At 38.5% G+C, this 144,179-nt stretch overlaps 2 protein-coding genes across 17 annotated transcripts; one reads left to right on the top strand and one right to left on the bottom strand.

The window, feature by feature from the left end:
- The first annotated feature begins 31,194 nt into the window (after positions 1-31,194).
- Positions 31,195-35,187, top strand: SMLR1 (small leucine rich protein 1). The gene is made up of 2 exons (XM_061474934.1): positions 31,195-31,446; positions 34,799-35,187. Exons 1-2 carry the CDS (start codon positions 31,317-31,319, stop codon positions 34,900-34,902), a joined length of 234 nt encoding a protein of 77 aa, XP_061330918.1. The 5' UTR covers positions 31,195-31,316; the 3' UTR covers positions 34,903-35,187.
- Positions 35,188-41,114: 5,927 nt separating this feature from the next.
- EPB41L2 (erythrocyte membrane protein band 4.1 like 2) lies at positions 41,115-140,822 on the bottom strand. 16 transcript variants are annotated; one of them, XM_061474918.1, is made up of 25 exons: positions 140,693-140,821; positions 136,776-136,857; positions 106,672-106,753; positions 100,461-100,939; positions 98,921-99,133; positions 89,145-89,249; positions 83,729-83,771; positions 76,285-76,360; positions 74,767-74,985; positions 74,226-74,313; positions 72,572-72,724; positions 71,308-71,405; positions 65,947-66,119; positions 64,866-65,044; positions 60,458-60,520; positions 57,679-57,825; positions 56,198-56,302; positions 53,211-53,357; positions 52,197-52,250; positions 51,421-51,981; positions 49,461-49,583; positions 48,859-48,957; positions 46,779-46,859; positions 44,695-44,816; positions 41,115-42,399 (listed from the first exon to the last, which is right to left on the bottom strand). In XM_061474918.1, exons 4-24 carry the CDS (start codon positions 100,923-100,925, stop codon positions 44,709-44,711), a joined length of 3,300 nt encoding a protein of 1,099 aa, XP_061330902.1. In that variant the 5' UTR covers positions 100,926-100,939; positions 106,672-106,753; positions 136,776-136,857; positions 140,693-140,821; the 3' UTR covers positions 41,115-42,399; positions 44,695-44,708. The 16 variants fall into 16 exon arrangements, with proteins under 16 accessions (XP_061330902.1, XP_061330905.1, XP_061330901.1 ...); XM_061474921.1 differs by lacking the exons at positions 60,458-60,520; positions 106,672-106,753 and adding an exon at positions 60,696-60,728 and having other exon boundaries at positions 140,693-140,822; XM_061474917.1 differs by lacking the exon at positions 106,672-106,753.
- Between the last annotated feature and the right edge of the window lie 3,357 nt (positions 140,823-144,179).

The following is a 144,179-nucleotide window of genomic DNA, read 5'->3' as shown; positions in this document are numbered from 1 at the left end:
TCAAACTGTTATTTTTTCCTGATTCACATAGGATCTCTTCAGGACAAAGAGCATTTCATGTTGCATTTGCTAATTGCAGCATACATTTATGCTAACTGGAACAATACAAAAGCATAAAGGATCCAGGTGTCATCATTCTTATTTTGGGGCATTAATGCAAAAAGACAAAACCTCATAACTCAAAAGAAATGAAAAATGTGCCTGTTCTTTGCCCTTCATCAACTGACTCTGAATTCATGTTATTATTTAAACTAAGGCTTTTAACCATACAAGAAAGAAATCTTTCTGGTAAATCAGCCCTTCGGAGGCAAGAGGCACAACTTCTTGTTGTTATAAGATGCTGGTTTTCCAGGGCCTGGAAGGTTGAGCACAGACAAACCCCACCACCTGGCACACAGCAAGCAGAGCTGGCCCCCCAGAAGGAAGGAAGACCTCCCTTCCAGAGACCTGTGGCACTGCCATTACCCAGGACACTATCCTACAGAAGGCACCGCTCTGCTAGGACCTACCCAGCCTGGCCCTAAGAATTTAAACCACCATTTTTTTCAAACTTTAATTGGCTTCTCTGTTTAAAAGTACCTTTTCCAAAGCTGCTGATGTAACACTGAGTGAAGGTGGTTTCAAAGCAACCTACTCTGTGACAAGCAGCGTATTTGGTCTCTGAGCTGTAAGCCTCCAGGTTAGGGTTTACCAGCTGAAGTCCAGCAGTGTTTCTTTGCTTCCCCAAAAACCACAGCAAAGCAAACCACAGCCCCAGGAGGGGCATGATGAATCTGAAAGTATATTGATTTTATTTTACGGGCTATCACAGCAGCTACTTCCAGGTTAGCATTTTCACCACAAATATTCGCTCTAATTTAACCAGTTGCTCTTCTGTAATTCAATAGAAGATCAGTCACTCAGCAAAACAAGGCACTGAAGCGAGTAAATTAAGGAGACAGGTTCTGCTGCTGTCACATTACTTCTGTTTTGTCATGCTGCGTGTGTCACTAGGTAGCAAGGATTGCTTTAATTACCAACTGCTTTAATGCTGAATAGTTATTATGGAAAACTGTTAGTCATGTTCATTGACTTTGGCAGTATGACAACGGGATCTCTTTTAGTCCTTGGCAGTGGCTTGGGGAGGCCAGTGGGGAGGGAGGCAGGAATGGAAGGAAGGCGCTTCCAGAGATTTCAGTTTCAGAGGGGTGTTGTCATTCAAAAAGAAGTATGCGAGGGTTTTCAAGCTGCCGTTAAGCTGCAAATGAGGTGGGCCCCCCAGTACAGTCTATCAGAAACTCTACAGTGATAACTGGCATTCAGAAATGTCCATTATCTTCTATTTTAGCAGTTCTGGCAGGAAAGGATTATTCCCTTGACTTCCCTTTTTCCAAATGCTACTGTGAACTTTCAAAATCACTGAGGGGTTAATGTGGAAAGCATACCCTGCCCTACCCCAGTCACTTGGGAATAACATGGAGAGGTGCAACTAGATACATTTAGTGATTAGAGTCTTTTTGAGACATCAGAGTTTGATACTCTTGGGGGACAAGATATTGAGCCTAGATGAGCTTAGAAGGTGTGACAACTCCGTGGTGCTGTGTTGTACACCTCTCTTCCCCTCAACTCCGGTGTCTCTCTTTAAAGGTCAAGGGAAGTTCTAAATTCAGGCAGGTTTGTGTACCTTATTTGGCTGCAAAACTTCCTGCCTCCTCTTGTCTGCTCCTTGATGCCCAAAGCTAAACACTAATTGTTCCATCCCTACCATACATAAAAACTGGGAATAAATGAGGACAAAAATTCTTAATCGTGTTTTTCTGCTCAAGATAATGTACAGAGAGCTTTATGATACCCCATAAACTGCAAATTCATATCTCTTGAGATTACAGAGGATTCGGTGCCTTTCTTGATTGGTACAAGTAGTATTTTTCCAGACTAAAAAAACCAAAAACAAACAAGAGCATTTGCTAGTAATAATGTTTCTTATCTTTAGGACCTTGAAGAAATAAAGAAAGTCCAAATTTTACCCCCTATAACAACTCTGAGTTGATGGTTATTACCAACTAATTCAAAGATACACTTAAACCTGCTGGAGGCTGGGGGAAGATTAGTTACTAGAAGCACTCTCTGGCTTTCATTTTTATTTCTGGCTATACATGGGAATACATAAGGGCAGGACACTGTTGTCACTACCTCTGAGATAAGGTCAGGACACTGACTGCCAGGTACCCTTTGCCTGCAGCACCAGGAACACTTCCGTTCATCCAGGGCTCTGACAAGATCCAGGTGAAGTGCTGGTGGCAGAGGTTGTGTGTTTTAGCTGTGTGTTCCAAGCTCTTCCCTCAGGAAAAGGAATGGTGTAGTGTGCAAATCTGCTAAGGGAAGGAGATTGATCATCCTCCAAGAGGCAACTGAGCAGTGGAGGGGAGACCTGACAGTGCAATATGGAAGGTAACCATGAGACAATCAGTGAGAGACATGGGTTTAGCAGAGAGGTTGCTGAGGGGGACAGAGATGTCACCTTACAGGTGACAGGAACAACTTTCCTAGGGACAACAGAGTGCTGCACAGAGCTTGCTACAATCAGAAACCCACTGAGCTGGCTGAAATAAAAGCAGAAAGCATCAGTCCTGCAGAGATCAGGGAGAGAGTGCCTTATAAACCTTTTATTTCTGTTATCTCTTCCTTAGCCCCAGAGTTTTCTCTGAACAAAGTGTGAAAAATCATGTCTTGTTTTCTAATAGCAACTGGCTTGTTAAAGCTTGAAACCTTTAGGGATTCTCACAGCACAGGGATGTGCCAGCAGATATAGTGCCACAGGCCAACCTCTCCCTTATCTGCCAAAAATTCAACCCTTTCAAGCGAATTATATCAGCCACATGTATTGAATGCTGTCTTCACAACACTGAGCAGGTATTTTCACTTTAGTACTTCAGTAAGTCAAAGCTTGTTATCCTCTCAGTCTCCTGTCGCCCTGGATGGACCCTCCAGGTCCTTCAAGGGGTGGTACTCCAGCAGCAGCTCTGCGTGGCAAAGACTAGGCAGGGGGTACTGGCTTGCAGAGGTCCAGGCCTAACGGTGTTTATTGTGCTCCTGAAAAGGAGGTGCAGTGCCAGTGTGCAGTTGCTAACCTGTTCCACAGACCCAGCCCCTGTGAGTTGGCCCTATTTTAGTATGGGAGCTTATGTGGTTTTGCAGCATATTTTAAACAAGGTCCATATCTCTTAAAGACCTCCAAATTTTGCCCTTTCTGAAGAGCTACTACAACAATTGCTTCAACTCCATGGTCATAAAAAGGTTTCCTGGTTTGTTTCTGTGTGAAAGTGCTGCTGTAAGGGCAATGATTGGGTTTGTTTTCGGTAGGGCTTTTTGTTTTTTCAAAGGAGAAATAAAAAAAATCAAAAGTATTTCAGAAATTATAACAAAATGCAATTCAGAAAACACATTTACATTTTAAGGCACCACTTTGCAGAGGAAATATTCCCCTGAGATTTCAAAACCAGATGCAATGTAGGTTTGGTAATAACAAATGACACAAGTGCAAGCCACAGGTATTCTTAACATTTTCTGTGTCGTTTCTGAGACAGCTTTGAAGGCTGGCTACTCTTTTATTTGGATTCCTCAAAATAGCTTCAAGCAGTCATAAATGTAAATTGAACCCCATCTTCTAACAAAACTAGCTGGAATCGGTAACTTAAAATATTAGCCTTGCTTCAAGCAAGGGTGGATTACAAGGAAATGTTGAGCCACATTCACTGTCTTCGTTCTCTACATCTATTGTCTTCTGAAGATTTTTCAGGATTATATTAAGCAGAAATACATCCCTGGGAAGCACGTATCTTTCAATAAGCACTGCAATGTCTGAGCAATGTTCATTTTCCCCCCTTTTTTTTAACTCCCAAGTATCCAGATGCTTTTGTATATAAGACTCCTAGAAAGAATTTAATTTCAAGAATGCTTTTTTATGCTCTGATTGCCAGATACCACAGGGAAAACTGGATTACAAACAAAGCAGCTGTGTGTATTTAATCCAAAAGCCACTTTTTTTTTTAGCTCTGCCATTTATGCTAATTTAATAACTTAAAACTTGTTTAGGAGGTTGGCATCTTAGGCTTTGGAGTAGCTGTGGTTGCACTGTGATACCTGAAAATAAGTCTTGAAAAGAAGAAAAGCAGTTTGAGATATAGGGTTGTACCATAACTACACCTGACATTGTTCCACTATGAGGAACAGCGACAGTAAGGGTACTGGACTGGCCCGGTGGGGACAGACCCCCTAGACCCTTTAATGGCAACAGGAGCTTCTCTACCCTGCACATGATTGTGCCTTGACCCAAACTTAGGGACCAGAATTAGGGAATGTACATTCAAACCATATACTTGGTCCTTCCTGTTGAATCAACAAACAAGGCTACAGGCACATGCCTGGTTCACAATTGTTTTTGCAATAGGGAGCCTTTCCAGATATCAGTACTATCATCCCCTGGTCCAAGAACAGATTTTGCATTACTTTGAGACTGCATTTGGTCATATACATATGGTAAATTGCCCTACTCACCCCATAACTAAGATGTTAATGTTCTAATGCTGCTCTGAGAATTTATTTAAAGCACAAGAGCACTTATCAAAGCTTTCTAAATTGCTCTAGACTTTATGACCGCTTTGCCCAGAAAGAAAGAAAATCTGCAAAAGAAAACCTGTAATGTGATCGTTGCAAGGAAGCTATAGGAGTATTTAATCCTTTTATTATTTCCAATACTCCTTAACGCTAACAAATATGAAATTTTGTGCTGCATTTCTGGCTTATAACCTGTTAAGGATACTTGTTCCATGATAGTATTTCAATGGTTCATTAATTTGGAATTGTCTTTCACATAAGTATCCTGCCTTCTTCTCAGCCTGCATTTCTAATACTGATGCAAAGCTCCTGAAAATTAAATAGAAGCTGGAGCAACACTTAATAAGAAATTACTGCTGCAGATACAGACTCACTAGTGATAAATATAGTTTCAAGGGCTTCATCATACAGTCCTGCCAAAGCATGTGATTTCAAAGACTAACTTTCCAAGTAGTTCAGCTGATAAATGTTAGGTCAGAGGACAGGGGAAGGGGCTTCCTCTTGGATAAGTCAACGTATAGCTGTGGGCAGAGCTCCTCTTAGGATGCTGACACTCTAATTGCAGACTTTTTAGTAGAGCAGATCTCTGCAGGCCTACGATTTATCTAGGGCTGATGAGCTTCAGCTTTCACTGCAGTCATGAAAAAAATCAAAGGGATTATTCACTGACTCTGGAAGCATCTTTCTAATAACAACTTACTAAGCAAAATAAATCTCTTTTATAGGACAAACTCTAGTCCTTGACTACTTAATTTTCTGTGAATAACCTTGCTTGCTCTTCAGAAGATATACGAGGAGAATGAGATACGCTAGGTGTAGTATAATGGCTAACACCTGTCTGAGGCAAAGAATATTAATTAAGCACTGAAAATGCTTTTTTTTTCTTTACATGTGAAAAATGGAGAGGTGAGAGAGGTTAGAAAGGTTCTGCAGCAGTTAAATTACTGTTAAAGAGGGTTGTATTTCCCTTTAAACAGTCACGTATAAATAGATTTATACAGTGTCAGGGGTATGAATTTATGGTTTTATTAATTTAAATGCACTTGTATTATAGTAACCTAAGAGCATTTAACACCCCACAAGTCTGTACCCAGAAATATGACTGTGAAGTAAATAAGATATTTCAGAGGCAAGAAAAGGAGATCTTGGCATCCAAAGGATGGAAAATGTAAGGAGGTTACTGAAAGGCATGTTAAGGACAAAGGTACAACACAATTTTCATGCAAATCTTGATGTTAGTGTTAAGGCCAATGCCCAGCTTTGATAGTTTACTATGAATGGCAAAGCAACTACTACAGCACATCTCACTTCTAGATCCTCAAAAGCATTGTGAAGGAAGGTTCTTGTTCTGAATACACAGAAAGCAAGGCACTTTCCCTAAGATAGGCCTGCAGACAAAAAATACTCTCAAGAGTCTCAAACCTACCCAGGAAACCACACAGCATTCCAGTACCTATTACAGAATATGACACAAAAAGCAAGAGTGGTTGAAGAAGAGATCTATAAAAACTGGACAAAACCTGGAAGAAAACAGGAAAGCTCAGGGCTAAGATTACCCAAAAATCAAAGAGTAATATCCAGTTCTTGGAAGTTTGGCTGTGAAAGAAGGAATGCAGTGGTGTCATGCTACATCCTTGTCCTGGGTTCAGCAGTAGCAGTCATTTGTCTCCTTAGTAGCTGGTGCAGTGCTGTGGTTTTGACTTTCAGCCTGGGAACAGCACTGATAACACCGATGTTTTTAGTTGCTGCTCAGTAATGTTTACTCTGACCAAGGACTTTCTGAGTCTCATGGTCTGCTGGGAAGGAGGGGAAGCTGGGAGGAAGCAGAGACAGGACACCTGACCCAAACTAACCAAAGGGGTATTCTATACCACAGCACGTCATGGCCACTATATAAACTGGGGGCAGTTACCCAGAAGGGACAGATCACTGCTCAGGTCAGGCTGGGAATTGATTGGCAGGTGGTGAATGACATTGTATTCTCTTCTCTTGTTATTGCCCTTATCGTTATTATTATTGGTGGTATCAGCAGTGATTTGTGTTATACCTTAGTTACTGGAATGTTCTTATCTCAACCCATGGGAGTTACATTCTTTCAATTCTCCTCCCCATCCGTCTGGGAGCACGGGGAGGAAAAAGGAGGGGAGTGAGCGAGTGGCTGCGTTCTGAGTTACTGACTGGACTTAAACCATGACAATCCCTTAGGGAAGTCCTGCCAGGAACAGCTCAGCTGAAAAGGATGAATACTCTAACTCATCTATATATCTTTCCCATAACTGGGCTTTTTACCCTTTGTCTTGTCCCTCTGGAAAAGCAATCTGCTTTGGAATTGCTATGGCATTTCTGATGCCTAAAAAGAGGAGTAAGGGTGTTTTGAGACAAGGTACGAAAGCTGAGTTGAAACCTGCTAACTTGGGTAACAGCAGTCAGTACTTCTGGTATAGGGCAACAGCTCACCTATGAGGCTCGGCGCTAGGGGAAGTGGTCAAGATTTTGGCTGGGATGTCACATCCTTTAGGGAAAAGAATTGGCTGAGATGGTCACGCAGCCCACTGGTTGACTATATGTGAGGACTGAAATGGTTTAAAGAGGCAGAGCAGATTCTTAATTTCTCTGTGCAGAGTCCTTTTTCTCTGCTTTGCCACTGCTGTGTGTTGCCATAACTTCAGCCCTTGGAGGCCAAGGCCAAGAAAGGGGAGAGCTGGTAGCACAGAATCCCAGAGATGTCTAATATTTCAGTTCTTTCGAAATCTCAAAATCTTAAAAATAATAAAAATACAAGAGAGAGGAGATTTTCTGTAGATCTTCAACAAATTTCTCCCCACTTTTCACAAGGTCTCTTATATTTCTCTTTGACACTAAATTCTTAAATCTATATTGCAGAAAAATGTTTGCCACCACTTAGAAATCATCAATCACTAACCACATGGAAGCATTCAAGACCACGGAACATCACCTGTTCCTTACAATATAATGGTTGTGGTAAACATTTAATGACATTTGACAAATAATCTCAATGCCTTTTTTTAAAGAAAAAATTGGCACATTGGCCAATTCATTGCTTTAGATAAGTATGATGGTAATTTTCCTTAATTTTTTAGTCAAGTTTATAAGGGCAAAGAAATTGCATTTACAGACTTCAAATAAGAGACTATTGCAAGTACTAATGAAGCTATAACTAGGATAGAATCAACATATATTTAAGTTGGACCACACTAGATATCAGCAAGTCCTACATATACAGACATAATATGCATACACACGCACAACTGGGAGGTAGTCAAAACTGAAGAGAATCTGGATCTGCTGAAATTATGGACTTATGTTCTGCTCAGAATTGCTCTTGAATAAATCCAAATTTACTCCACCTAAATAAATGGGACTATTTTGGATTTCGATGAACCTAATTCAAAAGCCAAACAGCTGAAATTACTTTATCTGTATTAACGTTCCAGGGGAGAGCATGGTCTGAACAGTGGATTATTTGTAGCTCTAGTAAGAAAGTACTGGCAAGCATCCTTGTGAATATAATTCCCTAAATCTTGGCTTGACAGTAAAATATTCTGCAAAATATAAAAAATATGCTTTTATATCAGTAAAAATACCACTTGAAAGGTTTCTCCAGTTAAACTATTAAGGTGCATTTAAATACCAGATATACTACAAGAAAATAATTTTGTAACATGCTTGGACAGAGTAAAACTATTATTATTAATGTCGAAGGAATGCCTTAACTGGTTCATGGTAACAGAAAGTTGACAGAAACCTTGAAAGTACCTTAAAAGCCTGGCTAATCACCCCTTAGAGTCTATTTGGTTCAGAAATTAGACTGGTCTGCTATACGGTCTAATTTACCAGTAAATAACGCTTTATCTCACATTCTATTATTTTTCAATTTTTCTTTTTTTCCCACAACTTTAAAAAAATTACATAGGCATCCTTGCCCTCGGTTATGATGCAATTTGCATTAATGTATTAAGCCTAATGCATAGGCTTGGCACATGAACCTACTTTTAAATGTGATGCGTGAATATTGCTTTTGTTTTGAAGTCCTTGAGTACAACATGTTTGCCCCAAGAAATTCTAAGATCAAGAAGTATCTTTTCACCGTTTTAACCAAGCTGAGAAAGAACCAGAATTGTAGTAATTGAAGATTACTACAGTGGACAGACAGGGACTAATTAAAATTCCATGGACATCTCCACTCCTGCACACTGGATTTTGTAACTTTTACATTTTACTTGTCACTTATACATTCACATGGGGCAGCTAAATGTTATTCCCAACTTTGAAAATTTATCTGAATCATGGAGCTGCAATCAAACATCCACGTGGCCACTGTATGGTCAGGTTACCACACACAGAACTCTTTCCGTTACTGGAGCTAATGAGAAGTCTAATGACAGGGGACATTTAGCCTCACAGAGGGATATTAAGCCAGGTCATGGCTCAAATAGCTGCGACTGAGAATATCAGGTTTCATTCCAGCTGTGTGAGAGGGCAGCTCGAGTGTACAGAGGTTCATCTACTCCATCCTTGGAAGTCCAACTCTTGCTGCCTGACTCTCCAGACCTCTTGAAGATTTTTATTCTCTCCATATTCTATTCCATTTCAGACTGACATCTATGGCCCAAATCATTTCATGTTTGTGATGGTTAAGCAAGTGAAAACAGGGGCTGTGCAATGGCAAGTGTTGTTAGCACTGAAGAGTAGCATCAGCCTGTTAAAACTTATCATGAAAACAGATTACAAATACCTGCACTGAACTTCTAAGCATAGCCAGTATAAAATTAATCTTCCCAGAAGCCAGAGCCAAATCAGAATGAGCAAAGCCCCTGTGCTGCTAACGAAAGTGCTGTGCCTTCTACTGGCAAACCCAACCTCACTACTTATTAATCATTACACATGATTTACTGTATCTATTATCATAAACATACAATTTTAAATGTTTTTATAACATATTTACAAGCACTTCAGTCACTTGAGAGATTATGGGGACTGGAGTTCTTTGCCAGCAGTTTTTAGGCACACAGTCCATGCAAAACATCTCCTTTCTGATTGTTTCAATTCTAGTGCACATGGAAGTAACTGAAATTGGATTTTCTCCAGGGCAAGTGGGAGTGAAAAAGAGGAACCAGAGTGACTTTCACCAAAACCAGCCAGATCAAATCATATTGGGATTTGCAAGTTAATTTGTTCACTGCATGTTATCTTTCATTTTCATCCCTCTTAGTGCTTGCTTCTAACTGGAATTTAAAATACAGAAACATATTGAAAAGAAAGTTCTTTTGAAACATCCATTTTGCAGGCTCAGAAGAGTCAGAGAGTTTGAATTAGGTTGAGATAAGCACTCAGAAGAATTAATGCTTATCTGAACTAAACTTTTCAAGGTTTTTCATGTTATAAACAAACATCTTGGCTGCAGTCAAGGATGTAAGAGAACAGGGCTGGTCCTGGGACTAAGTGCTCCATCCACCATGCTTCTATTTCTGACCTTAACAAAGTCCATCTATCTGGCCTTTGGCCAGTCTTAGCCTCCCTCCACCAGTCCACTGCATGTAAAATGGAGATAGCAATACTTCGTTTTTCTTCAAATATTGGTCTCTGCTGTCTGTTCTTAATGCAGCCAGAATGGGAACAGCAGTTAACAGCTCAATACAGAGGATTCCTTAACTATGTTGGAGCCCAAGGCATTGTTGTAACATTAAAAAAATCATTAGTTACTAACATAGGATACTGCAAACCCATTCCCTTCCTTGGGAATTTCCCTCATTTTCTTTCTAAGTGTGTTTTCAAAATTCTTTTAAGTGACAAACCATATTTAACAAAGTCAGTCAGTGACTTTAAAAGATGTATTTAATTAGAAAGCTTTGGTGGCAATAAATTGTTGGAAATTTTAAGCACCAACATTTTCAAAAGGAAAACGTAAATTATGCAACAGGAAAGTGGTACTAGATTGTATAACATCTTTTCAGTTCATCTGATCATTTCATATGGGCCAGCTTATGTCTCAAATCAGGTTGCAAATATTTAGAGAAGTCCAGAGATTGGCCTGAAAGCCTGACCTGTGAGAGCACCAATTAGAAGAGATGTGAGCTGAATTTCCTTCTCTCAGTGAATTCCTACCAAGGTTTACTGAAATTTTTCTGTTCTAAATATTTTAAGTGCTTTGGAAGCCAACACAAAGTAAGTAGCAGTTTAAGCTAAATGGAGCTTAACAGCAAGTTTTCACACTGCCTCTTAATTTGACAAATACTCATTAGAGGAGAGACTGATATTAAGTCCTTTAAGACTGATGTGACAGTGATGGGAGTAGCTGCTGGTCCAATACATGTACTGAAGAGTCTGGTAGAAGGATCCCACAAGGTAAGGAATTTCAGCTCGTAACACCTTTATCCAGGTCAGTAAGCTGAGACCAGATATCAGTTCAAAAATGCTTACCTGGAAAAACTGAGTCAACGAAGATCTTCAGAGGGGTGTTTGTTTTAAAGCCAAGACCTTAAAGAAGCAAAATAATCAGGAAAAAAAAATTCCAAACCCACCACCAACAACAAAAGGCAGCTCTTGTTCCCAATTACGTGCATCAGTAGGAATTTCTGTATTAACTGTGGTGCATTTTCCACTTTGAGGCAGTAAAGTAGGTTGATGCCACTGGGATAGAACATAAAAACACATTTTCAGAGAAGCATAATTTAATTTACTGCCAGCTTCTTTGCACAGCAATAGATAGCTCTGCTGGTGGCTGAAAGCAATGTGCACATCATGTGGGAGCTGACAAAATTACCCGAATGAAAACAAGAAAACAAGAATTTAAATAGAAGTTCTATTTAATATCAAATTTCCTTTAATTCTCAGGTTTCATTCCCAGAGCATTTTAAAGAGATGTTTTGTTTTCACTGACTGAGCAGCTTCAAAGAGCAGACAGTGAAGGAGGGCTCTCTTCCCTCCTGCGTTACAGCGCTGTAGTTGGTGAATTTTCATGGGACAAGTACAATGAGGAATTAACGGTTCTCCTTCCAGGGAGGGGGGAAATCCTATCCTCTCACTATATTTCATTCAGAAAACTTTGGACCTTCTGGGGAAAACCAAGTTTATAACACAGAAAGCCACTGTAAACTTTGGAGTTTGTTTTGCATGCTGCTTCTGCCATATGCTATGTGTACACACACACACATATATATAAAGTTACTTCTTTACTCTTCCAAGGTATTCTGTATTCTGTTTCACCTCACTGACCTGTTTTTCTGAACAATGCCAAGAGACTGATTGATAGGCTCATGTTGCCAGTTTGCAACACATATCCATGGAGCTTCAAGTTAGTATGCATTTATGTCTGGAAGGTAACCCAGAATGTAGCACCCTATAAACTGCCTTAATAACTACATTCAGATTATTTCTTAGAACTTCCCTTACGGGGATGACTAACAGAAGTCATGTTTACTATGCTAAGTAACTCTGTTACTTATTACACTGACCAATGTAGTCCTTTGTCTCTGTTAGTTGTCTTGCTGTCTACAGTGTCTGAGGTGGGCTCTTTATTTAGCTCTGTTTAAAGCTTCCAGAACAATGTATGTATGCTCCATGCTGGGCAGTAAATTAATGCAACACGGTAAAATGTTTTCAACTACCATTGCATGCTGTGCTATAGGTGTTGGTGTGAAAAAAGCAGCATGGCGCACCTGTGAAGTTTTTGAAATGTAAAGCTTTGCTATGTTTTGGTACTGCTTCTCTTTCCAGTACTAGAGAGCAAAACTAAAATATTCCAATTTCCAATGCAGGTATTTCAAGAAGAAACAAAAATAAAATTAAGAAGAGAATCACTCCATGCACAGAAAACAACCCAATAAAGAAAATTAAAAAATAAAAAGTGACTACGTTATTGCTCACAATTTTACCAGATGTTGGATATCATGACCATGATAAGCTCACAACTGTCTCATACTCAGTTTTTAGTAGAAGACAACCACCTATCTATATGGAATTACCTAACTGATACTTTTTTATTTACAAGGGAAGGCAGTTTTCCATTCCAAGATTAAAATTCACTGAACTTTGTAAGCTACACCATGTAGTTCCATTACTATGCTTTCAGGTTCCACTTTACATGCCTACTGTATTAGGAAAAAAAACTGCCAACATTCTGATGAGACATTTAAATGAATAAAGGGAGCCATGGGGAATAGCTGGAGGCCTAAAAACTAGATCACACTCTATGCTTTTGTGAATACTTATATTTAATTAAAGAGCACCATATGCCATCAAGAGTATTGTTGGCTGGGTAACGTCCCTTCTAACAGATGTGATTACAGACAAAGGGTAAATATTATGCAGAAAGAGATAATAATAGCACAGCCCATTGGGATAGGAGAAACCTAGTAGTGCAAAAGCTACTCCAAGCAGCAATGTGCTATTTGGCAAGAATATAGGCTTGCTCTGGAGCATACCTACCTTTCAGAATCACATAGAAAAATTCATGAGCTATCCAAACTTATCTTCAGACTTATCTTGAAAATACACATTGTTACTATTTTACCTCAGAATCAAGTTGGGTAGAAATACAATTGTCTTCTAGAGCAAAATGACCTGCATCAGATACTTCCAGTCCAATCACTCACCCCTGCAACGCAGACCCCTGTCTAGATGGCTCCCATGTCCATCAGCAATGAGAAAGCCCCTGTTACGAGCCTGCCTCTGCACCAGGGACAGGGACACAAAGTTGCACCAGACAGTCAGTGGCTTCTTCAGAGCTGTCCACACTCCAGCAGCACACAGAAGAGCATTTGGGCTCTTCCATGCTCTTCAGAGTGTAGTATGAAACCTGCTACCTTACTGTCTGGCAAGCCATTCTTCCAGCTCCTGGTACGTCCTTTCTTCCACTGTGCCAGACTGGGAATGGACCACAGTCAAACTATTTAACTCAAACACAGGAGAATGAGAAAATAGTAGAAAAGTGAAACAAAAAGAAAGCTAAAACCAACCAAAAAAAAAAAAAAGGTCAATGCAAAAGAACTGAAAAAGGAAATATACTGCAAAATTATTTAGAATTTGCCAGAGTTATAGTGTTACATCCTGCCATGCACACCGGATAACAAGTGCATGCTTTGTGTATGTGCTAAGGGAAAACAGGAAAATCATCTAAAGATGCTTTAATTCCTTGCATACTTGTTTTTACTGCCAGAATATCTGTATTATTAAAAAAAAAAAAGGCTTATTTGTATTATTTATGCAGGTTAATATCAAGGACAAAATAGCTTTATAACTACCTGTAAGATAAAATAACTGTTGACCGAATTGATACAGACTAAAATAGACTTGAGCTACAGGGTTCAGAGATTGTCAGCTGCAACTGCCAGGATGCAGCATTTGCCGAGCATAATTATTCTTTCCTGCTGGCATGAAAACATGCTTTCAGCTGCTTTTGGCTGAAGTCAGTTAGGGTTCTGGCCAATTAAGGCAATAGAAAATTCCCCATTAATGTCAACGGTCCCACTAACATATTCAGAAAATGGTTGTAGTTCAGCTAGTATACATGTTTGACAAGAAATTAAGCTGAAAGAGGATGTCAAAACCTCTTCTGTCCAAAGTTGTGAGTGTAAAAAAGCTAACTTTTTATCAAGAAAGCTGATGCTCCATCATTTTGACTGATGTCATTGCAGACTTTCCAACCCTGAAAACAGGTCCTTCCTCAGCAGCACTGTATTTGTCAGGATTAAGCTGTAAGAAATCTTTTCACCTCTTTCTCTGAAAGGATGACTAGTCTCATGTAGAGGAAGAAACTACTGATGCAGCACGTCTTAATGTTAGCAAGCCTTTGATACAGTCCCATTTCTGCTCTCAGAAAAGAGCTTGAAAGAAAGTCTATAAGGTAAATGCACATTAATATGTTAGCCTACCTGCTTCAAATGAAAAGGTCATTCAAGTTAGGTCAATCAGTCTGTCCCAAGACTAACCTGTTTCATATCTTTTTCAATGACTTGGGTGATGGGTCAGCATGCAGGCCATGCCAAGATGAGACGATTAGCATATAAGCTGAATTTGAGAAATTGAAGGAATAGTCTGAAAATGATAAAATTCAATGTACAAAGGACCATGCTGGAACCAAAACTGAAAGTCATACATACAAAATGGGTGATAGTCAAGATATGTTTCAGCATTGGGTTTTTTTGTGGCTCAAAAATCGAAAGTGAAGAGATCCTGCTGCGGCTGCAAAAAAAAAAGGATCTACTGAAATTCACCAACACCATCTTTCTTTCCCTCAGTCAGTAACAATGTGCTTGGCTCTTCTGCGCTTTTCCACCTCTTATTTTCTCTGCTACCCATTCTCTAGTTACAACTCTATGAGTTTCCCCCCAGGCAACAGTTCTTCAATTTTTGCTCTGCATTAGAGGAGCTCCTTCTTCAAGGATTGTAGGAAAACCCAGAGCTACTAATCCCAGCAAGACTCCTCCCAGGAATTCATACAAGTCGGTCTTTTCTGTAAGACTCCCACCACTTCATTAGGCTTTCTCCTACTTGACCTCTTCTTGAAGATGCTGTCTTTCCATTTTGTAGAGGATGACCCCAGTTACTGAGACATTTCCCCTTTCTGTGCCTTCAAGATCAATTTGTTTGAAGACAGAGACACCATATTTTGTTGTGCCATGACTTAGCTCCCAGACAGTTTAAGACTCTCTAGCAGTTCCTTAGTATTCAGGCCACTTCCCATTTATAGGGTTCCTCTTGATCTCTCCCTTAGCCAGTTTTGTACTACCAGGCTTGTTCTTTTTGATGGCCAACAATTGCCAGACATGGCAGGCGCACCTAAGTGAACAGTTCTGGCCAGACTAAGGCCTATGTGAGCAAAAAATATTGCAAGACATCCGCAATAGAAATATTTATGATACAGACAGAGATGTTTTCTCTATCTGAGATAGTGAAAATTATACTCTGGAAAGTACTTGAGACCTCCAGTTGGAGTTTAAGTGCTCATTTTCAAAAGAGTATAGAAAGGCTAGGCATAATTCAGAGAAGAATAGCCATAAAGTTTTCAAAAATGAAGTATACAAATAGACAGTAAAAACCCACCAGGCTTTCTCTAAAACGGGAATGGAAAGATGCATAAAACAGACTGCAAAGTTATGTACTGCATCAAAAAAGGATGTAGTAAGAGACATTCAGGCTAGACAGTATGGAGGTCTCAGCATCTATATATTACACAATACCCCAGTGAGGCCATACCTCAGGAGATTGGTCTTAGAGTGTTTTAAGGACATTTAAGAACAGGTTACTTTGACATGTTCAAGAAACACAGATACTCCTGGCCCTGTCTCAGAGGAGGAGTATTGTTCAGTTAGCTTCCCAAAAGCTTTTCCAGTGCTGTTTCTTCGATTTCTAACAAAACTCTCAAACACCAGCAGCAAACACCGGTGAGAATTAGAGCTGCCCAGAGATTGCACCTAAGTGACATAGAGCGTAAGGGCTTGGGTGGAGGGAGCTGAAGGAAAAAATATTTTTAGACAGAAAAAAGCTCACCAAGTTAAAAGAGCAGACCTCAAAATGTTTACCAGAGAAACTGGATGTTCATCTCAGCCTCCCTTTCAGCAGCTACCTGCAGAAAATAGTCAATGCCATAGGGGAAGGAGTTCTTCCTTTTCATTTCAGCACAAAGAATTTATAAACAGAGAAGACTATTTCATATTATAGAATCATAGAATCATAGAATAGTTAAGGTTGGAAAGGACCTTAAGATCATCCAGTTCCAGCCCCCCTGGCATGGGCAGGGACACCTTACACTAAATCATCTCACCCAAGGCTTTGTCCATATTCACTCAGACAAGCCAGCAAGAAGGTCATAGCAACACGTTATAAGATTGTTTTAAAAATAAGCCTAACTTTTCTGATTAAAATTTTCCTATAAGATACACTTCTACCCTGAAGGCTTCTCAATACACTGTGAACTTTTATACAGGTACAGTAAATTACTTCAATTAAGTCATTTTTTTAGCCTGATGATGCTAAATCAGATTTCATTAGGTACAATCAACTGTGACAGAAGACTTGGCATTTAGGTAAATACCCCTAAATTGTACTGAAATACTACTAATATCTGAGATAGAGTAGTCCCCCTGCATTATTTTTAATGTTACTTCTCCCAGTAACGTCAAATATGTCTAGAGCAGCAAGCTGACCACTTAAGATTTGTTTTAACAGTTAACTCTTTGTAATTTTGGCTACTAGTGCTTAAGCTTTGTTTTCTTACTCCCAGCAAGCAGAGAGTTAGTTCAATGGAAGCAGCACATATGCTTCTCATTCTCTTTACCACAGTAGGTTATAGAAACTGTTCTTTTCCTCCCTTTCCATCAGCTGATAGTGGACATATCCAATCTACATTATTATTTAGAGATGGGAAATAGGGAGAGGAATGTTTATTGACTTCTGAGAAACGTGACTGTTTAGTAATAAAAAAACAGGACTTTTATTTATTTTTCCGACTTCTCAGTAGCCAACAATGCCATTAATACAATTGCTCTCAGGCCTGAGCCACCAAGACTACTTTTACTTCATCTCCTTAGATTTCTGTCTTTTGCCTTTTCTTCTCCCCTACTCAAGAGACAGGCCCATTAAACTACAGCCATTGCTTTCTCTTACATTCAGAGCCCAGAGAGAGCCCCTGTTATCTTCTGTCAATGCACCATCCCACCTTTCCCTCACCGATTACTGACATGGGAGCTGTTTCTTAGATCTTTGGATAGGACCAATAAAGATATGCTTAGTTACTCTGCCAGTCTGATTAAATGAGATTCATCTCTGCTTCCAAACAGCTCCAGAGAAGTCTGCCAGCTATCAAGGGAGTCTCAGGGAATGCCTAGAAGAGAAGCAGTTTTCTTACTATAAATTTGTTAAGACAAGGTAAAATCTTAGTTTTGTTTTGTTTGCCTATGACACCAAGCTCTGTGGCTCAGCTGATACTCTGGAGGTAAGGGATGATACCCAGAGGGACCTTGACACACTTCGAAGATGGGCCAGTGCCAACCTCATGAAGTTCAACCAAGCCAAGTGCAAGGTCCTGCACTCTGAGGTCTGCTCTCGTGACAGCTCACCTGGAGTATTGTGTACAGTTCTGGTGTCCTCAACATAAAAAGGTCATGGAACTGTTGGAACAAGTCCAGGGGAGGGCCACGAGGATGATCAGGGGACTGGAGCACCTCCCGTAGGAAGACAGGCTGAGAAAGTTGGGGCTGGTCAGCCTGGAGAAGAGAAGGCTGCGTGGAGACCTCGTAGCAGCCTTCCAGTATCTGAGGGGGGCCTATAGGGATGCTGGGGAGGGACTCTTCATTAGGGACTGTAGCAACAGGACAAGGACTAATACTTTCAAATTTAAACAGGGTAAATTCATGTTAGGTATAAGGAAGAAGTTCTTTACTGTGAGGGTGGTGAGACACTGGAACAGGCTGCCCAGAGAAGCGGTAAATGCTCCATCCCTGGCAGTATTCAAGGCCAGGTTGGACAGAGCCTTGGGCAACATGGTTTAAGGTTAGGCATCCCTGCCTGTAGCAGGGGGGGGGTGCAATTAGATGATCTTAGGGTCCTTTCCAACCCTACGTATTCTATGATTCTATGAAAACAGGAATCACTAATCCCAGCATTCCCAGGAGGTGCTGAATTCCCCATCACATCTAAGAAAGCAAATCTATCAGTGCTTTGCACAGCTCTTGGGCACCCTTAGATAGAAACTTCAAATGCTGGTATTATGACTCTCTGCCAAATGCACAAATAAACACTACAGAAAGACAGGAGAACATATCTCTGTAATGCCATTGATTGTAACTCATCATCTGAGTATCCCTGAGTGCACTGTGCTTCTGCAATCCACTGATTGAAGAAGAGTGCTATATAATAAAAGCTGTTGGAAGCCATGGAAAAATCAGCAGGTTGCTATCATATGACTAACTAGAAGTGAAAACAGATAATGCTGGCAAGATAAAAACAGCACGAATAGAAGAAACAGTGAGTGGGAGAGAATCTGTACAGGTGATGAGGGAAGAAAATTAATCAGAAAGCTTAAAAATGTGTATTTTTGCTAATTTCTTTCAAGCCTTTCAATCCACCAGAGAAAACGCATGCTGCAATGATAATTATAGATGATTGTAGCTCTGCAGATGCCATGTTGCTTCTGTTTTTGTAAACAATAAAACTGCCCACTCATGACTGATAAATCCTAGTCTTGAGATGTGTGCATACACACATACACAAACATACGTCACCAGGTAGAGTAAGCTATGAATCCATAGCTAGTATCTGATGACTACCCAGGCGTTTGCTCACCAGAAGAGTGGTAAGCCACCACATGTTGACAGGATAGGTAAAAATCTGCCTGGGGGTACATACTGAGTAGCCTCAGTGCTATTCTGCATTCATATCTTTTTGATCTATATGAACTAAAGTTTGCTTGACAGCACACTGTGAGTTAGAGTCCTCAGTGCATTTAGTACGTTAAACATACCCGCAGCTCTTCCTGCCTATCCATTTAGCTTGATCTTCTTGACATTTGTGACTTCTATTCCTCTGAGGAGTCAAAGTACTTAAAGTACTTTTAAAATAAAGATCAGAGATCACTATGAGGGCAGCCCCTGGCCAATCCACGATAGGGAAGATAAAGGAACTCCTTTTGCAAGTATCCACTTTGGAAGAAACTGGGGAGAGCCATGCTGTAACTCCTTGGTAGAGAATAAAGGGGCAACATATATCTGAAATTTTAGGTGGATGCAGAAGAAGTTACTGAACAAGCTGTGAAAATGAATGCTAACACATCCCCATTGTTCCCTGAGAGGTTCTAAGAGAAATCTAGGACCAAATAGGTGAGGAAGCTGTGAAAGCTCCATCCCTGGCAGTGTTCAAGACCAGGCTGGACAGAGCCTTGGGGGATGTGGTTTAGTGTGAGGTGTCCCTGCCCATGGCAGGGGGACTGGGACTTGGTGATCTTAAGGCCCTTTCCAACCCTAACTATTCTATGATTCTATGATAGGTACCAGCAGTGGTGGGTTAAAACTGCCTTGGTATCTTAGCATTAGATGGTACAAAGGAGACACTGAATTATAAGAGAGACCTTGGGAACTCCAGGGTAAAAGAACTGGTAAAGTTAATGTCTGTACTAAGCAAATTAGTAGAATCACTAATAAAGGAATAAAAGGACAGGATTACTCAATTCCTACAAATTTCTGAAGTGAGCTGCAAGTCAGTGTCTCTGAGCATCTGGCTTGGCAACAGGAAGAAGTCATGAAAGGAATGACGAAGCACTGAAATAGGGGTGGACGACAAGTTTCTAGTCAAAATATTATTTAATGGAAAAAGCCTATTTGCCGAAGCCAATTGCAATTCAATGGAAGGTTTTTACAATAGGTTCTGAAGCCCGATACGTTGAGTTTCTGGTCAAACCAAAATGCCTCAACATTTTATCACAAATTAATACTTATATCACCATTAGGTTATTGCTTAGTTCTAATCTGAAATTAACATTACAAAGAGAGGGGAAAAAGAGCATTTATGAGCTTCAGATTTCACAAGATAAAAACACTGCGTCCTCACCATGCCCTAATCCTGAGTCATTTAACATTTTATTGCAATTTAATGCAAAAGCGTTCTCATTTCCCCTCACTCTCATCCTTCAGGATCAACTATTCAATCAGTGTCTTGAAGTACCTGTAAAAAATCAGGTAAATAGTCTTCACCCCCCCATTACAGATTTGCTACCGTATCAATTAGGTCTTACAGGGGCTATCAGCTTTTTCCATACAAACTAGGTCCACAATCTGAAGAGTCAGCAGCCTGGAGCAATAGATGCTCAAAGCAGCTGTACTTTTTCTCAAACAGGAAACATTTGTCTCAATTATTTCCCATTTTTTTCCATTGTATCAGTTTGCAGCTCCTTTATCCAGCTGCCACAGTTCTGTGTATTGTAACATTCATGCTAGAGAAGCTGCTGCCTATAGGGCAGTTTTCTGATGAGGATGGAGTATATTTACACTTTCACTCTAATGAGTAAAAGACCTTAGAGCGCATTCCTCATTCAGGGAAAAAAATGCAGATGCTCTCTTAAAACACCACATAAAGCTCCCCAGGACAAAACATTCACAGTAACTATTTTAAATCATCCAACAAGGTAGGGTTAAAACCTCTTCTCTTGGTCTTACACAGTTGCATGCATAAATTAGCATTTGTTGATGCCAGTGTCAGGGTTAAGGATAAGGTTTCCTGGATATGTTACAGTATAAGGAAAAAACATGAACGGCCGTCTGCCTTTCTCCTTTCTGTGGAGAGAAAAAAGAAAAGGGGAAAAAAAAGATCATTTCATGCCAGCAGATGGCTACAACTTATTACTGTGCAAATGTACAGCCTGGGAAGTGGAATGAGAAATTAATTAGCATTCACCAGGAATCTATAACAGAGACTGATACATGCTTATGCCATTTTATTCCATGTCATGTTAATAGAGTACTAGATAACTGACAAAATGCATTAAATCAACCATAGCTTTTGCAAGCAGTAGCAGTTTTCTCTCACGCAGAGATTTTTATTTCCCTACAGACGCTGTGGCAGAGGAGGTAGCTGTGCACACACATGCACCTCTCACCATTACTTATTTACTTACCTTTCTATTCATTTCACTGTGGATTATTCTCACCAATGGTTCCATTACGCCTTAGCCCACTAAGTGTCTGATGGAACCATAGCTCAGCTGCGTTTAGCCAGCTGCCTGTCTCCCTGGCCTTTGGCTGAGAGAAGCCCTCTTCCTCTAAGGAGGCAGTCCGTGCTACAGGAGGGGTCAGGGTTCACCTTGCTGTGAGGAGATCTCACTGGGAAAACCAACGTAAAATGTCTGCCAGACCTTTAATGAATAACTTTAAAAGTCTTAGGGTATTGGCAACAGTGACACAGACACTTTTAATGTGGAGTTTTCTACAGCTCTGTGAAAACCTAGGCTTTTTTTCAAGTATGTCTAATACAGGCTTTGAGATACTGCAAAATCCTCAGCCATCCTGAAATGCAGCTGAGGCATCGTGGCTCAAGTCACTTTTATGGCACACAAGAAGGCACAAATAAGCTAACACATTGTAAAAAGCACTTTGATTTGGAAGATGCCTCAACGAAACACAGCTACACAAATGCACGCATTTAGCCACCAAACAGAGTGCAGCTGAGGCATTAGTGCCACCCAGTGTAGCCTGTTCACAGGGGTTAAAAACTACCCATGGTGCTGGGCAGCCTTCCTTGTTATCCGTGCTGTGGCTGTCTCAGCCAGCTGTCACTGTCACTGCAGCATCTCGGCCCCATGCAGGATTAGCCAGGGATGGGCTCAGGCTGCCCAAGGTGGGGCGCAGGAGACCCACAGGTATATCCAGTTGAGCATCTTGAACTAGCAGGGCACAGCTGTAAATCTTGCCCCTATGGCCTGCTCTCTGCCCTCTTTTACTGCTGGGAAGTGAGAAAAGATACATTGCCCCACAGTTATATGGTGACTCACAACTGTCTGATGTATGGTAGGGTGGCAACACTCAGATAGCAGTGATGTTGCAAAGTCGTATCAAGAAATATTAGCGAGCCAAGAGGCAATAAACGGCATAATTCATTTGAAATCAGGTCAGCTAAAAGAATCAGCTTACTTTTCACAATCTGATCACTTCTACGGACTTTACATGGTGATTTCATGATCAGCTGCAAATTGGGACACCGGATGAACATTGAATCTGTTCTGTTTTCTAAAAGCACATCTTGTTGCTTTGATTGTTGCTAGGTGAAAAATGACCTTCAGTGAGCAAACGCTAATGCAGCAAACTGCCATCATAGCTGGGGCCACGGGTTACAGGTAAGACAGACAGCACTGTGCTACACAACTATTCCCAGTGCCTTATTGGGATGTCAAAGCACCAGGTTTTTCCACCACTCACTTAACTACACTGTCTATATGTTACATTGACTTCCTCTTTACTAATTGAGGAGAAGAGCACTCTGGGAGGCAGCTGAGGCGTCCAAGAGGTGAGATGGAAATAGAATGGGTTTGTTTTGCAGCATTTATTTAAAAAAAAAAGGTACCCCTTTTGGTTAATACACTCTTGAATATACTCTTGAAATATCATGCAGAGAACATTCATCATATGGATTCTAAATATCTATGATATTCTAACAAAAACTGGATTCAGTGGTGGGGAGGAAACATGTAGGCCTGGGTTATGCCATGTACAGGTGAAATAATCCTGGGGCTGGGGCTGGTGAAGGGCAGTTGTTTTCAGAGCAGTCATTGGGAACTATTTATGTTAGGGAACCATTTATATTAGGGATAGGCTGGAGAGTATGGAACTCTGTCTGGGGACAGGTGAGCAGTCCACAGAGAGTTTGTGGGTCAGGGTTAAAGGGAGAATAGCTATGGGAGACATTACTGTAGGGATCTGTTTACAGACCGCCTGATCAAGGAGAACCTGCGGATGAAGCACTCCATAGACAGATAGGAAAAGCCTCACGCTCGCAGGCCCTTGTTCTCATGGGTGACTTCAACCACCCTGACATCTGTTGGAAGGACGGTACAGCCCGGCACAAGCAATCCAGGAGGTTCCTCGATTGTGTAGAAGACAACTTCCTTCTGCAAGTAACAGAGGAGCCGACAAGGAGAGGTGCCATGCTTGACCTTGTGCTCACCAACGGGGAAGGGCTCATTGGAAATGTGACGCTCCAGGGCAGCCTTGGATGCAGCGATCATGAGATGCTCGAATTTGAGATCCTCAGGACAGTGAGAAGAGCGTGCAGCAAGCTCACTGCCCTGGACTGCAAGAGAGCAGACTTTGGCCTCTTCAGGAACCTGCTTAGTAAGGTTCCACGGGATACAGCCCTAAAGGGCAGGGGGGCCCAAGACTCTTGGTTGATATTGAAGGATCACCTGCTGCAAGCTCAGGAGTGTTGCATCCCAACCAGAAGGAAGTGCAGCAGGAGGGCCAGGAGACCTCCTTGGATGGATAAGGAGCTCCTGAGGAAAATTCAATTGAAAAAAGAGTCATATAATAAGTGGAAGCAAGGACAGGTGGCATGGGAAGAGTACAGGGATGTTGTCCGAGAAGCTAGGGACCAGGTTAGGAAAGCTAAGGCTCAGTTAGAATTAAACTTAGCTAGAGGTATTAAAGATAACAGGAAGGGATTCTACAGGTACATAGCAAATAAAAAACAGACTAGGGAGAATGTAGGCCCCCTCAGGAAGCTCTTGGGAGAACTGGCTACATAGGATTTGGAGAAAGCTGAGGTTCTGAATGACTTCTTTGCCTCAGTCTTCACTAGCAAATGCTCTGACAAAACCACCCATGTCTTGGAAGGCAGATGCAGGGACTGTGAGAATGAAGACCTTGCACCCACTGTAGGAGAGGAACTGGTTCGAGACCATCTTAAAAATCTGAACGTGCACAAGTCCATGGGACCTGATGAAATCCATCCACGGGTCCTGAAGGAGATGGCAAATGAAGTTGCAAAGCCGCTGTCCATCATTTGAGAAATCATGGCAGTCAGGTGAAGTTCCCAATGACTGGAAAAAGGGAAATATAACCCCCATTTTCAAGAAAGGGAAAATGGATGACCCGGGGAATTATAGACCAGTCAGTCTCACCTCTGTGCCTGGCAAAATCCTGGAGCAGATTCTCCTGGAAGGCATGCTAAGGCACATGAAAATCAACAAGGTGCTTGGTGACAGCCAGCATGGCTTCACTAAGGGGAAATCCTGCCTGACCAATTTGGTGGCCTTCTATGATGGGGCTACAGAACTGACGGCCGGGGTAGAGCAGCTGATGTCATCTACCTGGACTTGTGCAAAGCGTTCGACACTTTCCCACACGACATCCTTGTCTCTAAATTGGAGAGACATCAATTTGATGGATGGACCACTCGGTGGATAAAGAACTGGCTGGATGGCTGCATGCAAAGAGTTGTGGTCAATGGCTCAATGTCCATCTGGAGACCAGTAACGAGTGCTGTCCCTCAGGGATCGGTGTTGGGACCGGTCTTGTTCAACATCTTCATCACTGACATGGACAGTGGGATTGAGTGTGCCCTCAGCAAGTTTGCCGATGACACCAAGCTGTGTGGTTCGGTTGATACACTGGAGGGAAGAAATGCCATCCAGAGGGACCTTGACACACTTGTGAGGTGGGCTGATGCCAACCTCATGAAGTTTAACCATGACAAGTGCAAGGTCCTACACCTGGGTCGGAGCAATCCCAGGCACAGCTACAGGTTTGGCAGAGAAGAGATTCAGAGCAGCCCTGCGGAGAAGGACTTGGGGGTGTTGGTTGATGAGGAAATGAACATGAGCCGGCTTCAGTGTGTGCTTGCAGCCCAGAAAGCCAACCGTATCCTGGGCTGCATCAAAAGGAGCGTGACCAGCAGGTCAAAGGAGGTGATCCTGCCCCTCTACTCTGCCCTTGTGAGACCTCACCTGGAGTATTGTGTGCAGTTCTGGTGTCCTCAACATAAAAAGGACATGGAACTGTTGGAACAAGTCCAGAGGAGGGCCATGAGGGTGATCAGGGGACTGGAGCACCTCCCGTAGGAAGACAGGCTGAGGAAGTTGGGGCTGTTCAGCCTGGAGAAGAGAAGGCTGCGTGGAGACCTCATAGCAGCCTTCCAGTATCTGAAGGGGGCCTATAGGGATGCTGGGGAGGGACTCTTCATTAGGGACTGTAGTGATAGGGCAAGTGGTAACGGGGTAAAACTTAAACAGGGGAAGTTTAGATTGGATATAAGGAAGAAGTTCTTTAGTGTAAGGGTGGTGAGGCACCGGAATGGGTTGCCCAGGGAGGTTGCGAATTCTTCATCCCTGGTGGTGTTCAAGGCCAGGTTGGACAGAGCCTTGGGTGAGATGGTTTAGTGTGAGGTGTCCCTGGCCATGGCAGGGGGGTTGGAACTTGATGATCTTAAAGTCCTTTCCAACCCTAACTATTCTACGATTCTATGATTCTAAAACTAGTCTGATTATGTAGAGGTGAACTGTGAGCAACTCAACAAGAAACCGTGCATGCACACTAAAATGGGTATTAGAAATAAACCTACTTCCAAAATTTTTAGGAGAATTGCTTAATGGAAAATAAAAATATTTATTAACTTAATAAAACATCCAACATACTTAACAAATTTGCATCTAAGAGAAATAAAAGTAAGACCTCTTAGAGAAACATTTACTTACTCTCTGTAGCATCATATCTTCCAGCCAAGGAGAAAAATTAGTTTGAATAAAATTCCCTTTTGGTTACATAGGAAAGGCAGTACCTAGAAATGATTTTTTCCCACAAGCAGCAGAAGTAGCAAACCTCATTTTCTCTGAGTTTGTACCCTTTGCTACTATACACCTTGTCACTGCAATAACTATACTGTTGGACCCCCTGATCCTGTGATACTGTCAGGATTTTATTTCACGTATGATAATTTTTCATAAATCTTAAGCATAATATTAATGAGGGAGACTAAAAACCCGTTATTTTCGTGCCAAGGCTCAAATGGTCTGGCGTAGTTATAGGTAAGAAAAATAAATAGAGGGCAGGAAGAATGCAAAGATTGTTCAAAAAGAGAATTGGAATATAAATAAGCTACTTAGCATGGTTTATGCAAAATAGCTGTTACTTTGTTAATGAGATTACAAGTTTGTTTGATAAAGGCAACAACAGCTTCAATACACTTAGATGTCCTAAGGCATTTGAATTAGTAGTGTGCAATGTGCTCATTAAAAAGTAATCACTCTTCTCTGTCAATAAAGCACGCAAGTAACAAATTAGGAATTGCTGCAGGGATCTTAAAAATCACATCCACAGGGGAGTAGCTGCAGTGCTTCTGGTGTGGTGATACTTGAGCATTTGCAACAGAGCCATTTCCCTTTGCTGCCTCACTTTGGGGAAGGGGCTCTTTCCTAAACAGCTGCTCATCGCCACCTCTGTACAACTTACATGCTATGCCAGCATCTCCCTGTGGGTGCCCACACAATAAACTCAATCAGAAAACATATCCAGTTTAAAAGTAATCTACTTATACCTTACCCTGAAAGCCCAGACACAGTTTTATGAGGCTTTTCAACCAAGGCCATGTTGGATGGGGCTTTGAGCAGCCTGGTCTAGTGGGGAAGTTGTCCCTGCCCATGGCAGAAAGGTTGCAACTGGATGATCTTTAAGGTCCCTTCCAACCCAAATCATTCTATGATTCTATCTATGATCAGTAACTTGAACCACTTTACCATGTGAATACACAAGAGCTTGAACTAAAAAAGCAACAAGTAGAAAAAAAGCAAAGCAGGAGAGGGGAAAAAAACCCAACAGCTAAACAAAACCAAAAAAAAAACCCCACCAAAAAAAAAAAACAAACCCAAATAGTGTAGAAATTGATATAAAATCAGCATTCCTAAAAAGTGCAGGTGATCAAAGGCTTTATGCTAATTACTAAGGACTGAACACAGCATGTAGGCTGTGTGATCTGCATCATTTGTGAGAGGCTGGGTTTATTACAAGAAAAAGCATTCCAACATTTCCAAAGCAAGGTTTGCATCTAGAAACAAGATTAAGAGGCCATCCCTAGAGATTGTCCTGGGAAACCACAAGCCTAAAGAGGACTGAGACCCAGAGCAGGTGTGCAATGTAGCAATTGCCTCTGAATGACCCAGAAATCATGCCTAATCAGCCCTTCACGATGAGTGAACAGCAGAGCAGAAAGTGGGAATAAAGACATGGTTTTACTTTTAGGAGTGTCACAGGTGACACTGTTACAAGACTGCAGGCTTTGGTATGCCCATGTTTCAAAAGATAATGTTTAAAAATTAGAGAATACACAGAAAACCTTCAAGGATGTTTTAAAGATGGGTGAAAAATGAAATCTTACTGTAAGGAATTAAAAGACTGGTGTGTTAGTTTAATAGCAAAGAGATTCAGAAATGACACTGCATGACATCAGTACTTTCACAGGGGAAAAAAATACCGGGTCCCCAAAGTCTCCTTGACCCACTGAGGAGGGAAAGGACAAGCAGAACAAGTGGCTAGAAGCAGAAACATGGCAAGCTGTAAACCAGACACAAGTTGGTTCACATCATGAACAGCCATGGAAAGGGACAGGTGATTCTCCATCTCCTTATGTTTTCAAACCAAGGTTAAATGCTTTTGGGGAAAACAAGACTTAATCAATATACTGGATTCTACAAAGGCATGGAAGGAAATTAAATTGCTTGTAATAATAAAGATACCAAACTACCTAATCTAATAACCTTTATCAAATTTAGGTTGAAACAGGAGAATAAAGGATGTTGGTGTTCTAGCAGAACATCCAGAAGAAAGATGAGATCTAAATGTTCATTTAGCATTTATATTTAATAACATTAAAACACTTTTTGGGAAGCTTTTTAGCCTGATAGCACAGGAAACTAAAGCCCTTTTTCCATTCAAAATGTACCTCCTGAGCAGCGGGCCCAGCTTACTGCCACCCCTCCAGGGCCAGGGGACACTTGTGGGAATATCCAGCCAATTTCAGTGCTGGCACAGGGAAAAACAGGAGTCTGTGCCCAATCCACTGTCTGTGCTGGAAAGCTCTGTCCAGACCAACTGCCTCCCCTTTCCACCATAATTACATAAATACTGAGGTTTTATAACTGTTTCAGTCTCACAGCAACCTTTTAGTGTTTTCCCTGAGAAAGAGCAACCTTGGCACTGCCAGTTCAGCTGCCATGCACATTGGCAATTTGCCTTTACATGCATCTTGGTTATTGCTCAGAAGGCTCTCAAATATCTGCAAGAATGAGGGCTCTATTGTTTATGGTGGCTGAGTATTCACAGGCAGATCTTACTCCTTCCCCTCAGCTCCAGTATTTCTTTGCCTTTTTATATCCCTTACTAAAGTAATCTAGAAATTTTAAGAGAAAGTTTTCATTTGGCAACTGTGACTGAATCAAAACATTCAACAAGAATGTGTTGCTTAACACACACACACACAAAGCTGAGCAGTTAAAAAGCAATTCCTTCTAACAAGGTAGGCGTGATGTGCACCATTTCTAATGCTAGCTGGCAGGTTTTGGAAACAGAACTCATTTAAAGTTTGAATGAATTCATGTGTGTTCATATTTTATGTAAATAATCAAAATGATACAGCTGAAATAAGAGTTTTAGTGGCTCTAAAATTAATGTTCCTTAGATTCCATTTCATAGGAAATGAAGTTTCTGATTCAAGCCAAAAAGAAAACTTTGAAATGGACAGATTTCCCATGAGCCTGAAAGTGAACTTTTGGCAGGTCTGCCCTGTACTGCAGCAATAAGCAATCATGACATACTCACAGAGCTCATGAATCCATCTATTTTCCCAAATACACCCAAGGTTCACACATCATCCAAGAAAACGTATGTTCCTGCGTTACTAATCCATGCCTGGCCCACATTTTCCAGTTTTCCTTTGACGGTGGTAGATGTTTCCACACCACAAGACCAGGTCTTGCTGGAATGTAGAAGCCCAGCTCTGCCCAAGGCTGCTGCTCCCCATGTGGCAGCAGAGCTCCTGTCGGCTTCACACACTGGCTGCCATCCCAACCAACTCAGGTAGAAAATGAGCTGCCTTCATGGTAAAAATATGCTTAACTTTCTTCACCTGCATTTGCCCTGCTTCAATACAGAAACTTGCTTTACATGCCTGTTGCACTGAACAGCCATGAGGTTCGCCCCTCACTGTGATCGGAGCAGACACCTGTCATTTCACAAGGAGGTTGTACAAACGTGGAGGGTTGAGAATTTTCTTACTCTTCCCAGGCAGAATCTAACCACTTCCAAGCTGCCTGCTCTGTGTCCATCAGCTGTCTGGCCCCATGACAGTCAGTTGTGACAAGCAAGGCAGATATGCACTTCATTGTCTCCCCTGACTTGCATTTGACAGAAAGAACTAATACCTCAGGTGCCCCCCCCCCCAACTCATTTCTTAATGCTACAGCACTTGGAATTCAGTAACAACCTTCACTCTCAGACTGGGCTCTCTTATGGCTCAAGATATCTTTTTGAGAACATCAGTTAGGAAGGAATTTTAAAAGGGATCCAGAAGAGGGTTCATCAAAATATTGCAACAGTTCTGCAGACTGGAATACTGACATTCATGATAGCCTAAAAAAAAACTCAATCAACTTTTCATGTGAAAAAAACCCAGAAGTTAAAGGAATTTATTGATCACAGCTGACACGTATCTATGCAAGGAAGGAATTATCTGGCAACAGATGGCCCTATAATAATAATACCCTGACAACTTGGCTTTTAGTCCATGCTTTTCATGAGTAAATCATAAAGCACTTTATGAATGAGGTCAAACACCTAGTCAGAAAACGCAGAATAAGATGTAATGGTTAGAAGCCAAAGCCAAAGAAATATAAAGCAAGAAGTAAGTCACACTGCATTTGTCCTTTTATCAGTCACAACAGTGGATGATTAACAAATCCAGGAATTTCCCTGCAAACACAATATTCTACATCGCTTGTAGTGCTAAAGGAAGGATCTCAACTACGTTGGCAGTCAAAAAGAATATTATAAAATTAAGAAAATTATTAGCTGAGGTTGTTTACCTCAGGTGAAGGAAATGAGGTGAACACAGAAATACCTTTTCCCCCCAAAAATCTACAAATCTACTGCATTTCCCATTGGCTCCAGCCTGCTTACCTACCCAGTTGTCCATGTTCTAACACAGTGGTGAAGCCACAAATCCCGCAATGCTTAATGTCACCTGGTGCCTTCATCAGGCATCAGATTTGATAAGCCAGAGACTGAATGTTCAGGTAGACTAACCTGATGTCCAACAACCTGAAGCACATCTCTGCTGGAATTCAAGCACACAGGCAGGTCAAACAGCGAGATTCTGCATTGCTTCCAAGTGAAGTCAATGCAACCTGGACACAATAGCACTTCCAAGATATCAGGTCTACATCTTTTTACAAACCTGAAGGTGTAGGGAAGGGCTATAAAATGACTAATCATCTTTTAAACCAACCAGTGTATCCTAGACACAGTTCTGCCATAGGCTGGTGACCAGATGGGAAAAACTGAATATACTGTACATCCCAAATCCAGTTACTTCAGTGTTAAAAAGTTTCCTGAACTCTTTGGCACACCTCAAACACACACAGACAGTCACGTATTTTCCACTTTGCTAAGAAAGAAACCTTCCTGAGTTTCACTGTTCTGCAGATGCTCTTTGGAAAAATACTGTTGGTACAGCATCCACTCCATCATTTGATGCTGGCCTCAATGGTCAGGTCTGAAAACCCTCCAGAGCAGAGAAACACGTGTGGTGTTCATAACAAGGTCTTCACCCTGAGTGAGCATTTGAGATCTATCGTAAAATTAATAATACTTTTAGAAAGAGAGGGCTTATTGTTCAGTATGGCCTGTGCAAAGTTAGCACATGACAGAACCCGTATTGCTCAAAAGGCAGCAGCCTTGCATATTGAGCCCTTCCCAGAAGAATCCCAAAGGTTTCAAAGACCCACATTACTACAACATGCACTTTTAAACGTTGTGGCTGAGCAATTTTGCAAGCAAACTCCGGTCCCACTGGGAATCACAGGCTTATACAAACAAGCCAAAGTCCAAAAAGAGATAATGGATTGAGCAAAGGGCAGAACGTGGATGCAGGGAGGAAAGGAAGAAAGCAGGATAAATAAGCTCCACACTTGAAGATCTGAAGGATCTTGCTCACTTCATCTGTTGCAGAGGAAAATGCACACGAGTTACTTACTTTCGGTGTTTGTGAAGGAGCTGCCTGGCTATATTCTCCTTGCTGGGGTCTTTATGCCCATGGCTTTACTCCTGCTGCTAATTGCCTTCTTCAGGCTCAAACTAACAGAAGGTGAGTCAGGACTTGGGGGCACTGAATGGGTAGGCAGAGAGAACTTCTCAATTCAACAGGCTGTTAGGCTTGTACCATTAACTAAACTGAAGTATGATATTTTACAAAGTTGTACTGCATTTTAGATCATTTCCTCTTTGAAAAATGTTACGGGAATTTGCTCACAACTTGGACTGGAATCTCACTCAAAACTCTGTAGATTTAGGTACCATACTGTAAAAGATTTTACTACACTACACTATAGAAAAGACAACCAACGTGGAGAAAAATAATGGGGTAGTTAAAAGTACAGGTAATTTTCCCCTGTGCTTTCACCATGCAAGTGTTCAGTGAGACAGGCAAGAGAAGCTACACCCTGTAAGTAGATGGTTATTGAGTACATATCTTTGTTATCTCAAAGGTATGCATTTGCTTTTACTTTGTACCCGAATCCACGTTTGCCATGTTGCCTCTTCTATTTTAAAATCAGCTTATACTCACTTCAAACTTGTATCTTCAGAGAAAAAACACAAGAAGAAACACCCCCCACCCAAGTAAATGCAGCTTGAGTGTAACACACCCGGGTACTGCAAACCAAGGCTGCTTGCAAAAAAGACACTGGGCTACCACCACAGCAGGAAGGGAGTTTCTTTTAGATGAAAACCCCTGTACATCAGACCATCCAGTTTTAATGGGACAACCCTCATGCCTTCCAGCTTTGGGTCCCAGCTGCAGCAGCAGATTCACACATGCTCTGCTCTTCTTTTAGGCTTCCAGCTGCCAAGGCCAGACCCAGTGCACATTCTGATCAAAGTCCTCATCCTTTCTTTCCTTCAGCCCTTACCAAAATGTGTTGTTGCAGGCACTAGGCTAAGCTTGCTCCTCAAACTGGCTGCCTTTTGAACTTTTTCTCCATAGGGAGCACTAGGGAAGCTAAGATCACATCCTAGTTTTCTTCTGTGAACTTCATATGCTTCCTGGTACAGCTTAGTGAGAACCCTGCCCACGACAATGGTCCACAATGCATGCACTGTAGGTTTCAGCTCTAGCAGCTCACCTGTGATCTCAAAAGCAGAGCCTTGTCTAGAGCAGGCAGGACAATCCTGGCCACAGAGCTCTGCAGACAAACCCTGAGCTGGCCCAAGGTGCATCAGCCCCGCGGGAGAAGGCTAAGTGTACCCATCAGCACAAGGCTAGGGAAGAACCCTTATCTAGATGCCAGATCAAGCAATGCGATTTGCACATTCATTAAGTTTGTTCTATCCTGCAGCTTCTGAAATCCTAAAAATTGGGCAATTTAACACAGTACTAAAAGTAAAAAGGTCACACCTTGAAACACAGAATGAATTAACTTCTTATTTTGTGTAACACCTCCAGGCATTTAGACCCTACCCTTTTACAAAGAGGAGGGAAAGGTGTTTGTTTGCCTACAGGCATACACCACAAGTTACCTTCAAGCTGCTAAAACTCAAACATTTCCTGTTCAAGATGTGCTTTCAGATGCTGAATTGATCAGCTGGGGAAGTCTATTCTGTATGCCTAACCCAGCTCTGACTTTAGTTATGTATTGTCCTTACAGCAAGGTGCTGACAGTTTTTTCCACACTAATAAACAACAACCAAAAAGTAGTGTGGTGCCAAGAACACCAAGCAATTCAGTATCTATGAGGGAATAGGAAGGCTAAATGTTGAGAGCTCTTTCATTAAAATGGTTGAAATGGAAACTAATTCAACTAATGCATTAGACTTTGGATAAAAGCGCAGATTCTCCCTTGCAGGAATTAAACATCTGTGTCTGTCTGCTATGGATATTAGTTATTACAAAATAATACCCAGACACTCATTTATCCCTGGTGATGCTCTTGCTTTTCTGTTCCAGCTGGGATCAAGCAAGACAGGAAAAGCAGGTGGGTTCCAGATCCCATCAGTCCAGGTATTTTGCTGAGGCTCAGACTATACTTTCATTAAGCCAAAAGAGCCCAACTGAAAAGACACATACGTTCACATTCACATTCATGCTGTGCAAACAACTGTTGAAGCAAACTGGTCTGTCTCCTTTTCGCAGAGCCCACATCCTCCATAGCTGCAATTTCTGCAGGTCTGTAAATAATCAGCAGAACCAGGTGTTAAATCCTGCTTCTCTTCAAGCTCAGAATTTTTAGCTTTGCACTTGGAGTTTAAGCAAGAATTTCCTAAACTTTCTTAAGGCAATAAAGGCTTTAAGAGAGAAAGGTGAATAAAGTAGTTGACAGACTAATTTGCCAAAGGAATATTGCTTCTGTGCTTCTCACCTGTCTGAATGCTTGAAGGGAATTACATCTGGCTGTTCAGCACCTCAGGGAAGGAGATTCTCAGCTTGCAGATCTCAGGTGTGCTGGCTGGGATTCTCAAAAGGATGCAGGATGAATTCATGTCTATTTAATAGTTTGAGCACCACAGTCCCAATTCCACCTCCAAGCCCTTCTTTTGCTTAACCTATAGGCAGAGCCCAACCTATCATGTAGTCCTCCAGCCAACTCACACAGCCCATCCCCAGCAGCATTCCCAATACAGGCAAAAGAGCCAGCTTCACCTTAAGACTATCAGGTGAACAAATGCCTTATCACAGAGAAACCTGAGAACAGACTCCTATAAATACGAACGCTTCCTCTCTTTGACAAAACCTCAGAAATTCAGCAGGCTTTAGGTGCCTATTTCCTTAGATCTCAAAAAGAAACAAAGAAAAAAAATAATCAAATTTGCATTACTAAGAGCAAAGTTCATTTTCCTCTGTGCAGCAAGCGAGAGGCTTCACGTAAATAAACTCCACCTTAGCATCAAAACAGCACACAATTCTCCAAGCTAATGCATCCTGAAAAAGCGTTTTATGCTAACTGGATTTTTCTTATTATTTTCTTCATTTCGACTTTTTGACATCCCACTCCCCAAGCTCTCATGACAATCTCTAATGACACTGTCCCGTTGTGAAGATTCCAGGTTACAGGGGCAGTTAATTTCTCTGTTCTGTCTGTACCACAGGCAGCATCAGGAGGACCAGGCCAGTCTGAGGCTCTCATGGCACTGCCCCAGTAAAGCAGAATGTGAATTGCCAGTACAAGCTAACTGCTCTCCTTGGTGTTGCTTAGAGGAGGGAAACGAGAATAGTGTATTTCTGTTGATGTCAATCTTCACTGGCCATAGAAGCACAGTCCCAGTCTCAAACTCAGAAGACTTCCTTCTAGAATGGGCAAACTGTACAAACGTGCTACTTAGGTACCTTCCATTTCATAACATTAGCTTCTACTAATATACACCAGCTCCTCTTCTTTATAAAAATTCACCATAGGAAATTAGCCCATCCTCACGGAATTTTGTGGTGTTGGCTTATTTTTCAGTGGATGAGGAACCGGCCATGGCAGAAGACCCCGTAAATGTCCTCCTGAATTACCAGGGCCAGCGGCAGAAACCCAGGAGATCTGGACAAAACCAGAACAAATAGAGGAACCGAAGGACATTTCAGGGAGTCTCACATCTCAGGAAACAAACTTAAATCCAGTATGCGGCTCTGAAGGTTTAAAAATAACTAGCTGTAGATAAATACCATGGAGGAAAACAAATCAGTGAGGAAAAAAAAAAATTAAAAAAAATCAGTGCTGTGCTGTACAAATGAAACAGCTGCTGCCGTACAAAAAGTCTTGTTACAGGTTTTGCTTTCTCACATGAGGCCAAGCAAAGTACTTTATGGACCTCATCAGGCATCAGAGACCTCCTACAACATTCTGTATCAGTTAGGATCTGGGGAAAGCACCTTGCTTGCTAGCCCCTCCCTAGCCTACTAAGAAAGCTGTATAACAAGCTCCTGAGAGAGCTGAGCTGGCGCATACAAGGAAGGCAGTCTTATTAAACTGAAGATGCAGAAATAGCAAGTTCATTACAAGAACTGATGTCCAGGGAATTGAGAAGGGTAATGAAGGGGAGCTCACTTTTCATTAGTTTGAACACTTTGGGGGAGATCGTAAGTTTTTGTAAAGTATGCAAAATATAATAGTGACGGGAAACAAAAGGACTTCTCTCAGCTGAATGACCATGCCAGTTTTTGAAACCATGAAAAAATGCAGTCAGTATTCTGTAAACCAGCTAGTTATTATTCTAGTTTAAGGACAAATGGATGATTTTTAAAATAAACACCCTCATGGAGTTTTCTTTTTTTGCATTTCATATCTCACACAAAAAAAATCTGCCTCTCCCCCCTTTGCTGTAGATGTATAATTTTTAGTGCACCCTAGATTAGCTGTGGCTAATGGCCCACAAAAACATAACTCAGACTGTTTGAAAGCACTATTGCCTTTTAGTTTCTGTTTCTGATTCTCAAGTTTAACCCAAACTGATGAAGAATGAGAAGCGAGTCTTCTGTCCATGACACTCAATATCCCTATCTGCTAGCAACTGCTGTCTGCAATTACCTTCCATTACAGCTGTTTGTCATTACCCACCCTGCAAAAACAAGTGGATAATGCCTTGCCTGAGATTATGTGTGGTTTTGCACAATTTTGGTTCTCACAGACTCAAGAACTCCTTTGAATTATTTGATTAAGAACACTAATGAGACCATGACCACAGATTTAAGAAACTGTAATTTATCAAAGTCTGCAAGAAGAAAACAGGAGTCAAACAGCATGTACATTTACTACCTGTACCCATCCTCTATCACATTCTATCTTATTTTCTAAAATATTTAAGTCATCACACTGGTTTACATCTGTGCAAGTAATACATTGCATTGAACAGGCGAAGATCCAACTGTTACTTGAAAAAAGGTACCTGTACATTTGTATAAAAAAGATAAAAGTTAGGATGTTTAAATGCAAGTACTTCTGATTAGATCCAGTAGTCTCTTTTTAGGTTCTCAAAAGAATTACCTGTTTGAAAGTGCAAAGTGCTTTGTGGTTCCATTTGAAATCAACAGAAGGTGCTGTGTGGAAAAAGCCTTTATTCAGAAGTCACAGCATTAACTTGAACATGAAAAGTTATAAACACAAGACAGATGTATGGAACTTGACTTCAAACGAAGCAACCATGTAAGACAACCACAGCCAAACCTGGAAGAGCAAAGATAGTAAAAACAAGTTTATCTCAGTCAGCTGGCAAAGGAATCTCCAGTTCAGTGGCAGCGCTCCTCACCTCCAGCTGGCAATTCACTTGGATGCACATTAAGAGGTTCTCCATGTGTTTCAGGATGCCCCACCTGTGATTATGCCAGAAGTCTTTACCCAGTATTTTGCAACCAAAGAATAAAGACACTTTTCTTCTCATTTTACTTTTCATATATACTTGTTCTTCCCACTAAGAGAAAAGCATGCAGTCCTTTGGTTCTTAAACTTCACACCAATACTTTCACTTGACTAGCAACAAACATGATCTGTTTCAGACAGCAAAATGAAAAAAGCATTCCAAAGGCAGCTCTCAAATAGAAAAATCACAGTAGCTCCCTATCACCCAGCTGCTGAGTGGATGTTACATGCCTAGCTACTCAGGATATCAGGGAGCACCTCCTTCCTGAGCTCCTCTCTTACCCGGACTTTTACATTGCCTGGCAGGCCTAATACAACACAGTTCAAAGCAGCACACGCTTTCTTTACACCTAGTACATCCAGACACAAATGTAAAGGGCAGAGGCCTGTTCTCCTGTTTCCACAGTTTCTTCAGCATCAATTTTCCTTCCTGTTCAGCTGTGATTTTGAAGATCAAATAGACCACAGATAGTAGAGAGCCAAAAGCTAAAACTAGGTATAACATGGTCTAAGGAGAGAGACCTGAAAGCGTGATTCTAATGATCCACCTCTGCTTACAGCTGTCTCAGCTAGAAAACCCATGGTACAGAATTGATGAGTCTGACCTGCTGGCCTCCTGCCATGTCTGTGCTCTGTACCTCTCCAGAGGTATGTTATTTCATCATTTGCTATTTAAGAGTCCAACATATTCCTCAGAAGGAACATGTCCCCAGAAGGAACATGTCCCTCAGCTACTATAGGTCCTTGCGACACAGACATACTGCCAAATGATTTAATATCCTGTGCTGCAGAACAATTCATGTTTTCCTATATAATCCTTAGATAACAAATTTTTGTTTTAAGTAGACCCACAACTTTTAAAAGGAGTGAATTCTTCAGCCACAGCAGAGAAACCCTGAGTACATAAACTTCAATGATACTGGTATCTTTAAATAAAACCTTTCAAAATGCTGTAATATATCGTTTCCTCTGGTTTTATTAATTCCAGTCTACACAACCCTTTGCAGGTAATTTGAGACAGCTACTGTAAAGAACTGACATTTTACATTTAAGGAAGATGCTGCCAACAGAAAAATCAGTGATCTTGGACACTGATCAGGAAATATGAAAGGAAACGTTAAAGGAAATGTAACACCCCCACCCATCCCACCCTCCTATCCCACACACCCATTTGCCAAGCAAATACTGACCTGGACCACATGTAAAGATATAGAATTGAAGTTTAGCAAGCCTTACCACAACATAAAATTGATTTTGTTGATCAAAATGACTGCTAATAGAGAAATTTAACATGTTGAAAAGTGATACCACTCTTCAATAGCACTTTACTGTAAAATAGTGGTATGGATACTGATTACTGTATAGATACAACGGATGCCTTTGATACAACTGCTTCCAGAGCAGTAATCACTAACATGTGATCTAACATTCAAGACTCAGTAACATGTCAGGAAAGCCCTCAGGTCTTGCTGTTTTCAGTTCCATTACCGAACAGTGTCAAGAAATATCTCACTTTTTACACTACTGGCATAAAATTCATCATGGTACCTTACATAATTTCTTCAAAAAAGAAAATATATTTAAGTAACACCATAGAATTAAGTCTTTGTCTAGATAAATTATAAAAGCATTCTCTACATCTATATGAAAACAGTGATTGTAAGAAAATAATTTGCCTTCAATTTTTGTTATCACTGAGAAGACCTCTGTCTTCTTGTCACTAGCAATAATGTAAAAATCTGATTCCACTCCACCTGTAACATGTAAGCATGTTTGAAACCTTATTGTCTATCAGTGATTGCTTTCTCTCCAGTTCCCAGAACAGAATTTAAAGTCTCAACACTCAAGTAGGAAACATACAGAGGAAGGTGCTAAGAACAATAAAGAATTGTGGAATAGCTTCTGGCTGGGGAATGCCTGAAGAGAATGAGGGCTAGGTATCTGCAGTGGTGCTACCAAATGAAGCCACCAGGGGCAGGTTCAAGAGAAATGAAAGGTGGTGGTTGGTTTTTTTTTTCTTAAGGCATATGGAATGGTGAAAATGCCTGATAGAGGATTTTTTTAAAAGCAATTACCCCAAAATCCAGAAAGGCAGGTAAGTATGAAAGACTGATAGACCAGTAAATCTTTGACAGTTGCTGAAAGCTGGAAGAATATTTGGGAAAGCAGTACTTGCCAGTACAGTACTTAATTTTTACACATACCCCTAGGCAACTACCAATAAGAATTCCTATCTCTACCCTCAGAGATAGGAATCCGGGAGTGTTAAGACATTTAGCCTAGCCCAGTACAGCCATTCATATAATCTTTGTCTCCAAAACCTCTCGTATTATTTGCTACATGCCAAACAGAGTAACGTTAAGCTACAAGTATGAGCATCATTTGTAATGCTTGTAATTTGTACTAGTATCACTAATCCAAGTATCTTTTTCCAAGTGCAGCATACAAACCCCAAACAACTAAGCAGCCTAAAAAATCAAACTGGTTTTCCAGCCTTCCAGAGGTGTAGTCAGGTCAACAGCACAGGATAGCAGCTGTTCCAAATAGTCTACTTCAATGTCAAATACGCTTAAAAGCCGAGAAGCTCCCACTGCATCCCAGCCAAAAGTAGTTAGTTGTCATTCTGATCACTATCACATCTCAAACTGACCTGTGTCAAAGTATTTCATTTATTTTATTCCATCTATTTGATTTAAAATAAAAGTTGCCATTCAGCTTGAGTTGTCAAATAAAAGAATACTTTGAGACACTTTGTATTGCAGTTGCTCAGTGCTTTGAGCAATAAAGCTTTTTTTTTTTTCTACCAGTCTGTCACCAAAGTTGCTTACTTGTTCCTTATGAAATCTTAATCTAGAAAACAATCTGTAGAGTGATTCCAACATTAGGTCATCATGATTAAAAAGAAGATTAAGTATATCTGTGTAGGACCTACATGACTCACTATTCTAAGCATTTAAGCAGAATTACTGGAATATTCTCTCATTAAATTGGCCTGTAATTGTATTTGAAATTACCTATGTATTATAAAGTCAGCTTGTGAAATGCCTTGAAAACAATTTCAATTGTTGCCTATTGCAGTTTTTGCTATAGATATATAAAAAAAAATTAATGATGAAAACTCAGAATAGCATAATGTTCCACAGCAATTGAATAACTACATACAACCAGAATCTATAAAACTTGACTATTTTTAGGTTAGATCCCACTCGGGGCTTATGTCTTTCTGTGTGACAATGGTTGTTTAATTAGTGCATGTTAATCAATGGAAGGGATAGCTATGCACAAGATATGCCGACCTGAAAGCCCTACTAATTTTTCTCTGACAAAAAGGTTCTGACTAGTTTTTGAAGAAATGCAGCTCTCAGTGAAAGTAATATTGCTTTCAAGAATATTGTATTTGCACTTTTAAGAATTAAATATAACTGCAATAAAACCCAATGCTGATCTAGGGTCTAACAAACCAGAAAGATCCAAATCAGTAAGAATTTGAAGTAACAAGCTTTCCTACCATTCAAATGAGTTCTGCAACTAACATTACATTATGATGTATCAAAAATATCTGAAAAAATGTATAGAGCCTTTTCTTACATACTTTTGTATGAAAAATCCATTAAGACATCCCCTTAAATCCATGTATTTCCATTTTGACCTCCACTTACATATCCCAAACTTCCAACTTCCTTGGTAACCAACATACTCATGTTCAGTGTATGAATTCTTCTGTTTTCACAGGTGTCAGTATTCTTATGTCATTAGGCTGGGGGGAGTTCTCTTCCCCTTTTTGAAGGCAGAATGTCTCTGTTTCTGAAGAAAGTCAAGTAAGATTGTTATCTGCTACTATTTTTCTGGGTAGTGTGGGATGTAACTGAGAACACCTATATGAATATAGAAATCAACATCTTGGTTACTGTTGGTTTTTGTTATCCAAATTATACAAAGCCAAAACTAACAGGAATTTCTGTTAAGCAAGCATGCTGGCACATTGCAGCAATCTAAACTGAAAACAGCACCAAAAAATGCATTGCTCAAAAGTGAAAAAGAACATAGTGAGAAGTATTATGATTTATTTTGTTACTTGAAGCTCATAGTACATCCTAATTCAATGAACTCAGTAGAGCCATTTGCAGACTGAGAGGCATTTGAACTTGCACTGTGCTGTCCAAACCTCGTTTGTTTAGGCATGTGAATATTTTCTCTCTGAACCACAGAAACCAGGGTGCTTTTTGGAAGATGTTTAAAAAACACTGATACTTTAGTATCAGTATGAGGAGCCAGATAACAGTGCCACTCATCTAGGAACCCTGGAGACTACTCGTACTAATGCTTGCTTTTCAAGGTTTTGTGACCTCTAGAATTCCAGTTCTCATAACTGACTTGCTCACTTTAAGCAAGTTCAAAGTTTACGTCCGAGTGCCAAATGTCATACAGAGAATAAACAACTTTATTTTATAACAGAATTACAGAAAGCAAAATATCACTTAATACAACTTCAAGCTGCTATAAATCTAATTTGGCATTTTAACTATACGCACAGTTGACAGAAAAAAAAATTAAAAAAAAAAAACCAACAAACAAACAAACCCAAAACCAAACCAAACCAAACAACCCCCCTGCAAGAACAACATAAAAATAAAATCCAAAATAATGAACAGGTTTTCTCAATGGCAGTCTCAAATGATGGTACTGTCTTATTGTTTTATGGATGGAGCCCCTTGTATGCCTTTACTCAGTACCCTAAAAACCTTCATTAACCATTAGATGAAGCATCTGAAATGTATACCTTCTCTATAGCAGGAATGTCAGTTCTAATATGGAGACAGTGAGGTTTAATAGAAAGCGAGCATTCTACACATGTATTCAAATAATGGAAGTGCTGAAGCTGGGACACAGTAAGAAAAAAGCACTAAGGTTTTAAGCTGCCTAGATCATCTTTTGTTTGAAAAAGAAAAAGATTTTGTCTTCCTTCTTTCCTTATCTGGAATGCTGCAGACAGCAAAATGGCTGCAAAAAGTTGAGCGTTGGCACCAAAGTGCAAAAAGAACACAGTGCTCAGTCAGAAGCAATGTGTCTGCAACTCTTTCTCCTCTATAGATTGCCACACCATCTCTGCTCCACAGAGAGGACCTTAGAACAGAAAGAGTTACAGAGATATCAGTATAAAATTTATCCAAAGAAATATATTTTTTCAAATTTTAGGAAATGTTGTATTTTTATAAAAATCTTTGTTATTTGATACCATATATTTACCTGAATAATCTGAAAGAAAAAAAAAAATCTGTAAATTACTCCAGTAAAGACTTCACTTGAAGTATTTGGAAAAAACTATATCTAAATTAGTAAAGATCCCTCTTCCTGCACAATTACCACCTGCTCCAGTGAACAATGCTTGCCAGACTTTTTTGTTCACTTTCATATAATTAAGAATCAGCTTCAAAAATGCAAGCATTTGTGCAAAAGAAGATCATACCGTATAAAATTTCATTAAAAAAAATAACCTAAGATTGTTAAGAAGTGGTTATAAAAATAAACAAGAAAGATTTTAAGGGAATATAGACCAAAGATGTTAAAATGGAGTTTGGTATTGGCATTTAAGTCTTGAGCATCTGGTCATCATTGCTAGGCTTGGTGAATTCAGTAGAGTAGTGGTGACTTGGAATGGTTACAGTTCTTCATGGTCATGACCACGGTCAGTATCATTTTTACTTCTGTAAGAAAAAGTTGGGGGAAGATTACATAAGCATTTGTAACAGATACTATGTGAATGTCGCATTATCTGAATCAAAAAGTCATTGTTTCCACATAGGTTATTTGGGAAGAAGGTTATTTCATTTAAAAAAAAAAAAATTTGCGGCTTCAGTTAATGCAACATGAGATAAACAGTAATTCAGTTTCAGTGCATTTCTTGCTTTACTGTATTTTTTCCCCTCACCAGAATTGTCACGGTATTTTAATAGTTGCCTATCGCACAATTTACACAAAATTTTTATCCACAATCTAGTGCATAAATAAAAAATTACTTGTTCAACTAATAATCCCTCAGAATCAGGGGCAGCATCTTTCATTTTTATTAGAGAAAACAAGTCTACAAAAACAATACTGCTGTAGTCATGGGGGCAGAGCTTAGAAACAACTAATCAAAGTTGATAGTATGTCTCCATTGCCTAAACACAATTGTCCAGAGCTGTTTCTGCAATCCCACCTGCCCTTCAGTTGCTGCTACAGGAGGGCAATACGGGTCTTGCTGGTCTAAGACACAGAGACATTCAAGGCACTTCAGGTGCCTGTGTTTAGACAGGCTTTTTTTCCTTAGTAAGTGAAAGTCATCATCAGTCTAACAAGTCACCAGGTCTCAATATAAGAGCATGGAGAAATGTCTTCACTAGGCCTCTTATACTCTCTCACAAGCATTTCAGACCAAGACCTGTGAAGCAACTGGCAAACTCAGACATGAGCATCTGACACTCTCAGGTACACGGCAAACACCATTCTACAATACATATATTTCTCAAAAAAAAAAAAAAAAAGCCACAACCAAACCTCCGAAAACACCCTCAGCAGATGGAAGGAATCCTTTTAATTCTTCTTCCCCCCAAATAAAAAATAGTTCAATATTTGATAAAGGCACAGAATCAACTTTGCAGCTGGTCGCTAATGTAAAAATGTGGAGCAAACCTGCCAAAATGGTTTCTTCCTCCCAAGATTCAGTCCCTTCAAGAAAGGCGTTGTTATGGGATATATATGGGATAGATTATGTTGGACACCTATTTGAAAGACATTTTTCTGGACTAAGGTAGCATGAAGAAACTGGCACATTCTGCACAAATAAAAAAGAAGAGGCAATCCCTATTCCCAAGACCTTTAAATTCACACCAATTAATTATAAATTAAGAACGTCATGATAGCACGTATTACAACTGCAAATGCTTGCAAATCCAAATGATCACTTCTGGTGTTTTAGTATATCTTTCTACCTTAGACTGCGCTACGTAAATGCTGAAACTGTGAGAAGGATGGTTTAAGAGTGCACGTTTTAATGTTGCTGTGTATCAAGGGACCAGTGAAACAACCCAAACCACAGGCAAAAAAAATAAACCCTCTCCCCAGTACCACACAACATACAAGTCTCTAACTGGTCATATACATGTCAACAGTTGGCAATGTGTATTAGCTCTCCTTTCCTCAGCCACATACACCCTCCATTCATAGCCAGCTGCTAAAAAAAAACAACACACTTGTGGGTAGATGAAATAAACCTAGGCTTTAGCCTATGTCTTTCAGCTGAAAAAAAACCCCACATCTATGATCAATAACCAGAGTTCAAGAAGGCTCAGATTCCTTTTTAATGGTCACCTTTCACAGAGTAGGATTCACAAAGTGTGCTTTATATCCTCTCAACCTGATGCTTGCCTCTTTTCTTCTCTGGATTGAAGAACTGATACTCAACAGTGAAATCCATCAGCCCTTTGGTAACCTGGGCACAGGAATAAAACTGATCTTCTCAACATGAGAAATTACCAGGATAATGAATACCTCCTCCTCTCTTTATAGTAGCTTACATAAAACTTGGAATCGAGTTAGTGTCTCTTTTTTCATATATTTGTGGCTTTTCATGAATAGCGCTCATGATATCTAGAAGTCTCCTGAAGCTGCAGGTTGAAGTTTATGACAGGTAACACCCCTGCTCTTTTAGCTAAATACATAGACTCATCAGTAAAAACTGTCTCCCAATGAAGACTTAGAACACTGCTTTTTAAACTTTATTTATTTTTAAATCTCTCCCATTCTCATGTAATCCTTTCAAATGAACCCTTTTCCTTGAATCCAAGTCTACAATTAAAAAAACACCAAGTCTGAAAAATCTGTAACTGCAGTTTCTTAACATCAACCAGTGCAAAAAGCAAAGGAAATCTGATACCCTATATTTTTCAGGCCTTTTATCACAGAACACAACAGAAAACTGATGCTGCATTTTAATATGCTCGTTACATAAATAAGCTTACCTGAAGTATTTGCTTTATTCTTCATCTTCCTCAGCAAGTTCAGTTTCTTTGTGCACCACCACTCTTGTGACAGACATGTCAGGGTGCTGTTCTTTGGCTTCTTTGATTGCCTGTGCCAGGGCCTGCAAATGTATTTGAAATATGTAACAGCAGCAGCAAAAGGTCATTCATGTGGGGACAGAGAATGGGAGAGTGGGAGAGTAACATAAGAAATTCTGGTTATAATAGTTGTAATTGTTCAGAATTCTAAATTCCTAACTTCAGAGGTCCCAGGGGTAAAAAAAAAAAAACAACAAAAAAACAAAAAACCCAACAAAAAAAAAGTGAAAAACAAAGCCACAAAAAACCCCAAACGAACCAACCCTCAAAACACGAAACCCAACCACAAAAAGCCAAACTACTATGCTAAAAATTCACCAAAATTTCAAGGCAGTAACAAATAACTATAAACTATCCTGTAACTTTTCTAGCTTATCTATCATCTTAAGAGATGTACCAATACACAGAACTGGCAGTTGGATTAGATGATTGCTGTAGGTCCCTTTGAACTGATCTATGCTATGCTATATAAAGTTTTACAGCCAACCACATAAGAGCACCCTCTGAATCAGAACAGGCAAAAGAGCACTTGGGACCTTCTATTCTTTCCCCTGATATAAAACCTGTTTCAGTGAGCTGTATTACTCTTGGAACACAACACGAGACAAAAAAGAATAAACTGGAAGGCATTCCAGAGCAACAGTAAGCTCACTGTTCACCTTAGCATCGACCACAACTTGGAGAAAACCTGAATACACTAAAAGCAGCAAGAAAAAGATAATGTAACAAAAAGGTTTATCTTGAAGGTTTATCTTGTCACTTTAAGAAGTGACAATTTCCTGAGCCACAGGTGGTAAGTGGGAGAAGAAATTCCTAACTCTGAAAAGAGATTGGAAACACCAGAATTAGCCACCTTAATTATTATATGATAATGAATTTGAAGTCCTATTAAGGAAATATGTACAGAAGAACAGTGTCCATTTGGAACAATACTGATGTTTGCTGATGTATTCATCCTAACAGTTTTTTATTAGTTCACCTATGTCAAGTATAATACCTGTAGTACAAATGAAGACTGAAAAGAAAGCAAGTATTGAGACATAAGAATCAGTGTTTATAATCATAGAATGGTTAGGGTTGGAAAGGACCTTTAGATCATCTAGTTCCAACCCCCCTGCCATGGGCAGAGACACATCACACTAAACCATCTCACCCAAAACGATAAACAATGAAAAAGCCTTAAATCTCTAATTGTTAAATTAGAACAATGCAAGCATTCATATTCAGAAACTTCAAATTAAAATATTATTTTGCTATTGAAAATTGCTTTAATGATGTAGAGAACTAAAAGGCAAAGAATAAACATTCAGCACATAATTTGTGCATTTAAAGAATTCCATATCTACTGAAGAAAAAGTGATAGATATTTCTTAAATCTGTTAAAAGCTACTCACAGCTGCTTTCAACTTCAGTGACTGTACTTTATACTTCTTTTCTTATTATTTTTTTACTTCATTACCCACTTATCTCAAAACAAAGAAGGGCTTAGAGAACTGTCTGGTATATTAAAGATATTGTGTGACCTTTCCAGACATCTGAAGAGCACGCGCAAGGCAAACAAGAGCTATGCCCAACGCTGAACAGCCCTGTCATTTAATTATGAGCCTCAAGAAAAGATTCAGCTTGTCAAGAGCCACTTTCTGGAGGCAAATCAAAATGTGAAATTAAATTCCCCGAGAGCTCTCAGTATATTACAGTCAAGAAGTTAAATTAAATCCTATTATGTTGATTTGTGTATCTTTCATGAAGTTAGATTTTATGTAGCTTTCATGAAGTTGGAATCGAATTCACTGCAACTTTAGGTACAACGTATTCACAAAACATGATCATTTCGACAACTTTGCCACAATTAACAGCCTCAAGGTCTTTATATGCCCTCTTATTCAGCTTCTGTACCTTGCCCAATTTTCAGGTTCTGAAATACTGTGTAAATCTCACTGGGCTACATAAAGCACACTGTAAGTGATAACAGCTTCCATACTTACCTCATCATGGTCAATATCTGCATCTCCAGTAATGACAATGCGCTTCTCAATTCTTGTTTCTGACACCCCACCTTTTACCATCTACAGATGGCACAAACACACACACACAAAAAAAAAAAAGGAAGAAACCATCCCTGTATTTATTCCATATTGCCACAAAGCACTCATTTCCTACTGCACTGAAGCAAATATATTTCTGTGACTGAGTTACAATTAGTAGTATTATCGGTGTTAAAATATCCTTTCTTTTTTCAGTTGCACAGTAAGTCATATTCCACCTACTGCTAAACTTGTTAATGAAAAAGCAATAGAGAATTCCTTCTGTTACTGGAGACCAAGTCTGAACAGATCTAGATATGCAGACAATCTGGAATTCCAGCTTCTTCCACCATATAAATCTAGCAACCAGGAAATTCCACTAGTCTTTCATTTGATTTCAAGAATGGGCCATTTCTCAGTCTCTGAAGAAGCCTATGCCATTAAATACAAAGATGATCTGGTTTTCAGGTCTGCCACTCATGGATCTTAGTGAGATATTTTCAACATATTTCACACTGATGGAAATAATATTGTGCTTTGTTTCTTACACTAAGGATCAAATTTTAGCTTACAGAAAAATTCTCACAGAAATAGCATTATATTCTGTTTTTTCTTTTATAAGCCCGTATTAGAGAAAAGAACTAGTATTTAAGATACGCTGACCATATCAGAAAAGGTCTAAGATGACTTTAAGAACATCATTAGAATATTAAAACTATTTTGGCAGGTCCCTTTATCAATAATGAACAGTTTGGATGTAAAATACAAAATTAGATTAGAAAATTCAGTCTATTGAATTGGTGATAAGCAGTCAGTAAGAAAAGATATGGAGCTGCTGCATTATGGCAATCCCAGTCATTTTTTAGTAGAGGACTAAACCAGAACCATTTTCTTTAATAGTTCCTTCCAAAAAGCAGCATTATTTGACATCTGAGCTTGATAAGTAAATGTACGCTTCCCCCAAAAGGGAAGCAAGAGACTATAAAGGACCTGTTGTCTCATCTGTATAAAACCCCAGACACTTTGAATTCTGAGCTTACTTTATTTCATGTGATTTTATCTGACAACTTTCCAACATCACCTTTCCACTGTCATTCTGTGAATACAATTTTCAATCTTAAAAATATTTAAAATTGAATACGTATCGAGTAAGCCGTGAATTACTGTACCATTGTCTGACGATGTGAAAATTCTTGTCTTGAGGGGAGCAAAAAAAGCCCACCTTACATTTCCCTCTTCCCTTTTGGTTTACCCTAACAATGCTTTCTGTAATTTTCTTGGAAAACTATGTTAAGAATTCAAAGACAAGAGTTCAAAACTGTGTTGTTGTTGGGGCATACCTAAAATCTGATAAATATTTACATAATAATTACAATAACCATCATCATCACTATCACACTTTGTTAGCTCTAACATACTCTGGCATAAACATTACACAAGACTGGAACAGATGTGATGTTCTATTAAGACCGAGTTTTTCTTTCCTTTTCAAGCATGGAATGCAGAGCATATAATTCAGCACCAAAATATGCTTGCAACTTAACCTAATGGTATGATCTGTTTTTAAATATGCTCTAAACCTAGCAGGACAAGGATCAACACAAAGGCTGAGAAAACACTGTTTCAGTTCATTCTAATAACTGATGCCATTAGCAGAACACCCCTGGGGGCCTCAGGCAAATTAGCTACATTAACAAACATTCTGTAAGATACCAGTGACTGATGACAGGACTGGAACCATAAAAATTTCTGTGTCAAACACAGAAATAAGACCTATATTAAATACTAAAAAAACTAATCACATCTTTCTCCCTATCCCTGCCCTGTTCCCAGATACTGCTGCTTGTGTAGTAGGGCTCTTCTGTTAATAAGCTTTGTACAGGAAGATTAACTCAACACATGCCTGGAATGACTCCAATCCATTTCAATTCAACTTTCTTCAATAAATTAGCAGAGTGTGCTTGTTTTGGCTTACTTCATGTAAGACTTTATTTTGAGGGTTTGGTTGTTTGTTGTTTTTTTTTTAGTTATTATATTTTACCTTTGTGATGTGTGTGGTTGTTGTAGTAGAAATTGACTCTGATGTAATTGTCTGTGCACTCAGCAGCACACCAGCATTGCCACCAGCACTGCCATCAAACTGAAAGGAGGAAAGACAAAAAAAAAGAAAAAAAGGTATTTTTTTGTTTTCGCAAAAAGAAAAAGCTGGTTTACTTATGAAACACATTCTTCAGTTCAGTCAGAACTGAACTCTAAATAGAACCCATCCAAGTTTACCAAGTCATATAATGCTGTTGATACCGTTCATTCTTGCAGAAAATTTAAGAGCAAAGTTACCGGTTCTTTTCGGGAACAAGAAGGTATTTTAACAAAGTTTCCATAAATTATACATTTACAGACAGCAATAAAATCCTTTTATTAAAACAATCCCCAAACCCAACAAAACAACCGCTTAGAACTTCAGAAGTAATACTGCGTCTACAAACATTTCACTTACCTAAATCATAGCCAAAGTACAATTTTAGCTGCTAGAAAAAAAGTACAGGCTTTTGAAAAGCTTTTTTTGTACATTATCTATTCTGATCTGTAAGTAACTGGAATAAAAACCAGCCTGCAAGCAGTGTAATAACCCAGCCATCATACCTGTGGAGATTCATATGTGATAGTTTTAGTTTCTGTCTGAACAATTGGAACTTCTTTAGTAGAGATTTCAGTTCTCTGTGTAGCATCTGAAATGGTTACCATCTCTGTTTTCACTACTGGAGGCTGTGGTGCAAGAAATAATCAATTCAAAAGACAGAAGAAGGTTTGTAAAGTGGACCAAGGAAACACAACCACAAATTCAAAGAAATCGTAACAGTAAGATAAATATTTGACTGTCTTCAGAATGAAAAAGATTGCAGTAAGTAAGCAAAGTGAAATGAAGACTAATAAACCAGCCCTGTTACTTCTACACAACATGGTAGTAAATTCAAATGTCCTAGCAACCTTGGCAATGTTCTGTTTTAGCCAATAGTACATATCACAGAAGGCAACTGCTAAAACCAAGCTGCAACACGGGTATGGAAAAATGTTCAAAAGTGTATCACTAGCAAAAAAAAAAAAAATTAAAAATCTCAGTTTGCATAAAGAAGCTGCTAGCTAGCTCAGATGGGTAAGTTTCATACTAGACTTCATTTGAAAAAAATATCTATCATTACTCCTTCACCATAGATAAGGAGTAGGAATTCCAAGTTTAACTTTTAAACATGTACTACTTCTGACAACTGGATTTTAAGCAGTCTGTATTCAACATAATAATTCTAACAATCCTAAAAAGCCATTTTAACCAGTGGTGTTCTCTGCAGTATCACAAAGAAAGCATTAACCTGAGGCCTACAAGCCAGTGAACTTGTAACTTATTGGAACAGATTTTCAATATATTTAAGAACTTTTAAAAAATCTAGTAAAGCCTTTTGCTATTTATCTAGATGCATGGGTTGCCATCTCCCATTGATTTGGGATGCACAGGGGAGAAATTCCAGGGGAAAAAAAGTACTCCTTTTGTTCCCTCACACACATATGCACACACAGCAGCCCTTTCCCTTTTTTCTTCAAACTAGCTACGGTTTTAGGAAGCATGAACACCTGCAACTTCACGAAGTCTTATAAACCAATTCTTTCTCATCATTATCAAAACACCTTGTGTGCCAAAGACTGCAAAAGAAACAAGGTAAGTAGTCTGGAAATTAAGTGTAAAGAAAAACAATACTTGCCACCATTACAACAACAAGCAAGTCGATAACCAGGGAAAAACCCACCCAGCTGTTGAAGAACTCAGCAGAGTATCATGCCAACTTTAGAAAGAAATGCATCCCCGTGCTTCATTTTTCCCCCCTTCTGCTTCTTTATACAGTTTTCTCAGTAACAAACCCTTCAACCTTGTTTGGCTTAAAACAACTGACTCTGAGACTGGAACCCATGCATGCTTCCCTACGTATCTACTGCACCAGAACACTTCATCCTAAGATTGTGATATATGCCTTATCGCTTTACAATGTGGTGCTCTCACCTATGCAGTTTCTAACTGTACTTAGTCTATAAATCTGTGACATATTTTAAAAGGGAAAAAAAAAGGGGGGGGTGGGGAAGAGGGGGGTGGCAAGAAGAGCATTGAGTAATGAGGGGGAAAAAGTAATAAAAATTTTTGTTGGGTATTTTCTAATTTCAACTGTTTTCCAATCACAATTACATGTCACAGACGTGCCAAAAACAACTGACAAATAGACAAGACGAGACGTAAAACATTGGAAACACATAAGTAATACAGTATGTTTGTGCATATAAAATAAGGGGGGGGGAGGGGGGGAAGGCATAAAAAGGGAGATATCAGTCTTCGGAAGGTTTGCCTTACTGGTGGTTCTCACTCAGTTTTAGCAAAAAGTCAGAAACCATAACAGAAGGAGACAGAATTTCACTGCTCAATGGTTTCCCCTTCCAAATGATCTGAATCTTGTTGGATGCCTGAAGAGCTGGAGGAATAGGAGAAGAAGAAAGGCAGGTATATTTTCACCCCAAGAAATATCTCTGCTTAATCTAGTTGTCAAACTGTTCTACCATTTACCTCAGAACAACAAATTATTTGTGGTGCAACATCAATGTCAACATGAGACACATCTCCATTGAGTTTGAGCTGTTCCTCCTCTTTTTCTTCACCTATATCTTCCTTAATTTCCTCTGACAAAATCTTCTCCTCTGTAGCTATGGCAACTGCATTTTCCTGGACCAAATCTTCAGCTGTAACTTGTGAATGCTCAACTGGTACATGTAGTTTACTGCTTTCTGGTGTGGCCTCCACGTGCTGTATTTTTTCTTCATGTTCTTTCCTCTTCATGTCTTCCTCTTCTTCCTGTTCTTCCCTGATGACTTTCTCAATTGCCCTGTGATGTGGCTGGTATTCTCCCACCTCTTCATCCTCACTCTCACTACTACTGCTGCTGCTGCTACTATCTGATGGCAATGAGGAAGAGTCCTTTTTTGACAGATGCTCCACCTTACATGTTTCCCCAGCATCAGTGGCAACTTGTATTTTCCCTTTGTTGGTTTCATCTATGAGTATTACTTCTTCTATCCCAACCTCTGCCTGCTTCTTCTCCTCCACTATGTCAAGAGTCTCATGTGAACTCTGCACAAAAAACATGGATGAGGAAAAACAAAAGTAGGGTATATGAATAAATTAAAATGGTGGAAAAAAAATTAGCTGATGGCTGTTTCGTGTCATGTAGGAGACAAAAGATGGTTGTGATGGTTAACTGAAAAAGGAAGGAAAGAAAGAATGAAGATGGATTGGAAGAATTGGAGCCAAATTTAACCATGGGAAAAAAAAAAAATCAGTAGAACCTTATCAGCATCGCTGACTCCAGTACACGGCCCTTCTGCTCTGGAAGCATGCCTCTGTGAAACAAAAAGCAATCAGAGGATAAAAATCAATGCATAACCCTTTTCAACAGTGCCTGCAAGCAAGCTTTTAAGAATGTATATATGTGATACTAGACAAATAATGTGTATTCACTGCAAGTTTCACATAAAACTATGCTCATTTCCTTCTACTTTGTTGAAATATTCCACTCAAAAGTATGAATTACAAATATTACTAACTGGCATAAGAATTTAATTATGAAAGACTGAAAATAAAAGCATGAATGCACTGGCCAGTGATCCTACTGAGGCAGTTATTTCTCTCAGTTAAAACAGGAATTAAGAATAAATAATAAGTAAAAAAAAAACCAAACAACCAAACCATCAACCCAAGCACATTTAGTGTTCTACTATCCATTTATCATCACATAAAATACAAAAATACTTTACAATTTCATTAGCTGTTCATCTTTGGTCTGTTACTTTATGAAAGCTAATAGATAGCAAGGAGGAAACTATTTCGGCTTGTATGCTATCAGAACAGCCGTAGCTAATTACTGAGCTGATCTCATTAGGATTCAGTTTGGAGCCAAAATGATAAGATTAAAGCAGTTATATTAGTATTTGCTCTGTAATAGAATGCTATGTGATGGTTACTCCAGAAAGCCCATGATAAATTATGCATTAGGTAGTGGTTTTGATGCAATATATGTTTAGTGAACAGTTTGCAGCAAAAGTTGAGTTCAAATGAAAAATCAACACCATCTGTGACTTAATCCTAATAAAGCACCTACCAAGTGTAAGGCAGCACTCCTGGTGATGATTAACCTAGCAGTAAGGGGTACTTCCTGAGTGCTGCAGATACAGAATTAAGATCTCTAGCCGGGTCTCTCTCCCCTCTAACACCAGCCCAGTGTCTTGATAGACAAGTGAGATGCGGGCACCCTTTCCGGCATTTTAATGCTTTGGGTCTGAGAGTAGGACAGGGGGATGCACCTGGGGCGGCGGCGCGGCCGAGGCGGCAGTCTCTTCCCCCGCAGCGCCCTCTGCTGGCCCAACGCTGGCGGAGGCGAATGGCCCTCTGGTGCCAGCGCAAAAGCCCTCCTTACTAAACAAAATGGACGTAATCTCCTCTTCTAGGCTCTAGACGAGTCAGAGAAGGGAAAGGAAAGAATTAAACAGTGACAGACAGCGCGGCAGCGACCTACAAAGGAAAGGTTTGGCAAGAGAGAAATGTAACAGAGCAAAGGATTCGGCTGGGAAAACACTGAAGGAGCACTGCAGGGCGCAGAGTCCCGGGCAGTGGGAGAACAGACAGGACAAGAACAGTTATCACCACAGCACATAATTGTACTCTAATGCTGCATCTCTCCACCATGCAACTCACACCATAAACATTAAAAACATTAACACTTCCGTGGACTTCCCAAACAGAACATTTAGCCAGTAATTCCATATTTACTAGTGGCATTTTGCTTTTTTAAAAATCCATTTTTAACAACCTTCTGATGCCCAGCTGGCTCAGAGCTTTAGGATATTCAGCTATATATACTCCGAATAATACACACCCACAACACTGAAACGAGGTTTTCTTTATATGTTATATATATGGGGTGGTTTGTTTTTTTCAAATGCTTACATCACATAAGCAAATTTGTTTCTGTCAAAGAATGTTTTCAAAAAGCCTTCCCCATTCTATTGGAAAAAGTGTTTAATAAAACACATGAAAAGGGTATGTTGCTCATGGTCTGGTCTATTTTCTGTAGTATTACAAATCCATGTAACGAAGCAAACTTTTAAAATTCATGTGGGTACAAGCCTCTGAAAAGGCTAAAATTCTTCCAGTTTTCCTTCCACAAGGTCTTCTATTAAGTTAGAAGTAAAACCACTTAAAATTAAAAGCCAGTAATATAAAAAATAGCCAACATGGTCATAACGTACATCTTGACAACATTCAAGAAGATAGATTTTTGTCTTAGAAAATGGTACTACAGAGAATCATGGTAGAAGCACATGCCAGAAGAAAGCCAAGGTGCCATGCAGACAACTGTGGTCCATGTGGACTCAGCGTGTGAGTAGCAATGTAGAGTCTGAACTGACATAAGTTACAACATGCTACTGTGCGTATCCAATAACACGTATGGCATGCAGAAGAACAGAGAAGGAAAAGAAAAAGAACCCCTGTATTTTTTTTCCCTACAATAAAGCTTAAAGTGTATTTCAAAGGTGGCTAAGAAGAGTTAACTTGAATGCGATTTACTGAATTCTGCCCTCCTGCTGCATTCAAGATCCATCAGGGCAATGTGTTCCTCAGCCCCACTTTCTTTGCCTAGTTTAATGTGTCCAATGTTCATTTATTAACAGATTACACCAAAAGAAAAATGTTCATGATACTCCTACTATACTCTAGTACCTCATGATTTCTAGCCATTCAAAACAATGAAAAAAAAGGGGTGGTATGGGGGGAAATTATCAAAGTGGTATGTGGTCAGACTGCATGCATTTCTTTCTGTCCCACACATATAAATACATATATAATTAAGAGAAGCACATACCACCCATCTTTTTGCATTTTAGTACATTCAAATTTTTAGGTCTTATAATCTTTTAAAAGGAAAACCCCAATCATGCAATTTGTTTGATAACGTAACTCCCATTCCCTGAGGAGGCATATACTAAAAATTATTAAAATGTATAGATAGAATTGTCACTTTTCATCAAATTACAGTAGTTGCAATACTGTACCAGTCTGTGAAGTTGTTTAAATTCCTGGCAAATTCCTTCTGGTACATAGTCATAAACACTAACATGAAATACTGTGTACAAGCAGTGGGCATGAGAGTATGGATTACAAGAAAGCAAAATACTGCGGGCACCCATGACATAACATTTCACACATTTGTGACATACATATCAATGTGTCACAAGTTCTCTTACAATTAAGTCACAGATGTTGTGCATTTGTGGGAGTACAGCAATACAGAAGTATAGTGGCACTAACAAGATGTACCCCAAATAACGTTTCTTATATGCAAAAATATACTTATTTGCAAGTATTTTCACTGGAGCAAAAGAAGGAAAAAGAGAAAGAACACTAGCAGTGGTATGTATCCCTGTTTTATTCTGGTATATTGTCTAGCTATCCTAAAAGACAGGAAACACAGTCCAGCAATAGGACTGAACAATGTATTTTTGCCTACTAATGCCAGCAAGTTTATAAACCAGGAGTAACAAAGCACTTGAACACAAACTTCTCTACATCCATCACAAATATTTCAGGCTGGAAATACTCTGTTTCACAAGCCTCGTATCTATGTATGTTACTGGAACAGCTTCACATTAACATACTTTTGTCCCAGTTCTTAATTGACAGAAAATAGTCCAAAGGTGATTTAAAAAAGCAACATCACAATTGCCACCCATCATCACTATACACTGGTAGTAGCCCCCTACTGGTTATCTAGTGTTTTTCACCGCATAGATGTTAAACCAGCTTATGGTGAGGAACCCCCCCTCTTTTCCCCGATGAAAAGAGAGGTACAGAAGTGTGGAGATACTCACAACCAGGTTGCCTTTGAAATTAAGCTGCTTCTACAGCATTATTCATTTGAATAATGATTACATTGTGTACAAGTAAAACAAAAGCTCTTGTGTGAAGCTGTCAAGTAACTCCAATTATTTCCATATAGAATGGAAATAACATGTTTTGCTGTCATCCTAACTCCATCAAATACAGTAATTTTCCAGTGAAAAATTGGTTTTCTTTTCAATAGTATCCATTCAGAACTTCATGGTGTTTAAGCAAAATGTTGCTGGCTTTCGTGTATGTGCTTATACACAGAGATCCTGCTTTACAACTCAACCTTCGCTTTCAGTACTAGCTTAAAAAAAAGTTGTCTCCATCAGGCGGAAAAGAAAAAGAAAGTGCCCAAGCTAGCCCAGAGCAGATACAGCAAAAAGGCAGGAGGTTTCAGGGCAGCCACCTTATCAGTTTCCTCTGGTTTTGCTCCAGCAATCCATGGCATTGCACTCCACTGCATCTCCTTCCCAGGCAGCGTTTTCACTTGGAAAATGTGGTCTCCTTTTTTCTATTTGGTTTTCATTTCATAAAACCAGTGTAAATCAACAAGCAATGAGACAAACATACACTATACATAAACATAAAACCAAACCATCTGAAACTGACAGAACATAGTAGATAAACAAAAATACTGAGATAAAGTAACTTGGAGGGGCTTCAACTTCAATACAAAGAAATCAACACGGAAAATACATACAACCATATAATAAAAATTAAGTTATGTTTTTATATAAATGGCTATAAATATTTTTTTTGTTAAAATAGACAATAAATGAATCAATGTATCTTAAACAATTGAAAATTAGACCAACTTTTGTACCTATGTATATACCACTATATGAAGAACTATTTGGGAACTATTCAGAAATTTGAGGGGTAATTTCCTTGCAGTAACATAAATTAACAAAATACTCATTAAAGAAGTGATCCATACAGTCACTGACTGTTATCTGTAGGCATATATTCACAGTTCAGATTCCTTAAATCTCTTATTGAAATAATGCCTTATTAACAAAAATAATTTGGTAACAGCAAGCAAGCTTAACTGCGGTAAAAGTTCACCTCTCTAGGAACTGAAGAGAATACCTAAGAATTTAATGGGATAGGACGACATTACATATAGGAGGGAAGGGTAAGAACAGTGGTGAAAATAAAGGGTAACAACAGAAGATAAACTGATTATTTTTGAAATCTGATTTGCTCTTTTACTTTATGAAAGAAGCAACAAATAACTCCACATAAATCTAGAAGTTTCACAACAGCAAGAGAAATTTGGGTAATTTTCTTGCCACAGGTATTCAGGGTGATAGCTGTAGAAAACTGTTTTTCAAACTGATGTTTAAAGGTTCAGGAAGGAAGGAGGTATAGAGGAAAAGTAGATAAATTCATTTTACAGACTTTTGGAGATTAAATTTTAAAAAGTACATTAAATACATCCCAAAGAAGTCAGTGTAAATTAACTGATCGTACAAGGTCGTTCTGAAATAACACACAGGCTGTGTGTTTATTTGTGCACATGCTGTGTATGAAGAATCAAAGAGTGGGAAATAGAAGTTCTACTGTTACTGAAATATTATCTCCATCAATCTGTGTAAGTAAGAGTAAAATTTCAGCTGTCCTTAACATACAAAAAAAATACTGCCATTGCCTCAATTATTTTTTCTAGTGATTCAAATTAAGTTGCTCTTGTAGAACAATAAAATTCCACACATTATTTAAAGTCAGGCCCAATGGTAAGTAAGTGCTAAAAAGTTAATGTATACTTAGTATATACAAATATCACATTAGCTAAACAAAGTGTTAATCCAAAGGACAAACTGCATTCACCATATTACATACAGGGTTGTATGAAACTCATGTGCACAAGTGTCAGCAGTGACATACCCCTTGTGTCTGTAGGGACAGAGGTGTGATACGCCGCTTTTCCCACTCATTTGGGCGTGGTTCAGGTGTGGATTCCATGAAATTGCGCTTGAGCTCACTAATGCTAGCCTGGTGTTTCAGTAAGTCGTCCTGGGTCCTATCCAGGTCCTAGCAACCCGCAACGTAAAACAAAGTAGGACAAAACGTAACGACAAAAGCAAACTTAACTGGGGGAAAAAAAAAAGAAAAGGAAAAAAAGAAACCAAACCAAGGAAAGTGCCTTGTGTCTGAAGAGCTTCACTTCTCTGGAGTGCCTTGAAATAAAAAAGTTTAAGGCTATGAGGGAGCCAAGATTTATTTGGGTTTGTTTTTGTAATGAAGGGCCACTCGCACACTGTTTCTTCCATATTTTAGGGCAAAGGAAAAATAATGCTGTGCATGGTTATTTAACAGAAGGATATTTTCATACAGAACATGAAACTACCAACCCTCTGAATCAACCATAATTTCCAGTAGTTACTGGCTTTCACCTAAAATTTGTAAGTCCAGAAGCAAACACTTTGGGATATTGCACAACAAACATTACTGAAGGTAGCTGTAAGAAACAACAGTATATCCCAAGAAGCATTATAAAAATGCCTCTTTCTTGATACTACAAACTCCATGGAAAATACTACTGTGAAGATAATGCTACAGGGCCAAACATGTAAGTAACTAACATTTGCTCAACTTCAGAGGGACTACTCATTGTATCTGTCAAGTAGGCTTAAACTTACTGGAAGGATGAGATTTAGAGACTTAAAGCCTGGTATCTACCACCTACAAGGCCAAACTGCAGCACCTTGGATCAAATAACTACAAGCTAGTCTTTCACTTTGTACCAGATACAGGAGCAGATACAAGATCAGGAGCTATGCAGCAACATAACTGTTCTGGTAGGCAGGCAAAAATCTGTCTGCTTAGCTTTCTTGGAAATTCATTATCCTTTAAATACAATGCTAGGCTCTGGTGGGAAGAGTGGATTTCACTCTGCTTTTATAATCTGTCCTCCTTCCAGCATGCCAGGTCTTGTGAAAAGCCAGTGTTGGTTACGCACACTCTAACACAAGAATATTTTTTTGGTATTCTGTGCTGAAATCCACATTTAAGCCTCAGACCCATTTGTAGTCCAGAATGAAAAGACTGAAGATTAAAATGGAATACTATCAATGCAGATACAATTATTAATTTTTTTTTAACAAAAGAATGTAATAAGATACAATAATTCAGGTAAAGCAGCTGGGTTTTGTACAAAGATTTTACATACTTTGTAACTGCATATTTTGAAACTTTACTTCAACGTTTTGGTTGGAATTTTTGTAGTCAGTGCTCACAATGCAAAGACACTTTGTCTTAAGTCATGAAAAATCCAAACCCAATACAAATTCGTTAGTTTCTGATTTCTTTCCACTTACATGTTCAGCTCAAAAAACAATTTGGGGCTGCACATCTATTCCCTAACTCTACAAATATTCTTGCATGCACCTTGCACACTAAGAACCTCTCCCCCTCTGGCAACTCTGTAGGTTCATATCGTGACAGGATCAATGCTTCACTTTTAATCTAGGACTAACAAACGAGACAACAGATATGTGCCCCTAAATTACGTACTGACTGAAGTAAAGCCTTATGCCAAAGGCATTCTATTACAGAACTGAAGCTCGTAACAATCATGTCATTATTTTAAAACCTGACACAAGGCACATTTCTTGGACTTGATTAAAGCACAATTATGCAACACACACTAAGTGCTTTAGTATGTTATACACAAGCAAAGTTTCAATAGCGATCAGAAGCTGCAAAAAGCCAGAAAAACATATTAGTTGGGTTATTGCAATCCATACATCTTATTACAGAACAAACCCAATGATTTTTTTAAAAACCTAATTTTTGTGACAAAGGGAATTACTTATAGCCCCATCTGGATGAATAAATGAATGACATTTAGACAAAAGATTTTCCAAAATTTCTTCAGTTTCTAGCTTATGTTAATAACCACAAGTTAAATGATAATGATTATAACTACAGTCTTTGATAAAATAATTCAGACTAACAAACTATGTGGAAATTCAGTGACAAAGCACTACGCATTAACATACTGTTCAAAGCTCTTTTGTTGTTGCTCATCTTCAATGAAAACCAACCTTTAGGAAGCAGAAATTACTTCCATTTGAAAAGTGAAAAAAATACAGATTTCAGAAGCATATCTAAACATTCTCTTTAAAAATCTGATGCTCACATACATTTCTCAAAACTCCCACAATCAATGAACATCAGAACCACGGTTAGTTTTTCCATACTTCTACCACTGCTTGTGCCTCACTAACTCCATTTATTCACATAATGTATGTGATAAAGGTTGAATAAACTGGCAAAAACTAGATACCCTGTTTACCAGAAGATGCCCACATTAAGAAGCAATGTATAAAAATCTCATTTAGGATTATGAATTGGACTCGTCTGCTTTATCTAAATAGGGCTATTATTCCCAGTTGCCACCTTGAAAACACCTAGCAAAAATACTAAAAATGTACACTGAACTTTAAAGCTGAAGTTTGTTTTGTTTGTTTGGATATTTTTGGTAGTTTTGTTCGTTTTGAATATAACCTCAGAAACTAGAATGGTGACATGCAACATTTCCAAGCTGGTTTTCCCCCATGCACTTCATGCACTGTGTCTATACAGCCTGCAAGTGACCTCCCATCCCGTGCAGCCTGGCAGCCCGTGAGAAGGAAAAGTGTTGCTTAAATTATATACAAACCTCCAACATTAAATTGCTATGTCTGACATAAATATTTTCCCCGTCTACTCTCAAGGAACTGCTCTGTGAAATTAAGCCACAAAAAAAAAAGGAAAAAAAAAAAGATAACATAAAATGTACCAGCAAATAAATAAAGAAGACCCTTAGACCCTTAGAATAAATCTACAAAAAGCTCAGGGTGCTATCAAGGCAGGCAGCTACAGCCAGATTTAACTGTAAAAAAAATACAACCATGCACCTTCTGCTGTGCTTCCTCCTCTTCATATTCCACCTATGTGTGCACATGGCAAAATTAGCAGGATAAGGAACTAGTAACACATGCTTCCAGACTAACACAGAGGCTTCATCTCTTTGTAAATGCTGCAAAGCGTGCTGTATTTACAGACCTTTACTGTTTTGGCCCCAGATGTTGAAATTATTAAGCGGCTTTGGTCTTCCTTCACCTATGTGTCATAGAATGGCTGAAGCAATATTTGGCATAGGTGGCATGAAAAATGGAAGTTTCACACTGTGTCCCTTTCTTGCTGTACTTTGCAGTGTTTTCCCAGATGGAAAGTTAAGAATGAGTAAAGAAAAAAGAATAATGATATGGGTAATTTATGTGGGAAGCGCTTTCAACTCTGCAACAAGTTGATGTGAAAATGGAATCTAATGCAAGAGTTTGGTAAGAGAGTCTAGGATTCAAGTCAAACACCTAAATACCTAGATGTATATACAGAAAGTATTTACAAAGTGTCTTAATTTTTTTAAGGATATTGCAGTCTTGGGATACATATTTGCACACTCCCCATTTTTAGGTGAATATATTCTTCCTCAAACTGCAATGCACTCATCGGAAATGACAGCTGATCTTTGTATCTGACCTACAAGTATTCTGAAATGCCTGATGGAACACAACTGTTTAAAAAGCAAACAGCTTCACAGTTTTTCCACAGGTATCACTATCAACTGCTAGTCTTAGGAAAAGATGTATTTAGAATTCAAAACTGTTCAGGTTCATAAATTTGAAGAGGGGTTCACTTACTGCGTATCACGTTTTAATTTATTTCTGGCTTATCTGGGGTTCTATTTTCTGCAACTTTATATTACAAATGATGCAAAGCCTTTAAAGTAATTTTCCATTATTTTAAACTTAGATCAGTGGTTTTAATGGCATGTTGTGTTTAGTACGGCTTTAATGTGTATATTGTATTGATTTAATCAGTTTAACAAACTTTGTTAAATGTATCATTGAACACACCCTCCCCCTTTTTTGATTCTGTAATATTTGGATTCGTATTTCCTTTGAAGATCAAAATAAACACTTTTTTTCTAGTGGTATTGCTGTAACATGCACAGTAGACATAAAGAAAGGAGGCATTTTTTTCAATCCCTCCAGATGATCAGAGCAACGTATTGGTGTGGCTGAGGCTTCCGTACAGCAATATTAACAGAGTATTTCAAATAATGTTCAGGCTCCAGCGATTAAAATTTGACAAAATCTGCAATCCCAGCTCATGAACATCAGTCTCCACCTTAACTGCTCCTAGAGATTAATCAAAGCACTTAAAACCAAAAAAAGTGCCCTGAATGGACTCAAATTTACACACACCCTCATAGACCAGAAACATCTGAAATCTAGATTAACAAAAGCATTTAAAGTGTTCAGAGTTTTCTGAATTTAGCTTTTAGGAATTTCCCTTTTTGGATCTAACTAGAATTTTGGAGATGTGCGTTCTGGTCAATGCACGCAGAAGATGTGCTTTCACACAAGCTGATAATGCAAGCAGCACAACTTGCAAATAGCATCAAGTAATGATGTATTTATTATTGTACAGCACTTCCGGTATTCAGATTTATGTGCCTGTAAACATTTTGAACTACAAAGCAACTCTTTTTGTACCTGCAGCTCCAGTATCTGTAGAATTATGCATGCTGCAGGATTTCAGGCAGGAAGAAAAACCCCCACCAGCTATCTATTTACTAAATACCACAATGGCAATTTCACAAATGAGAAAAGTTAGAAAGATACAGATATACACGTGTATGTGTGCATATTTATGTGTGTGTGTATTTTTTTTATATATATATATGTACAGACATCTACATAGACATATCCCTATATTAGGAAGCGTGCAAAACTGAGCAAGCTTCTGGGAGAATAAGCATAAAAGCTATGTACAAGTGTCAACATTTATGCAACAAAATTACACACCTCCTCTTCCTCTGCTTTGTCACTGAGGTCATTGTCATTAGAGCCACTAAAGGAAGTTGCCTTAGGCTCCAGGTAGCAGAGTGACAGAGCGAGAGGAAAGGAAAATGTGAGTGAAAAATAAATAGACTGGAAAGCAGACAGAAGCAGCAGGAAGATAAGGAGAAAAGAGGGGATGAAAGAAGGAGAGGTAATAGGAATATAGTGCTGAAGCCCGGGTGGGAGGAAAGAGACGCAAACAGCAGGAAGGCTAGGAAAAGTAATGTAACCATTCTCATCAAGCAGCGAATGGAAACTAAAAGAAAAGCATCTGATAAAGCTGAATGAGACACACAAGTCAGTGGGTTTGTAGTCCTTTGTATAGATTTTTCCCTCAACAGCTGGGGAGCCTTGACTAACTACAGGTCCCATAGATTCAAAGGTATTATTCAGCAAAGCTATTTCATTTTTATTATGATCTGGTGTTTCCTTTATGGAATTGCACTCTGAGGCATCTGGGATGGTCAGGAGGGGCTCCCCAAAGGGATCTTCCTCGGAAATATCTGAAAGCATGTCCATCTCAGGGACAGGTGACAGGTTTCTGGATGACACAGAATGGATGGGTAGTGATGATGGGTGTACATGAGTGAGCTGAAGAAAATAATTCTGTGCACAGTGGAAAATGAAAGCACAATAAAATATGAGTTTGAAGGCACAAGAAAAGGGGGAAAAAAAAGAAATTATCAGTTAGTGAAAATTTTCACTCAGAAGCAGGGATAGCTCTACTAACGCAATAGAAATGCCAAACAAAAATAGAACTCCCCTTGCATTTTACAAGCAGCCAACTTGTTTACTTCCGTGGATTATAAAAGGAACCCATTATGAATGTTTTGTTCTCAGGCTATAGAGAATTGTGTACTTTTGAACTGTAATAGTCACTTACAACAGATGGAAGCAGACACACATCCAAAGGGAGAAAGGTCAGGGGACAGTGCAGTACACAAAAGACAAGCTAGCACTTTGATTCTTGGGTTTACAGCCATTTCCTTTAAGACTTAAAGAGAGCCAGAAACTTAAAGAAGTATCTGCACTAGAGGGAAAAGAAAGCTGTTCACAGAATTGGCATGTGTAGCAAAACCTTACTGAACAGCTTCCTGAAACAACTTCCCAAAATACTGCTTTTTTCTCTTCTTCTTTTGGCTAAAATATTGAAAGATACCGCCACTTCGAAAACAAGGGTGTACCATTATTTTAACAAGCCCATAGTCAAAACAGAGCAAATTATTTTACCATTTTTCTCCCATAAAGAAACTCTGTGCTAATTCAAAATTATTTCAGCTTAGCAGCAAACAACCAAACAAAAACAACCAACCAAACCCCACAAAACCCCACAAAAAACAAAGCAAAACACCACAAAAACCAACCAACAAAAAAAAAAAAGCAACTATTGGTACTTGTTCCCTGCCTACACTTGAATGCAGTGGGAACATGTGAACCGCACAGAGAAACTCAGCATTCCCCCTAGGAATCAAATGGGTGGCTCACTTGCAAAAAAGTGTGAAAACAAAACTACTTTAAAATATGACAAAGTTCTGGAGAACTGGCTGAAAAAGAAAGGCTCTCCAGGAGAGAGGAGCAGCAGATTTTAGCTGACACTCTGGAATCAAATCATACAAGATCTAAACTTATTTTTTTGACCTATTCCCCCAGTAGCTCAAACAAACAAGACAAGTAAATGGTTGTTTGTAACAGGCACAGACCAAAGTACTCAGCTTCTCCCAGCAATCTACTCCTCAGTCAACATAAAAGTTCTTGAAGGATGAAATAATTCTGCAATGGCTACTAAAACAGTATTGTTACCTACAGTAATTAAATACAGTTATATACCCAACTTTGTAGAATGTTCACAACTGTAGATATACTAACTTTTAAGTCTAAATGAACTAAGGAAATTAATAAAACATTATCTAACCTTTGAAACATTTTTTCAAGAACTCATGCAAGCTTACTGAGAAATCAAATTAAATTTCTAGCAATAAAAGAAACACTAAGTCAATGCAATTCAGAAGTCTGTATTCTCTTTTGCTTACATACATTTATATTAAGTTAAATCTATAGAAAGCACTTGACAATTTTCCTTTAATATTTTAATATGGTGTTCTGTACGATGCCCAGAAGTGACAGGCCACAGACACATACCACTTGAACAAATAAGTTTGGTGTGAAAGTCAGCCATACCTTTCCATCCTGAGTCAGTTCTAATTGTGGAGTTTTGAGTGGGCTTCCATCTTCTCCGCCATCTTCATTTAACTTGGCCTGACCAGCAGCTTCACTGTCAATTCCTTTACCTCCAGCAGTCTGCACTCCAGTAGCATGGAAGTCTCTTAGCAGACTTAGGTCTGAGATACCCATGGGAGCTATTAGAGAGCAAAATAATTTTGGTTAATTTAGGCAAGATGGAACATTTTGGTTTTAAGACTTCTTAACAATAACCATTTTATGGTGATGTTAGGAATGAGCAATACAGGCTACTTACTGAATAACACACTTCTCCAGCTTCTTGCCTTTGCAGAAAGTCTATGGTTCTCATCATGAACAGTAATACACCCTTGTAATATAATGTGCACTTACCATGCAAGGGAGAAAAATCTCACAGTATCGGGTAGGTACTTGATAATCAACTTTTCGATTAGTCTTGGAAGAAAAATTGAAAGTACTGTTCTTGTGACAGTGTAAATCAGCATAACAAAAGAGAGAAATAGGCCACAGTTTTGTGGAAATTCACTATTTTGAGAGGACTGGTTTAATGCAATACAGAAATAGTATACATCTATGCATATAACTGTCACAGTATTTTCATTCTTAGCAAAACTCCAGAAACAACAGCTCAGTGAATGTTAGACTTTTCCTGCTGACATGCTTGCAAAAAAATTGGGAAATACTGCATATGTATACTTGAACAGAGTCAAAGCATAAGAGAGTGAAAAGCCTTAAATTATTTTTCTTTCTTGCTTGATTCGATACACTGTAATATACATATGAGTAGTGAACACAGATGCTACATGCCCGATACAGAATTCTCCATATATTCACAGCAGTGTCATAAAATTTAGGCAATGACTAAACTTACTGTTTAGGTTACCCAAAACTGACAAATAACCAAAGTGGCTACTCCTCAGATCACGCATCAGAAACTGAAATTCACATATTTGACAGTAGACATTCTGGCCATCTATAATGTCAACATTTTGAGCGCTGGTTAGATCAGAACCAGAACACATAACGTAATTACACTGAAGAAGTAAGACATACTTCATACCTCCATCAAGGCTTCTGGAAACACGCTTGCTTGAAGTGCGTTCAAAGTATGGAGCTGGTCTGTCTATGAGGTTGCTAGCCTGTCGTGTCTGTGCTTGTGTACGGCCACTGTATCGGAACTTGGAACCCAGGGTTAGAAACTTTGCTTTTGGAGGCTGCTCTGGTGATACAAGCCTAAAAAGGAATATGAAGGAAGTCAGTTAAAAAGACCTTATTTTATGTATTTAATAAGGTACTTTGAAGCTCATTAAACTTCAGGTCACCATGCATGATATGCACACTCCAAGAAAGGATTATGCAATAAGCTCTAAGAGTTTAATAAACCAATGCATGTTATTTATTAATTGAAGTTGAGTTGAAGTGATGCTGATAACCATCATATTTTCCACAGTATGACTAAGCATCTGGGACCCGTATCTTTTGGCGCTAATATAAAGTTATATTTTTTTGTAGAAAGCTGAGGCCACTGTAAGTAAAATACCTCTCAAATCTCACTCCTTAGAATGTTACTTACGGTAGAAGCTATACATCCCACCTCCACTGTGTCTTCTATATTCTGACATATCAATACAGCAGTTGCTATTCCTCAAGTTAGGCAATAGCATCTCAAAGCTGCATAGGAGGCTATATCAATTGAAGAAAAAAAAAAAAGACGGACGGCTGGAGAGGTGTGACCCAACAATAAGAAGTTTAGCAAGTTAGATTCAGATTCCACTTTCTTTACAATGTCATTTATAGGTTTATGTAAGTTGATGTTTGCTGGATATAAGGACAAGAAAAAGGCATATTCTGGAAAGGATGAAAAAAGAGATTCAGTTATGAGTACTATTAATGCTGGATTCTGTGTGTTTGTACCTAAGCATCAGAGTCAATGTCAGAAGTCTAAGCAGCAATGTGGCAGAATTTGCTATGATTAATTCTGGTTCCATCAGTTTTTTACATCATACGCATGACGCGTGAATTCCCTTTAGTATGAGGACTTAAAGTTCTTATTCAGCTAACCCTCATTGCTTGTACTTTGTTTTTGAAATCTAAGCCATCAGCTTCAACACTGATGGAACTGTTTGATCCAGTGCTACCCCTGCTGATGGAACAGAACAGTTATCACTGCAGGAACTCTTCCCAGTCTCTGTTCCTCTAGAAAGGCCCCTCATGTTGCCTCCTGATCAGTGTAGTACTTCAAATACATGCTCATCCAGCCTGCCTGCCTCCATGGCCTATTCTCCTTCTGTATAAAAGCATCAGAATAGATAAAGCTTTCTGATTTGAGATCTGCAAAGAATGGGAAGCTCACAGAACAACAGCGTCTTTCAAGCAGAACCAGCAGCTACTGTGCCTTGAGTATTTAGGATAGCACAGATTGGCAAGTGAGACTTAAAAAGTATGCTGACTTTGTTCTCTTCTTTTGAAGCATTTGCACAGGGAATGTTTGTGTCAGTGGAATCCAATCCAAGATATGTTAAGACAGTATCCAATGGTGGGTTGTGAAAACTGATAGTCACTCTTAAAGATACTTCAGCAAGTTTCTGAAATTCTGAAGAATTTTCAGATACTTAGCGAACAGAATGTTGAGCTAGTGTGGTGGACTGACCTTGGCTGGATGCCAGGGTACCATCACAAAGCTGTTCTATCACTGCACTTCTTCAACTGGACACGGGATGAGAAAAAAATGTAATGAAAAGCTTGTGGGCTGAGGTAAGGACAGGGAGAGATCATTCACCAGTTGCTGTCATGGGCAAAATAGACTTGACTGAGGAAAAAATTATTTATTACAAACCAAATCAGATTATGATAATGAGAAAAACCCAAATCTTAAAAAACCTTTTCTCCACCATTCCCTTCTTCCTGGGCTTAACTGTACTCCCAAACTCTCTACCTACTTCCCCCTCAGCAGTACAGGGGGATGGGAAATGGAGGTTGTGGTCAGTTTGTCACAGGTTATTTCTGCCACTCCTTCCTCCTCAAGGGGAGGACTCCTCACACTCTTCCCCTGCTCCAGCATGGGGCCCTTCACACAGGAGACATTTGTCTATGAACTGCTCTACTGTGAGTCTTTCCCACAGGATGCAGTTCCTGAACTACTCCAGTGTGGGTCCCTTCCACAGGGTCACATGTCCTGCCAGCAAACTTGCTTCAGCGTGGGTTCCTCTCTCCATGGGCCACAGGTCCTGCCAGGAGCCTGCTCTAGCATGGGCTTTCCACGGGGCCACAGCCTTCTTCAGACATCCCACTGCTGTGAAATGGGGTCCACCATGGGCTGCAGCTAGATAAGTGTAAAACCTCCATGGGCTGCAGGGGCACAGCCTGCCTCCCCACAGTCTGCACCACAGGCTGCAGGGGAATCTCTGCTCTGGTGCCTGGAGCACCTCCGCCTCTCCTTCTGCACTGACCTTGGGGTCTGCAGAAGTGTTTCTCTCACATATGCTCAACTCTTCTCCTTGGCTGTGGTTCCACAGGTTTGGGGTTTTTCCCCCCTTTTTTCTTAAATGTGTTATGCCACAGGCACTGCCATCATTGCTGATAGCTCAGCCTTGGCCAGCAGCAGGTCTGTCTTGGAGCTGGCTGACACAGGCTGTATTGGACAGAGGCCTCTAGCAGCTTCTCAAGAAAACCACCCCTCCCTATAACCCTCTTGCTACCAAAACCTTGCCATGCAAACAAACCAAAGAACACTACGTAGAAGGTTACCATCTTCTCTATGAGAGGATGTCATCTATGACCATTCTATGTTTATGGTTTTGTCAGAGTGCTAGCCAGGAAGATCTAATCCTGCATGCCTAAGATTCAGATACGCAAGCACCTGAATCCTAATATGTTTCAACAGACTTTTTAAAGAAAACAAAATTCAAGACAATCTAATCCAACCTTCTGCACAAAGGACACTAATGAAATAAAATCACTAGTATCTGCAGCTTCACTTTCACTGCTTCTATAAAACAACCTTATGCAATCTTTGTGACAATTTTTTTCTCTGCATGATTTTCAAGATAGCCTTCTTCCTCTTAATGCATAATGCACTCTCTAAAAGGGTTTTACCAAGGTTATTCCTCTTCTTTATTTTCTAGTCTTGGCAAGACTACAGCATTAACTGCCAGTTTTTATCCTTCACCCTGCTGAGATAAACTTTTAATCTTTTAATGTGGAAAAAACAAGAGAACCTATTACTTCCTGATTAAGGGCATCTGAATGGATTTTTTTGTATTACAAGCATAATTACATAAAATAACTGAAGACTATCCTTTAACATTTTAATACATTCTGGGGAGACACTGAAGCAATCACTAAAGTTTCAAATAAAACATGGTAAAGCAGAATTCTAAGCAGGCGTCTGCAGTTAGTGCTTAAATTGTAAGTTGCAGACTAAACTTAGCTCAAAAGATTATTGTAGCTACATAGTCTAACCATATTTCTTAAAGTAGATTGTTGCTCTTTGAAAATGGTACTGGAATCCTGTAAGGTTGTATCACAAATGAATCCAATGCCTTCTGGTTGTCATTTCAATATAGTTCATTAGACAATTTCATTAATAGCTTCATATGCTGGTTGAATTTCCCATCCATTAGAAGAAGATGAATCTTAATGCAATTATTTGAGAAAAAATGAAACATTGCAAAAGACAACACAAGGAGTCTCACAATGTTACACAGGGCATGTCGAGAGATCTGGAAGCTAAAAATGTACACCTGGATTCAATACCGTTTACTGTGGTATCATACACAAGCTTTACACATAGAATCATGGAAGAGTTAGGGTTGGAAAGGACCTTGAGATCATCTAGTTCCACCCCCCCTGCCATGGGCAGGAACACCTGCCACTAAACACATGCTCTGAAAGAGCTATAATCTCTTGGACCGCAGTTGTAGTCTGCTTTTTATCTTTAAAGAAAAATAGAGCTGCATTTATTTTACTGTTTTTAAATCACGATGACGGGTTATGAGGATTTTCTATCAGTGACATCACTGAAGTATATGGGTTTTACAGAATTATTCAAGTATTCGTTACATAAATTTCATTATAATGTCATTTCTAGGAAGTAAAAGCCACTTCTGATTGGAATATAATCTAATTATTTTTATTATGTCAGAGTTTCTGTAGCAAGATTATCAAATATGTGATAATGCTCCTAAAAACTTACATATTTTCAAATGGTAGTTGTCAGTTTAGGATATTTGACTTCCATAGGATTTGTTTTTTCCTATTCAGGTCCATTTTATTCCTATATAAATAGGAAATACAGTTTCCCACCAAAGCAAATCATGGCATGAATTATTTGAAGAATGTTGATAAACTTTCCACTGCAGACAGAACTGCATGCTATTTGTGGTAACACACATCACCAGTCAAAAAAAGATTTTAAACAATAGAATATATCTTAATAAACTTAGTAATGAACTCTATCAAATATGAATAAAAAAAGTCTTTGATCAGGGTTTAAAAAAAGTACTTCCAAATTAAGCATTTTGAGACTGATTGCCAATCTTGGCACAAATTCTAACACTGCATTCAAGAATACATTTAATGAAAATCTGAATACTGAAAACCATCTGACAGTTCCAGTAATGAACTGCTTAGATCTCATGGCCCCAGGTTCTCTGTCTAGCAAGTATATTCAGCTTACACTAGTACTCAGCATCAGGATTGTATTTACCTTAATACACAATTGCTTTCTTAAAATAAAAAGACAGGCTACTGAATGGAAAGCTTACCTTTTAAATACCCTACTTACTGTGCTCATTTGAAGCAAGAAACTCAGATTCAGTGCTCATTCAATGCTTAAGAGGTTCAACCTAAATCTGTGACTCCTAGGCTACATGGAGCATGTGCACTCCCTCATGGAGTTTGGGCTATTATAAAAATGAAATTAGGATTTTTCAAATTCCTTTTCAATGGAGGAAGTAAAAAGAGAAACTACTCTGTGTCTTTTTGTTAAAGTGCTCATTTACAAATAGACTATAATTTTAATGACCAGTTCAGAATATTAAAAAGCTGTAAGCATTTATACTCAGCAGAATATTCTAAAAAGTGAAGTGAATAAAGATTACTGTCAAGCCCTGAGAACTTCTTTAGAAGGCATACAGTGGCTTTCTAGATGGTCACTGAAGAGTCAGTCTCTCAGGAAGTCTTAACATACGGCAACTAGTTTAGCCCCATCCTGTTAGCACTCAAAAGTTTAAATAAAGCAGTTAAATTCAGACTTTCAGAACTGTCAGTTTGGGGTAAGTGATCGTTGGAGTGTCTTCTCTCTAAGACACGGGGAAATAAGGGGCAAAAACGGGGGGAAATCTCTACTTTCCTCCTATCCTTTAAAAGGAAGATATGCTCATACCTGGTAAAGTGGAAGAAGCAGAGAATTATCATTTACCTGAAAAAAGTATGGTGCTCCACACAAACTTTCCATAACCTTTTAGCAGCCCGATGGTTTGGCAGTTTGAACCCAATAGTGCTCTCAAACTGTTCCGTCTGGAAAGAATCCACAAATAAATTAACCCGTTTCCTTAAGCTGGCTTTTAACTAGCAGTGGAGTTCAGACAGTTCCATTACTGTAACAAGCTCTAACTCTCCTTTCATAAGACTTCATAAGATTTAGAAATAATAAAAAAATAATCAGAATTTCCAGCCTTTATTAAAATTAGACTTGGGGAGTTAGCCCTGATGGGTAATCACTTCCTAACTGAACTAATGACTCTGTTGAAAAACCCAATAATGCTTTAGTGCTCCTTGCTCATTTTCTGACTAGCTGCTTGATATATTTGTTTTTAAACTGCATGAAGTAATTGTACTGCAGGCTGTGTTGCACATTTCCCTTGGATGTAATAAATGTCTGAAATCCATAGTGCAGTGTTAAGCTCACCTAAGCCATTTCACTATGTAACAGTTTCTTAGCAAAACTATTGCATCTATGTACTACAGCAAGTGCAAGAACAATACATCTGTGTTTCAAAACTTGCAAAACTACAATGTTACTATTGTATTAGTGGTATTTAGACTTCTCTTTTGCTTTATTTATTTATTCACACAGTAAAAGCTGCTTTAAACATTTTATAATATAATCTAAAAAAGCATTTGGTTTTGACATTTTGTTAAATATCCAGTTACAATGTGTTCAAAACTTATCCCCCTGCCCTCTCTTCAGCAAGTCTCATAAACTTAGAAGGCTATCTGAAAAGAAAGTTGAATCCACTATTTCCATAGTAGCTAGCAGAAAAAGTTATAACCTCCTACAGAAAACTCAGGCCTTCGGTTACAGCCATAAACTAGATGCACTGACATTTAGCAAACAATTATACCCAAAGAGGAAGAGAAGCTGGCTCTCTCCCAGGACTGCAAGTTTGTATAAACACTCAGAACATGGCCAGCATAACTAGCTTTTGCTGTAAAAAATTTAAAATTACAAGATGGCATCTATTAACCGAAGAAAATTAATTTTCTTCTTGGTTTGCATTTAGTGATCCAGACAAGTGTTTAATACAATCAGTAGAATACAAAAAGGAAAATAAAATGCTCTTAAGCTCTGCTCGAATGCAACAAAAGCCTCTGAGAACATCTGGGAAAAAAATTAGGATGTTTTCTTGTTACTAGACAGAAATGATCTCACAAAGGAAACAGGACAGAAAGGTGCGACTTACTTCTGCTGGCCTGACTTTGATGTAGAAATTACTTCTTTTATAAGAAATCTTAAGAATTTTTGGCCAAGCAAAGCGGTTGATCCGGAGTCTATCTTTGTAGATGAGCAGGCCATTAGCACATACACCCAGCATGATATCCACACCTTCAGAATCCTACCACATATGAGACAATTTCATAAAAATCAGTTTAACAACATTCCAAACAAGTAATGATCGCTAGCATACCTTGAGGGAATAATGTAACTGGAATTTACTTCATATTTAAACCTGAAAGACTGCAACAATGAGATTCTTAAAGCAGAAATTGCCAAGTATATATATTTTATAGCAAAGGCTTTGGACTCTTAAGTAATGGCTTTGGCTCTCATATGCCATTGCATATGCCACATTTTTGGGAAATCCTTCAATATTCTGATAAAAGGGACTAAAAGTTAACAATTTAAAAGCAAGAAAATGTACGGTGGATGTGCTACCGGTAATTTCAACAAATATTAAAAGAAGACTTAAACCAACTTAAAACAGTGAGTGAAAGTCTGAAAAAGTTGATGATCATGGTGATAGTCACCTTCTATTCCAGTGAAGATATGGGGAAGTAGTGGGTAGGTGGCTGAAAATATCAACATAATAATTTCAAAATGCTGGTGGTACACAATACAGCAGAATCTCATGTCCTCTCCAATAACAAATCAACTACATCAAATGCCAGCACTGTCATTAAGAAGTTACTTCATTGGCATAACTAATGCTGCAAGTGGTTCCTGGAAAACAGCAGTTCTAATACTTGTAGATAACTTCACTACAGCAAAAGAAAGCTCCAATAAGACTCTAAAAATCTAAGTTCCTTAAAACACTACAGACCAACTGAACTGCCCACTGCACTTATATTAAAAAAATGAATAAATGTTACATAGTTAATTGTACAGGAATAAAAATTTATGTGTATTTGCTTCAAGTGCTTCTAATGAGAACACAGGAAAAGTCTATGGAAAATTTGCAAAAAACAAGTGCACATTTTTTCCATATGAAACAGAATAAAAAAGTGTTTTGCAGTACTTAAACGTCTTTTCTTCTCTTTTTTTTATTTATTTTTTTTTTAAATATAGGAATGTTATGCTTAGAACACATTGATTTTCCTAATGATTTGAGGCTCTGGATTTGTGCAAGAGAGTGAGAAGGGGTTGGTTAGCTGGGTTTCTAACAAAAAAAGAAAAAAAAAAACTCCCACTAGAAATGTAAATTTGATTTGACCGTCCCAGAAGAGTGGAAAACACCAAAAACCACACTCCTCCCCCCACCCTGATTTTAACTCTCATGGCATTACTAAAACAATTACATGTTCTTTTAGGCTTTATTTTACAGCCCTACATCCCTGGGCATCAAAAACCTGACATTTTAAATATATTTAGCCACTTTTATAAATAAAATATTATTTCTAAGCTGCACATACATCATGCATTAAGTGAGCTTAGATTTAAAATAAATTCTAAGTATGTTAAAGCTGTAAACTGTGAATTATCATGACCAACAGATAAAAGGCTTATACTTAAAAACTGACAGTATGACATTTTTTAGAAAATACATATATATACTATGTTCTTTAATACTAAGCACGTCTATCAAAAAAACAGAACAAACCCAAACCGATCTCCAGTACCTTGGCATGATGTAAATCCACTCCATACATGGAGAGTCTCTTTGCATTTTCTAGGAACTGGGAATCCGCCTGTGATGGAGTTAAGCCCCTAAAACCATTGAATAAGCCTTGAGTTTATTGACAAAAGAACTGGGAATCAAAACTGAGTGGAATCCTGGAATCCAGGCACATCAGAAAACCTCATTTTGTAAGGTATCAATAGCATTTTTGCCCTAATGGGAAAGTGTTCTTTTAAAGGATATTAAATTTCTTGAAATAAGATATCCACCTTCACTCTTTCAAAATAGTCTAGGCTCTATGTTGCTTAAACTAATTCATATGCTCAGATAAAAACATTTTCTCTAAAAGTTCTCTTCAGAGATCTTACTGAAGCGACTACTTTAAAACCAAACTTTTTAAACGTGCGGAAGAGGCTCTAGTAACATAGAAAAAGATTTCCAAAGTAAGAGTAACTTCAACTTAGAAGTTTTACACATACTTTTAAAAGGATTGACATAAACATGACAAAGCATAATGATTCCATTTAATCCCACTGACACACCTGTGCGTTTTGTGTAACTCAGCTACTTTCTCTTCCATTTCTTGAGTCTGATTGGGTGCAAATTGGAATTCACTGATATAGTCACTGCGGTGCTCCTCTGGGTCATGATCACCCAGCTCAGCCTGCAGGGTATATGAACCAAGGAGGGTGTGAGTCACAAAAGAACACGGCAGTCGACCAGAAGCAATATCCTGACGAAGCTGTAGGCACAAGAAATACCTGCAAGATAAAAGAAAGGAGGGGGGGGAATAATCAAATAATCAAACAAAACCAAGAACAGACAAAGTATTACTAATGGCAGGCTTATGAGATATGACAGAATTTATCAAGATCCATGTAATCATATATTTTAAATTAAATCAATGCATTAATAATTCATTACACCTTACATTATTTGAGTACTACTACCACACAGTAAATTTCACTTCCATTTTTAACAGTTGGTATTACTTTCATAAATAATGTGAAAAGCAGGAAAGATTCTGATTTTCAGTATAAATAAATGAAAAACTGTATCTAGCTTGTAACAAAAGCCAGCTTAGAACTCCTTCATTTCACATTGTAGCCTGCAGGTATCTAACATTTAAAAATAAAACCTATTTGACATTTCCCTTCAGCTTTACAATTTTAACTTTTATATCCCTTGCAGTTCATGAACTAATCAAGTCATGTAATACAGAAAAGAAATCTGGTTTAGTACTGAAATCAAAATTACCTGCCTTAAACGTATGTATTAGAATTTAATATTTCAGGTACCGCATACACACTTTTACCAAATTTAACAAGTTAACAATCAGAAGATATCCTACCCAACACAGGGTTTGCAGTGATACGACAAAGAGGAATGGCTTTAAACCGAAAGAGGGCAGATTTAGGTTGGATATTAGGAAGAAATTCTTCACTGTGAGGATTGTGAGGCACTGGAACAGGTTGCCCAGAGAAGTTGTGGATGCCCCATCCCTGGCAGTGTTCAAAGACAGACTGGATGGGGCTTTGAGCAACCTGCTCTAGTGGAAGGTGTCCCTGCCTGTGGTGGGGGTTGGAACTAGATGACCTTTAAGGTCCTTCTAACCCAAACAATTTTATGCTTCTAATGCTTCTATTTAATGCATATGTATAAAACTAGCTTTTCACTAGCCTAGTCTAGGTTATTGCTGAAGTACCTTGGATCCCTTGAGCTTTGTCCTTAATATCAATACCCCACACCCTTGTTTACCTTATAATAAAGCAGCAGCCAGACAATAAACCACTGGCTTCTTTCATAAAAGATCACTTGCATCTTATCTCCTGGCCAAATCATATTCCCATTTACCATTAAATTTGTTCTTGGGTTTCTTTCTGAAGTTTTCACTTTGGCTTTTTCAACCTTGTTCAAAAGAAGTTGATGTAAAAACATCTATAGCGTTCTAAAGTAACAGCCAAACCTCTTATGGCATCCAGAAACTGAAGAAATTTTAATATGGCCTTCAAAATAGACTAACAGGCACTTTTTAGTTTGAAATTAGGAACTATACATACCTAGTGATGTCTTCAATCAACTGTGAAGGATCAGGGGGATAAAACTTCACATTAAAGGTAAATATCCAAGGTAAACCTAAACATGGGAAATGCTGGATTGTTAATCTCAAACAAAATGAGCAAAGCAAAAAAACCTTACAAAAAATGTTAGGCAGTCATATAAATCTTAAGATTACTGAATCCTGAGTAAAGTTTTTTTCCTTTTTACAACATACTAGTAAGAAGCATAGATATTTTCATTCTCAGGTAGTAACTCATATACAGAGACAGTGAATGATTAGCACATTAAAATAATTTTTAAATAAAGTTTTACATTAAGTTATGTAAATATCAGAAGACATTTTTATTTTGAAAACTACCATAATATAATTAACACTTTAAAGATATTCTGTGTTCAGAGGCACTTGCACTGAATTTGTGTTTAGTTCCAACTCCTCAAAGGCCAAGTCTCCTCCTGTTTTGACTGACTGTTAGTTTGAAAAACTGTACAATAACTACAAACTTGAGATGTCAAAATGAGGTCTGCATTGTATACATAAAGATAAATATTCATATTCATACAGTATGAATGCAGGACAAAAAAATATTAGCCATTCCTCCTTTAAAATATTTTTTGAGAAACTATACCTTTAGCAACTATAATAACTATTATATTCTTAGTTTAAACTGTCGTGGACTAGAATTGGTAAGACCACATACAATTTTTAAGCAAAAGCATTCTTAAAACTAGATTAATAATTTGACAAATTATAAAACACTACCTCTAGTCACAGCTCTAATTTTAAATAAATCTTTAAGATGTGAAAGCTGAAGTCACTCACCAATAATTAAAATACATTCTCAGAATGTTACTTTACCAGTACTGTAATATTATGTGCAAGAGGAATACATTCATTGGAAAGTACTAATAGCTTGACAAAATGTAGAATTTTGCTAATTCAAACAGATTTTAAGTACAATGCAGACACAGATGTAACAGAAAATCACAAACTAGGAGTCTAGGAGAAGAATTTAATAGTTTGGTTTTGCACGCTGCTTGAAAGCAAATGCAGTTGAGCTTTATTGCATCTTACCAAAGTTACACCAAAATGTAGGGGTGCTAAAAGCTGTAAAGAAATACTAAGAAAAACAAGCCAGAGAAAGGACACAAAGATGATCAGAGGGCTGGAGCACCTCTCCTGTGAAGACAGGCTGAGAGAGCTGGGGTTATTCAGGCTGAAGAAGAGAAAGCTCAGGGAAGACCTTAGAGCAGCCTTCCAGGGGGCCTACAAGAAAGCTGGAGATGGACTTTTTACAAAGGCTTGTAATGACAGGACAAGGGGAATGGCTATAAACCAAAAAAGGGAAGATTTAGGTTAGATATTAGGAGGAAGGACTTTATGCACTATGGAAGTTTTGAGGCAGTGGCACAGGTTGCCCAGAGAAGCTGTGGCTGCCTCATCCCTGGCAGTGTTCAAGGCCAGGATGGATGGCACTTTGAGAAACCGGGTCTAGTGGAAGGTGTCCCTGCCAACGGCAGGATAGTTGGAACTGGATGACTTTTAAGGTCCCTTCCAGACCAAATCATTCCATGATTCTATGAAAATATAATCAAAACAATTCAGTAGCCATTTTTGTCTTTCTTTTGCCCCTTTTCTCCTAAATGCAATTAGTATTTTGGTGAAAGGTCTTGCAAAAATAATCGCTGGTACAAAGTTAATAATTCTATAAAGCTTGTTAATGATGAATTCTGGACAGTAAACCATTTTAAATATCTGTGCTACACAGATAAACCATGCTTTGAAAAACATGTATTTTAACAACAACAGAAAAACCCCACTGAAATGCCATTTCCGGCATAATTCTAGTAAAGAGTGCTGACATTTTGGCTTCAGGTTTTTTCCTTTTCAAAAAATCCCCTTTTAAAATTTCACATCCGTTAAAGATGAGGAGGTGCTTTCTGTCAGTATTTCTAATTACATCTTTCAACATTTAAAAAATTATTTCAGATTTTCAAACATGTCTCTTCATTGGAGCACTTCGATTTCTGCTTACATGTGAACCTCTTTCTCCACCTAGCCCCTAAATCACTACTTCCTGTAGAGAGTTTAGGGTTTTAGCGCATCTTAATGAACCCAGTTATCAATTATTTGTTAGAATATTGATTACTTTGCTTACGAAACAAGCCAGGACTTCTTAAATGGAAAAGCCTAATTTATTGGATGAACATATAGTGCTGAATTAGGTAAAATATGCCTCATTGCATCATCCACTGCAATGCAGTGTAAGACAGACTTGGGACAAAGATACCTTTAAAAAAAAGGCTAACACTAGTTAATACATGCAGCATCACAAACTGAATTAAATCTGGAATAGATTAGTCTACTTCAATCATTTATCTCCCAGGGAATTTTCATCATTTAATGAAAAGCTGCTGATAAGGAACAAGCCAAACTGACGAAGATATGCAATTGGGCCAAAACATCTAAGCAAAATAGTTCAGGAACTGTTGTTATCTTAACAGGACAGTGGGATGGGGACAAATGGATGAAGAATGTGTCCTTCTATACAGATACTAAACCAGTCATCAAGTTTTCCTGGAATGAAACAGTATTTCCTGTTTGGAAGCAATTTTTCCTGGTCAAAAACTTGCAATTAAACTAGTCACAGACGAATTCCTGATTAACATGTTCCTCTATCTTGTCAGCATTTCTACAGTTACCTTTCAGAAAGCACTGTAGCCAGGAGTTCTAGAAACCATTTGAAGGAGAAAAAGAAATAAAGCTGTATTCTCTACAAATAGCTAAAAAGAGTGTAAATACTCAATGTATAGGCTGTGTGAGAAATTTCAGATGTCTTCAAATACTAATTCCATAGCTAATCTGTTGAAAAAATGTTGTAGTTGGCTTTGTACTAAATATTTTCTGGACAGTTGGTGACCTTATATTTTGCCTGATTACTGAAAGCCCATCTATCCCCTGAATACACACTAGCAAGTATACTACAATGGGAGCAGTCTATACTTACACTTCTCACTACAGCGTACTGTTTATAGCCGCATAACTGAGGCATACAAATGGAATTGTCTTCACACAATGATGCACACTATTACTGGCTCTTTGAATTGGTGGCCAAGACAAAAGAAGTAAATAAATCTGATATTTAAAATGGTACGTAGCATTCTGTCCTTGATAAGGCTCTCTGTTTTGATGGTTAATAACATGGGCTACAGAAACGTCAAAAATTTTTCTAACCAGCTTGTTACCTCAAAAATGCTTCTGTGGCAACTTTAGGCACATTCTGAGAGAAAAAGAATGCAATACAACCAACCAGCAAGCAGCATACAAATAACATGATTCATCCCATTTAAACTGGAAAATCAGTGAGGTCTTTTTTCCAGTAAAGGCTTTTTTGGCTTTTACTCATGATGTTTCTTTTGGCCAAGTTAAGATTTTTAGGGTACTGTGAGACCAGGACAGATACATTACTCACAGGCAGATGCAAAAAATGTCCCATAAATTAAAGAAGTTTTTTTCTATCATTTTTCTTAAAATTATCATTAAGAGAATTAAAGAAATAAGGAAGATACGTGCGCAGCCCACATTTTCAAAAATGCATACAGACAGTCCTGGTTGGACTGACAAGATTCAACTCTCAAATTCAGACATTTCCAAACTGCAAAATCATTCTTTATAATTAGCAGGCATACAGAAGTACCTCTGCAGGAAAATTCTTCCCTTGGCACAGGTAGTTCGGTCTCTTTGGAAACTGTGAGCTAGACTCTAGTGTAATTAGCTTAGATCAAAATTAGCTACAACTTTTACAGATACATAGTTATTTACATAAAAGATATGGATCTAAAAATAAAGTGACCCTGCATACAGTGACCCCCATATTTTGGTGCCTGAGCTTGATCATACATTTTGTTAGCATTAAAGTCAGGCAGTCACAGATGTACATTTAAAATGCAAGCACTTCTGTTAATTCTAACTTACCCTAGCACTTTAGATACAAACTTTAGACTTCTTAAATATTTTAGAACACTGTGCTGCAGAATTCTAAACTCATGTTTGCATTATTCTCATGGAATTTTAGTTATGAATTTATCACCATTTGGTCCACTGCATAATTTGAAAATATACCTACTTAACCATATAATTTTTTTTCTGTATCATCCTCTTTCCTCAGCAGTTGTTTAGGCTGTGTTGCAGAATACATTATAGAACCACAAATGTAAAAAAAAAGAAAAGAAAAAAAAAAAATCCATTTCAACTCCATGACAAGCCCCTGAAATACATAGGTTGTTTGCTAAGTATGTCTAGAATAGGCCAGTATTGCATTTTGCTGTTTTCAAGTTCCCTAATCAGAATGACTGGTTTCCCATTAACAAAAGGATGTTGAGAACATGAGCACTGACCATGAGCTAAGAGAACATGAATACTGAGCATGAGCTACAACAGAGGTTTAAACTTGTAACCCAAGATTTGTCACAAGCTGCCTACACTGTTTCATCTCTTCTAATTCACTTCCATAGAACTATACGGACTATTTCCCTTACTCCCCTCAATAATTTAACTGAATCAAGTAACAAGCAAAGTAAGTTTTCTGTCTTCAGTCCTTCAGTTAATCACTCCTTTTTCTAAAAGGAAAATGTCTTTGCTATCACTGTAGTTATTATCTCTTTTGGTGCTAGTGGACACAGCTTCTTTTGACCCTAGACTGCTGAGATGTAATTATGTACGTACTGACTCCCTTCATAACCAATGGAAGAAAAGAGGCATTTAGTTTTGTTCCCCTCTCAGACATGTATTTCAGAATGAACTCAGTCACCTCCTAGAAGTGCCTGTTCCTTAGAAAACACAAGTACATTTACCTTAGGTGGACACAGTCAACCTATATTAGATCCCATAAGTCATACCCCAGATACAGTGACCAGTTCTAGAATTGCTCAAGCTAAATAAGTGTTCTCTTGACAGAAGACGTTAAGACAATTTTACAGTTAACTTCAAGAGCAAAAAGGTTAAATATATCCTTTATTGGGAGAAAATGCACAAAAACCTCCCTATACCAGTCTTTTCTGACCTCAGAATATCCAAATCCTCTCCAATTGTTGTAAGATACACAACACTGGATAAGCAATATGGAAGTATTTTTTGTAATAAAAGAACTAATTGTGCTGTAGACTAGAAACAGATTTACCTGACATAACATTACCTTGGATTTAAACCATTTTACACAGCATACGAATCTAATTTCCATTTGGAAGAGAATTAAATACATCCACACTAAAACCAGGATATATCTAAAAAAATAGCTCCAAAATTTGCGTGAAGAGAAACATGAAGAGAACCATGAAGAGGTCTGTAACCCAGTTCCATTTACTTCAATTATACAAACAATAAAAGCAAATAATTAGACCTCCCAAAACAGATGCTTTATAACATTCACATCCCTAATCTTAATCCATACCTGTTGAACACCTAAATTGCAGACAGACGATTGATCTTCAACTGCAATAAACACTATGATATCAGGTTTATGTAGTTTACTCATCCAGTTCTGTTACACTGAGAATGAGTTATGAAAATACCTATAGAAAACAAGTGAGTGTAACAGCATGTATTCTACACTAACAGCATGCACATCTCACAGAGATAAATTCTCAAATTACCTTTACATAAGGGTGAACCACCACATCCCTGTGAAGTCTGAGATTTGGCTAGTCCAAAGTCAGTTGCTACTGCTTGTACCATCACAATATTCAAGCTGAACTTGGCAGTTTTGCAAAAGCCTCAATCCACTTTAGATGTAGCAAATTTCAAGAAGATAGTGACAGAAGTGTAATTACCCTACCTATCCCTAATTGAATTTAATAGAGGTTTTAACACATGCTGGTGGATATCCAATTACATGAGTCAAAAAAAGTCAAGAATTAATTTTCCTGAAGGGATCAGACTAGCTGAAAGAAAACAAGCTTATTGCCACCTTTGCAGCCCTGAGAACAGAGCCAGTAATTTGCATATCACGTTCATTAGCCAAAGTAACATCAGTAATTGCTGAGATCCAACATTACTGCCTAGCCAAAGGCCAGCCTGAATAAATAACAGGTCACACAGAAAGCCTGAGGTCACCGACTTAGGAAGAGGCAGCCAGATGACTTGGGGGAAACTAAAAGATTGTATTTTGCCTTCTCCAGCAACAGGTGATACACGTATGGCCAATGTGCAGAGTATCGGTATTGCTCACATATAAGAGAGAGCAGAGATTATTATAAAGTTGCAGACTGACATGCTGAACTCCACTTCTGAATTTATCACCTTTGTGTGCTCAGATCAATGTACTTTTCTAGATGGTTATATAGCACACTACTGCTTCAGTTTCTGATGTACAAGACAGAAAGAAATTAGGTTTTTCATTTCAAATGTTCAAATTGACCAGTATATTTTTTATGGATGAGTATTTTTGTATGTAGGACTTCCATTATTGATTCAAAGACAAATATTTAGAACAAAACCTAAAATAAAGGAAAGCCTCACTACTTGATAAGTAGCTGGAGGATAAAATTTATCTGCAGTACATTCCAATATCTGGAAATGCTAATGCACTGATTATGAGGAACACAAGTGACAGTATGCTGATTACCTGCAAATTAGTGTAAGGAAGTTTCTTTTTAAAATCCCTAAAAAGGTGTCCTCTACTTGCATATTAGTACGTTCACCATTTTAATAAGTCTAGCTTTCTTACACAAGAGCATGTTGGATCAAAAAAATAGGTTCCAAGGAAGCTTCTGTAACTTTAATTTCTTTTCTGAAAATACAAACCACATCTGCCTAGTAAGGAATTTCATCAACTGGGAAAGGCCTGAAGAAAACTGAATTAACAGCACTATGATTTCACATGGATCCAGACTGAAAAATGAGACATTCCAAGATTATGCCCTACTTCATTTCCATTCCAGAAATGATGGAAACATCAAAAAAGGCTATGCTGGACTGAGCAGTACTAAGGAATATACATTTTCTGTAAGACATATTGATTCTCTTTTTATAATTTCATATTCTGGTGAGTCTTTTAAGTAAGAAAGTCCATCGCAACAACCATGACCATCGTTGCAAGATGATATTCTCCATCCCATAAACAAATATCAATGAAAGTTGAACAAAAAAAAAAAAATTACTGTTTCAGGATGCAAAAAGACCAACTATTAGTCGCATATAAGAGGAAAATTTTGAGGCAGCAGCCAGTATAACGATTAACTTCTGCAACACAAGGCTGAGTGGACAGTGGATAGAAATAGCTTCTATTCTTCGCTTTCTGTTTTAACACTGAGTATGTCATTATCAGATACACATTATTTTAATGTTGCAAGTATACAATGTAGTCAGCATCGAGGCTACTAAGTTTATGAAGAATATTTCTGTGAGGAAATAAAAGGAGCATAATATCTGAATACAGAAGTACTTACTTCGAATTTGTCTCTTAATTTCCTTTGAAGAATCTAGCCAGTTCTGGAAAAAAAAACCAACATAAACAGCATTTAAAATCACTACAGATTGAAGATGGTGAAGTAATTTCATTCAGTGTAAGTAAAGTTCGTATTGTTCAGACATCTGTTCTACTTTAAAATAACCCAGAGAACTCTAAAATTGAACTTGAGATTTGCTAGCAAGTCTCCCCATCCATGCACATAAATGAAACTGCAATGACACTCCCGTCATGGTTGTCTTACTGCTTTAGAATTTTTATGCCCTATTAAAAACTGAAGAGTCCAGTGGAGGTGGTCTAGCAAGTGACATTTGGCAAACACAATTTTCTCTCACAGTCCTTTTATGAACATAAGCAGACTTCCCAGGAATTGCTACGTAATCTCTACATGCCTGTGCTTATAACACCCAAATAAGAGTTACCCGAGATAACATTTCTCTTGAACTCCAGAGACTTACTATTTGTATCATTTGTCTCAAGGCATATACGTTTCAGTTCTGGCAACATTCAATCAAAGGTGCTTGATTGAATCTAATCAAATTTCATGCATTTTTCTATCCTCCCCCAAAGCTAAGTTCTTTATGAACATGTATTATGTTAACAGTGATACACCGGCAAGGTTCAAATCTGGGTACTCAGCTCTATTTTAGGAAACGCAAATAAAGTCAGATTTTCATATTTTAGATGACTTTTTTAAATGTGTTTTATCCTCAATATGAAAAATATTTTCCCATCATCTGTGTATTAAACAGCTCACAGTATTTCAGTTACTGTTGATATTTAGAAAGACACCTTTTTGTGACTGATCATCCAAAAATGTAACTTTGGGAAGTAAAACTAATAAACCAGTAACGTATATTCATCATTAACTCGGGCAATCCTGTTTACTAATTTTACCTATTGATGTTAAAAAATAGATTGAATGAGAGATTAGAAACATAAGCCTTTTAACTGCAGTTACTGAGAATTTACTTTATACAGTGTTTGAACCTTTATTTCACATGGCCAGACACACATACACATGCATATATGTGGAAGAAACAAGCATGCACACAGTCAGCTTGCTAGCAGGACTTGGCACACATCACAGGGTTGGGCAAAGTAGGGAAGAAAACTTGTAAGGTCAAAGACAATGTGTGTTTCCACAAACCACTACACGTACTAGCAGCTTTAAAGTCAGAAGGGACCTCAATGCCAGCACAAATGTTGCTAAACCTTTATCTCTACCAATGTTTCTCGCCTAACCTAGCCAGCGACAGACACTGGGTATAATCTGACTCAACTTTCAGTCCATGGTACCAAATTTCCGATGCAACAACTGTATTCCAGTACCATATCCCTCAGGCATTATTACAGGCTTTTCCACCAAAAGTCAGATTTATTTCAAGAAGACAAAACATGAGGCTACAGTTTTAGGAGTTTGCATGGATTAAAAGAATGTGGGACTGTGTGGCTTTGCACTCCTGCACATCTTTCATGCTGATAAAAGATGTGGCGTCTATAAATATGACCTAAAATACTAAGTTCCCTGTTGTAAATGACCTTGGTCAAAGTTGATTTAATCACAAATGCAGCATGTATATATTAGATAACTACTCTTCAAATTAAATGCAAAACCTCCTTTCTATAATTTGACATATGTAATTAAAAAAAGAAAAAAATTAATTTCACTCTACTTGCTTTAAGAAGTTTGTGACATCCACATTTCACAGATACTATAACTCTTCCAGAGATTCACAGTCCATCATTACAAAGGAAGAAATACAAAACACCCTTCTAAAAAATCTGGATGCTCTTTATTCTGCTTAAGTCAGAAAAACTACTATCTGGTGGAAAAGCCTTGACATGGAAAGGCCTTGGAAGTCAACAGAAGTCTTCAAATGCTTTTAGCTGAAACTCACTTCAGCTACAGTTACCCTAGGTTTTCAGTTTTGGCATGAGTTTTATTCCAAAATGAGACACAGCCATGTTCTTCCAATTGCAAAGATAACTACAAGTAGCTTAAAGATAACTGCAAGTAGATTAAACTCTTAAATTATAGTACAAGTATAAAATAAAGTTAGTAAATATAGAATATAGCATGGCATAAATACAGCAGAAAACTAGGATTTCTGAGCATGCTACTTTCAACGCTTTATCACTATCAAGTAGAACATACATAATACAGAATATGTTGCAAGATAAGAAGAATAACCTTTTCTTTCCACAAGTTACACAGTTCATTTTCTGATTTTCCAAACCTTAGAGTGAGCTTATTGTAGAGTAGCAGACTTTTTCACCAACTTCCATTACTACTAGGTCAAATAAAGTCAGATGCTTATCCTCCATTTATATACATAATTACAGAGGTGGGCTTTTTGCATCTGTGCCCTTTGTTATGGACAAAACAAATTACTGAAAGAGTCTACCCTGAAACAGACCTCTTGATGCAGAACAGACAGGTCTGTCTTTCAAATCAAAAGACAGTATATATACACAACTTTCCTCCAGTAGGCAATAATTATTTGTTTAATGTGTGATTCATACGGTTATAGAGCAGAAAGTAATGAATTGTCAAAGAAGAACAAAATGTTCTCTACCAGTACAAAAGTATTTTGTACAAATCCAGAAACACAGTATTTCCAGCTGCTGCCCAGAACGTAAGAGCACAAGCTTTCTAATGCTTCTGCAGACGGGTTAGTGTGAATGGCTCATCTGTGAACTTCTGAGTGTGTAATACAGTGAAATCACTACCTAAAATTTAGGCCAGTAAATTTAACATTTGCAAAACAATGAAGGAAATCGTTAATGAGTAATTTGACCTAAAGAGTTTTAAAATGTGTATTGAAGCTAACAAAAATCTGCCTGAAGACATGACATCTCTGTCAGCTGCACAGAACACCATAGAGAAAAGTTAATGGGACTGCTCCTCCAATGGTACCCTGATAGCGCATTAGGGAGCAGCTCTAATTCAAAAGAGAGCCAGGCATTCAGTTTCCACACCCCACAGCTGCCGTTGAGTTCAACAGCTGGCTTATAAATGGGTGGCTGTGATGTGTGCACAAGAATGAGAAAAACACATCATTCAGCATTTAGCACTGACCAGCCTAGAGGTCAGAGATTTGTGGCATTTTAATCTGAAGAGGCAGTCATAACAGGAGAAAAAAAGGATCAGAAAGAACTGGTACTGAGATTAAAAAATTGTCAAAAACTTAGAGGTGAACAAAATAGAAGGCCCTAAAACCAGTAAAAGTTCCAAGTCCCTAAGCTTTCTTAAGACACCACAGTAGCTACCCTTCACATTATCAGGACATGTTTATACCATAGCCTGCATAAGAAATTACAAACACAGTGTTGTACAAAAAAACAGTAGCTTGAATTAAATCATTTGAGTGACAGCAGCAGTAAAAGCAAGCCTGTATCAATGTGTACGTTACAGTACACCATGCAACCTGTAAAGAATGTAAGCACTTAGCCAAGTGACTAGTTCTTGCCAAAATCCACATTTTCAAACTCTGAAAACCTGGATATTCCCACTTACCTGGTAATCACAATGTAGAGCTGCACTAGGGGTATAGTACCATCCACATAATGGTACTTTGGGTAAAACCTAGAGCATATGGGCTATACAGCCAGGAAATACCCAAAATAAACCCCACCTTCTCTGCTACTCATAGGCATTCAAAATCTTGTAGTTCCTGCAGTTCACCATAAATTAAGCTCAGTCTTGCAATAGAAAGTAGGAGGTGGGAAATGCAAATCTGCTAGAAGACTCCTTTTTAAGTTTCTTCAAATAATACTTGTATGAAGAAGACAAAAATCCAACAACTGTGGGTTTTTTTAAGTCTTCATAAAAAAATCAGACCAGCTTTCTCCAGAAGTTCTTAAACAAAAGCCTGCTGCTGTCCATAATTACGGTGATGAGTGGTCTACTCCTTGAACAGTGCTAGAATTAGCCTGGGTATATGAATAACGGAACCACAGGGACCTCATTATCAGGATACTTTTCACTGAATTTATGTTAAGTACCTCATTTGTGAGTGTTGCTACAATAGAACCTCCATAGTGAATGGATAGGGAGCTCAGGGGCTCACTCAGGCTGAAAGGGACCTCTGAAGATAACTGATCTAACTGTGATTCAAGGCAGAGCCAGCTTTGGAACAGACAAGACTGCCCAGGCTCATATACAGTCAAGTATAAAAAAATCAGATGGAATCTTTTTAAGGTGTGATGCGCTGTTCCCCCATTGACATGACTGAGGAACAGCAAGAAATATCAGTCCAACCAGAAGCACATTAAAAATAAAATAAAATTTAAAAAAAACCTACGCCAATCCAGACTTTCCTGCTGCACTTTCAAAAGCCAAAGGCTCCCTATTCCACCTTGTAGGATCTGCTCAAGTGGGCTATGTCCTGGTTCAGCTCAAGGATCCCAGGTCTGCTATTAGACTTTTCCTTTCTTGTCAGAGATCAGACTGCTCTTTTATGTTACTTTGCTGTGTGTATACAGTATAGATTTTCAATAATGAGCAGCACTACTAAAGGGACAACATGTGATAATAACAAATAATAATTATGATATTTAAACCACAATAATTATTTTGAAGATCAACTGACATGCTTTTCATTGTTACATCAAAGAATTTCAGATTTCTATAAATGGTTTACAAATCAAGACAAAAAATAAAATACCCATGTAAAAAATACATCAAGCCCATTTTATATATGGGTATCTTTAACAGAGAGGAATTGAGTATTTTGCTTAATGCTTGCAGCAAAGCAAGTCTGGAAAACTACTATATTTGAATGGAAGTGGGTCAGAGATTCAGATCTATTCAGACCACTAAATTAGACTGCATTTCAAACACAACAGTGAGTTGAGAAAGATGGCAGAAAAAAGCAAAACCTTCCAGACCACGCATAGTACTCATGTAACGATGTTTCCTGCTACAATATGGAGACTAAAAAGAAATACAATTTTTCCACTTCAACGTGTAATTACTAGTCCGTTTACTTTATGAGGGAATATATAACCTCTGGTATATCTTTACTTCACGGACAAAGTGGCAGCCAGCCCATAGCTGACTGTAAATGTCCAGATGCTGAGAAAATCTAAATTAGCTTTTGGTAATTAACGGAATGCATGCCACTGACTGATTTAAGATTTTTCTCAGCTCAACAATCTATGTGTACTCGACCATTCAACATGTAAGCAAGTGCAAAAGAAAACTGAAAATAAGTTATCAAATGGTATTTAAGAGATCCTTTTGAATGAAATCATATCAAAACAATATTCATTTGTAAAATTAGCAGACTAGCACTTCACAATCGTTTACTCCAATGTTTGTAATTTAATATCTCACTAAACTACTGAACTTAGAAAAACAAAAAACAAGCAAACCCCTTATACAGGCTTACCTTCTGCTCTGAATTCTCATAAAACAGCAGCCCAAAATAGTCCTTTTCCAGTAAATTGAGATGTTCACATACTTTGTCAAACAGCACTTGGCCTTTTGCTCTTTTCTGAAAGAATAAAAAGTAAAGGAAAAAGTTACTATCAGTAAATCAGTAAAATTCTTAATTACGGGTACTGTTATTTGATGGTATTAGGAAAATTCAAAATATCAATAAAATAGATTACACAGCCACAGCTTTCTTATGATACTTTTTTTCACCATATTTTGAAAGGTGTATATATATCACTGACAAATATAAAGGAATTTCAATTTTTTTTTAAATTAATAAAAAAAATTAAAAAACAACAACAACAAAAAAACCAGCTTGAATGCACAAGGAAAATTCAGTACCTACATTGATTCAAATATTTTGCACCATAAAGTGTGCACCATAAATAGCTTTCAGTTTTTCTGGATCTCTTTTTTTTAAATAATGTAAGATTCCTTCACGTGAGCCAACTTTTTCTATACTGTTATTTTCTAAAAATTAATGTACTTCCTATGGTGCTAATTTCTGTTAAATTTTGCATTTATAGCATTTTGGCATTCATCTCGATGACTTTTACGAATCACATGATATGAGCTCCCAAGGAAAATAAAGCATGCTATCACCTTCAAGAGGCAAAACGAACAATCAAACCACTAAAAGTCAGTGATCAGACCTGCCAAAGAAGCATACAAGTGTCAGCAGAACATAAGCAACATGTTCTGCACCTCAAAACCTCTGCAATATAGACAGCTAGACATGAGGGTTGCCTTCTACCTGCAGATTTATAAACTCTCTCAGTACCCAATAAATTCAGTAGGTACTCAAAAATAAAAACTAGCCTTCAGGAAGTTTATTCTTCCTAAAAATATTTGTGGTAGTTAATAACAAAAGAATACAAAAAAAAATCATTTTTTTTGTTTGAGGTTAGCTTCAATATTGTAGTCTGCCACTTTATAAGAGTAACTGAAAAGTAATCATCATTTTAACACACTGTTAAAAGGCTACTTGCTGTAGCTTAGTATTAATACAGCTTAAGCAAATGGCAATTAGTCCTGAAGCTTTACCTGTTCTTCCTGTCCTTGGAAATGAGAATGTAATTAAGGGCATCCCATAACTCCCTAGTGCTGCTAATGAAAAACAGGCTCAAGCCCGAGTTCTGTGGGCCAGGCATGAGGGAAAAGATTTGTTGTACTGGAAACGGAAGGTGGCAGGAGATGGAAGTTTTAGAGCAGATGGCCCACAGCACACGCTGATGGGGTAGATGAGAATTTCTTTCCACAGTTAAAATTTGAACATGAATGGCATGCAGTCTCCCAGTTTGAACCAACTCCTTCATGACTGTTCTGCTGTTCGGGGCATTTATCAATGAGGCCTCAACATGGCATTTTCAGAGGCCTGGCAACTTAAAGGAATTTTTGCATTTGCTCATCCTACAGATTTCAGTAAATGCCAAGCACCATTGCAATTCCACAGAAACGCCATCAAGTACCCCTGTGTAGGCCCTTGTGACACTGCAGCCATTGTCCCCCACAGACAGTGGCAGCACGCTCACAATATGCCCCAGCTCTGCCCCACTGGCCTGCAGCTCAGCTCCACTGCACAAAGCAGTAAGGCCAGGAGGGGAGGAAGGGAGAGAAAAGGAGGCATGCACTGAGCAAATACTGAAAGCATTGTTGCCTTATTCCCCAAGAAACTAAGCCTTTATTTATTCAAGATCGCATTGTTCAGCAAACATTACAGTCCTGGAGATCAGAAAATTTTCAAAGACAAACTGTCGTGGTTTAAACCCAGCCAGACAGCTCATTCACTCACTCCCCCCCTTTTTGCCCTCCCCCTACTCCCAGAGGGATGGGAAGGAGAATCAAAAGAATGCAACTCCCACGGCATGAGGTAAGAACAGTTTAGTAACTAAGGTATAACACAAATCACTACTGCTATCACCAATAATAATAATGATAAGGGAAATAACAAGGGAAGAGAATACAACACCTCAGCACCAGCTGACCGATAACTTGCCCCTCTCCTCCCCCCCCAACCCGACTGATACCTCCTCCAGCCCTGCAGTCTACCAGCCCTTCCGGGTAACTCCCAGTTACATCCTGGGCATGACATGCTGTGGTATGGAATACCTCTTTGGTCAGTTTGGGTCAGGTGTCCTGTCTCTGCTTCCTCCCGGCCTCCCTCCTCCCTGGCAGAGCATGAGGCTCAGAAAGTCCTTGGTCAAACTAAAACATCATTGTTATCAGCTCTGTTCCCAGGTGGAAAGTCAAAACACAGAGCAGCACCAGCTATTAAGAAGGAGAAAAACTGACTGCTATTGCTTAACCCAGGACACAAACTCATAAAATGAACACATTTAGTAGCACAAGCATCGAAGTATAGCAGTGGAAGTTAGAAGTCAGAGTCACTTTTGAAATGGGGAGCTAGGAATCTTAGCTCTGTTTGGTACTCTGAAAAATTTTACTCTTCAAAGAGACATGGCTATTTCCCACAAGAGTCTGAAGTAACCACTTTGTTTTCTTGAGAGCCTTACCTTCAGCTTAATAAAAAAAATCAGAAATATAAAGAACTGATTTGAAAGCAGGAAAAGTTTGAGAGGGATTAAAGAACCTTAGCCTGCTCAGATGCATGTATCGTTTTTCTTCCTAAATCACTGTGCACATCAGTCATCACACATTGCAAAGGCAAGTTCCAGGTATAGGTATTTCAGTAAAGGAAATGTAGAGATTAGTGCAGAAATAATGTATGCTATCATTAAGTCCATATATGGAGCGAGTTGCTAATTATGTAGCTTTATATAGTTCATAAACTAAAACCCATAGCTAATATGAACTCTTTCGGCATACAGAAACAAACTGGCCAAATTTACAGGAAATACATTTCAAATTTAACAGCAAAATATTGCAGTTTCTTATGTAGTTATAGTCAACAGAACTCTGATACACTGGCAATAAACACTGTATCTTTAAAGGTTTTTATAGCTTCTAAGTCCATGTAAGAAAAAACATCACCATGTCATGAAGGCCAAGTTATGTTAGTCTACATTCTAAATAATGGTATGATACAAAGATGTTACAGCATCAGAAAATGACATTTATAGAACTGTTGTGAATTCGAAAGCATAAGAAGCCTATCAGTATCAGCAACAGTTCTCATTATAAAATCCTTCTTATAAAATTAAAAGACTCCTAGTTTGTTTTTTACATATAGTTATATAGTTTTAAAAATCTGCAGGGGTATTTAATTTGAAAAAACAATCTTTTCAAGTGAAATTTCTTTGCAATCCCTTTGGGAAACAGGCATTGCTACATAGTTTAAAATAGATGGTAACATATAATTTTTCTGGAAAAAAAACATGCTCCTAGGAGAGCGTCTCTGAAGAAGAACTGATAGTAGAGAAGACAACCGCTGTGATCCAGTCATTTCAGAAGTTAGAAACTTTTTCATAGAAGAGCAGGGGACTTTAAGAAAGTCAACATCATGGTTTGCATAGCTTTTCAGCGGGATTCTCTTTCTGTTTCTACTAGCTCTTCGATATGTCAAGTGGGAGTTACAACATGTAAAATGATAATTGCTAACCTTATATATGTATAGATAAGCCTTTATGCATAGGTATACTCACACATATATGCTTGTGGATACAGCACAGCAGACATAAGCACTGAAAATAAGGAAATCTCCTTAGTCCTGATTCTAACATAAAATGGCAGTAAAAGCATACGTCCATTCCCAGGTCCTGCAAGAATGTGAGCGTATTCAGCCTAGCTATACAAACAGTCCAAGCAGTGAGGACAGGCTTGCAGAGCCAGTAGTTTAAAAGATGACAAAGTTATTCCAGTACACATTCCAAAAGTCTATTTAGACATCGCAGTTGCCACCACTTCATAAAACTAGAAGTAACAAAGTTTGTTGTTTACTTCCTTCTCACAAGAGGGGCAAACAAGAGCAAAGCAGTCACAGCAGACATACAGAATCCAAATTGTTACCCAGTTGGGAACTGGAATAAGGTATCATGGATCTGTTTGGCTATAAAAGAGTTGCCAGCTACAAATACAAAATAAACACAGCTACCAGTCCTGTTCAATGCATTTATCAATGATCTGTACATGCAGGAGCTGAATGCACCATTAGCAAGTTTGCTGATGATACCAAACTGGGTGGTGCTGCTGACTCTCTCAAAGGACAAGAGGTATCTAGATACATTGGAGCACTGGGCTATGATTTAACGGGATGAAATTTAACAAGAACAAGCGCTGAATTCTGAGCCTTTGACAGAGTAACGCCAGAAGTATATGTAAGAACACAAGTGTAAACTGGGAGAGCAGTGCCTGGAGTCCTGGAGGTCACAGGCCTCAATGGCTGATCGCAGCCTATCCTGGGACCCCCACCCTAAGGGCCCAGAAGACAAGTCTCAGTCCATGCCTGAGCAATGTTGTAGGTATGCCTGTCTCTGACCCTGTCTCCTGGAAGTCTTGGGGCCTGCACTGTAGAGCTGCTTTCCTGGATAGACCTGACTCCTCATCTCACTGGCTGGTCATGCTCCTCAGGAGATGCCCAGTCCCAATTCTTCTTCAACCTGGAGTCTCTCAGAGATGTTTCCAAGAGCAGCAAAACTCCCCCAGCCTGATCTAACTTGAGGGCAAGAAACCTTCCCTTGCCTGGCAGGACACCAGTGGGTGTTCCAAAGCACTGCGATCCCCTAAGCAACATTTGTGCATCCCATTTCTTACAGCTGTTGCTCCTGGCTCTGCAGGGGATGACAGCAGCAAACTCTTCAACGTTCCTCAAAAAGGCATTCCATTGGTCTTTCCACTGCTATACAGCCTAAAAAGGCCTTTTATCTTCTGACACTTCTAGGTGTTGGTGCCTTTTCTCATTTGAGGAGATGGCATCTGTTCCCCAACAGCTGAGGTAGGATTTCAGTCCATCAAATGAGCTTTAAATACGCCCCAAGTAGGAGCTGTCCTTGCAGTGGAAAGCTTCTTGTGCCATTCAGCTTCCAAGGACAAACTTAGTGCTGCTACTCTTCTCTCAGGCCACGGCAGAAACCAACCCTGAATTTCATTCGTACTTTCCTTAATTCAGGGTTAAACACTGATCACTGTACACTAAGGAAGCATATTTTTACTTTGTATTAGCAAACTGTAAGTAACCACAGAAACTATGTCAACTCCAATTCATTTCACTTGTTCATACGTGCATAAATGCGGTCAATGCTGGCAACCTTTAAATGCCTTCTGTTATAAATATTTAATTAGACCACTGACTGAATGCAGTAAACAAACCCAACAGGATCTTCATTTACTTCTAACTAAGAATCATTATGCAGTTAGCACTCTTTTGTTTGCTTAAATTGTGTTATCTACTAAACCCCAGACTACGCTTAAAGCAGAAAATCTGAACAAATGTTTACCTCAGATTCCAGATAAGACAAAATTTCCTCTCAACTACCTAAGAAACCACAGAAAAAGAAAAAGCAAGCTGATTCCGCTATCATGAAAGCAAGAGGCACATGTGGATCACTCTGAAACAACTTATATGTGCTCCCACAGATGTCAGTTACCAGGAAAGCAGTAGGTCAAAATTATGTCACTTGCACTGTGCACTGTCTTTCATACAGAAGTTAAAAACTGCTTCTAGAAATCTCAAACATTCCAACAGGCTACTCACTCAAACTATTAAAACTCAACTGCCATTACATCTCACAAATACTACACTACTGAATCATGAAGTTATTTTATCCCTTAATATAAAGGTTCTTACAGAATCTTTAATATAAAGGTTCTGTAATTTCACAAAGATTCAGTCTTTCACTATTTTTGGCAAATACCACTGTCTTTCATACTCACATACTTTGACAAATCTGATACAGGAATAATAACATACGAGTGTAAGTGAACTGAACTCTCTTTAAAGAAAGTAGTAAAATATAACTGAAATTTCTTAACAGTTAACAGCCTGTGAAAGTTGTTTCAAGTCATGCTCCTCCAGAACTATTCAAACAATAGTTTTGTCCTCCTTCCTCCTCTCCCAGCATTCACACATTACTCTGAAGAGTATGATCTCTAAGACTTACAATTATAGTGCTGAAATAATTTAATTAATTGCTTATGTTCTATGTATGCATATGTTGTGTACCTGTAACTCATCTACTTTAACAGAATACTTAAATACTATTTTTGTGATGCACTTCAGAAGTTTTCTAAAGAGAAAGAACTTTGGACATCTTTAAAGCTACAGAACACAGAAAATAAAACTATTATGTTAATATGGAACCTGTGGACTTAAGGAATTTTATATATTTTAGAGTAAAAGCTACAGAGCTTAAATATAACAATCCAATTGAGGTTATTTTGCTTCCTTACAAAACTTTCAGGTTCCTAACCCCCAAAATAAAGCATGTTTGAAGAGTGGCTGGCATGCAAGTACATAACACAACTTCCACTTAAATTTTTTAATTCTTCAGAGCAAGCAGCCAAGATAGAAGTAAAAGGCCAGAGAGATCCATTTTATCAACTATCCCAATACATCAATGCAGAGATGCTGATGATAGAATTGGCTGAGAAATCAAAGACCATGAAACACTATGAGAATTTCAAATTACAATGAACTGAGGAATACATTTCACCTGGTACAAGGCTTAGTTTCATTACACTAACAGTTCATGGACTTTTCTTGGCAAGAGTGGAGTAGTGTATGTGGAGAAGCTACACTGAAGAAAAATACTACAAACCAGGTCCTTCAAATTTATATCTACAAAAGCAAAGTAAAAGTAGATGAGAAAAAAAAACACAACAACACCTGAAGGAAATCATCACAACAGAGACTGAAATACTTGCTTAAACAGTTCTGTGGAAAAAAAAAACCCCGAACTATGGACTTAAAATTCAAACTAGCAAGTTGATACCAGTCAGAAAACCTAATAAGGCAAAATAAAGAGTTCTAAGGAGAAGAGAACAAACAGATTACTCTCAGAAGTAATAAATTAATTTACAAAGTAACCCTCAAAATGGAGAAATACCTGGGATGCACTTTATGTTGGAAGCCAAACATCAACCATGTTAGGCATGCCCTGGGCAACACAAAAGACACGCAAAAACAAGCCAGAAGAAATAATACTATTTTCAAACAAGACTAGGTGGCTGCAAAAAAGAACTCTGTAATTATCAATATACAAAACATACACAAATTTTCTCTCATACTCCTTCAGTTAAAAACAAAGCCACTGCCACACATGGTATCACACAGCTCTCAACTGCCAACTCTAAAAAGATTCTTGAGCAGTATCGGAACTATTACAAAAACCAATCTGTGGTAGCCACGGCAGAAAACAAGTAACTCCACATACACAAACTGACTTCAGTCATATCACAACCACAGGACTTCACCTATTCACTTATATTAATCCCTTTACTTATCTCAGCTTCGTAATACAGAATTCAAGTGATAAGGACTATAGCTGAACTCGGTTTTCAACAAATTAGTATTCTATGATATCAGGTTGTCTCTTGATAAATACTAAATTTCTAAAAACATCTAGTGAGGCATAGAGAACCTGGTCCAGACCAACCTCTATACAGCTTTTGCTGCTAAGTCTAAATCTCAGGGATAACACACTTTTAAAAAGTAATCCCAGGTAAACTTCTTCTGTTAAACAGAACCTTAACTAAAACCTGTAACTTCTTTTCCAATACAATCATTTAATGCATTCTATAGAAGCTCACTAGCATTTTGTTGAACTTTTTTTTTAAGTTTGAATAATATACTTTCTATAACCAGTCAACTTTGAAAAATTAGCCCAATTCAATTTGTACCAAACATGCCACTTGGCAAAATAAAGAACAAAACCAGCTTCAACTGGGAGGAATGGGGAGGCTGTTTTTGTACAAGACGCTGTATGAAAAAAGGTCCAACTATTTCCATATCCAAAATTCAAAACTCATGTTATCAAAAAATTAATTATGTTGAAGTGTTTTAAAGCACTGGAGCTAAAGAAATGCAGCCACAAATATGTCTAGAACTATATGAAGCTCAAAAAGCAAAAGGGAAGATAAGCTGGATAGAAATCTAACTATCACGTGGGTAGAAGCTTAGAGAGCAATTTCTGGTCTACTGAAATTGCAGTTTTTTCCTAAGCACACACCCTATTGTCAGAGATTATTTTGTTCTTTCAAGAAAAATGAAAAACAAGATAGACAGGAAAAAGAATGGAAATTAAAGTTTAGGAAAAACAAAAAAAAAAGCCAGAACTGAGACACACGAAGAGAGCTACTACCTGAACCTATACTTACTTTTTTAAATGAAGGAAAACAGAGGGAAATAAAAAGATAGGTGTCAGACCAAAGAACTGGCCTAGATCACTAAATTCAATGAGCAGTTACAGAAGAGAGCTGCCATTTTAGAAACTGTTTAACAGGGACTGTTAGGGTTAATATGCCTGAATTAATCTGTAGTACCAAAAAGTATAAAATATCAAACTGCAGTCTTCCAATTGGACAAGCGTGACAAGCCTAAGGAAGTTTTTCATTATTTAGAAATTTATTGTCTTACTCAAAAAAGCTAAAGAAAAATCGTCATTTGGACAATAGTGAAAAACATATGAGACTTTATGGAATTGCTTTTTCCTGCAAGCAAAAAAAGTCAGAATTTGTCACCTTGCTAGAAGGACCACATATAAAACTATCAATTTTGAGAACCTAAGACATACAAAAAAAGTTTCCCTCAAAAATATGACAAATATTTTATACTGAATTATGTTGTTTCTCCATTTGCACTTTTTCAGTTTTCCTTAATAATAATTTAATGTTAATACCATGGGCACTGCCATCAGTTTTTATTTGACAGAGTATGCGTGCAATGTGCGTTATATAACTGTTAATAATTTAGACTAACGTGCTTAGAATTCCTGAATTATATTTCTACAATGGCAAAATACAGCTATAATTATTTGATTTATCATGAAAGTTTAAGATGGCAGTTAGAAAAATACAGGGTTCTAGCAAAAACAGTCTGTAAAATAACAGCAATGTAAACAATGTATTTTTCAGTTTTACTTCCTTATTAACAAGTACATTTAAAGAATTGCCTCTAACACAAATAAAATATAATGAAGTTCATCTACAGTGTACAGAAAAGACTGGAAGAGGCATCAGGAATGTCTCAGCCATGGAAATTGCTCCAAACTAAAAACTGTATTACTAGAAAGTCAACTGAGGTAAACTGGGCTTCCAGCTTTGTGCTTAGACTGCAGAGGTTTTGTTTATTTTCTTTTTAAATCTCGTATAATTTATGTTACTTTGTAAAGGCAGAACTAAAATATTTACCCAAACACTAAATATTACTAAAGGGAGACTAAAGAAAAGATCAGCATCAAAAAGTGATCTACTAGGATCCACTGAAGAGATCATGGACTGGTATTTCAATTACCAGTTGAAGCAGCTTTCTGAGACTTTATTATTTTGGTAAAGTAACAGAGTATAAAGAGTTCTCCATGTATTTAAGAACATGAATTCATCTATAAAATTGCAGTCAGCACTGCTCATGTCCCATAAATTATTCCAATGAACATATAAAATAAGCTGTTTCTACTCCACTTTCTCCCCCTCCTTAGTTAATTTTGCTTCTGTTCTTACAGAAAATTCTCATTTATTACAAATAATCAAACTTATTTCTTGCCAACCAACTTAACTGAATCATGATAGATTTAAAATATCAAAAAAAAGAGTTCTTATAGAAACTTGATCTCTTACCTCTAGGTCACAGCTGTACTCCATGCCATCCAGAAGCATCACTTTACACTCCACAGTTTTAATTTTCTTGGGAGACTTCTGAGGAATGTTTTCTGGTTTAGTTTCAGCTGTCTGCACTTCTTTTGTCTCCTTTTTTTCTTTTCCTTCCGGTTTTTCTTCCTTTTCCTCTGCAACTTGCTCTACTTTTGTTTCTTTACCATCTTCTTTGGCAGGCTATACAAAAACCAATTAAAAAAATAAACTCAGGAAGCTGGGTATTTTTAATTTGTTCATAAAGCTTTCATTAAAGTTATGCACATACGGGAAGCACAATAACCAGTGTAAGCATTAAGGTCTTCCTTTGGGGACCAGATATTCCTGCTCTCAAACCACAGAAGGTCCTTTCCTGGTTTGAGGGTTTGGTTTTATTTTATTTAAAACGAGATAATATTTCTAATGTTTTACTGGCTTTTTTTTCCCCTAACAGAAAAAAAATCTAAGCTCCAGGATATATACAAAACTAAAACCCAAGCAATTATGAAAGTCAGGTTACACCAAATGACAGGATGTTTGAGGTTGGAAGGAATATCTTGAGATGATCTAGTCTTACAGCCCTAGGACCTCTTGAGGTCCACCTACAGCAGTCTGCCCAGGACCATACCCAGTTGGGTTTTGAGTATCTTCACATATGGAGACTCTGGACAACCTGTTTCAGTGTTTGCCTCATCATCAGGGTAAACGAGACTTTTTTGTGATTTGAGATGGAATTTCACGGTTTTTGTTTATATCCCTTGCCTTTTGTCACTGAACTGCATACCACTGAGAAAAGCCTGGCTCCTTTTCATTCCTTCACTTCAGGTATTTTATATACATTGATAAGATTCTCTTTGACCCTTCTATTCTCCAGGCTGAACAGTATCAGTTCTTTCAGCCCCTCCGCATGTGAAAGATTCTTTATGCCCTTAATCACCTTCACCTCCATAGAATGTGAGATTTGAGTGTTAAGAACTGGCATGCAACTTCTCAAAAAGCAAGACTCTGGAGCACTGCAGTAGGTGGCATTAGGCTTGGCACTCATCACCAACCTCTTAGAATGAATCAGTAAGGACAGTGACTACAAGCACGGTTTCTAGGTAAAGGATAACAAAAATTGAGATTATAAGGACTCAGAGATAATCTGTTTGCTATTTGTTGTGGTTAAGTCACTAAGGAAGTATTTATGTGATCCAACAGCTGCAGAGGCAAAGCTGACTTTAAGAAGCTTCTACTCTGATCCCTGCTCGTTTCTACCACAATGATGCAGGTTAAAAGTTCCTTTGCCAAAGCGTGAAGTTTTGTTTTTTTTTTTTTATTAACTGGAGTGAAAAAGAACTGCCACAGAGTGGGAACCTTTAAAACCAGGTATGCTTCTCATACCAACCCAACTACATTAAAGAAGGCAGATAGTAGCTGTCATTTTTTCCCCGATCTGATCTAACAAAACTTTACATGAATTACAGAAATCATGAATCAGGTTTCAGTAAAATTGCTCCAAATCATCTCTTAGCCTTTCCACACGTACCTGTGTTTCAGCACTACTAACAGAGTGATTTTCTTCTTTGTCATCTGCTTTAGCATTTTGCCGATTTTCAGCCACTAATACTTCTAAGCTCTTTTTTGGCTGAGACACCCCCTCTGGTGTTTGGCATTCACTTCCTTCAGCTATTGGTTCCCCTATCCTCTTCTTGGTCTCATCTTTGGGCTCTGCCAAGGTGTAAGATTTTTGTTTCTTAAGCCAGGGGGGAAGGAAACGAGAAATACCCTTGCTTTCAGGTGAAGTTTTTTCCTTCTTCTGGCTACTTGGACTACTTTGGCTAGTTGGTGCTGGGACAGAGGAAGAATCTTTAGCTTCTTCAGAGAATGTTTCCTTGGACTTTTGATTTTCTAGAGTCTCTGATGCTTCTTCAGGCTTGTCCTTGGCTTTCTCTGGTCCCAGCTGATCAGAATCCTTCTTTACTTCAGTCTCTGAGCCAACTTCAGTTGTCATTGTCACAACTAACACTAAAAGAAGCAACAATAATTCTGTTATGTAACATCACTACTTTTAGTGACAAATTATTTGCAGTAACTTGTAGTAATAGTGCACAAGAGTTTCTAAAGTAAAATTACTTGGTTAAAGAAACACTCCTTTTTAAATTCTCTACTCAAGTAAAAGCAATAAGCTAAAACTTAGTGCTCTGCACATATTGTCAAAAGTACTGCTCTAGACAGACCTGCCAATAGTTTCCTTCCCCTTTAATCTTAACATTACTAGTATTTCTTGGGAAAAAAAAAAAAATCACTAGAATAAACAAATTTTGTTAGCTGTGTGGCACTGTATTTTGCTGCATTACTTTGAAAACTCAGTAATTATTTTTTCCAATTTACTGCAGTGAGCCAACAAAAATAAGCATACCAGGATCCAACGAACAAAGCTTAAAGTGGTTAGATTCCATTAGCTGTTTTAAGAAGGTTGTAAATAAACACCAGTGACAATTAGATTTTAAACTGATGGTCTCTCTGGCCTGAAGGTTAGCATGTTAGTAGTTACAATCACGTAACTAAAACATTGGATGCTCTCTATTATAATCGATTGTCATCAATGCCTGCCATTAGAATCAGGAGGCTACCAGTTCAGGACTCCTGCTGAGAACGCAAAAGCTGCTGCCCTTACCCCTGCCAAAAAAAGTCAAGGAGAGAGTAGCCTAATTCAGGCTTGATGCAGTTAACTTGCATAACACTTTAAACTGCACTTCATGCCAACTGGAAACTAGTTCAGATCACGAGGTGGCAGCAACACGTTGCCTCCAGGTTTCCAAAGCATATTCATAAGTAGTCAGACAAAGTTAGACTAAGCCATTAGGAAGCTAACAGATGCCTAAATATACAAGAGATATGCCCTTCTGGCAAAAGGGATGAACAATACTAAGCCAAAGGAAATAAACTTGACAGTTACCTTAGTAAGAAGCTTAGACATGGGAACTTTGAACCATCTGCAGGCAAACTCACATTAAGCAAACATCTTGAGACCAAAAGTAACTACAAGCTGTGGGTATTTATTTGTTTTTTACTTTAAAATTCACTGTCTAAAGCAAAACATTTGCCAACTGGGGAAACTGAAGGAAAAGTTAGTATCTTTACTGCTACACTAGACTTCTGAACACATGTCAAACTTAAGTATTAGTTATGCAGCCATTTCTTTCACTTTTTAAAAAACCCTTCAAGTTTTAATACTATTAATAAAGCTAGTTGTGATAAAGTATTAATATTTAAGTATTATTTATCTCAGACGTAATAGACCTCTGAAAAGCAGGTTTCTGTTGAATTTGCTATTTAAAGCCACATATTAGTATGTTAGTTTTAAAGCTGCTACCAGTCAAATTCCATTTTGCTGTCACTTTCATATACACATAACTGTTGCTGTCCTTTCCTAATGGTAGGTATCAATCTTAATAATGTAAAAAATTATTATCAAAATAATATATAGAGAGCTATAATCTACTTTCCCTAAGAGAAAAATCCAAACTTCTGCTGATCAGAGATTAGCAATCCACTCCACTTAATAAAATCAAATGGAGATTTCATTATTAACAGACATGGTGGTGATTTTTTTCTCATGCACCTCTAAGAATGAGCCAATTTCTTTCCCAAAAGTAGCTTGAAAACTTTTAGAAAAAGTGATAAATCTTAAAAGAAGCTACAGGAAAGAAAAATCACTGCATTCCCTGCATGGTTTTTTTACTTTCCAAAATATGCACAAATAAATTTACACACTAATAATATTATACCCCACTCTCAAAATTAAGATCGTATTTTGTTTATACAGTCAAATAGGAGGCATCTCCAGAGAATTCCTTAGAACTAAGCAAACTAAATCACCCTGTAAGCATGTCCCTATGGTATTGTTTTAACAATAAAAGAAACTGAGGATACCAAGTTACACATCTTAACTGATTAAATCTAGACAGGATAGCAGTGGGTGATACAAACTTGCTCAGTATAATAAAAGAAAGGTTCTGCATCTCCAAGTGTCCAGGCTTCATAATCGAAGGTATAGTTAAAAGGAGAACTTGGCATTATACTACAGAAGCAAGGGAAACTTGCTACAGCTCCTGTATGACCAGGTCTGTCCATGCTCATTTAATGCCTTTATTTGATGCTAACAGCAGGAGGTGATTTCTTTTAAGAGCTCTATTTCCTGTAAGCTTGCAACTTCAGTGCTTTTCCAGGGGAAAAAAAAAGGTTAGAAATAGGGAGGGAAAACGTACAAAGCACACCTCTTTGCTAAGCCTGTAGATTTCTTTATACTCCCTGTAGTCTACGAATGAACTTTTAAGTGATGGATGAATTTACTGAACAAGGGCAATGACCAGGAGTGTAAGAGATAGTCTTCCCAAACTTCCCAAAATATGTATCTTCTTTATCACGAGCTTGGCATTATTTTTTTTTTTCTAGAGTTTCATTTTGGCACAAGAACTATGCACCCCTTGAGAAATGGAGTATCAGGTCTACGTGCCCTTCCCTGCACTGAACAGACTGCAGACTCGGCTTTTTTTGCGAGTCTCAGTAGTAGCCACAGGGCAGAAGCCTGTCAGAGCCCACCCGTTTCCCATGCTGTGACAACACTACCGGAGCTGGGGCCTGAACTGATCTCATGCCATCACAGCTCTTCTCTGGAGGCTTAGAAGGTAACGCATTGACCAAGAGACTACCACGAACAATCCTATGCCACATATTGTCAAAGACACCCAAAAATTATTTCTTATAAAGCTTCACAGTTCACAGAGAAGCCTAATGCAATAATGCAGCTGATTAGAGAACTAAAGGTTCTTATTATAATTCAAACTGTTGGCGCAGTAACAGTATTTCCTGCTAAAAATATTTTTCCCAAACACAAAGACAAGTAAAAAAAAAAAAAAAAAAATCACCCTTTCTCCTTATGATTCTGGTCCAACTGCCTCCTAAACTGGAAGCTTATTTGCAAGGAGGCACCCAGGCGAGCAAGCTGCCATTGCCAGTCTGTACACTGGTCAGCAGATGGTGCCATAACAGTTCTAAAAATCAGTACCACATTTCAAAGGTCGAACTTTTCAACAGCACCAATACTCCAATTTCAACTGTAATTCCCAAATTATGACAAGTAATCGAATGCTTTCACAGGAGTATTAACGTAACATATTGTAATAAATATAACTTCAGAGCCAAACAGTGAATTACTACTCCATGACAAAAAAAAAATTAGTTACATGTGTACATGAACATGTGTGTGCCTAAGTATATGCACATATTCACACAGCATCTAAGCTTATCTCCAAGAGCAGAAATGGCACAAAATGGTGTCTCCCCTAAGGGTGCTATGTCTATCAAATACAGTTTCCAGAGAATTCCAGGTGCATCACAGTGGCAAGCAGCCTCAGAGTTAATGCAACTACACTGATAATCATCCTTTTACCTAGATAGTGAAGTCACTATTCAAAACAACAGGTATTCTGTTAGCCCTCACGTTTACATTCATAACAACCATTACACAGTTGGATGTTTGCAACCACACTTTTCCCTCCCAAATACAGTAGCCTACCTGAGTGACTAGGAAAACATTTTTACTCTTATATAAATACTGAAATATCATTAAGTCTCTAAAACTAATTTTTGTAGTGCTAGAAAATTACTGCAGATGTCTCATCATTCCTTGCAATACACAGAACACGCAGGGACTCTCCAGAAAAACTCTGATAAATCCCTACATAGGGTGGTGTGAACTTAAAAGATACCTCTGAAACAGCAATATAAGACAAGTAGTAGAGTAATTCTGAAGATCACTGTGAAAACAAAACAAACTAAAATCAAGGCTATAGACAGCAAATGAAAGAAGACAAAGCTATTTTTCTCTAAAATTGCCAAGTATCAGCAATCTAGATAGCTTTATTGTGAAAATGTTCAATTAAGGTGTCAAATTCTTATAAAGCCATCTCTAGGGAAGTGACCTCAACTCTTTGCAAAGTGAAAGCAGAATCCAGGAACACTGCTATTTCTCAGAATCTTTTTCCTGCTAAAGCAGCAGGACAACACCATGTATCTATATCCTATCACTGAAGTGCTCTGAACTTTTCAGAAAACACCTGCTGCAGGGCATCTTTATTTTGTTTGGTGAATAACATAGTTATCGCAATCCATATACAACTTAAAAGGATTTGTTTTAAAGGAAAATTCAGTGGAAGAGATACAACTCTCCAGAAAGCAAAGACAATACTACGAGACACAAAACCAAGAGAGAATTCTTTAAAAAGAGAAAGACAGTTCTTTAAACAGCTTTACTACACTGGGTAGCAGCCTAAAAACATGTAAAAAAAACACAGATTAATATTAGAAAGTCCTGTGTCCCAAACTAAATGAAATGCATTGAGAAACTGCATCATCTGTGTAATAGCACTCATGCAACATGAAAAGCTCATTGTAAAAATAAACCACAAAACCAACCCCAAAACTTTCAGTAAAACCAGAACATAAATACCATTCAAGTTCTATATGCAGCCAAGTTGTGATGCCCACATCAACATTTCTTTGAGATTGCATTTAAGCAAATATACATCCGGCAGCTCTCTCATTGCTAGCTGTATCATACCCAGAGGCAACAGGAAACTGTTCCTTCTGTATTTTCAATCTACAAATACTCTGATAGGAAAAAAAGGGGAAAAAAAAAAAGAAAAACAATCTCAAACAGCAACTTCAAGTTGAGAAATCTCTCTCTGCCAGAGTACACATGCACATATACAATCTGTTGTTTATCAAACTGGTTTTGTGCTGTTCCCCAGAACTGAAAAAAAATGTTGTAAGCTGATGAGAATCCCAACAGCCTTTTTGAAAAAGGCTCTACTGAACAAGAGTGAGTGACCCCACCCAGGCCCTGACACTGCTAAAGGACATGCTCAGTGGAAAACTGGGATTAAGTTCCAAATTCATTCCAGCAGCCAGAAAATGAACATGGGTCAAGAGACAGCTCTGTTTTCCTGTTATCTGTCCAACAAACAAAGAACAACAGAGTCTGAGAAAAATCTCTGCCCTATCTTTAAAATCAACATTGCAAGTTTTCACTGTTCACATTAAACCCTCACAATAGCCACAATTTTAGAGATTAAAACCAGCACTGAACATTTGGTTTTAGCAATTTTGCCCCTCCAAACTCCATTCCTATCCTTTCACCCCATCTGACCTCTCCAAATGGCTGTTTCTATAACAGTGCTACTATTCCACTGAAGCACAGGCAAACATGTAATTTTTTCCAATTCCTTTTAAAGGGGAGTGGGGAAGGAATCTCTGTTCTGTAAATTATTTAGCTTGTTCTGATTTAGAGGTAATTGATTTCTAGACGCCACAGTAAATTTCTCATTTCCAACTTTTATTCTTTCTGTTTATAATCTCTTGGAAAGATTAAAACCAGTTTCTTTTCATACTTACAACATTAAGTTTACTCTTGCATAAGGTATGCTTCCAAGGCACTTATAATAACATGGGTAATCAAAGCACTTTCCAACTCAGGCTGAAAAATCATGTACTATTACCTGAGAATTTTTTTTTAACAGCAAACTGAGAGGCCCCAGTGAAATAAATCTCTGGATGCTGGAATCCCAGACGCATATCACTGTTTTGACAAGTATCCATTTCCTCTTCAGTGGGAGTCATACAGAAAATTATTACCATCTCGCATGTCTAGGAAATGTACAACAGCATGCAAAAGAGGGAAATAATCACAACACCAGGACTGAAGGTCAGGAAGAGAAATGAGAAACAACTAATCTGTGCTTTTGGTAGAACACTGGTGACAGTACTGACAATCCCCTACAAGCAGAACACATTTGTAAGTAGTTTTCATAGGCAGATATAACCATTAGCTTTATTTCACCAGTACGCCGTGGCTGAATGTCATACAGACACTATCAAGATCACATTCAAAATTCCTGTTAGCTTTTTATTTCAGCCAATCCAACATAAGAAAAATGGCCAGAAACCAACTGAAAAATGCATTAAGACAGTTTGCTCTGTCATGTACAAGAATAGAGTTCAATAGACAAACATTGTTTACAAAGCTTCAGGGTGTAAACAGACACAGAAGTGCCTTTTTTGGCAGCAACATCAGTTCTGTATTTCAACTTCAAAGTGCACTTCATCTTTGCTTGAGTCAAAGATAAGCACTATAGAGAGAACAGCTCTCTTTGGCAACCCAGTTTAACAATACTGGCTGATGTTTGCACATTACCAAGGGAAACAAAAACTTGGATGAAAGTGACATTAAAATAATAAATTATTTTATACAGGTGACAGATGTAGGATCTTCTCATGCTACTATTTCTTAATACCAATTTTCCTGTATTAGGATGCCAGCTGAAATACAAAAATTGATAAGACACCACTTACTACCAATAACGAGGTCTGTTTTCAAATACTTGATTAAATGGCATCCCTGGCAATTAATCTTAAACAAGCTTAATCCAAATTCCAAGTAAGTGCAAATTTTCAAGCTATACAGTGAAGTATTTCAGGGTTTTTGCAGCTAACTTGCAGCTCTCTCTGTACTGGGTATGTCAGTATCAGTATGTGAATCAACTGCTGAAGAACCTGCAAAGATCATGACACACATGCAAGTAAGCAAGCCCAGGCTGCTAACAGTACAGCATTATTTTATAGAAAATAAACAAAACAAAAAAACAATAGTTAAAAGCATGGTAATTTACAACTGCTGCTACAAAGAATAAATGGTATTTCGTATTCCTTGACAGCCATCCTACATTCCACAAACCTCAGAGGTTAGCCATCTGAGATGTCTTGTGTCGGCGCTTTCATTTTTATGTTTGCAGCTAGCACAAACTAGCCGAGTCTTTCATGTGGTACTGGAACAGAAGTATTCCACTGAAACAGAAGAACCAATTTGCCCAGTGTCATGCCCGCCCCCCCATCCCCCCCAGTAATTATAATACACGTAAAGTGATTTATGTAAAGCAGAACAATGCAAACATCTCCCTACATATTTATGTTTACTGGAATATATAATGAAGTATTGAAACTACAGCTAATACTGCTCTTCAGGAATGTATGCATCTGGTGTTCCTATGGGAGCATAACATTGCCAATCCCAAGCAACAGAAAGCAGTGACGGGGAGATGACTCTTAGCTGAGCGAATAAAATTGGCAGTCTAAAGTTCATCAATCCCATAGGCTCTTCGAATGCTGGTATCTGATTAGAAGAATGAAAATATCAGCAACTTTCTAAAAGCTTCCCACTTTTCATGGCAATGGTTTCGCAACTAACAACATTTAAGCCATGGCAACATCTTCAGGCTAGACAAAGTGAAATGATTCCACAGAGGTCAGAAACAAGTCTAATAATACAAAGAGAGGGGGGAAAAGCAAAATAATTTTATGTTAATAATGCTGGGTTTGTGCCTCGACTGCAGCACTTAACATGTTTGTTAGTCATCTAAGTGCTTTAGCTGTTTTGTGCTTTCTGGAAGGACATTCCCAGCATGAAAGACTGTAATATAAAACAGATAACAGGATATGCATGAAAGTCCCAAGGGAGTAACTATTTAAACAAAGTTTTCTTTGGAGAGTTAGGGAAAGACAACAGATAAGAGAGACTTAGAATAATTCATTTGTGAACACCAAGAACAAGGTGGGGAGGAGTATTTAGAACTGGACTGTAGACAAAGAAAAAAAGATGGTGACTTGCCAAACCACAACTGCAATGACATTCCCATGTAAATACACATCAAAACTGCAGTTTACTGAAGCGGCCTCACCCATTGCAGGAAAGCCTTTCAATGACCACATACAAATGGGGATGCTGTATTATTACAGTAAGCTTTCAGGCCAATTTAAGTAGAGGCTTTATTCTGCCTTCTTGGGCTATATTTTCAGTTTTCATTCTATATATCCCGAAAAATTTCAAAGCCTTGAAACAGTCCAAGGCAAACACAAATCCAAGCTGACAGCAATTCATCATCTACCTGTTTTATTACACAAACCACACAACACAGCATTATGAACACCGTATCAAAAATACTTCTTTCTTTGAATGAAACTCCCCATCTGCATTGGTATGGGGTTTTATTTGCCTTATTTTGGGCTCATCAGTTTCAGGCTGACTGACCAAATGTTTGAAAGCATATTTACCACACTGCTCTCTATGGGTACGCTTCTCTCACATTTAATCTTAGATCCAACACCACAATAGAGCTCATAGAATCATAGAATAGTTAGGGTTGGAAAGGACCTTAAGATCATCAAGTTCCAACCCCCCTGCCATGGGCAGGGACACCTCATATTAAACCATCTCACCCAAGGCACTGTCCAACCGGGCCTTCAACAGTGCCAGGGATGGAGCATTCAGAACTTCCCTGGGCAACCCATTCCAGGGCCTCGCCACCCTTACAGTAAAGAACTTCGTCCTTATAGCCAATCTATAGTTATGCATTTCCTCCATCCTAAATATCTAATTTTTCCTTAACTCTTAAGTACTTCAGAATATAAAGCAACAAGAAAGCGAAAAACGGTAATTCATTTAAAATTCTTCTTGACCATAGTACACTGGTGAACAAATTTTTTTGAAGGAACATATTCTTGTGTGGAAGCAATGGAAAGTATAAATTGACAAAAAGAACACCTGACTCAGACTTTTGTTTAAAATTGCATCACGTTCTCTCAGAAATCAAGATCACTTGAACAACAGTTCCCAAAGTGAGATGTCAAGAGACCAACTGGAGCTCTCATCCAGATGAAGTCTGGGATGTGCTAGTCTAAGACGTAGAAGCTCATATGTTTAGGCAGACAAGTAAGACTGAAAAATTCTAGCCCTTGGAAAATGTGTACATCTGTGTATCTGTGTTAAGATGGAAGAAATACATACATATAATATACGTGAGTTTTGGGTAACAGGAGGAACACCATGTGAATTAATGTTCAATAAATTCAGTAACAAGTGTCAATACAGAAACACAGCAAAAAGGAATAGCTCTCAATTTTCTATGCATTTTATTATGAAAAAAAAAAAACACCTTGGGAAAAAGAAGCTAACAAACAAGCTAAAGAACGTAAAGACACCAGTGGAGAGAAAGTCAGAAGTAAAATATGGGACGGGGGAGGGAAAGAGAAAACAGGAAACAGACACTGAAGACAAAACAGGAAAAAAAAGGTCATGATTTGTGTAATAGCCAAAAAACTGCAGTGAGGCCCAAAAGGGGAGTGGGGTGGGAAGACACCAGAATCCCACTATGGGCTAAGTTATATTGCAGAGCGCACCAGACAGACCACAAAGTCTCCAAGTGCTGCTGTATCTTCAAGCGCTTGGCTGGAGGAGATCCAGCAACTGTCATTTCACCCTCACATATAAAATCCTACCCAGCAAAGAAATTTAACCACAAAAGAATTTATGCAAGAAAGGGCAAATACCCACCTACAGGACTGGGAAAAAGCAAAACCCTTAAATCTGTTGCCTTTATGCCATACTGTTTCCACAGAAGAATTTATTTTAAGAACCTAAAGAATTCTTTTCTATGTAATCAAATGCCTCACAAAGGGCAATACTTTCAACCCTTTTCCAGTAGCCTCTTCATTTTTGAATGTTAATTTCCTGACAAGTTTCAGGACCTGTTCTTCTCTTGTCAGATTTAAACAGAATGTTCCTTCCTTTGCACTTCTAATTATTTATGTATTTATTTTTAAGCAGCAAATGCTTGTTTTGGATTGCCTGGATTAAGCAAAAAAGTCGTACTTCCTGGAAAAATTTGGTTAATGTATTCCCAAATCCCTAAATGACAGGATTCTCATTAGTTCACGTCATCTCTCAGGCACATCCACATGTTCATAAGTGTTTTGGTTACATTCAATAGGAAGATTTGAGGCATAATGATTCAACAATTGAACTACATCTTTGGCTTACCAGTTCCTACACAGTAAGCCTCTTCTTGGTTTTAAAACACATCATGAATTATACCCCATTTACTTTTGTTGGGGAACTCAAAGATCAACCACCTGTCTAAAATAACTATCTGAAAACATAAGCCCGAGTGCTTTGCGGTAGTTATAAAATTGTCTCTCTAAAAGTATTTCTGATTTTAGCAAAAAGTTAATTTTACAGATAAAGAAATTCGGGGCACTACACAGAGGAAGTGACATACAAGACATGTTCACTGGGACAGTAGTAGAACCAAAACACAAACAGGTCTCAAGGCCTCCTCTCATGACATCAAATACTCCTAGGTGTTCCACGTAAGAAGACAACATCATAGTTTTTCATTTGTTTTCACTCAAAACCTAGAGGCCACTTCTCTCCAAAACAAAAGGGTGATCGACCACAGGAAGAGTTTAATACTGCTTAGACAATAGCAATACTTCAACGGCAATACAGAAAAGAGAAAGTTGCGGTAAGTCTTTTTGATCTGTTTTCATTATTAGACCCCCTAGACATGCACAAAAATTGTATTACATTACAGAGTGTCAGTAGGGTTATGTGGGCGTTACAAAACCTACAGAAAATTCTGAAATGAGCTTTTTTGGTTTTAAAACTATAACCCCGAAACACATGTATTCCCAGCTCAATTTCCATTAAAATAACTATCAAAGAAGTTAAAAGTTTGCTCTTGTCAAGTGATGTAACATTTTCTTGCTGAACAACTCAAGCTGATTAATGCTTGTATGATATCACTAAAATTCTGAGGTCAAATTCAAGTCTGGAGGAGACAGACACCACTAACTATACATTCCAATTCAACTGAATTAGAATTCACCACAGTTATGCACAAACAAACCAAATTCTCAGCCACATCAGGTGAAGACTTTTAAGTTGGCAGATTCCTCTTACGAGGCAATGCTGTCATCAAATTACTCCCTACAACTTCATTAATTTCCATGAGCACATTTACAGAGAAACGACTCAATACTTAAAGCAAAACTAATATGCTGTCCTTTTTCTGCAAAGAAAAGTTGAAGCATTTCTCATGCATTTCTTATGCCAATCAAAACAACGTTTCATTGTCTTCTTTAACAAAGGAGAATGGATTTTAGGCAGCACATGTATAAAATACACTGCAACACTTGAAATAAAAGTTGCAAACGTTATAGCAAACTTAATGGAAAAGGGAAAGAAATGAAACTGAAGGCATTCCTTTCAAGATATACAGATAAGTAATACAGCATGCTCAGGGTGGCTTCCACAGAAGAGTTTCAAATTGTTGAAAAGACAAAATAACTTTTCATCCCATAAGGTTATATGAACCAAGATATTACACCATATTTCACATAAAATGTCAATATGGTAAGCTATCAAAAGACTTCCATAAAGCTGGGAAGTTACATCAATAATTCTTAGTCTGAAAATGCATTACCAGCTAGTGTTATACCCCTTACTCAGATGCACAGATAAGCCTTTTAAATATATATAGCCATACAATAAAGACATTTAGATGGAAATGGTGAAAAAACATTATGTTGGAGTATAACGTTCCATAATGGGACACAGCTTCCCTAAAATTCCCAGGAACATTGCAACAAGGCTGTTTTAAGCTGTGATGTGTGGGCTTCACCATCTGCAATACACACACTCTTCAGTTTGATGTATATAAGCCCCTCTTTCATTCTCTTTTCTTCTCCCTTCCCTCTTGTACTTTTGCTTAATCTTATTTGCCTTTTTTTAGAACCTTCTTGATTATTGATTAAGTCCTATACTTTCCACTCAACTCCATAACCATTGTTAGAAATCCAAGGTGCCAAACTTTGTCAAAAGCCTGACTTACATCCAGACAGTTTAGGATCTCACCTGAAGAAAAACAACATAAGCCATTCAGAAAGCAAGCTGGAATTTTCTTTCAATCATATCCACAGGAAAACAAGGAAAATAAGCTGTTTGTGAAATTATGTGAATGCTTTTATCTGTCAACTGATCATAAAAAAAAAAAAAAAAAAAAAAATCAACATAGTACTTAAAAGTTGTTCAACTAATCAAATTATGCCACAGGCAAAATATATAATATGAAACAGCTTCAGAAATAGAGAATGCATTTCTGCAGCTAATTTTTTAAATGACAACTATACTACCTAAGATTGGGGATTTATTTCTGCCCAAAGCAACTGAAAACCACTATAGCCAATATATCAAAAGGATGTGCTGAGAGGCTGAAACAAAGGCAATTCAGTTCTTTCTTTTCTGTAGAGCACACCATATGTTCCAGTTAGTGTTTTCAACATCCCAAATAATTGTGAAAGTGGGAGAAATCCTCTTAAAACAAAGAAATAATAAAATCTGAGAACCAGATTTTTCTGCTCTTACCTCCCAAAATATCTTGTTCTGAAAAACACGGACTGATTATGTTCTTGATCCACAGCCTATGAAGACCTCTGCATTCTCTAACTGAAGAGATCACAGGCGTCGAAAAGCAACACTAGATCTCCTTTCACAGGGAATGTCTTCCAGAACAACCCCTTATTAATGGAGATGAAAGCGGAAGGCCTAAATACTTTTGCAAGAATCTGCCTGACAAAAAAAAAACCAAGGCAAAGCCTATCTAGAAGAAAAGGATTGTATGCTCTGTTGACTTTGTCAGTGACCTCCTTTTAACTGTCATGGCTGGTATGAATAGCCTAAATCACCAATCCATTTTATGACTGCTCAATCTGAGCCAGGGTTTAAGCAGCATGCTGTGCTGCACAAGGCCACGTTAATCTGTCTACAAGTTAAGATACTTGGAGAGCTGCAATCTGCCCATGCCCAGCAGACAAATAATATTCCTTATCTCTGTTCTAGTCAAGCACTGTGTTTATTTAAGGAGTAAATTTTCCATTTCAAATGAATATACAAATTTCAGGAAAAATATACACTCTGCTGTCATGGTTTAAACCCAGCCAGACAGCTTGTTCACTCACTTCCCCCCTTCTTGCCTTCCCCCTACTCCCAGAGGGACAGAGAGGAGAATCGAAAAGAATGCAACTCCCACAGGTTGAGATAAGAACAGTTTAGTAACTAAGGTATAACACAAATCACTACTGCTACTACCAATAATAATAATGATAAAGGAAGTAACAAGGGAAGAGAATACAACATCTCACCACCAGCTGACTGATAACTTGCCCCCCCCCCCCCCCTCCCAGCCCGACCAAGCTCTGACCGATACCTCCTCCAACCCTGCAGTCTCCCAGCCCTTCCGGCTAAGTCCCAGTTACATCCTGGGCATGACGTGCTGTGGTATGGAATACCCCTTTGGCTAGCTTGGGTCAGGTGTCCTGTCTCTGCTTCCTCCCGGCTTCCCCTCCTCCCTGGCAGGGCATGAGGCTCACAAAGTCCTTGACCAAACCAAAACATCATTGTTATCAGCTCTGTTCCTGAGCTGAAAGTCAAAACACTGCACTGCACCAGCTACCAAGGAGGAGAAAAATGACTGCTACTGCTGAACCCAGGGCATCTGCATTACTCAGAGTAGGTTTTAGTATTTGTAGAAGTCATGGAGAGGTGGTAGAAATACCACCTTTTTCTTCTCAATTTTGACCACGCCACTATGTTAAAAACTGGCTCTAACTAATCCTTTCCTTTAGTAAATGAAAATAAACCCAACAGGAAAAAAAAAAAATCAATTCTCAAAAGAAAAACTGTTAGAGGGAGAGATGCCATTTGTCTTTTCAGTGATTCCTAGCATTATGGGGCTTTGGAAAAAGAAAGAATACTGAAGTCATTTGGAAATTGTGCAATATTTCTTCTACTCAGTCTTTAATCCCTTCAGGAAACACAGCAAGAATAAGAGGAATGCAAATAAATTTTAAGAAGTGGAGTTGGAGCAAGTTTTTCTTCTGAGCACTTTGCTGAGAGTGATCCAAGAAAAGCCCTTAATATTTAAAAAATAAGCTGATGGAAAAAAGCTAATATTTATAAATGCTGTTTAGAAAAAAAATAGGTAATTTGGTTAAGAAATGGCTCTGTTAATATTGCTGTGTTCTTAAAATTCTTTTAGGTTGCTTTAGTCACAGGTGCTCAAACAGTTCTGAAGGCCAGTTTTAAAGTGTTAAAATCTCCAAATTCGTTAATGAAGTGACCATAAGACTCTGTAAAGCCACTTTCTAAAAATGTTCAGTGTTGTCATTGTGAAGTCCTTTACAGTATTCTGTCTAACCTTCAGGAATAAAGAATAGATCCCCTGATTTCAATTGGCTGACAGTAATGCTCTATTAAACTGTGTACATATTCCTGCACATATATGTTTTTTCTCAAGAAACTTTCATATTAAATCATTCCACTCCAATCTCTTTGGTAAACTAGCTTTGATAAACTCAACAGGTCAAAAATAAAAACTATTATGCAAGAGCTTTAAAATGAAGTTTTCTCCTTTTTGCTTTCCAGCATGCTTTTAAAAATTGTCTACACTGAAAGTGCCAACAGTATTTTAATACATGATCACTTACAGTTAACAAACCATCAAGGCCTTTTCTCCACTCCTACTCCCTAGTTTCTAGCACAAGTATCAGGTAATTCCAGTGGTTCTTTACAGCTCTGGCACTGCACTAACAGTCTGTCACCCTACTGTGAAGGGAAAGAAGATGTATTACGGACTCTACCAGGCTTTGCAGGAGCTTGACATGGGTTAGTACAGATGTATCCAACAGAACTTTGAGCTATTGCCATTCTGAATATTTATATTCATGTCATACTCAGCAGACAGGATTTGGTTCCCAAACAAAACCACATACAGCTTAAAACAGAATATGCTATATCACAATTTACAGTGCTATTCTGAACACCTACATCAGCACATGAACTTGTATTTGTATTGGTACCTAGTGAACAGCATGAATAGTTGACATTCCTTTTTGCTGATCTACCCATATTAAAAAAAAAAAAATAAAAAATGCTACTGCTGAAAATAAGTTAAAGCCATGGATTTCTTATTTAAAATTTCCCTTTCTAAATTCACATAGCTCTAGAACATGTATGTTCCTATAGCAGTTCTAGTGCTCTGTGCAGTGCAGAAAACCATGCAGATTAGTCCTTACTAGCAATATGCAACACAAATTTAGCATTTCCCAACAGTTACATCAAAATATAACCACCAGAGCTATCAATAATATTACACATTCCAGGCAAAAAAGTTGGTTGTTTCTTTCTCCTTAGTGCACTCCCTTCCTCCATTCATGTCACCTCAGTACCTCGAGGTACTGACTCCAGCACAACTCTCCACAAGGCTGACAGCGCCTCTCCACACAGCAGAGCTTGGCTCCAGCACTTCACCAAATGGCACACATGCTATGGCTCACAAAAGTGAGAAAGGAGAAAGGCAAGGTGCTGGACAGCACAGTCCACCTCTTGCTTCATCATTTCTGCTGCAGGAACTGAAAGGTGAAGTCTCAGGATGGGATGGAGACTGACACACACAACAAAGCAGCCTGTGGAGTGCTGTGCCAGGCCTAGCAGGCTCACCCCAAGCAGCAACCATGACTCATGTTCTGACCCACATCATTTGTTTAAGTCTGAACTGAATTTATACCCATAAACTGGAAAAGTAATTTTAGGAAGGACATCTTTGTCAGTCTGCTCAAGATCTAGAACATGAAAAAAGTAATATACAAAGTTCACTGAAGGCATCAAGCCTGACACTTCTACAGCATCTACAAAATAGCAAGCAAGTTAGGCAGAGAATTGTACATAACACATGCTAAGTCATTATGACAGGAAATACACTGGAAAAGTAATTCCCCATGAAAAGAGTGCTTTTCATGCTTTACTCTATACTTGCAACATTTTTACCTAGAAATGCATGCAAGCTCTGCTCTATTTCTTCCCACTGTCTAGGTTAAATTAAAATAAAAAAAAATAGACATGGCAGCAGAAGAAAATTATTTACAAATGCTTACTAAGACAAATTAAGTCACATCTGTGACAGTAATATTACTCTAGGTATACCACATCAACCAACTTAGATATCTATTCCCTAGCTCATGTAATACCCTCTACTAACAGACTACAGTATTTTCCCACTTTGTGCAGAACTCCATTTGCCCTGCTTCTGTCAGTTTCACGGGAAAAGAAAATACAAAACCACATAAAAGTTCATAAAGGATGAATATTAACCGTCATGGTATTTTTCCACTAGTGACCACAACAACAATCAGTTTTACTCAGCAAATCATACACTGTAGTATCCAAAATAAAATAAAATTGTATTTGTGCAAAAAAGATAAAATACTGAAACAGCTCAAGAAATTTAAGATGATTAATGTTAATTCTCAAGTCTCTAAATATGTTTGACTTGCAGAATATTCTTTATCACATTACTTCTGAATAAAAATGATAAAATTAGTCACTAAAGTGTTTTTTCATACACATGAATGAGATTTTGGGGCCACTTTCCCAAAAACATAGGCAAGATAAACAAACCAAAGCAATCCCTCAATGGCACTTGCAAAGGTCTTGGAACAGGTGATGTTTACTTTGGTCTTGATGACCCAAGGAATCTATTCTAAGTCTTTAACAGCTAATAATTCAAATATCTTAACACTCACCAAAACTCAAACTAGGATTTTGTCGACACACTGCTGTCACAGTGCTCAGCGTCTCCTTTATGCACCACTTTACTCTGTCAGAATAAGAACACAGAAACGCAATGTACTTTCTCTATTGCTTTGAGCAGACAGCTCTTTGTAGCCACCCAAAGAATGTGTTCTGCAATCTCTCATAATTTAATCACTGTCAGTCATAACAGCCTATTGTGAAAAATAATCCACTCATTTATTTTACCATCAGTGCACTCAAGCATGGTCAATTTACGAGCAGCATAGTCACATGCATCAGCCACAGGAGATTCATTACAGAGCTGCTGGAAAGTCTGCGAACAAACAAGTTGCTCTCCTCTGATTATCCATAGGCTACATCTAGAAGTCTTACAGCCTTTCATACTACTTTTACAGCAGAAACAAATGAAAGCCTTCAAGCAATAGCTCTAGTGCTTCAAAGCATGCTCACACAGATCGTGTGAGGCATGGCTAATTACAACTTCAAATTTTAATACTAAATTACAGAAATAGTATCATCTCATTCAAGTCAGGTGTTCATGGACAAAAATGGCATCTTAATGTCATCACAGTAGCTCACAAAACATACAAGATAAGCAGCACAGCTGTTTGTGCCAAAAGACCAGAACCACAGCTTACATTGTAAGTGTAGGAGTTGTGGCTGCAGGAGGTACACTAAGGCTTAGGAGCTATTACACAGTAAAACATTCAGGAAGTGCAAAATAGCAATTCAGATCAGTACACCTGCATGCATTTAACAAGCCCTATTCACAGTGAGGTTAATGAAGTCATGCAAGTAATATCTGTAATAGCTGCAAGCACCCAGAAATGCAGCCATTGCCAGTCCAGTAGTCACTAACAGACAGGAGTTCCACAGAAGCTACACACAAAAAACGACAGGCATACACACATTTTTTAATGTTTGCACACACACATGTATGTATACTATAGTCTTGTCTCTCTTGACCAGCCAAGGATTCCTCAGGAAATATCCTCCTACATGAGAAGTTATACAAATGTACCTTATAATAAAGACTGGTCAGAAAAATCATTCACATTATTATAAATACTAAAGCTTTGTAACAGTTTTCAACTGGTAACTGTTGAAATTGTATGGTCGACAAAAAAAAAAAAAAAACAAACAAACAAACACATCATTTTACATAGAGTAATTCATTGAATCTTGCCTTCTTGTGTGCCATATGCAGAACACCTGCACAAGTCCTTGCTCCTTAAAGTCCTGTCATCTCTTCCACTTTAAAAAGAGTATAAATAAAAACAGAGTGGTGAAATAAAGCCCAGATTTACAGAGTTAATATTTTCAATCAGGATGTATAGATAAAACTAGAAGTGGTCTACCACTAGACTTAAAAAAGAAAGCCAACTAAAGCAGCATCATTGTGAACACTCAGCCATTAAAGACCCTTGGCAAACTAGAGAAGCCTCACCCACCAGTAGGATCATGCTCTGAGCTAAACTACACAGAACACATAACAGACATCACTGGACATCCTGCCAAAGCCCCACATATTTATCTTAAGAAAAACTGCAGTAGTACTGCAGATGCTGACAATTTGTTTTACCCTGTGTTCTGCAATGTACCTGACCAAACCAAAAATGTAATTGTCACAATGTAGAGATATTAGGTATTTCTTGAACTTTGCCAGCAAGGATTCCCAGACAAACCTGCAGAAGTTTCTTGTTTATTGCAATAAGATCTGACTATGAGTCAGAGTGTAATTAATCATCCACACAGACACTCAATCACTTAATACAATGCACTCCAGTTAATTAATAGAACCAATGTACTAGGCAGCTGCTTCAATATTTCTTGCCTTCAAGTAAATTTTTGGCTGCTATTGAAACAAACCTGCTTTGAATGCAACTGCTTTCACAATGAAAGTTAGTAAGTGACTTACGTAAGAAATCCACAGCATATCAGAGATATCTAAGCACATATACATCTATATCAAAATTGATACCAAAAGCATCATGCCTATTTCCTTATTAAAAGATACTTAATTTAACCTCTAGAAGTGTTTGGTATCATGAAATATGACTTTTCCCAGTGAACTGAAAATTATAAACTTAAGTTCTCTCTTTATAAGCAAAAAAAAGGCAAATGGCCACAATACCATTCACCTTCTGGGTGTCAAAACTGCAAAGCAATAGAGTACAACTGCCTAAAGGAACTGAAGTAATTTTAATTGAAGCCAATACTTTAGGGGAAACTTTTTAAGGCTCCAAAGGTTACTACTGTTGAATTTTCCAAAGGCGTCAATGAGAAGTAAATTTTCATGCAGTCTTTAGTTTAAAAGTCTGCCAAATACTCAGAAAAAGGCTGAGAACCAAATCTGGAATTTTCAACCCAACTAGGTCAGGCACACTACCACCTCAAGCAGCAAAAACTAGCAAATACACCAAGTCTTTGCCATGGTTAGCATCTCTAACTCAGAAATGCTCATGTTTGGAACTCATGCACTGAAAATGTAATCCTGACACTTGTCAATAGATGTAAATTCTGAAGAAGACAAAGCAACACAAAAATCCACCCCAGCAACCTCATCCACAAAATTAGGCTAGCAGGCTTCTCTACAAAAAAAAGGTGGGGTTTGTTTGTTTGCTTACCTTTAACTTTGTACTCCCGCTACTTCACTGACTTGCAAGTTTGTCATGAGAAAACAGTGATGGCAACCAGACTGTGTACCTCACTATACATACACCTTACAGAGATATTTAATAAGATTATCTACAAACTCCCAGAAACATCAAGTCTTGAATTTCAAAATGAAATCTGAAATGTAATGTTGTTTTCCAGATATGTCTCTACGGACTTAAGTGTAAGACAAACATATTTATATAAGACTTATAAAAAGTATAATTAACTCCACTTTACCCCTTGAGCAACAATGTGGTCCTAGCCAGTCCACAACTACAGCAAATGGAGCTTCTCGCAGCTTAGAAATGGCTCCCCTTCCAAGTCAATTATCAATGCTGGGCTATCACAGGGGCAAACATGGTCATCTGAATCCCCACTAGTCACAGGGACATTACAGCATCATCCTGAGACTCTGCAATGGCACAGTGGACCCATGTGGATCCACTGTACTCAGCACTCCCATCCATTAACTACTGCTGATGCTTCCCTCTCCTTCTGTTAAATCAAGATCTGCTTCAGTACTAATCAATGTCTATTTAAAATGATGGGTGTTTCTGAAATTTTCAAAATAAAGGAATACTCAACTAAAAGGAAGAAGAAAAAAAAAAGGTGACTATACCTGCACTGAAGAGAGATTCCTAATCTACTTTTCAAAATTTTAACAGACTGACACAATGCAACTGTTTGCATCAGACTCCATGGGACAATAAGAAAATTATTCCACAGAAATAAAATTTTCAAGGAAAACTTATTTTATCCAAGAACACACAGCACCTTACTTTGCAATGACTTGACTTTTCAGTATCTCTAAGCCAAGGCTGCCTTTGGAATATAGTGTAAGTCGATAATCAGTTCGTTTGAGGTACACTGTATTGCTGAATCTGAGAAATATCCTCCTACGGCACTACAGGCATTGAAAATTACAGTGGATGCACCATTTCAGAACTCATTGTCAGGGCAGCCTTAAGGCTGACTTCCAAGTAGTATGTCAGGCATAACAAATATTAATTCTCTTCAAACAGCTGTACTACAGAACAAGTAGAAAACTTTTTTAAAGGTGAACATCTAGTACCTCCAGAGATAGAAGGAAGTAAATGACAAGTGAAAATTTCTAGTGGTAAATTTTTTATTGTTATGACGAAACCACCTTTATCCCATTATTAAACTACTTATTCTGCATTGACTTTTTTCAAGAAAGGAAAGACTTCCATGCTAGTTAACATATTTGATTTATTTGTTGAAGGAGGCCTTTTTTCAGACTACTGTTTTCTACACAGTGGATTTACTGGTTTGGCTAGTTCATTTGATTCCAACAGCAAGCTGCAGCAGTATCACAGGTCAAGCACCACATTTCTCAAATTACCTTAGCTTTAAGTTTTGTACATGTTGTTGAAACACTAAAGCTTTTCAAGTTTCCTTCAACATTTTATCCTATGTCTAGCATCTCGATAAGCCAAAGAATTAAAAGGAAACTTATTGTAATGAAAAGCAAAGCTATCAGAGGAGATATATGATATCACTTATTATGAATGCATTTTCAAAAGCAAACCGCACAGACACTTAAACATAGCTGATATTCAGTTTTTCTAAGATCTGTCTATTCTGTTAAAAGTCACCAGTCATGTGAGTGAACAAGAATACTAACCATTTAATTAATTTGAAAGTTTAGGGACAGAGCAGTGCAAATTTAAGGCTTCTCAGCAGCACTGACAGGACTAACTTTTCCAGTCCAATTTCTTTTTTTCTTCAGCAACAGTACCACTTCCATCCCTCCTCCCATAGTTTAGGAACCCCAACGCCTAGCCTCACTGCACAGTGACTCCAGTCTGTCACACCGTGTTACTGCATCCTCTCTGTCCGCATTTCTGACCTTTGACATCTTCCCAAAAATCTGTCCAGTTTACACCAGGAGAACACAAACAGAACCAAGGATACGACAAGAATCAAGCTTCCCACTCACTTGCCTCTGCCTCTCACAACCAAGAGCTATTGCAAAGACATACTGTTATCTTAACCCCTGTTACCATAATTAATGCCAGTACAGGATGGAGCAAGATGCAGAGGAGTGGGCTGCATGCTTCGATTAATGTCAGCTCCCTGAGAAATTCAAGCAGCCCTTGTGCCAAAGCAGGCCAAAACACAGAGCCTCTACCCAGAGAATCTCATCTTTTGGTTTTATGCTGAGGTTTTGCTGCCCTTATCAGCCCCCCATGCAACATATCAGTTCTTTGACAAAAGACAGTTAAGCAAAGCACATAACAAAGGCAATCTTGGTCTATACTTTCTCCTTCCAAAAACATTAAAACTATTTCTTTGTCCCCAACATTAACTTTTGGTTCAAACCAAGCAGCTGTTTGGCAAACCTGTATAATCATTCCTATCAGCTCTTACAGGGGTTTACTTTAAGCATTTCAGTTGAACATTTTTCAGGTGGTGAGAGTGGGTAGACAAGGCAATCAGGTTAATAGTACTACTGAAACAAAAAGAAATTAGTATGTTTCCAGCTATAGCTAAATTCACTGGGAATTATTTCACTTGAACCTCCTGAAGCGCCTCAGGAGAAATTCTTCTGTGTTAAGCTTGCAATTACTCTACAAAGCTACGCTGTAAGTTCTTCATCCCATGACAGCTGTCCCTCAGTTTACAGTTCCACTTAACTGAACTGCTGCCATCAGCTACCTGCATTTTACACAGACTCGGGCTATATATGTACTTTAAAAACTATTGCCTGACATCTGCATTTCCCCTTCAATACTGCTCTTGATACCCGCACTATCTGCAACTTGCCAGCACGTCTCAACCATAGACTCATTCTTAAGTGTTATTTTTGTGTCTTATTAAAGAAGGAAGCATTACTACTTTCATTCAAGAATACCAAACAGGTATACAAGTGCACTGGTACATATGATAGCACCATTTTTTTAACTATGATGTTCATCCAGTTAAATCTTGCATCACCTGCAACCTTGAAAAAACAAGTAAATTTACAATACTCTTTCATTCAACTTTTCATTGCAATGCATATCAAGTGTGCCCATTCCTAACTAAGCTGGATTATAACAAATTGAATAAAAAGCAGTTCCATAACTGGAAGAAGCATGCTAAGTACCATCTAGTAAGGCTACAGGTATAATTTTGGTTTAAGATGCATCTCCCCAGCTGATGTCAGAAATCAAATATTTCACATCCTTGGTTTAGGGAGAAGCTACCTAAACAGCTAGCTAAATAAACAAGGGACAATAACTCTGTCTTTGTAGGATGAATAGGAAAAGTTGAAGCAGCAGTCTCTTCTGTGGTAATGGGGGGGGATACCAGGAAACTGTACAATGGCAGAAGTTTCCTAAATAAGAACTGCTGCCAAAGCAATTATAGCAAGTAATCAAACCTTTCTGTTTGTTTTTACGCTACAAAGACAACAGAGACTTTGCTGCAATCTGAAAAATAAACAATAACCCTTTTCTGCTAATTAATACCAACCTAACAAATGAACTATAGGATATGATCAAAGCTAGCAGTAATAGCAATGTAGTTTTTGTTTGCCTATGGCTTGTGAAATACAAAGTCCTCAAAAAAGAAATTCAGGATCCTTGACTCAAAATAAATACCTAGACATTAAGATCAAGCTTTACAAGCTGTGGTACCGGCTTTGGGAATCCACTTTTTGTATCTCTGTACAGAAAAATCTAGTCTTGTGACTATTTTCAGGAAGCAGCACAGACATTACAGAAGTTATGAACTCAATTTTCAGATTTCAGGCTAGATAAAAAAAACAACCCTCCTTTATCTTCATGACTATGTCACATTCAATACCTTGATCCTAGTAAGATACTAAACACTTTGCATGTGGCAATATAAATGAAACTGTGGAAGACTATGCAGCTATTTCAACATTTCTTTTATTGGCAGGACTTCAGTGCTCCCTTGAACAAATACGTTGTTGTGTTAATCCAATTCCTTTGGATTACGGAGAGTAGCTGCTATATGCACAGCAACAAAAGTTTTCAGTCTTCGTAGCTTCAGGTTTCCTTGTTGCAGTCTTAAAAAGCTGCATTTGAGATCAAACCACAGCCTAACAGATAAGTGATAAAATTGAGCTGAGCACTGAGAATTTGTTATAAACATAGAATCATAGAACGGTTTGGGTTGGAAAGGATCTTAAGATCATCTAGTTCCAAACCCCTGCCATGAGCAGGGACACCTCACACTAGACCATGTCAACCAAGGCTCTTTCCAACCTGTCCTTGAATACTGTCAGTGATGGAGCATTATAAGACATTTCACACAACCAAATACATAGATAGGGAATTCACATGCCACTAAGATATAGCACCATCCATATCGTATATGAGGTTAAAAAGAGTGTCAGTAGTTGAGGTTATATTTTATGCTAAAATGCTATTCAGAAGCTAAATACCTCCTTAGTATTTGAGAAAACTGGCTTTAAAAACCTTTCTTAAAAAAAGAAAGCAAAACAAATCACACAAACCAAAAGCATCACTACATTTTGACCAAAAGCAGAGTATGCATTTAACTGCTCCATAAAAGCAGTTTACAGTCAAGTAAGTTATTCAAAATATTCCTTACACATCTGTCTCCAGTCCCCAGAAGAATTAACTTTAATATTACAGGGACCATCCCAGATGTTAAGATGGAAGCTTTTTAAATTACAAAAAAAAAAAAAAAAAGTTTTAAATACAATAACATTTGCTTGAAGACGTCAGTTATAAAGACATACATGATTACATAGAATCATAGAATAGTTAGGGTTGGAAAGGACCTTAAGATCATCTAGTTCCAACCCCCCTGCCATGGGCAGGGACACCTCACACTAAATCATATCACCCAAGGCCTCGTCCAACCTGGTCTTGAACACTGCCAGCGATGGAGCATTCACAACCTCTCTTGGTTCCCTTCATATTCACTCCACAGAATGAAGATAAACATATTTGTAGATGGAATGTTCACATAAACTGGACACCCAGTCTTCCCCTCAGATTCTCTCCCATACAAGTGCATCTACTCTCTTCATTTGCCTCTCCTTACACTTCAGAAAGTGAAGGTAGTGCAAGAATTTTTTACTTCATTTAAAATACCCAAGATACTTTAACAGAATTGCCATCACTATCACATGAAGTCTTAACAGAAAACGTAACTGTTGCTGGCCCCAGAGGAACTTTACAAAAGATTCAGCCATATATTTATGAATTTGAAATAACAATCAACTTTGTATTTGATAACCAAGAAAAGACTGCATACAAAATTTCTGGAATGCCTGTGTGGGCAATGCCCTTTGTAATTCTGGCGGTTGGTGCACTCAAACAATGGTTTATAGAAGATCTTTCAGATACAATTAGATTGCAGATCATTGGTTCCATCACAACAAGCCTGGAACATCATCAAGTTTAGGCAATATTCACGGGATATTTAACAAAGATGCAGAGGGGTTACTATCAGCATGACCATCTTCTTGCCCTCATCAGATATCCCTTACCCTCTCTTTCTCCAAGTGCACGAAGGAAGGAAAAGGAGACAAGGAGACCAAACAGTACCCATCCCCATGGAGCTTTCTGCCCCACTGCAGGGACTGGGATTTATAATCAAAACTGCCTGGGACACAGACTCCTGCTAGTGTTGCCTGCAATGCTGGCAGGCTGTTGAAGTTACAAAGAGAGAAGCATGAGCCAAAATAAGTACTCTTGCTTGCCAAGCATATAATCCTGGTGCATACTTCCTGATAGGAAAAGGATTTAATAAATATGAGACAATTTCCCTTTCCCTTTGCTTAGAAACTGTCTTCTTTCCCACGTGCTTAAGGTCAGAGAAAAAGAAACAACAGTTTCCACATTTAAAAGAAGCCTAGTTAATTCTCTGCCTGGAATACACAGCTTCATTTGATTAAGAATATTCCGTATTTTCTTAGCAACTCAGGACAACAACCAGGACAAGTTTTGTAATTTAACACAGAGACTCTGTCTCCTGTTACTCATGAAACACTTCAGAACACCTTGGGGGGTTAGATTTTTCGGATATGGCCCCAGCTGTTGCTGGGTCTGCTCTACTGAGTGGTCTACTAATAGGTTGTCTTCTGGTCTGAAATAGTAAAGGAATAAACGTGAAGGATTTGCACTTGAATCATGACATGCCCTTGGTTAAAATTAGAAGGGAAGCCTGCTACAAACTTTCCACTGCCAGATGTTTTAATTAAATAACAGGATACATATAAATTAATGGATAACTTCTGATGCTTAAAAGGCAACAGAAGATAGTAAGTAGAAAAGAAAAATACAAAGGTCAGGGAATCAGCTAACAGACAGTATCACAGCACTGAGGCAATTGTTCTGGTAATTAGTTTAGTGTAATGCCAAACAACTGATACTAGCAAAATACAAGACAAACCCACCCTACGATTTCAAAAGACTCCTCATTAAAGAAAAATTAAGAGCAGCTAACAGTAAATTCAAAAGATCTTGTTGGAGAATAAATGTGAAAGAGGTATTAATAACTACTCTAAAACCCCGCGCCAAAGATAATCTTGAGGCACTTAAGAAAATTCTTACTTTCATAATAAGGTTTCCAAAGAAGAATCAGGTGAGATTTAGGTCTAACAGACAAAGAGTTTTCCACATACTAAAAGGTGCCCAGCAAATGACTTAAGTGCTGCTATGGTAACAATAATGACTGTATTTCCCCTAACTTGCAACATCCTTCTGCTACTTAACATCTTTTCCTATTTGTAGGAGAGGAGGAATTAAGACGTTTTACTCATGACAAGCTGTCAGAAATTTCAGTTGCTAAATATGATATATTTAGATGAATGAACTTAAAAGCTTAGAAAGGATATAGCAAAAAAGTTGACAGTTTTTGGAACAAAGGCTGCAGTGACCAGGCGTCAGTCTCTTCTCCCAAGTAACAGGACAAGAGGAAATGGCCTCAAGTTGCACCAGGGGAGGTTTTTATTGGGTTTTAGAAATATTTCTTCATCTGAAGGGTTGTCAGGCACTGGAACAGGCTGCCCAGGGAAGTGGCTGAGTCACCATCCCTGAAAGTATTTAAAAGACATGTAGATGTGACACTTAGGGAATGGTTTAGTTGTGGACTGGGCAGTGCTGGGCTAATGCTTGGACTTGATCTTAAAAGTCTTTTCCAACCTAAGTGATTCTATGATTCCAAGAACTCACAGATTAAGTTTGTATAGCAGCAAAATTTGCCTGACAGCAAAAGGCACTCTAATTACTCATTTTTACCAGAAGTATTCACTATTCTTTAAAAAAAAAATCCTGCTGAAGTGAATTGGAATTCTCAAATGAAATTGGAAACATTAACTTCTGTCTCCCAGTCATAAAATTTCCATAATTGCTCTCAATCTAACTACTGATCCTCACATACAGAGTTCAAATCCCACTTGACATCTCCTGAAGATATTCCTGTACAGGTAATGATCAAAATGAAACAAAACAGAAGCTAAATCATGTAACTTTTTATTTTTAACCATTACAAATCACAAGGCAAACTTCTTATGTATACATACACACATACTTAAAAGTAAACCCCATTCTCTGTGTTGATTGTCTTTTCACTAATCCTATCGTATCCTATTACTACCATACCTTATACGAGCCTGGAAGCTGGTCTTGAGAACCAAATACGAACCATATGTTCTTGTAAGGAGTGCCAAGGTTATCACAGGCAAAAGGTACGCAGACCATACATGATACAGCATTACAAGACAAACTAGTGGGACCCTCCCCCATATCTAACTGATGCCTATAGATTCACAGCAGACTTATCTGCCACAATGCCCCCACTGCAAATTACAGTTTGCAGGTCCATCCAGTTTTAGGTTCTCCCATACAAGAGAGCTGAGGATATACTGGAACAAGCCCAGCTAAGATGATTCAAGGCTTGCAGCACCTGCCATATGATGAGAGGCTGAGAACGCAGAGATTGTTTGGGAAAGAGAAGGCCTGGGATCAGGTGATCTTATCACAGTGTATAAATTTAATTACTTCAGAAAAGTTACCCACACACCTTAACTGCTGCAGCTCACAAATCTGAGAAAGCAAAACTTTAGACAGTCATTCTGGAATTTTGGCAGCAGCAATTCAGACTACAAATAAATTATGGCATCATTTCTTTACCCCCCATCACAAGGGCACAGAATTTGCTGCAGTTTAGTTTATTGGGCATGGTGACCTCTTAGACTGGAAACAGAGAGCACTGTGCATGGAAACACGTGTCATGGCCTGAATCAGAAGGTTACCTTTACTCACAGCTGGGTAGTCCAACTACCTCTGATCTGAGCACCAATGGACAGTTTCAAAACTGCAGTGATAGTTCACAGACTCATCTTCACATACAGACAATTCATAGAGCACTTCAGTCTCATCCAGGGAACCGACTATACCAACTTCCATATATTTTTCTTTTGAAGAAAATACAAAGTCCAGTAGGCTATGTTAGAGGTAAAATACATAAGAGAAGTCCACTTGCAGCCTGTGTAGAGCTTAAGCTGCTTAAATAAATTTCTTGACTTGGAAGAAAACAATATAAATCAAGTTACAATACTCTTGAGACTCTGGGGAAGAGAAAAAAGTGACGGATCTTTGGCATCTTATTACAAAAACTCAGCACATCTGATTTACAACTCTCATAATGGCATCTCAACCTTTTCTGAAAGGTCAGGAGATACCTCATATTTAGTAACACTCGGGTCTCCTAATGCTTATGTAAGCTGCAGAATGACATAGATACAATACTCATAAGACCACCAAAAATAAAATCATTCAAAAGCATTCAGAAGTATCTCAATACATAAGTCTTTGCATTTTGGCGGTAAAAGAAGCATGATTTTCACCACAACAAATCCTTCCCAAAAATGTATTTTCTGTCTGCCTATCAGCTCCTATATTATAACACCTTCTTTTGTGTGAACTTACAGATTCATATATATGAGTGATAGATTATAAAATCACTCTATAAATGTCACTCTAAATAACAATTTTCATGCAAGAACTTTTTTAACTGAGAAGTCACATTTATCACCCCCAAAGTAACACCCTCTTTAGCACTGCAATCAGAAATCGAAAGCTAGTGGAAGTCAAAGTCCAGGACTGGTACCTATTCATTCCACACGCACTAGTGACTTTTCTCTTGCCATCACTTCTTGTCCTGCAGCATGCTAAGAATTTAAACAAGAGTTCCTCAAAACTTCTACACTAAAATTGCAAGTGTGTTTTGAAGAACAGCAGCAAAAACATAAAGCATACAAATGATTCAAAAAAGTAATTATAACCAAATCACTAGATGTCTGATGACAGATTTCCAGATCAAATTGGAAAACTGAATATAGTACACAAATTCTCTTGGCTGAAAAGCACTGAACTTCTGGCAAAATTCCTGCAGAATATTTTAGCCCTCTGCAGAATTACCAGCCCTTCAGGGTATCAGCATCAAAAGACAGCTTTGTCATGTGAATGACTGCATATTGTTGAAATGTAAGTATGCCTATGGCAGTGGTTCCCAAGCATAGAGACAAGTCAGTAAACTGAAAGGTTTTTCATGCAAAGGAAGATATACCTGAGAAGATAATGAGGCATCTCCCTTAGTCTAGCCAGGTGAAAGGCACCACAACTCTTTTCAAAACAAAAGTTTACAAGTCCTGCATGGGAGGATATTCAACTTAACCTGGTTTTGCAGGAGAAGAATATATTCTAATTATGTTGATGTAAGGGTCTGTATTAGGTTCTCATTTGCAGCAATAGTTATGTTACCTATGTTTAAACAAAGAATTCTGAGGCATCTGTTTCAATTTCAGCTAAAACCCTGAATGTGACTACCTTCATATAAAGCAACAGGAAACCTTCCATATTAGTGTACCATTTAAAAATGCAGCTGTAGATCAGGTAACATTTTACTGCTCACAGTAGACACAAAGTTTTGCAACCTTTGCATCATATTATCAGACCACTCTCAACTCATGCCAAATGTTTCTTTAGCAATGACTAGCGGAGGAAAAGCCATCTTCAATTCTTCAGCAGTACACAACTTTGTAAACGACAGTAGTGTTTACTTCAGAGTTAATTCAAGGGGAGACCAAAAGAGACAAGAGAACAGAAGAAAATGAAGTGGGGAGGAAAGGTTACAAAGTGCTTGCTTGGAGCAGAAAGGATGAAGGGAACCATGCCTTTAAAGGATGAACTGAAGTGGAAGGGAGGGAAATCACTCAGAACAGTACATCTATTGCTGAAAATGGAAGCCCAACTTCAGTTGTGTAACATAACCTCCATACGGACTACAGATATACTCAGCCTCCTATTTTAAAGGCATCTCCAAGTACATTCTTGTTTTAAAGGTCCCATGATAGGAACAATAGTTCAAACGTACCGTCCTTGAAGGATCCATGGACACAGAGCTTCCCACCGATACCACAACTTCAATATGCTCAAGTTAAGTATTGAAGAAAAAAAGTTACAATCTAATTAGTGGCCACATTTGTCGTTCTACTGTTTGTACCTACCAGATACGTATGACCAAAGGTACAAAAAAAAAAAAAAAAAAAAAAATCACAGTCTTTGCTATAAACCAGGCAAACAAATAGTGTCATAGTTAGAAATGTCTCTAGTACCTCCAGTTCCAATTCACTCCTACACAGTGGCACATTTTCCCTCCATGCTGTCATAGTTTACATACCATTTGAGACTAATAATGCTCTGCAAAAATATGTTGAAAGAAAACAAATCTCTGTAATTTTACTTTATGATACTGTAGAAATAATTTGAAGCTTGCAAAAATCTACTGGCAAAACATGGTTTGTCATCTATAAAAAGATTTGTTAATACCCTAACAACAGCAAACAAGCAACTTGAAAAACGGTACAAGTGTAATTCCCATGATAGCAGAATCTTGCTGTTCTAATAAGAATATTTAGTAGTCGTAAAACTTTATTTTAACAGATGTAAAAGTTGCTATTTTACAATTGTTATTCTTTCATTTTATAACAGAAGTATATACTGTAAAACTTTCCAAGTTGGTTTCTGCACAGAAAATTGTTCTGCCATGTGAGAAAGTTAAAGGAACTTCGCTAAGAGAATTTCCACATTCAAGTATCAGAATCATCAGAAACTATCAGAGATTACTACTACATATGAAATCATCTAGGGAAAAAAAAAAAAAGAAGATTTAACTGTACAAAATCAGACATTTTTAGTCCGATTTTGTTATGCAGATGCAATTTGAGTCACAGGTGTCATGAAACACTGTTGCTTTCCATAAGCATATAGAAACCCTCTTCCTCAAATCAGGAAGAGATTATTTCAAGAATTGGTGCTGACAGCAGACAAATGCGTTATGACACAGTGCTGTCCCGCAGATTCCCCACACATACATGTAGCAGCAATAGACTAGGAGATAAGTGACCAGCTCCAGTACACTGGTTGGAGGCAGAACCTGAAGCAGAAGCTGTCCTTCTCTGAAAGAAATTACGAACTCCATACCCCTGCAAAACAAACAAACAAGCAAACTACTTTGTTTCACCCCCCCCCCCAGAAAAAAAGGGTTCATCTTTAATCCACTTTATACTAAAAAGAAGAGGGTGGTGGAAGATCAAGATCTGACAAACTGCCACAGAAACTGTGGGTAACACACGAGAACTACCTAAGACAGTACAATTCAAAAATTTGATAAAGCTGGACATACTTCCAGAAGCACTAAGTGCCCACTGCACCGCTAAGCTTCAGCTCAAATATATATATATTAAGTCACCTAACTTGACTAAAATTTAAAAAAAAAAAAACAAAAAAACCCCACATATATAACAAACTACCTTTTCTACTAAAAAATTACTTCAAAGAGGGAAACTGCAAAATTTAATTAAAAATGGATTCAAGTTTAACAGAGAACAGCATCCAATAACAAATAGACCAAAAGAAACCAGCACTCAAGAAAACTACAATTAACTCCTAGTAAAAAAAGTCGTAAGCCGTTACTAAGGTTGGAAGAGACAAAAAAAAAAAAAAATCCCATGGCAATGTCAATGCATTTTAGAATATCATCTTGTGCTAGCTCCTGATGCTTAAAACTTCAAGCAAGGACTAAGATAACTTCCTCATACACCATGTAATACAAATTCTAACGCATAAAAAAAAACCCAACCACCAACCTTAAAACAACAACAAAAAAACTTCACCAGGCAAATTAATCTTCCCACATCATTCAACAGTTTATGTAGACAAGATGTTTCTAGAAAATTAGGGCTCATGACAGTGACTGAACAGTTCATCCAATAAAAACTGTTTTCATGTGGTCCCAGTCCAAAGGTTTAATGCTGCTATATATGGCATATGTCTCATCCTTTATCTAAAGCATATGGCATACTCTAAACCAGTACCAACAGCTGGGGAATTTTATGGTAAACCAACCACCTTCCTCATAGGTGCTCCACTGTGATGAAAGTTAAGAGAATGAAGAAAAAACTAAAAAAAAAAACTAAAAAAAAAAATTAAAACAAAACCAGGGGAACTGAACAAAAGTCTGAAAAAAAAAAAAGCAAAGAAGCTGCATTTCTATAAAAGCAAAAAAATAAGTGAATCAAATCTGCTCCCAATATATGGGAAGCATGTTTTGGTTTTTCACATAGGCTTTTAAAAATCCATTTGCAGGCAACAAATAAAACATTCCTAGCCCAGTACTTCCAAGTCCCATGATTCCTCAAGATGAACAGTTAAATTATTTCAACTTTTGAATAAGTCAGCATAGTAAAATACACTTCAGCTAACATATCGGTATTTTTATAGGGCTTCATTAGGCTTTCTTGAAACACAAAAAAGAGAGTTATGATATGTAACAGACAAGTAATGAAGCTGCCAGCATCATGCTTTTCTATCAAAGCCAAAATCGTACAAACTTTTCCTCCATAAAGAACTGTCTCACATTTGATACTTTATCTCTAGTTGTCACGGTTTAAGCCCAGCCAGTAACTCAGTTAAGACTGCAAATACCCTATCAGAATTATTGATCTTGGAATGATTGACGGATAAAAGTAAAATGTAGGGTTCTATGTTTTACTAAATTTGCCAAAACAAGTCCGCACAGGTGTGGGGGGAGATGGATGGGGGTGTGCCATGGTAAAAAGGTCTCTATCTTCAGCCCCTTCAGGTCTTCAAAAAGCAGGAATATCCAGTTAAATTTGTTATATGTGGTTTCTTAAAACTATTCTATTTGAATCAATCATGCTGGCACTCTCCCCAAGTCAGAACACTGTCATTCACTACCATGCTCTGTATTAAGATTTCATTTTAGTTTTGGATGAGGTTTTTAAACATAAACCTCTAGTGATGCAAGTCATTTTATAGAACACTTTTATGGAGAAGGCACCTTTTTCGACCCAGCATTTTCTCACCTGCAATGCAGGACTGTAGTACTCCCAAATTCACTTACATACAGCATCCTTACTTTCTGAAATTACATTCTGACTAAATTCAACTGAGAAAAAAAAATAAATTGTTTTAATATGCTACATGTTTCACCTTTTCTATTGAATGGAATTAAGAGAAAGTCTGAGAATATGGATCTCAGTCTTCAGAAATGTGTCTTACCCTTCTGAATGAAAATATTACAATCTACTCAGAAAAAGTTACAATGGTCTCATTGTAAGCAAATGTCATACTCAAGGATAGGAGGGGAAAGAAAAACTGTAAGTGCACAGATCTCATTAAACATTAATTGCTTTCTATAAGACACATCCTTAAGTACACAAACAGTATAGAAAGCACACTGAAACTGAGTTCAAATATCCAACAGCTGAAGTTAATTAACATGAGATAACTACAGGTCAAAACAGGTTTAATACTATATCACTTGCAATTGGGGTTTGTACAGAAGTAGTAGTATTGATATGTAGCAATCTCAGCCTTGATCCAAGCAGCTGCCTCTTACCATTAGGTAGGTAGCTGGCTGTCAAAGATCACTGCAACACAAAACCGTTCGCTACAGAGGGGACAAAGCAGCCATAAGACCAAACATGCACTTAAGTATGAAGTTTATGCTGTGACATTCTTTGGGTTTTGATAGTGGCTTCTGCTCCACTTCCCCACCTCATTTCCTCCAGACATTTGCTTCAGATTCATGGTCCAATAATGTAATATCCTAAAAGGAAAAGTACCCAGAAAGCTATTCAAGGAAAAGGATCCAGTGCCCTAAGACAGTATCAGTGATGTACTGGCTTGCTCTTTCACCAAATTTCTTTAACCAATTGATGATGGAACAACAGCAGTTACTGTATTATTTAAGTACAGCATTTAAGTACAACTTCATAAAGGAGTAAGCCAAACAGGGGATAAAGAGGCTTCTTCCAGCTTAGGAAACAGCAAACAGTTCATTTATATATACTGACTACAAAGTACAAAACTTGTTCAATTTGGAAATTGAAAAAGAACTTGCAGTTCCAAAGTCAAAATGTTCAAACTCAAAGGAGCTTGACTCAGTGTACTCTAAAATATTTTATTAATGAATTCTTGCTTTCCACAAACATGAAACCTAAGTACGTATTTTTATCATCATATTCTAATTTTGGTTTGATTTTCAGAAGAAGTAGGATATATGCTGAGTCAATCAGAATTTAAAAGTTTGCCTAGTCCACATTCAAAAGCCTGCAACAAGAATATACATTTTAATCCCATATACAGGACAATTGAATGTTTCAAATTAGAAAAAGCTGTTTTAATTTTCCATTGTGGTAAGACAGCACATCATGCATTTTAAATATGTACTGAAGAATGTTATTAAAAATATAAAAACTATCTTCTTAAAACACTGTAGTCAAATTCTTATTCAGGCCACTAAAAAGAATACCACAGTTAAAGTCTATACTTCTCAAGCCACAGTAATGGGATAGCAGTAATTTACAGTAAAATCTGGTGTTACATTTAGCTGTACAACACTACTAATTATAGAGTAATTTCAACAATAAATATTTGGTTAAACTCTGCTTTGTCATCAGTGTAAGCAATTTAAGATGAAACTGATCTTTCAAAGAGCCCACACTTTTTTAGTCTATTTTTATTTTCTGGTAACTGAACATCTTCTACGGAACTTTTTTCCAGAACTACCACTTTGCAAACAGAAAACCATATAGACAATGTAGAAGCAAAAGGAAAATTCAAATCTGGAGCACCAAGGCAATACACAGTTCCCTTTAAACTGCCCTTGGCCAACACTATTTTACCATTCAGTATCAAAGTCTTCTAACAATGACCTCATAGAGCACACAGGCTGCATCACTTAACAGCAAGGTAAGTTAGAAGACAGGTCAGAAAGAATGCAGGGAAGAGAAACCGACACAAATGAATATGCGCACCATGGTAGATGCAGTATCAAGTAAAACATCCAGTTAACCCCCTAGACGCTGACAGTCTCCAGTTTTACAGGGAGTATCTTCCTGCAATGCTCCTTCTCAATAAGGTCTCTGAAGAGCCAAGGTACTATTAATGAAAGCACTACACAGATGAACGGCAGTAGGACCTTATCTCCATTAGAGAGACAAAAAAAATAACCAAAAACCAATAAAATATAACTACCTGCTTCTGAGAGTATTCAGAGCCAGAAAATCAGTTTTTATACAAGAGGCCAACCTAGCTGGTCAGGCCTTCAGAGAATCTTGTAAGTCCAGTCATGAAACATGTGATGTGCAGAGCAAAAGGTAGGCATCTGAAATTCTTCTTTATGAGACCTCATAAAGATTACCTACAACTGAGTAAAGAATTAAAGGAGATGCAGCCCAGTTTTCCCCTAGAACTAGGAAGATAACACAGAATGCAGGAATGTATAAGGCAAGAAGGTGAAAAGAATTACTGGAAAAAGGATTCGTGTTTTGTTTGGGTTTCAAGTTTTACATATCTAGTCCATAGATTTCTCCTGACTGCTTCTATTTTCAAGGTAGTATGTCAGATATAAGGAGCTACATGAATAATATAAAATGGAGAAACGAAGTCAGAAGCTGGAAACTGAAATCAGACAGTGCCATTCAGCATTACTGTCAGCAATGCCTACACAGCTTGCTGGGCAGACAACAGCACTTGCATAGTTGCTGTAATGTAGTGTTTACACAGTGCCACCAACCTATCAGTCACTACTGCAATGGAAACAAACATTTTTTTTCCTCCATGCCAATTAAAATAAACAAGCCTGTATTCCCATTGAGCTGCCCCACTTGCATGACATGCAAGCCTATAACCTCATACCATACACAGAACATTCTTTTCTTATTTGACTAGCCAAAGAGAATGGCTATTTTTGGATTACCCAATATTAATTAATCAATGATCTGTTGATGTGGCCTACACTTAAGAGTGTAAATCTTCACAAAGCACTCAAAGTGAAGTCTATGTAGGAAATAAGTTACCAGTAAAATTACCTTCACGGAAGAGTTTATATCACAAACATTTTAATTAATAAGTAAGATTTGCTAAAAATCTAAATATTTACTGTATCGCTAGTATGTTCTTTCCTCTATAAGATTACAAAACTGACAATTTAAACCATGTAAATTTATTACAACAGCGGAAATACTGGACAAGTTGAAACAGAACACAGAACTTCACCTATTTAGTAAATTCCTACAGTGAATTTTCTGACATTAAAAAAAAAAAATTAATCACAAGTTACCTTTCACTCCAGTAGAAGTCTTGAAAATTAGTAGAATCCAGTCAACTGTGACAACTGGGTAACAGCACAATATCTTCTTTGCCTGTCAGAAAGAGTTAAATTTGGAGTCAAATTACATCGAAAACTATCCCACCCACTGAGTGAATTAGAAAACCAAAGTGAAACTGAACTGTGCTAAAATGAGAAATACCTTTTGTAAATGTGAACGACCTTTCTCATAGGAAGAAAAAAAAAAAACAAAAAACAAACCACCAACACAGTCATTTAACTTGCTCTTTGATTATCTCTCCTTCTAAAAAAATGGAAGTGTGGCAGTTAATTGTAAAGTCTAACACTCTTAAGTCAAGTCTTTCAGTTCAGAAAACGGAAAATAACCCCGTACAATGTAGTTTGACTTCTTGTATAACCTAGGCTATAACACAATCAGACACTTCCACATCCCCTTTTCTTGCTCCCATCCTCCTTTCTTGTGTCCCGCCATTGTTCAAGTATACAACAAATCATTTTCCAGCACTACTTTTCTTGGGTTAATTTTGCGTGCAATGAGGAGAAAGCCCACCTTCCCTCCTCCTGATCCCCCCAACTTATGATCAGTTCCAGAATGAAAACACCACTAGAATTAGTACATCTTTCTCAGGAAAGCATTTAATCTTGCTTTAAAGATATCTAATGGCAAATATGCTATACACAACAACCTTCGGTAAAACCATTTTGAGCCTACTGAAATTTACACACAGTAAAACAAAATGTAGAAAACCTGTCCTCTTTCAACAATTAGAGTACTGCACTAGAGACATAACTATTACTAATGTAAACCATTTAGATCCTTTTCCTGTCACTAAATCTTTTCATAGCCATGATTAATGGTTGTCACTCACATTACACGCACAACTATCACCATTTTAGTTTGTTCCATCCCTTTTTAATCCTTAAATAGATGAATCTTTGTACTGAAACATGCTTTCCAGTCCTTCATGTAACTTCTGCAATTCTTTCAGGTTATTACTCTCCACTTTGTAAAGTTTAATGCCAAAAGTGAACACAGAATTCCAAAACAAATCACAAAAGCACCAACTACAGACAGGTTTTATTACCTTGTCATGTATTTTATAAATTGTTTATATGCCTAGTTTAATTTTAACAACAACTTACAGAGAACTTATGTGCAAATTATTATTATTCACAACCCACAATATGTCTTTCAAATGTATTTACTTCCCAGAACACTTTCTCATTCTCTATGACCCATGTTGTTCATCCTTAAATGTATGCTTAGGAGATGGCTACATGAAAAATGCATATTTTGACTATATCTGACCTCACTAAATTAGTCAGATTATATTGAATACAATAAGAAATGCAATTATTCTTCAGATTACCCTCTCTAAATGAGATATATTCAGTGTTGCTGCTGAAACTCCATTAATTCACATCAACAAGTCAGAAGGGCTTCAGAGCACTGCATTTCCTCCTACTTTTTAAGTCGTATCAAAAAGTGGTAATAAAATCTGTTATGAATTGACTGCAATTGCTGGAGATTTATCAAACTGGAAGGGGAACAACAGCTATATTTTCAAAGAACTGAAGCCTGGAAGTCTATTCCACATGGCCCTGACTGTTCAGTTTGAACTCTCCCTCTTCTTTACTGCAAGATGTGTGCGCACAGAATATGTACAATATGTACAGCCTTGTCTGGACCATTCTAAATGATATTGCTACAATACAAGCCCATCTGCCATGGGTACAGACTGTTGATACAAACGTTGAGATCCATAACCTCTGAGAACATGAAAGGGAAGGTCACAGCATAAGCACAAAGCGAATCAAACTCATTAGAACTTTAAGCAAGAGAAAGCAGTTTAACTTCCCACCGTAGAGGTTAAGACCAGATAGAAAACAGCATGGCAAGCAGAAATGGAAACTTGTTGGGAAGGAGTAGAGTAGGCTGAAGCAGGATGCTTCAGCTGAACACCCTTTCAGGACTGCTTCTGTGTAACCCAGGATGGCACAAAACTGGTTCTGAACTAGGTCTGTTCTATAACCGGACAGCTCTGCAGCTTAGGAGCTGAATTTATCTGATGTTTGAAACTTAAAAATATCACACCGCTTTTTATTCCAAACACTCCAGGTCTGGAAATGTGTTTTTGTGAGATCTTGCTGAAGGCTAAGTTTTGCACAACTACGTGCTTGTTGCATTTCACTAACACTCTGGAAGCACCCATGCTAGCAGACTGGAAAATGAGGCAGCAAAGCCAAGTAAAGCACTACCTGTCAATGAAAAGGCTATAAATTAGACTGTTTTAATTAAAAATCTGTCTTAGACAGCTTTACATGAAGAAAAAACAAAACAACAACAAAAAAAAAAACAACTAACTGATCTGCTTGCTAGTCATTACAGGTATCAAAGCACCTTAACCTAAGTTTACTCCCTAGCTGGCTATTACCTGTTCCCAGTCAGTGATTTATTTCAGAAGCTGTTTCTGGAAATCCTAATCATTAAGATGACAAACCCTCAAACCAACTCCCTTTCTGTCAATCGGCGATCATTCATACAGTAACCTCCCTTAAGCCCATTCCAGCCATACACATGCATGCACAGTACTATTAACATCAGAAGGCATTATCTTCAACTCAGCGGTATCCTCATCTGTGGAAAAATGATGCACTAAAAATGTTACCACAGAGTTAATAGCTCTTTTGAGAGTATTCAGACTTTACTGCCCTGTAATCAAAGCCTCCCAAAAGAACAATAATAGGAGATGAACTTTGGACCTAAATTTATAAATAACACCTCAGTTTTTTAAAGCTGTCAGTGCTTAATGTTCACACAGAGGCCAGGTCATCACATGTTGAAAGGTAAACTTTTTATAACAATAGATAAAGAACACACACAATAGGATTCTAAGCTGACTTTCAGTCTCTTAAGAAAATTACGAATGCACAGTCTTCCTCAACTTCATCCCCTACCTAATTACCGATAAACAGCTCTAGTGCAGAATTCTATTTAGCACATTTTTCTGCAGTTGCTCACTTAGAGCTGAAAGAAACTGCCCAAGATGCAAACAGATGAAGTTATCAGAATGAGGAGTGGTGTTCTAGCAGGAAAAGGAAAAAAAATTAAACACTCCTCTCGCACCGATGGGTGCGGGAGAGTAACCAGCAGAAAACAGGACATATTTTCAGGGAAAAATCCTCCTCTCCTCCTTGTCTCTGACGAGGAAGTGGCGGACGCGACACGGCAGCAGATGCGAGTCCGGGCGGGACCGCGGGAGCACGCCCAGCGCTGACGGGCCCTGCCCCGGCAGGCTCATAGGGCAGAGCGGCGGGCGGGCAGTGCCCGCCGGGGCAGCCCCGCGAGGGAGATTTGAACCTGAGCGGCGAGGAGCTGCTGCCCGCGGCGCAACTCGCTGGAAGTAGCGCCCAAACCCGTGGCGGAGACGCGGGAGGGAGAAGCCGGCCCCTTCAGAAACTCCAGTCCGCCCAGGAGAGGTGAAAGGCCCCAGGGCGAGGAGGGGCTGCGGCACCGAGATGATCTCCCCCACCCAGGCCACCGCTCCGGACACGGTTCCTCAGGGCCGCTGCCGCCCCCTGCCGTCCCCGGCTCTGACAGCCCTCACCGACCGACCGACCGACCGACCTCACACCCGCCCAGCAGCCGCTCGGGGCCGGGAGAAAGGGTGCAACTCGGCCCACAGGACGATCACCCGGCCCGGCCCGGCCCCGCCCGCAGCCCCCGCATCCCGCATCGGACGGCGGAAAGCGCTGACGGATGCAGGGCAAAGCGGCCCCTCAGCGCATAGCAGCCCCCCTTCTCCGCCGCAGCGCTGCGGCTGCCCAGCGCCCTCTTGCCGCGTCCCCCGCCAGCGGGAGGCAGGGCTGCGGGTCGCAGCGCTCGAGGACCCACTCCTCGCCAGTACCTGCTGCCCGAACGCCTACCACCGACCAGCCTCACACACGATACCGAAGTTGCAACTGCAGCCGTCAGCGCAGTACGGGAGAACCCCCCGCCGGCACCGCCCCACGGCCAATCCGCGCCATGCCCGCCCCCGCGCCCCGATGCCATTGGTTGGAGCTCCAGTCAATCGTCACAGCGGGAGCTCTGGCCCCGCCCCCTCTTGCTGGGCCGTTTCCAGCAGCCGCCGCTCGTGAGGGGTGCGGTGGGGTTGGGCTCTTCGGTGGGGGAGTTGCGTGGTGAGGTGGGCGTCGGGGGTGGCACCGGGGCAGTCTGGACACTTGCACGAGAGGGACGGCTGCCTGGGAGCGCTGCAGGCGAGCCACAGCACCGGGCAGGCTGTCCGGTGTGCAGCAGGCGTCGCCTTCCCCCTGCCCTCTTCGGCTCGCCGGGCGCGGCTCCGGGCGGCGGGATGCCGCTGTCCTCCAGTCCCGTGGCTGTGTCTCCACGCAGACTCGTAATCCGCTGGTATTAGGCGGAACGAGCTCTTGGCGGGCTGCGAAGGAGGCCAGTGGCACCGCGGGTTGGGCGGGCGGGAGTACTGAAGGGAGGAGGCGGTTACCCTTCCTAGCTGGGCCTCGCGCCGGGTGGACACGGGCACACCGGAGGGAGCTCAGCGGGGTCCCAAGGTGGCCGGGCCAGAGCACCCCTCCCGTGCTGGGAGGCTGAGGGTCGGGACTGATTTAGCCTGGGGAAGAAGTCACGCTGGAGGGCTCACAGCAGCCCCCAGCACCCATGGGAAGGTGGTTGAGAAGACACAGCCAGTGCGGCGTGGTGGGAGGCTGAGGAGAAACAGTCGAGAGTTGAAATGAGAGGTTCAGGCTGGGTGAAAATAAGCTTTCGTTGCTCCTGAGAGCAGCCGGGCAGTGGAGTGAGCTCCTCGGGGTTTTTACACTCCAAAACGGGGACAGCCCTGAGCAACACCTCCTCTGACCACGCAGCTGGCTCTGATGTGAGCAGAAGATTGGAATATAGATCTCCTTTCAACCTGTATTTTCTAATGTTCTACAGACTTGATAGGGATTGTCCTTCACTTAGCTAAAGATGGTTCTGATGACTTTGTGGATGGTGACTGCTGAGAGACCAGATATGAAAAACCTGATGTTGTGTAATGGCAGCTGCTGGGCCGCACAGGCTGCAGGCCCCAGGGGTGCTGTGGGCAGTCTGCCCTTGACACCACCTCCTCCTAAAGGCAGGTCTTTAAGCCTTTGGGCTCTCCTTTAAACCATGTATTAGCCTTTTCATTCCCTTTGTAAATTCTAGCATACAAAAGGTGTGTCAAATCGTGGACTGAGAGGTGATATTTTGGCCTGCAATTTGTGCATGTACGTACAAGAAAAAGAAAACGCTGGGAGAGAAATGTAGTACTAACAGGTGTAAAAAAAAAAACCACAAACCCCAAACAACCAAAAACCAAAACAACTAAACAACTAGCTGGTTAAGGAAATGAGGCCTCTCTTAGCTTTGATCTTTTTTTCTCATTACATGCAGTCATACTGAATTTACATAATCCAGCACACAGTAAATGTTACCTGTGCAACTTTATCCCTTTCATGAATTAAAACCTAAAGTTAACCACAGACTTCCCACCTCACCCTCATATGCACACCAAGCCATGACTATTTTTTTTTTCAGTGCACAGAAGAAATTTTTCTCCTTTAGAGCAGACCTGTGCAGTGAAATAATTTATATGTAATTCCAGTGTCATTTCTAGAAAAATTAGGGCAAGCAGGGGGAGGAGCAGGATCATGACAGGCTGCTGAGAGTTTTTTAAGAATTCTGTAAAAATTGTAAGATGCCAGGTTTCCTTTATCAAAAATCTCTGTGATGCCATGTGCCATACTTGAATCTGATTTTGTGAAGGGGTTGAGGGATGTGTTTTCACAATGCCAATCTTAAGATGCTGGGGTCTAATTTAGAGTAGCTTACTACTGAAAATGAAGTCAACAGGCATTATACCATAAATATTCTGGGTATTTCGTAAGATCAAGAAATCAAGTCCTGTTAGAAACAGATTAATACCTTTTCTTTAATCTTGATGCTTCAGAGGTAAAAACGTCCCTGCAGCTCATAGGAGTGCTGTTAAAGGAAATTAATGTAAGCACACAGAGAGGCAATGAGTTGGCAGTGAATAGAGTGAAAGCAGTTTTAGATACCTGCGCTTAATTCCACATTGTTAAGTGAAAGAGATGAAGAATCAATAATTAAAGAAGCAATTATAATGCATGTGCACAAGCAGTTTTAATTCTTACTAGCTATATTGCTTTACTTTGTAATCTTCATGTTTTATTTATTATAGTGTATAAATTAAGCTAATGAAATACTGTAGTATCTGTTGCTCTACGTTCAAAAATGGCATTAAAAAAAGCCTTTGACTCTTTGAAAGAGGAGATGGAGTATCATTTGTGTAATTTTTCTTTTTCAGGAAAACCAGTCACTGTGCTTTTTTTATTTTCTTCGATATAGCAGATGCTAAAATTACCACAGCACCAATTGGTTAGGATCTTACTTCTAGGTGCTTCTTATATGCAGAATGGACTCTAAAACTCTGTATGGGATCTTCCCTGGTTCATTCCTCAGATGCTTTGACATAAGGAATGATAGACTATGCTCCAGTTTCTCAAGAAATAATACAGCAGCTTCACATGCCTGCATAGAAGCAATAGCTGCTACTATAAAAGGCTTAATTTACAGGCTCAGCTGTTGGTCTCTGCAGCTTTCTGAGGCTACCTGAGTCTGCACCATCCAAACTGCTCTTTCTTAATGCTAGCACTTGTGTGACTGCCAGTATTTAATACCATTGGCCTGACAAAGTTTAATCGGCACAGTACTACAGACAGCTGCACCTGCAACAATATGGTCTTCAGTAATGTTGCCAATGTTTATAAAACCAGTGGAAACGCCTGTAATGAAATTTCCCGAGTTGCAAAAAGTCAGGAAGAGTCTGAAAGAAATTGCTTCAGACTCTTTTTTCTTCATCCCTCAGAGGGACTTGGACACCTCTGCTGAGAATCCCAGTTAGCTGTGCCTCCCCGAGAGCTTTAATTATGCCAATGTTTCTTCTCACACTCGTTTTGGGCCTTTTTTTTTCCTGAAAAGATCTGCTGCCTTATGACAAACTTTCCTTCGTCTCTGATGTTCAATTCTGAAAAAGTAAATAAACCGTTTCACTCAATTTAAAAGTTATGCTGCTTTTCTTTAAACAGTATAAAATATAACACAATTTTTGGTGTATACTTTTCCTTAACTCTTTTACTGTGGGATGTACGTGGCCTAAAGTGTAGACAGATATGGACAATTTCATAAGCAGAATAATGAAACATCTGAGTAGCCAGATAAAGTCTGTGTCATTCTCCCTACAGCATGTCAGGTGGCAATTTTCATAAGCTGCTGTTTTCTTTGGAGATACACTGCTGCTGCACTACTACTAGAGAAATGCCATTAATGCAGCT

This window comes from Pezoporus flaviventris, unplaced genomic scaffold (assembly GCF_033815535.1).
Source record: "Pezoporus flaviventris isolate CSIRO_AGI_PZ_B2104156 unplaced genomic scaffold, CSIRO_AGI_Pfla_v1 ptg000081l, whole genome shotgun sequence".
In the NCBI taxonomy this organism is placed as follows: domain Eukaryota; kingdom Metazoa; phylum Chordata; class Aves; order Psittaciformes; family Psittacidae; genus Pezoporus; species Pezoporus flaviventris.
Note: the sequence above shows the minus strand (reverse complement) of the source record. Positions and strands in the feature narration are given on the sequence as shown.

Excerpts from the sequence above, each read along its gene's own strand:
- SMLR1 (XM_061474934.1), top strand. The coding sequence starts at position 31,317 with ATGCACACGAGTTACTTACTTTCGGTGTTTGTGAAGGAGCTGCCTGGC. Across the intron at positions 31,447-34,798 it reads CAGGCTCAAACTAACAGAAG|TGGATGAGGAACCGGCCATG; the intron begins GTGAGTCAGGAC and ends CTTATTTTTCAG.
- EPB41L2 (XM_061474918.1), bottom strand. The coding sequence starts at position 100,925 with ATGACAACTGAAGTTGGCTCAGAGACTGAAGTAAAGAAGGATTCTGAT. Across the intron at positions 57,826-60,457 it reads ATAGCAATTTAATGTTGGAG|GACCTGGATAGGACCCAGGA; the intron begins GTTTGTATATAA and ends GCGGGTTGCTAG. Across the intron at positions 49,584-51,420 it reads AAATAATTTGTTGTTCTGAG|CCTCCAGTAGTGAAAACAGA; the intron begins GTAAATGGTAGA and ends CTTGCACCACAG.